General features: G+C 40.8%; 6 protein-coding genes across 17 annotated transcripts; 3 read left to right on the top strand and 3 right to left on the bottom strand.

Moving 5' to 3' along the window:
• Positions 1–6,511: 6,511 nt before the first annotated feature.
• Positions 6,512–10,692, bottom strand: FCF1 (FCF1 rRNA-processing protein). 2 transcript variants are annotated; one of them, XM_072116854.1, is made up of 8 exons: positions 10,564–10,692; positions 10,122–10,189; positions 9,969–10,037; positions 8,811–8,959; positions 8,629–8,701; positions 7,428–7,515; positions 7,230–7,324; positions 6,512–7,125 (listed from the first exon to the last, which is right to left on the bottom strand). In XM_072116854.1, exons 1-8 carry the CDS (start codon positions 10,564–10,566, stop codon positions 7,077–7,079), a joined length of 594 nt encoding a protein of 197 aa, XP_071972955.1. In that variant the 5' UTR covers positions 10,567–10,692; the 3' UTR covers positions 6,512–7,076. The 2 variants fall into 2 exon arrangements, with proteins under 2 accessions (XP_071972955.1, XP_071972956.1); XM_072116855.1 differs by lacking the exon at positions 10,564–10,692 and adding an exon at positions 10,404–10,515.
• AREL1 (apoptosis resistant E3 ubiquitin protein ligase 1) lies at positions 10,633–21,699 on the top strand. 2 transcript variants are annotated; one of them, XM_072116851.1, is made up of 19 exons: positions 10,633–10,772; positions 11,311–11,378; positions 11,509–11,735; positions 11,818–12,055; positions 12,134–12,297; positions 12,729–12,900; positions 12,983–13,200; positions 13,278–13,355; positions 13,543–13,684; positions 13,763–13,884; positions 13,976–14,051; positions 14,277–14,386; positions 14,472–14,651; positions 15,361–15,486; positions 15,773–15,902; positions 15,977–16,035; positions 16,277–16,366; positions 18,656–18,831; positions 21,309–21,699. In XM_072116851.1, exons 2-19 carry the CDS (start codon positions 11,363–11,365, stop codon positions 21,409–21,411), a joined length of 2,427 nt encoding a protein of 808 aa, XP_071972952.1. In that variant the 5' UTR covers positions 10,633–10,772; positions 11,311–11,362; the 3' UTR covers positions 21,412–21,699. The 2 variants fall into 2 exon arrangements, with proteins under 2 accessions (XP_071972952.1, XP_071972953.1); XM_072116852.1 differs by lacking the exon at positions 10,633–10,772 and adding an exon at positions 10,835–10,857.
• Positions 21,700–21,862: 163 nt separating this feature from the next.
• On the bottom strand, positions 21,863–24,675 carry NPC2 (NPC intracellular cholesterol transporter 2). The gene is made up of 5 exons (XM_072116856.1): positions 24,524–24,675; positions 22,822–22,912; positions 22,635–22,745; positions 22,393–22,565; positions 21,863–22,161 (listed from the first exon to the last, which is right to left on the bottom strand). Exons 2-5 carry the CDS (start codon positions 22,898–22,900, stop codon positions 22,072–22,074), a joined length of 453 nt encoding a protein of 150 aa, XP_071972957.1. The 5' UTR covers positions 22,901–22,912; positions 24,524–24,675; the 3' UTR covers positions 21,863–22,071.
• On the top strand, positions 24,261–29,980 carry ISCA2 (iron-sulfur cluster assembly 2). Of its 2 annotated transcripts, none has more exons than XM_072116858.1 (4): positions 24,261–24,363; positions 28,547–28,646; positions 28,891–29,006; positions 29,673–29,980. In XM_072116858.1, the coding sequence occupies exons 1-4, from the start codon at positions 24,332–24,334 to the stop codon at positions 29,845–29,847; spliced, it is 423 nt and encodes a 140-aa protein (XP_071972959.1). In that variant the 5' UTR covers positions 24,261–24,331; the 3' UTR covers positions 29,848–29,980. The 2 variants fall into 2 exon arrangements, with proteins under 2 accessions (XP_071972959.1, XP_071972958.1); XM_072116857.1 differs by lacking the exon at positions 24,261–24,363 and adding an exon at positions 24,580–24,727.
• Positions 29,981–44,847: 14,867 nt separating this feature from the next.
• Positions 44,848–71,070, top strand: ABCD4 (ATP binding cassette subfamily D member 4). 8 transcript variants are annotated; one of them, XM_072116861.1, is made up of 19 exons: positions 44,848–44,867; positions 46,390–46,508; positions 48,612–48,739; positions 50,558–50,697; positions 50,923–51,039; positions 51,124–51,249; positions 55,044–55,094; positions 55,645–55,739; positions 57,082–57,203; positions 57,280–57,371; positions 57,448–57,513; positions 57,591–57,790; positions 58,865–58,956; positions 59,090–59,126; positions 66,947–66,996; positions 68,811–68,863; positions 68,943–69,019; positions 69,106–69,221; positions 69,962–71,070. In XM_072116861.1, the coding sequence occupies exons 2-19, from the start codon at positions 46,457–46,459 to the stop codon at positions 70,049–70,051; spliced, it is 1,704 nt and encodes a 567-aa protein (XP_071972962.1). In that variant the 5' UTR covers positions 44,848–44,867; positions 46,390–46,456; the 3' UTR covers positions 70,052–71,070. The 8 variants fall into 8 exon arrangements, 4 of the variants coding, with proteins under 4 accessions (XP_071972962.1, XP_071972960.1, XP_071972961.1 ...); XM_072116859.1 differs by lacking the exon at positions 44,848–44,867 and adding an exon at positions 44,874–45,162; XM_072116860.1 differs by lacking the exon at positions 44,848–44,867 and adding an exon at positions 44,874–45,025.
• VSX2 (visual system homeobox 2) lies at positions 70,540–97,653 on the bottom strand. Of its 2 annotated transcripts, none has more exons than XM_072116865.1 (5): positions 97,360–97,653; positions 76,596–76,677; positions 75,313–75,436; positions 71,977–72,157; positions 70,540–70,850 (listed from the first exon to the last, which is right to left on the bottom strand). In XM_072116865.1, exons 1-5 carry the CDS (start codon positions 97,649–97,651, stop codon positions 70,540–70,542), a joined length of 990 nt encoding a protein of 329 aa, XP_071972966.1. In that variant the 5' UTR covers positions 97,652–97,653. The 2 variants fall into 2 exon arrangements, with proteins under 2 accessions (XP_071972966.1, XP_071972965.1); XM_072116864.1 differs by having other exon boundaries at positions 70,540–70,913.
• Between the last annotated feature and the right edge of the window lie 6,464 nt (positions 97,654–104,117).

The raw sequence follows: 104,117 nt of genomic DNA on the forward strand, positions 1-104,117 counted from the left end.
TGTGAAGAACAGTGAAGAATAGAATAAAAACAGTGAACACAGTGAACACAGTGACCACAGGATCATTTAAGATAAAAACACAGTGCAGAACACAGTGCAAAATAGATTACAGATGTTCGGCACATCTGCTTACTTGTCGGGAGATACGCGCGGAGCGGTGCGAACAAAATAGCATGTGAAGAACAATATATATGTGTGTAAAGAACACATTGCAGATGTTTCCATACATCTGCAATGTCTTCTTCACACATATATATTGTTCTTCACATGCTATTTTGTTCGCACCGCTCCGCGCGTATCTCCCGACAAGTAAGCAGATGTGCCGAACATCTGTAATCTATTCTGCACTGTGTTCTGCACTGTGTTTTTATCTTAAATGATCCTGTGTTCACTGTGTTCACTGGTTTTATTCTATTCTTCACTGTTCTTCATTGTGTTTTTTTAATTAAATGATCGTTCGCGAGCAGGGGAAATACTGTTATACTGGTCACCTAGCAACCCTTACGTTTAAAACGCATTGCACTCGCATTGCACTTGCAATGTTTGCGAGTGCAATGCGTTTTTGATACGTCCCCATAGACTTGAATGGGGCGTGAAAAATGCGCGTGAATCGCAAAAATAGAGCATGCTGCGATTTTGACGCGCGTGCAAACGAACGCAAGCACGCGCGTTGAAAACCACGCAAATGGAGAAAGACCCATTGAATACAATGGGACAGAGTGCAATGCGAGTTCTGCGCGTCAAATGCACGCGCAGAACTCGCGCGTGAAAAACGCCAGTGTAGAAGGGGCCTAAGTCCTGGAGGAGACCTATGACTATCTGAAGGTGGGTCTTTAGTTCTAATTTGGTTTTGGCAACTAGAAGTAGGTTGTCTAGGTAAGGTACTATAACTATGCCCTTCAACCTTAGGTGGGCCACTACCTCTACCATAATTTTTGTGAAAATACGGGGTGCCGAAGAGATCCCAAATGGTAAGGCCTTGAATTGATAATGAAGTATTTTTCCCCCCGGGGAACAAACTGTGAATCTGAGATATTTTTGGTGATCCTGACAGATAGGGACGTGATAGTACGCGTCTTTCAGATCTATTGTACATAAAAGATAATTTTGACCTATTAGGGGGGTTGCTGACTTTATCGATTCCATTTTGAAGTGTTTGTATTTTATAAACCTGTTTAATTTTTTCAGGTTTATAATTAGACAGTAAGACCCATTGGTTTTTTTTTACCAAAAATAGAGGGGAATAAAATCCTTCCCCTACTTCTGTCTCCTGGACTGGAACAATCACATCCATCTGAAGTAACTGTTGGATGTTGGTCCAGAGATGGAGAATTTGTTTTTCTGGAAGTTTTGGTGGGTTCTGAAAATGTTGTGGGGGAATATGGAGAAACTCTACCCTGTAACCTGACTGGATGGTCTGGAGTATCCAAGGGTTTGGGCAGATTTTTTCCCATTCGGGCCTGAAATGGGAAAGTCTCCCCCCCACCTGCAAGTCATTGTTTTCTCTGTTTGTGGTCGGGGTTAGAGAAAAACCCACGACCTGCCCCTCCTTTTGCGTAGCTCCATCTCCCTGTTTTTCCTTTGCCCCTAAAGGGAATTTTCTCTTCCCTGGAAGTACGAAAGGGAAAGGGAAAGGGAAAGGAGGGTTTTTTAGGGGGAAGTCTATTTACCGGAAACCCCTTTTTTCTGTCTGCAGCTTTCTCTAGTATAGAGTCTAATTCGCTGCCAAACAAAAATTCGCCCTGGAAGGGTATACCACAAAGCATAGACTTTGATTTTATATCACCACCCCACTGTTTTAACCAGAGAGATCTCCGGACAGAATTGGTTAAGGCCGCCTCTTTGGCCGAAAACCTTAGAGCCTCCGCCGAAGCATCCGCTAGAAATGCTGTGGCAGATTTAAGGAGGGGTAAAGACTCTATAATGGATTCTTTTGAGGTCTTATTTACAGGGTGGGATTCTAATTCTGATAACCAGAAATATAGAGTCCTGGCGACAGAAGTGGAGGCAATGTTGGTCTTAATATTTAATGAAGACGTCTCCCAAGCCCTCTTTAGCAAGGCATCAGATTTACGATCAAGGGGGTCTTTTAATTGGGCACTATCTTCAAATGGGAGATCCGTTTTTTTAACTACCATAGCGACCTAGATGTCAACTTTAGGTATTTCGTCCCATAGTGTATTATCCTCATATTGCAACCTGTTTCGGAATTCTTTAGGGATTGAAATTCTTTTTTCTGGTTCCTTCCATTCTGCTAACACTAAATCTTTTAATGTGTCAACTACTGGAAAGAAACTTTTCTTTCTATATTTAAGTCCCCCAAAGAGGTCATTCTGCACTGAAGTAGGTTCTGACACATCTTCTATTTCTAATGTGTTTCTCAGGGCTTTTAATAAGTTGTCTAGATCTTCGGACGCAAACAAGTATTTTGTGTGCCCCTGATCCTTGGAATGTACCTCCTCCAAGTCTTCTTCCAGTCTTTCATTCATAGAACAGGAAGGAAAATCTGAATCCTGATCAGAAGAGGATGACTGAATATATCTAGGTTTTTTCCTAGGTGGTTCGGGTAAGTGAGCAGCAATAGAGGAGGATACTTCCTCCTTTATTGCGGATCTAATTTCGTCCATTAATGACGATCTTTCCTCCTTTAGAATTTTAGCTAGACAGTCTGAACATAGACTCTTTCTATAATCCTCGGATAATTTAGAATTACATAAGCCACATCTTTTAGAGGGTTTTTTAAGGGGTTTATCTCTCTCTCTCTGTTCTTTTTCCTTAGATTCTTTTTGCTCTTTCCCCTAAGAAAAGCATACATGATAACAGTCAATAGACAGGTATGAAATGTATGGTGAGAGAGAGAAGCGGTCAGCCCAGGGCTTGTACTTACGGGTACCAGGACCTGGAACAGGTTGGAAGCGTCTTCAGCCATGTTTGCTGGAAGCATCAGCGCCACCCAAGATAGGTTTCTCCAGGGACGCTATATGTGTGATTTCTGGCGCGTCTGGAGAGGCTCGCCCCTCCTCCCCCTTCCGGTGTGACCGGAAGTGATCGGGCTCCTGGACTGAGCACGAGTCCACGGAGCCGGGCCTTCGGGTCCGCCCCTGATGACGTGCCCCCGGCGCCCTAGTGACGCGCTTACAGGAAGTCGCGTCATCCTGATGACGCGACGCGGCCCGACTTCCGGTACGCGGCCACTCCGGAACCGCGCACCTGAGACGCGCGTGCGCGCCACCATCACCTGCCTGTTCGCTAGAACCCTCCATATGCCGAGGATCGACGCCCGAACTCGAACGCCGGTCCCCAAACAGAAGAAAAAGGCTCCAACTAGCAGGTATCATCATTCTGCCTGCTTGTCCCCCCGTATCCGGCCCAGCATTAGTCTCCCGGGACCGCTGGATGGTGCGGGGGGTGGGGAGGAGGTGTTTTTTGTTCCCCTCCACTCGGTTGTGGGGGTGGAACTCGGAAAAATAAAAAGTAAAAAAGTAAAAATTTAAAAATCTCTTGTGTCTCCATAAGGAGACTCTCTTGCATCCTATATCCCGTAGGGACAGGAAGACACTGGTGTTGGGTGCTAGGGAGGAGCTTTTAATCTCTTGCACTTCCTGTCCCTACAGGATATAGGAGCATCCTCCAGGTGGGGGCCGTCATGGAACGTGGTGGAAAACATATGTACTCTAGAATGATACTGGTGCAAAGTACAACATGTCCCGCAAAAAACAAGCCATCAACCAGCTCTGTAGCCAAAAACGTAACATTGTTATGCCACTTGGAAGACGGCAATACAGAAATGATGCTTTTCTACTACTGCTCTCAAAAAGAAGTTCCTAAACAATAGGGGATACCAGCCCCAAAATGGTAACACTGGAAAAAGCAAAAAAAAAAAAAAATGCTGTCACATGACCCCAATAACGAAAAAGCAAAAATTTTATAGCCTACAAAAGGGGCCAATGAGGAAAGTAAAATCCTGGCAGCTGCATGTGGGGGGTCACGGCCACATGTGGGGGGTCTCTGTAATCGGGAGAAATTGTAGAACAAATTGTATGGTGGGTTTTGTATTTTTTTTCTTTTGGAAATGTGTAAATTTTAGGGCTAAATGAACGTATAACCGGCACAATTTGACCATTCTAAATGTCTCCTCCATTTTGATGTAATTACTATGAAGATCTCAAGGGGTTAACAATCTTCGTAAAATCTGTTTGATAGCTTGAGGGGTGCAGATTTGAGAAAACTGTATTTATCCCCAAAATAGTCAATTCTGAAAATCCGGAAAAGCGCTATTCGATTTGTAAGCCGCGCGACATCAAAATAAATTATCCAGACATTTCAAAAATGGTGAAAATGTAAAGTAGACATATGGGAAATGTTATTCAGCAACTTATTTAGGTGGTAAATCTATCTGCCTGAAAACGCAATGATTTAGAGTTTCAAAAATTGCAAATTTTTCCAAAAATTCATCATATTTTCTTTTTTTTTTTGTAAATAAATGCAAAACTTATCAGCCAAAATTTACCACTAAAATGAAGTACAACATGTGGGGAAAAAACAATCAAGCGACGCATGTCAGAATCCAAAAAATGGGACTGAGCCTTAAGCTGTAAAATGGCTGCGTCCTTAAGGAGTTAAGCTGCTTTCCCAAAATAATATTGATGAACACTATTCTCCAGGGAACAGAAACTTATCACCATCCCAGCCACAAATGTACTGTGAAGACTACAGCACTGACAAAGTATCTCTAGGCAGATTATACAAGATGGTGGCTGAATCATGAAATGGATGTCATTGAACAAAATGGCGTATGGGTGAACAAGATGGTGTCTGAAGATAAATATGATATCTCTCACAGTCAACTAAGCCCTTCAGGACACTACTGGGTTTTACTTTTTTTCATGCCACTCACTCGATTCATGCCAGGTTACACCAAAGATTTGCCAAAATCTGCCATATGTCACCGGCTATTTGTAAAATCAATGACCAGGCAAGGTTTACACCTTGCATTTTGAGATGCAATCTAAGTGCTTCCCCCATGTCAAGCTAACATTGCATTTTTTTTCTAAACACAATGAAAATGCAATGTTACCTTGATGTGATCACGGGGGAAGCCCTTGGATCGGGACCCCAGAGATGCCTGAAGGCAGTGCCTGAAAGACGGCGTCTGTGATGTCCGCTTTCAGGCACAGTGTCAGCCTATGCATGTGCATAGGCTGACACTGCTAATACCCTGCAATACTGATGTTATTATCATGAACAAGCAATCAGCTTTACATAATTTTGGATCATTTATTTTGATGTTGCACGGCTTACTAATCAAATATTGATTTCCGTATTTTCAGAATTGACTATTTTGGGGATAAATTCTGTTTTGATTGAAATTTTTAATATTTACCATTAAAACCACCCTACATAATTAACTCATTTTCAAATTTGCACCCCTTAGACTATCAGAAACAGTTTTTAGGAAGATTGTTACTATTGAGTTCTTCATAGTAATTGAATCAAAATGGAGGTAAAATTTAGAATGGTTAAATTTTGTTGGTTATGCGTTTATTTAGCCCTAAAATATACACATTACCAAAAGATAAAACCCATCTTAAAATTTGTTATACAATTTCTCCCGAGTACAGAGACCCCCGACATGTGGCCGTTACTTGTTTTATGGCTGCACAGCGAGGCGCAGGAGGGGTCTGCAGCTGCCAGGATTTTAGTTTTCCCATTTGCTCCTTTTGTACGCTATAGAATTTTCGCTTTTTCGTTATTGGGGCCATGTGCCGGAATTTTTTTTGCGGGATGGAATGCTTTTTCCAGTGTTACCATTTTGGGGTTGGTATCCCTTATTGTTTAATAAATTTTCACTTTTTTTTTAGGTCAGGAGTAGAAAAGCATCAATTCTGTACTGGATTTTTCACTGTATATCCTAATAATCATGTTGTTATCTTTATTCTATGGGTCAATACAATTACAGTAGACTTGAATATTTTTTATGTTTCACTCGAATCGTGTTTTTACGGCGGGTTACCCGAATTTTTCACTTTTGCTCTGATCGTCCCCGGGTTTTTTGCGCACGCGATCGGATTGTGGCGCATCGGCACCGGCATGCACGCGATGGAAATCAGGGGCGTGGCCGTACGAAAACCCAACGGATTTGGAAAAACCGCCGCATTTAAAAAAAAAAAAAAAAGTGTCGCTTGACACGCGCTTACCTGCGCCCACGATAGGACTGTGAACTTCAGTGCATTCTGATGAACTTCAGCGCAGCAGCAACACCTGGTGGATGTCGGAGGAACCAACTTAGTGAATCCCGGCAGAACCCGAATTCTCCGCAGAGAACGCGCCTCTGGATCTCGAATGGACCGGGTAAGTAAATCTGCCCCAATAAGTTTTCCCAGTTATTTGTGGTAAAATTAGGGGCCTTGGCTTAGTATGGCTCTAGATTCTACCATAATGTGGAAGAGGAGGGATTAAGTAAAAAGACATGAGTTTACAACATAGTAAAATAAAAATGGAAACAGGCACAAAGGATTGAAAATGTTTACTATCAATCATGTGAGTAATACATTTGCTGCAGGGCCATTCCGTTCTGGTAAATAGAAATTAGAAATAGAAACATAGAAATTCTGTTTTAGGCCTTCACAACAGGCATACGGCTAGATGGTCTTTGTAAAACTGACATCAGGTGATCAATGTGAAAATGACAAAACACATTAAAAAAAAGGAGAAAGAGCCAGGGCACATGTTCAGTTATTGCAATGCAAATACAGGAGTGGTCAAGCATACAGAACGGCGACTTCTGCCAAAAAAATGATGAAAAGAGAAATTTATGATAACAGAAGCTAGCGCACACTCCACCTGAGAAAAAGAACCTCCTTCACAACGGTACCAGTGCACACTGTACACTTATATTGTAGGTGCTGGTTAATCCCAAATGAAGACTAACTTTTCTGGGGCATTTATTTACTGAGCAACCATGTCCAGTAACTTGAGGTGTACAAACACACTTATCTGTATGAGTATCAGTTCAATTTAAAAATCAACATCCTCATGACGCCGAGGAAGAGTCCAGCTGGTCCAACAGTAGTGTACTAGAAGCGTGGTGCTCCGTAGTCATCCGGCATCCTCTCAATATTGTATCTATAGGGAGGAGACAAGATAGAAAATTACAAGGCTGAACTTCTACTCATCTTTTACAAAACTACTAAAAAAAAAAAAAAAAAAAGCAAGCAGTCTGTTCTCACCTGTGGTTAGAGATGTACATGATAGGGACCCCAGGAATCTTTCGTATCCGCCTCTTCAGTTCTCTATCTACTGTGGCCACTATGTAACATTTGTGCTTTAAAGAGATCAGTTAAAATCTGTTATAAAATGTCAGATAGATTCCAACACCTAAGAAAAAAAGCCACCCTTAACATCTACAGCAAAAATAATTATCTCACCTGCGTAACCCTCTGTACCAAGCAGTCATCTGCATAGGTTCCCGAGTGTGAGCATGGAAGACGTTCAAATGTGGGGTCCTTGGCAATCCTACGAGACAAAGATATTAAACAGTCTGGACTAGGGACAACATTTATTAAGATAGGAGTGGATGAGCAGAATGCTTAACTTTCCATAAACCAATCAGGAAGCAGACTTCTGCTACGGGTTGGTAGTATACAAGAAACTGAACTTATTGGAGTGACAGACCACCATTACATCTTTGTATTATATGGTTTTAGACAAATGTATTCATTATCTCCGTACCCTATATGCCTGACATTACATGCTCCCTGCTTTGAGGGATTCAAGTAGGAGAGGGAAGTCACCAATGGGAAGCTTTATCAGTTCTTCTGCGCCAGTTTTTGGCTTAGACGCACTGAAATAATTGTTATTATTGGGACTATGCCACCGTCATGTCATGTGGACGTGGAGGGGCACAGCCCGAGTGGGCCGGCATGGGGGCATTCCTGCCCTGTGCCTGCACACTTTATAAAACCTGCAAACACATAACAGTGAATGTTCACAGGTTTTCACCCAAAGCTACGCAGGGTCAGACCATGGCAGTAGGGCTTTTTCATACGGCAGCACACAAAGCGCCAGCGTATGATAAATCAACATCTTTGTCTTTCTAGCACTATTCATTCAGTTTGAGCGCAAATCAAAGTCGTACACTCCAACAGTTGCTTACATTTCTAAGTCTACCCACGAAAATTATCTGATATTATCAGTGGACCATACATTAAGTATGTTTTGATTTCCCCCAGTTCAGACAGTTCACTAAAATTAGTTTACATATCATTTTAACACATCAAAATAGCTGTATAGGTTTAAAACTTGTGGCAGCTCCTTGGAGTATATTTGTAAGATGGTCTGCTTAGTTTTTAATTGCTCAGCGAATTATTTTACACATTATATGGTATTAGGAAGTCAATTTCAATTTTAAAAAGGGCGTCTTATTGCTTTATTTTTACCAGGGACAAGGTACAGCAGACGCCATCAATGGTTCTCACTTATACTATAACTCCAACCTAAATATTCATCCACAGGACAAATGTAACCTTTGCCACAAGTCTGAAATCTTTCATACCTTGAGTACTACTTGTACTTTATTTTGTCTTTAAAACACAAGTTTCTCTGCCTGTGATGTGATCACCAGCTTACCTGAGTGCTACTCTGTACTTCTGACCCAATTTTTCCAATTCTGCCATCACACAATCAGTGATACAGGGGACACCTAAAGAAAAGTGAAATAAGACACAGATCACACACAGAGCAAAGCACACGCAGAGACATCTTTATGACTTTTTGCCACTACGTGCAGACGTCTCTCCTCACAAACTTACACTTAGCATACAGACAGTCCATCATGGACTGCACCAGGTCCAACTTGGCTTTAATGGAGAAATTAATGAAGTTGGTGTCCACAAGAATGTAGTATGGAGGGCCTAGATTTGTGTTATACTGGAAGAACATGCATGAAGGAACCTTTGGACTAAACAGAAAGGTAAATATGTTACATTTCCATTACAACACAGCTTACAATAAAACTCTAACACAATGTAAAAATAAATTAAGCACAGCTGAAGTATTAAAGGGGTTGTTAAAAAACTATATATATTCAGCCTGGAGGGCTGTAAAAACATTGTTACCTCCTCCAGCGCTTCCTTTGTCCTGCCCATCAGTGTCATGCCCGTATATGTTTCCAGAGGCAGGCACTCCTGCCTGACTACTTCCACTTGCCTGATACATAACTGAATCAAATGCTTTATAAGGAGTGCGGCATTAGACGGGCACAGCACTGATGGGTGGCAGCTCGGGACAACAGGTCAACAGGCTTTAGTGCTCAGAACCCACTTGCACGTGTTACAACATTTAAACATCTTATGTGGAAAAAATATATTAGATCTCTAAAAAAAAAATTCTGGGGGTGGGAGGTGGTTTCACACTGAGAACACCAACTCAAAACAATGTTTGCATAACTTATTATTTTTGATTCCCTTTTACATTAATTGCCTGAGGGTGTACAGCTATTTTTCCTCCCTTTTCATTCTGTATTTGTACAATAAAATACATTGAAAAAGTACAGTAACTCCAGTAACTAGAAAGCTGCAAGACGACCCTGAGAAAGCAGTAGCTTCATGAAGAATACCACTTGTACAATCATTAGTGAGCAAGGATGACATTTCTGAGAATGCAGCCTTTTCATTCACAATAAAGAATTGGTAACAGCTTTGAGAATGCAGTCTATCTAGTCACTACAGATGAACAGTGCCATCACTAGGCATAAGGTCATCCATTCAGTACAGATGAGCACTGCCATCACTGGGCATAAGGCTCATCCATTCAGTAGAGATAAGCACTGCCATCACTAGGCAATAGGGATTATCCATTCATTAGGGATAAGCACTGCCATTGCTGGGCATGGGGATTATCCATTCAGTAGAGCTAACAGTGCCATAGATGGGCATGCATAATATCCATGGCAGGTCTAGGCCTCTTACACTTCTGTCTCCTTGATGGCGCTTGGGTCATTCTTCTTCTTCTGAGTTACTATGCGATCCTTTTCTTTTCTAGACATTAGAGAAGGGAAAGTAATGAGGGTGCGGACATTGCGATATTTATAACTGTATTCCCCGGCCCCAGATTCCACTTACATGCGCTGGTCCTTTAGACTGATTCTCCGCTTCATCACCGCATACTTCTTGGCCTTTTTCTGTTTACCCTAGAAACAAGTCTATACATGTAAGGCTGCTTTCACACAGCACGCTCTATGCGCACACCTAATGTAAAGAACGGAGGCTTAATGTTCGAATTAAAAATACATTTTATGTCATCCATTATGTTCTATTTAGGCAGGTATCCAACATCCGTGCGTTTTTGGACGGAAAAAATAATGGTGGCTGCAAGCATGGATAAGGGATGCCTGCCTAACTTACCATAACGGATCAAACCTCCGTGCTTTACGGGGGTAAGGGACAAAAAAACGGCGGTGTGAAGTTATTTCCTGTACCGACAGAAAAATGCCCCATCACCCAATTCCTCATAATAAAAGAAACATAGACAGCAATGCTCCTCACACGGGCCTTCTACACTCACCATGCTGGCGTTCTCGCGTGTCGCACTCTGATGACGTCACGAGTCACGTCCCCTCTTTAGGCTTTCGTTGACAACCGTGAGCGGAAGTGCCACCCAAATACCCGGAACCGGCTCTCTTGTAGTCACATGACCCGCTGTACCAAACAAACAGAAGGGAAACTTGAGAGTTTCTTCGCATCTTGTGGCTAACGTCGTGTGTGGTGTAGAGGGTAAATGGATGGACCCCACGATGCGGCAGAGGCGGGTGGAGGGCATCTAGGCGGGTGGAGGGCATCTGGCACGTAGACAGCAAACGTGGGTTATTGGGGGCGCTAGGGGAGTGAGACAGAGGGGTTGTTATAATGCTGTATAGGGTATAAGGAGTAGTGGGTGAATACGTGGGTTATTAGGAGGGGCAGAAACTCTGTGTGGGGGTAGATGGTGATGAAATGTTTTATTAGTAAGGGCAAGTGAGGTGTAAAGAGCAAATAGATGATGTATGAGGGGGCAGTAGGCAAGTCTTAGGTGCAGTGGATGAATGAATAGGTTGTGTATAGTGTATAAGGTCATATAAATTGTTGTTGTTAGGTTGTATTGGTTCCTGGACACATGAATGAAGGATGTGATGTAAACGGTTCATTTGTGCAATCTGGTTTCTTAGTTTATTTGGCTATATCCCAGTTGACTTACAGAATGCATGTAGTGAAGTGATAGATTCCTAAACAGGACAGGTAAAAGAATGAGTGTATGATTTCTGCCTCTCATCAGGAGACATGTGGAGCCACCGATGCTATGAAGACGAGATCCATTGTCCGCACTGATGTTGTACGTTATCGGTGAGGCTTTTTCTCTTCTTTATGTTGAAAGCATTCATGCAGAAGGATCTACAAACAGTTGTTGGTCCTGTGTAGAGTGAGGGGATTTAGGGGTCCGATTCCTGATGCTTCTTCTGTTTATCCCTTGTAGGCAGTGTCACAGGCTTAATGTGTGTGCTGTTGATCACCATTAAATTCCTGTTTGAATTAAGTTCCCGGGTCCTAACTTTCTGGCATCATGAGGGACGAGAACGTGGCACAGAGCGTACTATCTACAACTATGTGCGGGGAAAGTACTTGGAGCCACGTGCCTGTCAGGTATCCTGGGACTGGAATGATCCCTGTGAGGTGGGACAGTCAATGGGATTTCGAGTACATGTAAGGATCTGACTTTATTTTTTTTATCCTTCCATCCTGACTTCTTTGTTGTAACTGCCTAATGTTGTTGGCTTTCTCCTAGTTATTTTATAGGAATGGACATCCTTTCCCTGTCAGTGGCACAGCTGCTCTACGAGTTCGTATTATACACACAGAGTTGTCACTTGAAATCCCGGTGACTCTAGAGTTGATCCAGGATCCCATGAGGAATGTGGTCAGAGCAGCTTTCACTGTGCGGCGGTCTGGGAGATATCAGATTAGCATCAGTGTTGGTGGCCTCAGTGTTGGGCATAGCCCTTATTACAAGGCTTTCCACCCAGGTAATAGGTGATTGAAGACACAACTACTCAGCTTCCTATGCCTCACAGAGAGTGATAACAAGGCTTTGTTCCTTTCAGGTGTGGTTGTTCCAGCGAAAACAGAGATTGTTTGTCACTTCTCCACTCTGGTTCTAACATGCGGGGAACAGCACACACTACAGATTGCTCCCCGTGACCAATATGGAAATGCTGCCTATGACAGTGTGAAAGACCTGGACAGCTATAATCTTAGTCTTAGTGAGGTAAGAGCTCCAGTTACTGTCTGACCAAAGTCATCACAGCTCTTCTAGAAAAGAATAATGAAGGCTATTGGCGCTTCTCTCCCGTACTGTATACTAGTAAAAATGTGTCCTGTACTATATATTCCTAGTGGGCTTCCTGTGGAAGTCATGGTCCAGTCACTACATGAACTTCAAAAATTCCGCAGCACATTCCAATGTATTCAGTTAATTGGTGAAGTACCCCACTAAATTTAGGATCAAATGAGATGATACATGAAATGTTAGTACCACATGCCTCAGTCAGTGGAACCAGAAACTATTACCGACCACTAAAGTTAATGTATTGGTTAAAGAACCAATATTATGCCACAATTTATACTGTACATGTAAAGGGGTTATTTGCATACATTGTAGAAAGCTAGGGATCTTCCTAAATACTCTTCCTTTTTTAGCTTGGTGTGGTGGGAATGGCTGATGGTTGCTGCCAGACAACAGTCTGTCATGGAAAACAGAATCGGGTCCTGATGCAGTTGTCTCTAACACAGACAGGATGTTTCCAGGCCACTCTGCGCTACCAGGGACGGCCAATTAGCAATGGACACTTCAACATTATTGTCCTGAGCGGTGAGATTTAATGTGGACATTATATTTACTTCCAGCCCATTATACAGTCTACATTAACTATTTACACTTTCTTGTGTCCTAGATGTTGAGAAAGCAGCAGTGGATAATAATGTTGCACGCTCTGGAGTAGGGGTCTTCTTCGAGGGCTACCTATATCCACCTTCAAGCCCACCAAATGTTTCTAAGCAGCAGAATCCCTCCTCTCCCACACAGAAAGAGGACAGCAACCCATTGTTCTCTTCCACTGCGCCAGAGAGGATGAAAAAGCCAAAAAAGGTGTATTTCTACATTTCCCCAAAGGTAAGGGTATGCTTGAGTATAGCGGTGGCTCTGCCAAATCTGCACATCTGTTCTGATCCCTATGTTTTCTTCTACAGCAACTCTCCATTAAAGAGTTTTACTTGAGGATAATTCCTTGGCGTCTATTTACTTTTCGAGTGTGTCCTGGCACCAAGGTGGGTCACAGTACCAAGTGTTGGTAAGAAGATGAGCATAAGTGCTTTTTCAATCTTTCACTATGATACAGACATGTACAATGCTATGAATACATTAATCAATCAGTCTCTGTGGGTTGGAGAACTTAAGATCAGGAAGTTACCATGAATATTTATTTATTTGTCTAAATCTTTGCTATTTCCTCAGTTTTTATACCTGCCTCCTGACCCCCTGCATGGGCTTCTTTCTTTACAAGTGGACGATGGACTGCAGCCTCCTATAGAGATTAGCTGCAAGGACCGGAACATTATAGCTGCCACATTTACACGTTTCTTGCACCTAAACATTGGTAATATAGCAATAGATCTGTAGAGTGTTTTATGTATACAGTTGATAAGGCTTCTAATTGTTCTTGTTTATGTCTAAGGGGGATCTGAGACCTTCCTGGACAAAGTGAGTTTCTTCCAGAAGGAGCTTAAACTTATTCATTGTAAGAAAAACCGTAACAAAATAACTCTAAGAGTCAGTCGGCACTCGCTGCTGGAGACTGTGAGTACCCTGTTTTGTGTTGTATCCTTCTTAAATCTTTTTACTCAATATTTGTAAAAAAGCCATAAACTTTTTTTTTTTTTTCTTGCAGTCACTTCGGGCAACTAGAAATTTTTCAGCTTCAGACTGGACCAAAAGCTTTGAAGTGATTTTTCAGGATGAAGAAGGTGTGTGTGTCTAAGCTCCCCAGGTGTATACTAATCCTTAACATTACCTTTTCTGTTTTCATATATACTTGTGTATTTCTCTGTCTTTCTTGTATTTTTTTTTTCCTTTTATCTTATTTTAATTTTTTCTCTCTAGGATGTCTTGCACTTACTCTTGTCTTGTCTTTCTGTACATTATAACTTTTCACAATTTACATTGGTCACGTGCTCTGTTTCTTTTGGCAGCTCTGGATTGGGGTGGTCCACGACGGGAGTGGTTTGAGCTGATTTGTAAAGTTCTTTTTGATACCAACAACAAACTCTTCACTCGCTTTAGTGACACAAGCCAAGGTTTGGTGAGTAGTTTTATTACAGTAGGTTATGTAAGAGTGTCTGTCTCCATGATCACAATTCACTTCCATGTCCTTTTCTCACTTCCAGGTCCACCCCAATCCCTGTCGCCCACCAGGGTTACGGATCAAATTGTATGAGTTCGCTGGTAGAGTTGTAGGAAAATGCTTGTTTGAGTCATCTCAGGGAGGAGGTTATGAACAGCTAGTGAGAGCCCGATTTACCCGCTCTTTTCTGGCTCAAATCATTGGACTTCGCATGCACTATAAGGTACTGCCAGTCTTCGTTTGACCCGAGGATACATGGCTTCTGCACATCCATTACAATGAGCCTGTGGCTCGTTGTAATGTACAGTGTGCAGAAATGCCATATACTGCGATACAGTTGTATTGCAGTATATGGTAGGAACGATCAGACCATCCAGGGTTAATGTACCCTAGAGGGTCTAAGAAATAGTGGGGGAAAAAAAGGTTTAAAAATTTTTTAAAAAATAATAAAATATTAAAAGTTTAAATCACCCCCCTTTCCCTAGAACTGATATAAAATATAATAAATAGTAAAAATCACGTACACATTCGTTTAATTTTTGAAAATGTATTAAAACGCAATAAAACCTGTATAAATTTGGTATCACCGCGATCGTACCTAACCCAAGGAATAAAGCAGAGCTGTTATTTGGAGCGCAGAGTGAAAGTCGTAAAAACTAAGCCCACAAGAACGTGACACACATGCAGTTTTTTTTCAATTTTTCCACATTTGGAATTTTTTTACAGCTTCCAACTACATGGCATGGAATAATAAATAACATCACGGGAAAGTAAAATTTGTTACGCACAAAATAAGCCCTCACACAGCTCTGTAAAATGAAAAAGCGAAAGCGAAAATACCCTGCGTCCTTAAGGGGTTAATTGATGGCCTCGCTTTATAGTGCCTAGATGACCCAAGTTTGAACACTTATATTTTTTTTTTTTCTCTACAGTATTTTGAGACCGATGATCCTGATTTTTTCCAGTCTAAGGTTCTCTACATATTAACCCATGATATATCTGAAGCTGACCTAGTATTTGCTGAAGAAAAATATGGACGTGGGGGTCAGCTGGAGAAGGTCAGTCCCAGAATATAGAATGATAATTGTCTTTTATGCAAACTTGCCAAAGAAGAAGTGGAAGGGCACATCTAGAAACTGTTAATTACATAGACATTACATCATATGGCGCAGAGCCCTATAAATATTAAGACAAAGGATCTTGTGGAAGCCACCCATCCATCAAATAGTTATAACATGGCAGCCATATTACAACACATGTACATTACATAGACCCAACTGACCCATCCATGCATCCATGGTGGACTGTGTCTGTTGTCACTGACTTCCCTATTTGCTCTTACAGATGGTGGAGCTGATACCTGGGGGTGCTCACATTCCAGTCAGCAATGATAATAAGATTTATTACCTGAACCTTCTGGCGCAACATCGTCTGTGTAATCAGGTGCGAGAGGAGGTGGAGCATTTCCTGAAAGGTGAGCGGTATAGTTTAGGAAGGGAAGAGATGTGTCATGAGACCTGTGATAACTGCTTCTTCCTATCATTTCAGGGCTGAATGAGCTGGTACCAGATAATCTACTTGGCATATTTGATGAAAATGAACTGGAGGTGAGAATTAGTCCTGCTTGTAATAGAGATTAATTCTCTTTTTTTTTTCTATTTCTGTTGCTCATATAGCTCCAACATAGTTCTAAGTATTACTCACATCTGTTCCCAGTGTGATGGACATTTACCACTGCCGCCTGTTGCGTATCACGGTTGTAGATGCTGTTTGTCACATTACATTCTGTAACTGTAGATATCTTGGATTTGAGCAGAGGTTTAAATGCGCTTGTCTTTTTTCCCTTAGCTTCTCATGTGTGGTACTGGACATATTGCTGTGCAGGACTTCCAGGCTCATGCTGTGGTCATTGGGGGGTCATGGCATTTCCGGGAGAAGGTAAGGGTTAGAGTCACCAGCCATATATCTTATATCATAGCTTTTATCCGTGGGGAGCGCTTAACAGTAGGTATGAAGGTGAAACCTTTATAACATAAACTATGGAGATTTCTTCATGAGGCTTAATCTCGAGTGTCTGATTGCAGTGCAAAGACGGACAGGGATCCCACATTGAGGTGGAGTCAAAAGGGTCAGGATCAGGGACCTACCCTCCCGCAAGACCGATCCCAGTCCCACGATAATACTCTAAAGTTGGAGTGAATACAGAGGTAGTTTAGTAATGCTGTCAGTGGAATGAGGATGAATGACTCCTTTAGGGTGCGTTCACAAGTTGCTTTAAAAACTGCATCATAATCTGTTTAGAGGGGATTTTAGGTGCAGTTTTGTAAATTTTAACAGATGAAAGACATGAACTGAAAATGGAAATTTCATTTTGAAAGGTAAGCCTGCTCGGTTCATGTCTTTCACCTGTTAAAATAAGAAACTACACCTAAAACCACATCAAAACCTATTGCGATGCAGTTTGAAATCTGTTTGTTTGGATCTGTTACAACTTGGCCTCTAAGGGTGGTGGCACACGTGGCGGTTTGAAACCGTTTTTAGGCCGTTTTTAAGCAGTCCATTAAAAATGCAAAAAAAAAAACCCATATGTTTTTGAAAACACATCAGTTTTTGACAGTTTTTCCCAATTCTCTTAAGATAATTGGAAAATGGACCAAAACGGCCATAAACTGCATGCCTTTTCAAAAACGGCATGTGGTTTTTAACGGACTTCTTAAAAACGGGTTAAAAACACCACCTGTGGCATCATCCTAAGGGCGCCCTCCCATGTGGCGTTTTCCTCACGTTTTTAAACGCATTCAAAACGCAAGTGGGAGGGGGCTTTGCCTGAAATGCATGCGTTTCGGTCAAATCCCCTCCCATTTTGGTTTTGGATGCATTTAAAAACGTGAGAAAAACACCATATGGGAAGGCTGCTTAGAAACTGTCTATCTTAATAGATAAACTGCATTCACACGAATTTGTGATTTCTCCAGTACTGCATTTCCTTGCTGTATGAATCCGAGTTACGTACAAGATAGGTTCCATAGATTTGTTCTTAAATTTAATTTGTATGCAAGTCAAAGCGGTATATTTTATAATTGTAGTTCCAGACTTTGGTGATGGCAGTTGCACATCATTACTATGGTAACAGAGCAAGAAATTCTGTTAGATCATCACTGGGAGCAGAGCATAAGTGGTGGGAGGAGTTACTGAGAAATAAAGGATCTTGGGACTTGTAGTTTCCATTGGCGGCCATCTTGGTGATAACTCCTCATACTTTAGAGAGGCCATATAATGTTGTGAATCATGAAATCAAACTATTAAAGCATAATTTTGTGACTAATGACATTGAGTTTTAAATGGATGGCCGTATTGCCCATTGAAATTGAGGGGGCCATATGCTAACCATATATGCTATATTTCACCGTGCGCGCTCACAGTACAGTAACCTGGAGCCATAGATGTCAATGGGAACCAATATGCGGATGCAAATTACATTCGAGTGAATGAGCCCTTCATAACATGATATTTAGTCTCTTTCCCCCAAATTTTGTTGTTTATCCCCTTTTAAGCAAAGGAAAAATAACAAAACTTTAAAAAATATATATATACCCCACAATTGGTCCCAATGAAAACATTACAAATGCAAATCATCCTGCAAAAAATAAGTCGAAACTCAATCCCTTGAAGAATGTGCTAGGGTTTTATTTGTGTAATGGCCTGTCTCCTAGTAGCACCTCCAGCCTCTTGACACTACGCTGACAGGCACAGCAAACCTACTTGCCACAGCTCGTATTGATGTGCCATCCTGGATGAGCTGCACTACCTGAGCCACTTGTGTGGGTTCTAGAGTCTGTCTCGTGCTACCACGAGTGTGAAAGCATCACCAACATTCAGAATTAACCAAAACATCAGCCAGAAAGCATCAGTACTAAGAAGTGGTTTGTGGTCCCCACCTCCAGAACCACTCCTTTGAGTGTGTCTTGCTAAATTGCCTTTGAAATTGGTTGTCAGTCAGTGTTTTTCTCCTAAGTGTACAATTACATTTCACAGAAGTTTTATTAACTTGGAGTTATATTGTGTTGTCCTTTATTTTGAGCAGTGTATATTACTTAAAAACACAAAAAGCAACTCACACACACACTTTGTTGAACTCTTCTTAGTTTACCAAAGTTGTGGTTTTAGTTGCTCCAGATTCAGTGTTATGTAATTTGCAATTTCTTCCCATCATGTCCATCTGTGAAGGTCATGAACTGGTTCTGGGCCGTTGTCTATAGCTTAACGCAGGAGGAATTGGCCCGTCTGCTACAGTTCACTACAGGCTCTTCTCAGCTGCCTCCAGGGGGGTTTGCATCTTTGTGTCCAAGTTTCCAAATAATTGGAGCCCCCTCTCATGGGACCCTGCCTACAGCTCACACCTGGTATGTATTAGTGTTGAGAATCTTCATGTTTGTCTAATGATTGCTGCGGTAACATTTAATTAATCAACATATACATATTATTGAGTGCGCATTCACACAATGCGTTGCGTTTTTTAATGTGTTCCAAAGGCTTCAACCTTGATCTCATGTTAAAGTAACATTGCGTCTCCATTGCCTTTGCTAAAACACAATGTTATTTGTGATGTGATCAAGGTTGAAGCCTTTTGGAATGCGTCAAAAACTCATCAAAAAATGTGACGCAACGCATCGTGCGATAGAGCCCTCTGGTTGCGTTCACAAGATGCGTTGCTTCACGGTTTTTTGATGCGTTTTTGACACTTTCCAAAGGCCCGGAGTGGCAGCATTCTTGAAAAATAGAGTTTTATAAAATATGCAAATGAGGCTTATGTCACCCAAACTATTGACTCCAAGGGCTGGTAATTTATGCCTGCCACCTGTATTTTAGTTTTAGCCAGGTCCTGCCCAAGTATTGCTGTGACTGCTGATGTCTCACGCGGAGACATACCTTGCTTGCAGCCAGCTCTGGAGCACCTCAGGACGCCTCGTGTTAATATATTTACTCACTGTACCGCCCTTCTTCCACAGTGCATAGAGCAGCTGACATGCGGGACGTCGCAGGACTTGTATTGTAACATGGAGTGAATAAATTAAAAGACGCTACAGTGAAGTAGTCGGAGAGCCCCAGACTGATTAGCGTAATTTTTAGATTATATTTTATAACTGTATACAGGCGGTCCCCTACTTAAGAACACTCGACTTACATACGACCCATAGTTACAAACGGACCTCTGGATATTGGTAATTTCTTGTACTTAAGTCCACGGCTACAATAAACAGTTGAAACAGTTACCAAACGTGTCTGTAATGAAGCTTTATTGTTAATATTGATTCTTATGACAACCCAATATTTTTAAAATCCAAAAAAGTTCTGGCTGGGATTACAATGATAAAATATACAGTTCCGACTTGCATACAAACTCAACTTAAGAACAAAACTACAGACCCTATCTCGTATGTAACCCGGGGACTGCCTGTATTGTCCAAATTGCGCTGTGTACAGTTATAATAAAATAAGTCCTGTGGAGCATAGTTTCTCAGGAACTTCTTGTAAAACTGATGGTATTGTATGGAAGTCCTTTAAGAAAATAGACAATACATCGTAAGTAAAACAGAGGAGGAAATCTTCAACTAGGAGTCAGGTTTTCTGGGGAAATATTCAATATAACCATGCTCCTTTATCTTCCAATCCATTTGTATTAGGACATGACTAAATGCTCTGAAGTATAGTTCTGGTCAGCATTGTTCAAGAAGCATGAACAGGCAGTTCATATAGGATAGGTTCTGTAGGTTTGTTAAGTTGAATTTATATGCAAGTCAAAACTGGTATAATTTAAATATTTTTTTTTTGTCAGTGACAAAAGGATTATTAAAATTTTGGGATGTAATGAGAACAAGGGTTAATAATAAAGTTTAATTGCAGCCACTTTTAATAAAGTTTATTTTGATAATTTGCAGTCTGGGGCTAAAGTTCAGTAAATTAAAAGCAACCGGAGAGCTTCAACAAAGGTTACAGTGGCCAAGGAGGTCTGTCTGTAACTGTTGTATCTGTTTATAAATCGAGAACTGTGTGTATTTCACAGGCAAGCTACAAGAACAAACAATCCAAATCAGATGGTTTCCTTCATAGCTATATATGTAGAAGTATTATGTGATTATGTATACTGAGTATAGATAAAAAAGTAAGAGAATAAAGTGCCTTACACCTTCAAACAATGAGTTCTATAGCAGAGAAGAAGTAAGACTGTGAAGTTCTCTGAAGACAAATGGACTGAAAGACTTCCTGGAATACAACCAGATGAATATAGACTGAACAGAGCTTTAACCTTACAGTTTATTATGGTAAACCGTAACAATTCAATTCATTGTCAGCTGCTTAGTGATTGTATCTAAGTGGCAGTAAAAGATTTCCTTTGAGAAATCACAAAGGTAAAAAACATAAATCAATGTGCACTAGGGCCTGCTACAACTAGGTGCTACACAACATGTTATTGGTTTCATACACAGCTGCACAGAGGTTATGTAGTTACCATATACGGTGGAGTGGGATAATGAGTGGAGGCAGACAAACTTACATATATAGAATGCACACATTAGGACATAAGTGTGCCCAAATCTTACACAGTTCGTTTCCATAGAAGAAGATATTTGGGCTGAAAATAAGTAACTGTGCCTGCATGTCTGTGATTAGCCGAAAGCTCACCTTTGTCCTCATCCCATTAATAAAGCTCTGTTTGCTTTGGCAAAATGTGCTTGGTGCTCTGAAAGTTGATGAGCACTTATGGCTCATTGTGCAATATTTGTAAGTAGACTTAAGGGTCAGCGGAGTACAGTGTGGCCATAGAGAAGTAGTTGTGTGTACAAAATACATCCCTAAAGTAACTTTCTTTTCTTTTTAGTTTCAACCAGCTTTGTCTCCCTACATACGACTCCTATGACGAGATGCACAGGATGCTGAAGCTGGCCATCAGCGAGGGCTGCGAGGGCTTTGGCATGGTCTGAAAAGCTAGGGCAACTTGCTCACACCAGAAGTTTGACTTCTAATTCTCAGTCATGTAACTCCTGATGGTGAGAAGCTAGGCACTGCAGATATGGTCCTACATACACTGCCATCTGCAGAGACTATCACTGCGGCATCTCAGATGGTGCCACATTCAAATTGGACTTTCTTGAATGGTCATACAGCGGCATGGTACAGGCAGTTGAAATTGTACCCTCACAAGAACTTTGACGAAATTTGTGAGAAATCTGTTCCTTGCTATTAAAGCCTCCAAACGTCTTATCGATGAACACTTATTACGATTTATCTATTCTAAATGCAATCTGTGGAGTGAAGAGTGCAGTGTGTATAGCAACATCACATCCCTCCCAACTTTCCCACACTACTGGGGCCAGCTTGTTTTGGAGTTGCTGCCGCTCATGTGAGAACGAGAAACAAGACTTGCACAACAGATTGGGACAATACTTTATTTGCGTTTAGAAACTGAGCTCCAGGAACAAGGGATGAATCAGCGATTGAAAACTTTTAATTAAAAATTAGCAAATATTTTTAGTCTTTATTTTGGCTCTAAATTGTTATAACTGCACAGCAGTCAGCAGCGAGAGAGAGGTTAAAAACACGCATGGAAGAGGAAGGATTGAGGATGGTTAATCTCAGCGTCATCAGCCATTAGTGATCTCTACAGGAATCAACCAGCAGAATAAGTCTTTGTTGTTGGCATCACGCAGCTCCCATTCCACCACCAGCTTTATCTACACATAAAAGAACAAGTCATTGTTACAGAGGTGGATTTTCCTTAAAGCAACCCAAGCAATAACCGGAGGCCCCACAACAGCTACTTCTCCCAGACACATTACTAGAATAAAAGGGATTCTTACTGACATCCTCCCGGTGTGCTTCTCTCCTAGTTCTAAGCAGAATTGTGAATTAAGAGAGCCCCCCAGAGTAGATCCCCTGCCTCACCCAGCATCCCATCCACTTACGTTAGGGTACTGTGGATTGATATCCATCTTGGTTAAATATGTGTATGTAACTCCATTCTTTAAGGGGCAGGAAATTCCACTTTTGCATCCATCTGCCTCTGGAAGTGGGAATGGTATAGGTATGCCACCTATTTTGCCATGAACGACAGCATTGCAGGATGGGGTATCCTCCTCTGCACAAAACATAGATATTCAGTCTCTGACCATACAGAGCAGGACTCGGGTGGATGGGTTTTGCTTACCGCTTGTGAATGTCACATTTATGATGTAGGTCCTGCCTTTAACAAGAGGACATGGCTGTTGAGGGCATGGACATACATCCACACTGATCAGCTTTCCTGTTGTGCTGCTTCCTGCAATGAGTAGGCTATTAGGGTATTTTTACCACATCATGAGCATATCCTTACCATGCATCCCACACACACTCACCACATTCCTTGTATATAAGGGGCTCACAGAGCACAACAGGGACAAAGAGCAGTACCGCAACCAGATGTGCCAGCGACATGATCCCAACTTCCTGTAGAAACACAAGTAATTGGTGCAGTGTTATGACACCAAAACACAAAAATACGTTTCGACTGAGCAGGTTTATTAATAAATTCAACTGCAATCATCCCTGACCCTTGAAGCTCACCTACACCTTAGATCTGGAGACCCAGCCTTTTACCCTAGTGTACTAGTAGAGTACATGTTCAATTTACCTAGGACTTGGAAGAAAAGGGTTTGAGGTGAGAGTGAGGTTGTTACTTTAGGTACCGCAGAAGGAGGACGAGGCAGGAGCTGAAGGAGAGGTGGAGGTTTCCGGACAAATCGCTTCTAATCATCACACCTCCCATTACCTACAGCAGGAATGGCAGCTGACTGTAGTTGTGTCAGTGGTCCCTGGCGATGGCGATTCTGCTCTTCACCCTTCTCAATGCCTACACCACCTTCAGTCAGCGCCACTCCTGCCCTCTCTGATACCCCTCTCATACAAATACCTTATTGCAGAGATTTATTTCCTCCTGGCCAACCCTTCTTTGCTTCACAAAATCTGTTGTGTGGGGGAAGGGTCAGTGAAGTAAATTAGATGGGAGATTCTGCCAACAAATACTCAATATCCATGGCTGCCTTCAGCTCATACCCACTGGGGGATCAGAGGGAACAATGATCGAAACTGTAGAACCTACACATTTATGTCCCAAGGTGATCCTGGAGCTGTAGGCAAGAGCAAGCACAGTCATCACCCATCACTTCCTCTATTGTCACACTCAGCACCACAAGCTGCTAGTCACAAGACCCAGGACTAGGGTCACCAAAGGACAATAACAGGAACGTGGGCCAGTACACCCCCCACTGCAGGGCTCTGTGATGGTTTTACCTACATCTCTGTACTCCCACCCCAACATAGCAGCAATAGAAACAGTCCTTTCCCTACCAACCCAGACTGTAAGGTACATCACCACCCAATCTCAGGAATCTGTGTCTCCCATATCACCCTTTGTCCACTTCCTCAGACCTGTCTCTAGGAAGGTTAGGACTAGATGCCCGTGACAGTGAAAATACAGTGGCATCCCTTTTTAGAACAGGTGGGACATGGCTTCAATAAATGCAATACGTTTTAATGTGCCAACGCCATGGCCATTTTGTTTGTGTACAGAAAGTCATAAAGTTTGGTTTTTATAAATAATATTGGGTGATTTGGGACAGTAGAACACTGGTCAATAAGGGACTCTCAAATCATTTTGACCATTACCATTAACTTTGATTCCTGTTACAGAAAAATCAGTGTCCTTATACATATCACCCAATAAGCTAATAAGCTTCTCTACTGGCAGGTGGGCGTTGCCAGATCTGTTTACTCCAGCCGAGTACCGCCCACTTGACAGTTGAGACTCGCATCCTGAGTGCCAATACTAAGGGCACGGATTCCTTGATTACAGTAGGGGCTGGAGAAATGATACCAATTGTGTCGGCGCGAGTGGAGAGGTGAATGGCCACTCCTAACGCACATTACTGTAGTAATTCCTAAGAGCTCGCGGACAATGAAGCCTGGAGAACACAGGAGCAGGACTGCCGCCGCCACCCCAGGACTGCGCGCTGCTCGCCCCCCGCCATTCACTACTATACATTCTCCCCGGGCTCTCACCTCTCCGCCGCCGCTCACGGGTCACTTTCCTCTTCTCTAGGGGTCTTGTGATTTTCGGAGTATTCCACCCTTCCGCAATAGTTCGCTGACGTCACGTGATGTGATCCTGCCGTCTAATCAGAAAGAAGGGGCGGCGCAGAGGCGTGGCTGACACAATATGGCGGCCGTACGTTTCCTGTGCTCAGTGTTCAGATCGGGGCAGAGGTGAGAGAGTAAGGACGGTGACAGTGACGTATATACCGTGGAAACTTACCACAGGCGTATCGCGAGCACTTCTGCCTCAGCTTGTACAGCTGTTGTGTCGTGACAATAGTTTTATCTCCTGCCTTGGCCCTAGGCTAACATGACATTCTGTTAATCCGGTAAAAGGCAGGATCATCTCTCCTCACAGGTCAATTATTGTTCCCCTCTGTACTACATTCCTGTGCTGGACGTACATTCAGGTGACAGTGGGCACCCACATGAAGGCAGCGGCTGGAGTGGCGTCTATGGGTCACCGCACTCCCTGCAGGGTCTTATCTGCCCAAGAGCAAAAGGTCTTCTAGAAACAAACAGCCCGATCCTTATCACCTTCACGTCTCCCAATGGGAGAGAAAATGAAAGCCTTACCCCAATCCCAATATACAAATGCACACTTGCCTCGTAGCATCTTTCACTTGGATAATTATATATTAGTCATTTTTTTTTACAGTAAAAGTTTTCTCAATTTCAGGAGGGCTGCCTGGTTTTGGAGTAAGCCCGGTTCGGGTTTATTTTGAATGTATTTCCCAGACTAGACACCGTTCATGGGACCTGTTCTCCCATCTCTGAAACCTGAAGTCCCTTTCTCCCTCCAAGACTATTGTCCCATACTAAAAACTTGATTCCAGGGACTCCTAGCATTATAGGTGACTATGGTACTAGGACCCAGGTGCCTTCATCAGATTCTATATTTCATGGACCCAGTCACAGATACAGCCATGTGAAACTGACCTTGATAATAATAATAATAATCTTTATATAGTGCCATCATATTCCATAGCACATTACAATTCATAGGGGAAGTATACAAATATAATATTACATTACGGAGCACAAACAGTCTACGAGGCCTTACCTCTAACGGTGCTGCCACACGTCACATTCTTGGACTGTTTTAACCCTTAGGCGCACCAGGACGTTATAGTACGTCCCCGAGGCTACATACTGAGCGCACGGGGACGTTCTATAACGTCCTGCTTCTGGCACCGGCTCGCGAACGGAGCCGGCACCAGAAGCAGCGGCTGTCAGCTGTCTAGTACAGCTGACAGCCTGCGCTAACACCCGCGATCGGAGCCGGCTCCGATCGCGGGTGTTAACCCCTTACACGCCGCGGTCAAGCATGACCGCGGCGTGTAAGGGTGTCTGCGCCGTGAATCGGATCCCCCGTGCCGCTTACCGGGGGATCCGATCCACTTCTGGGCAGCTCCGAGGACTGGCATGTGCCTCGGAGCTGCCCGGTTGCCATGGCAGCCAGACCCCTTCCGGGTCTGACTGTAAACTGTCTGAGCATGCGCAAGCTTGCTCAGACAGTTTACACTGCTCTACAATAAAATAGTATTGTAGAGCAGTGTATTGGACTTAAACCAGTGATCAGAGCATCACTGGTTCAAGTTCAAGTATGTATAAGTAAAAAAAAGTAAAAAACACTAAAGTTATCACATTACAATAAATAAAAAATAAATACATTAAAATATAAGCCCCTAAAATGTCACTTTCCTATAAAAACACTTAATAAAGTATAAAAATCACAAAAACACAAAAAAACACCGCATATTTGGTATTGCCGCGTCCGTAACAATCTGTATAATAAAACCGAATCGTTACTGGACCCGCACGGTAAACGCCGTAGAAAAAAAACGCAAAAACGTTCCGAAAAAAGATAATTTTTAATTAATACCCCATAAAAAATGCTCTAAAAAGTGATTTAAAAAATGTTATGCACTCCAAAATAAGCCCACTAAAAAGAACAACTCTTCTCGCAAAAAATAAGCCCCTAACTAGATTTGTCAGCCGAAAAATAAAAAAGTTATGCATATGAAAAGATGGTGATGCTAAAATGAACAAGATTTTCTCCAAATTGGTTTTTATTCAGTACAACTGAATAAAATACACAAAACTCCCACATATTTGGTATCCCTGCGTCCGTAACAATCTGAATAATAAAACAGAATCGTTATTAGATTCGCAAAGTGAACCCCGTTAAAAAAAACCCAAAAAAAGCTAAAAAAAAAGACAATTTTCAATTAATACCCTATAAAAAATGCTCTAAAAATTAATTTAAAAAATGTTATGCAATCTAAAATAATACCACTAAAAAGAACCATCCTTCTCGCAAAAAATAAGCCCTTAAACAGATTTGTGAGGCGAAAAATAAAAAAGTTATGCATATGAAAGTCGGTGATGCTAAAATTAACAACATTTTTGCCAAATTACTTTTTATTCAGTAAAAATGGGAAAAATAAAAAATCTATATAAATGAGGTCTTTTCGTAATCGTGGCGACCCATAGAATAAAAATAATATACTATTTTTATGGTATGGTAAACGGCCAAAAAAAAAACAAACAAAAATCTTCCTAAAAAGTGATGATTTTCATTTCCTCCACAACAAAGAGTTAATAAAATCTCACCAATTAGCCTATAGATTCCCCGAAATTACGTACCAGAAAAGTGCATCTCATGTGGCAAAAGAAATAAGCCCCTATAGGTCCACATTAAAAAAAGAAAAAAATTATAGCCTGTACAATGTGACATAGCAAATCTGATCTGGATGGCGCCTCCTTCCCTCCTATGCCCAGGCGTGCGCCCATACAGCAGGTTACCACCACATATGGGGTATCCGTGTACTCGGGAGAGATTGGGTAACAAACTTTGTGGAGCCTTTTTTAATTTAATCCATTGTAAATGTTTAATTTTCCACCCAAAATGAGTGTATTGTGAAAAAATATTACAATTTGCAGACTGCACCTCCATTTTGTTTTAACCCCTATAAAACACCTAAAGGGTTAACAAACTTCTTAAAAGTGGTATTTCATACATTGAGTGGTGTAGTTTCCACAATGGGGTAATTTATGAGTCTCGCTATTATTTAGGCCTCTCGGTGTCAATTAGAAGTTGAGCAGGTCCATCTAAATACAGGTTTTGGTGATTTTACAAAAAATGTGAAAAATGATACCTAAATTCTGAGCCTCATAACATTCTAGTAAAATATGTGGAATCTTAAAAAACCATGCCAACATAAAGCAGACATTTGGGAAATGTAAGTTATGAATTTATTTGGGTGCTATGACTATCTGCATCAAAAGTAGAGAATTTAGAATGTTGAAAATAAAGAATTTTTCCAAATTTTTGCCAAATTTTGGTTTTTTTCATAACTAAACGCAAAAGATTTCATCCAAATTTTTAAACTAATTTGAAGTACAATGTGTCACGAGAAAACAATCTCAAAATCCCCTGGATATCTCATAGCGTTCCAAAGCTATAACCACTTATAGTGACACAGGTCAGATTTGAAAAATGGGACCGTGTCCTTAAGGCCAAAAGAGGCTGCGTCCCCTAGGGGTTAAAGCATTTGTTTTTGAATGTTTACCATGCGTTTGGCTGCTTTGAACCTGTTTATCTTCATTTCTAGAAGTGTAGGCAGCTGTGAAACAGATTAAAACCAGCCAAACGCTTGGTGAGCTTATAAAAATTCATTCATTTTAAGTCCGTTTAAAAAATGGTTCGAGGACGCAACATGTGGCAGCACCCTAAATCTGCCATTAGAGAGGGTCGGACCACGTTAGCTGAACAGCCTTTCCTTCAGAGATCAGTGGTAATGGCTAACAATCATCTCCTTTGTATGGTTATCTTATGAGTGTCCATTTATATTAGACATTAGTTGGTCTGCTTGGACTGTAGCAGTTGTGAGTGTTGGTTGTGGGGTCTATTGCTTCAGTCTGCTACTGATGTTCAAATTGGTCTAGGATGAGTGTGGATATGACCTGCACTGTTTTCTTGAATAGGAGCCTTCTTTCCTCGTGTACAGCATATAAACAGCCTCTGCGATGTATGTCTGATGCTATGACAAATGGAGAAGTTTACCTGGCGGAGAGCTGCGTGAAAGTAAGAGCTGTCCCATTCTCTATCCCTTGCCTTCACAGCCACAGCACATGAAGGTTGGTGCCTTGTTCACACTTCCACATGGTGTTTTTTTTCTGCTAACATTGCGTCATTCATCATGTGTCTTTTCTGCATCAGCCTTGTGAACAGTGGCCAACCCACAAACTGCCAATCAGTCCTGTTTTTCTTGTCATATACACAAGATGGTATCTTGTGTTGTAACACAGCTATAATATCTGTATTCTAGAGACTGCAACAGGTTACCAGTGGCCCCGAGTTCTTGCGGCTCCAGGTGGACAGTGGGGGCTGTTCTGGATTTCAGTATAAATTCTCTCTGGACACGAATATGACAGAGGAGGACAGGTGAGGGACATAGTGTAAACCATATAACTACAGGACTAAATGAAAATAAAATACATTGTGGTTACATGGCTGAGCTGAGTGAGAGCAGAAGTAGGACCAGGTGCACTGGTAATTTTTTTTTAAATCAGGTAGTTTTTATTAAAGGTTTTTACCTCTTTTTCCATACATCAATAAACCGTATGCATATCAACACAGAAAAAATCTGCCGCAGACAGCAAACATGAATCTAATCATAAGTACATATTATCACAGGCAAAATACTAAATTTTCCCGTTTCCACATTCCTGTACCATTTACTATGCTTTTAATCTACCCGTAACACAAACCTAATCCCAAAGCACTGGTTATTTTACACGTTTAGTAGGTGTGAAGTTTACAATGAGAGGTTCTACGTGTCAATGCGTAGTACAAAATTAAACCGTGCCATACTACCTATGACTTCAACTTTGTGTCCCAACATTGTGTGCAGCATGGCACTATCCAAATTTTACACTATATGTGACATAAGACAATAGCACATTGAAGTCTTTTTACTCGGTCAGAACAGGTGTACACTGGTAATAAGGCATTATAATCCAGATGTATTACAGTTGTCTAAATGTGGCACATGTGGCCTTGATACATTTTTACGTTTCAGTTTCATAGGATCTTTTCCTTGTCTTGTAGGATGTTTGGAGTGGACGGGGCACGTGTGGTGGTTGATGTCCATAGTCTTCAACTGGTTCAAGGAAGCACTATTGAATACTGTGAAGAGTTAATCAGAAGTTCCTTTCAGCTGACGCACAATCCACAAGCAGCACATGGTTGTTCCTGCGGATCCTCCTTCTCTGTTAAGGTGTGATGGAAAGGACTTGTTTTTTGTTTTTTTTGCAGAGGACTTTGAGCTCCTTTCAAGGGTGAGGCTTCATCACTCCGTCCACATGCTGTTCCCTGCCTCTTCATGTAAATAAATCTGTATGATATATAGACTCCAACTCTCTGTTTTCCATATCCAGTCACACGATAAAAGGGGAGGGAAGCACTGGACATTTCCATCAACCAGCTTGCTGGGAAGGCACAGAGAAACATGGCTATCGCAAATATCAGTTCTGATACCTGAGTGGATCAGAGCTGTGCTGATTAGTCTGTCATGCTAATTGCTATCAGAACAACAACTTCCAGGAAGGGAGAGGAAATCAAAGTTTAATAGCAACTAGCACATAAAAACGTAATGGGTAGCTCAATTATAAAATAATAAATGCATATACCGGTTTTCCCCTAAGTCTATACACTGAATGCAGATGTTCCTATCAATGGTCATTAAAGGCAATATACAATCAGGAATCTACAGTACTTTCTGAAGTAGTTCCTGATGTAGATTCCCCCTCCCTCTACCTACCAGCTTAACTTTTTTTTTTTTTTGTTCAGGCGCATGTGCAGAGCTCCTTGACAGACAGATAGGAGATACTGTGCATGCTTCCAGAGACGAGCCAGAACAAAAAAAGATGAGTGGGTAGAAGGATCCTCTGTGGCTACTGGGGACGCGTGGAGCAGCCTTTGTCCCTGATGCTCTCTAAAGGCTACTCCATGCCCCCCAGTAGAATTTAAGTAGAAGAATTCAAATTTATTTTAGCAAAGGCTGCGTACCAGAGTTGGGTAAAAACTGTTTGGGGATGGGGCAGGGAGGGGGAATCTACTACATCAGGAACTACTTCAAATAGATTTTTAATGGTAGATTTCATTCTTAATTTTTTTTATCCATGACCTCCTCCCTTCTAAAAGCATAATTTTAAAAGTTGATAGAGCCAGAAGGGCTCTGGGGGCATAACCAGAAACCCTCAGTGCTGCAGGTTCACAGAATGTTATAATGAACATGTCTCGCCCAACCCCCTGCTCTCTACTCCATCTCTCTCCCTGTGTAATCTAACAGCAGTAGGACATGCAGGGGGAAGACCTGCTCTAATTGTAACAGCCTATGAATCTCTGGAAATGCCCTTTATACTCATTAGCATAATTATAAAGGTTCCAAGCCATGTATATCTGGATAACACTCTGCTGATTTTGCCCCCCCTTTCTCCAACCAATCTGATATTGATGCTCTATCCTATAATGAAGTTGGGAAACAGAAGGAGCGCCATTCGGGGAAGGCTGTACTTTTTATTGGTATCAAGTCAGGGTAAATGTTTTATCTGATTTTTAGGAAATCAAATGTGAATAGATGATTTTTTTTATTTACCTTACGGGTTAAGTGGCAATTCTATTTTATTGTACAGGTTGTTACAGACTTGGTGATCACTGAAAAACATTACATATTGGGTATTTTCACTTTTTATGTTTGATTTTAATATGGGATGGGGCATCAGGGGACCTTTTTATTCTCTTTTTTGATCTAACAGGCATTAGCTGCTGGTAGCCCTGGGGTCCTTCATCGGACCTCAGGGCTGTGATAGCAACGATCAGCACCTCGCGATCGTCCCATGACCGCAGCGTCTATAGGGCTAAACAGCTGATAGTCACGATCACATACCTCCCAACTTTTCCAGATAAGAAAGAGGGCCAAAAAGGCGGCGGCACATGATTTTTTTTTTTTAAGCCACACCCTAGTCATGCCCCTAGCCACACCCCAAATCTGGTGAGGCCGCAGTGCAGCAAGCATCAGGTTACTGTGTGAGCATTGCAGTTCAGCTGTCAGTCAAGGAGTCCTTTCACAGCACCTCAGAACAAGGAGGTGAGTAATAAGCATCTACCATCAATTCTGATGGTAGATGTGCTTTAACCCTTTGCTGCACAATAACATTCACCAACGTCATGGTGCAGCAGCCGGTGTATGATGCATAATGCAGCAAACACCCACGATCGGTGGTGGCACCGATTGCATGTGTTAACCCTTTACATGCCACCGCCAAAGCTGCTGGTGGCATGTAACAGCCGGGGTGCATGATGTCATCAGGGAGCAATGGGGGTCTTTAGACTGCAGGAGTTGTCATTTCTGAAGATCTGTTACAATGTGCCAGTTCATGTGCAAAATCCCCACATTCTACTACAGGCAGTCCTCGGGTTACGTACAAGATGGGGTCCGGAGGTTTGTTCTTAAGTTGAATTTGTATGTAAGTCGAAACTGTATATTTTATAATTGTAGATCCAGACAAAAAAAATTTGGGCCCCAGTGACAATTGGAGTTTAAGCATTTTTGGCTGTAATGGGACCAAGGATTAACAACAAAGCTTCATTACAGACACCTTACAGCTGATCATTGCAATCTGGGACTATAGTAAAGCATCCAGAGAGCTTCACCAGAGATCAGAGGGGTCTGTCTGTAACTATGGGTTGTCTGTAAGTCGGGTGTCCTTAAGTAGGGGACCGCCTGTATACTGTAGTATAGCAGAATATGTTATATACCCAAGACCAAACCTACCAATGGAAGTGCAGGATTGTTGCCCATTAACTGTTAATGCCTCAACTGCATTCAACAGTACCTCCTAATAATGTAAAGAGACCAAATACTAAGTACATATAACCTATTTTGTCACCAAGCACAAATGGGGACAAAGCCAAAGCAAAAAAATCACACTAAAATATACAATATAACAAACTTTATTGAATGTTCATAAAATCCAGAATTGACACTAAAACATGTGCAGTTGCAGGTGGTGGTACACAGAAGAAAGGGTTCTTCCCACTTCGACGCCTACAGAACCTTAATAATATTGACATATACAAAAAACTGGAATACCTATAGTATGAGGGTTATGGCCCTGAGGCATATAATGAATTTCACATAACACATATCCCAGGGTGTGAGCGGGCTATTCCTACCCATGTAGTGGATTGTAGTGTATATACATCCCCCAAACGCTCTTGTGAATACAGGCAGTCCCCGGGTTACATACAAGATAGGGTCTGTAGGTTTGTTCTTAAGTTGAATTTGTATGTAAGTCGGAACTGTATGTTTTATCATTGTAATCCCAGCCAGAACTTTTTTGGTCTCTGTGACAATTGGATTTTTAAAATGTTTTTTATTTGTTTGTTATATTGTATATGATATATATACATATTATATATTATTATTATTATTAATATATATATATATATATATATATATATATATATATATATATATATATATATTTATTGTATATTTTAGTTACATTTTTTTTTTTTTTTTTTTACTTTGTCCCAATTTGTGCTTGGGGACACAATAGGTTATATATAGCAGAATATGGTAGGATCAACCTAAAATTTAAGTGCAATAGGGGTCTAAAAAACTGACATAAATCATAAAACATGTTAGGTATCGCCGTCGGTGAACCCTGTAATGGAAAATAGCGCCCAAATTGTTTGAAACGCCACTTTTTTGCAAGGCATAAAAATTTTAATTGAAAACAATAAAAAAGTCGTACAGTCCCAAAAACGGTATTAATATAAATGTCATCTCATACTGCAAAAAGGATACTTTAACCCCTTAACGCTCTGCGCCGTAGCTCTACGGCGCAGAGGTATAAGGGATGTATGAAGAGGGCTCACGGGCTGAGTCCTCTTCAGAGGTGGGGGTTGTTGCATATTGCAGCAAACCCCCACCGTTAATAACCGCGGTCGGTGCTTGCACCGATCGCGGCTATTAACCCTTTCAACGCCGCCCGCAAAGTCGCCGGCGCCACTATCTTTTTTTACGATCGCCGCGCCCCCGAACGTCATCGGGGGGTGGCGATCGGTTGCCATGGTAGCCTCGGGTCTTTGTTTGACCCGAGACTATCTGGCATCTGCAGATTCGTTACAATGAGCCAGTGGCTCATTGTAATGAATGTGCTGCAAAAATGTCATATATTGCAATACAGAAGTATTGCAGTATATGGTAGGAGCGATCTGACTATCTAGGGTTAATGTACCCTAGATGGTCTAAAAAATAGTGGGAAAAAAAATAAAAAAAAAGTTTAAAAAATAAAAAAAATTAATAAAATATTAAAAGTTCAAATCACCCCCCTTTCCCTAGAACTGATATAAAACATAATAAACAGTAAAAATCACAAACCTATTAGGTATCGCCGCGTCCCAGAATGCCCGATCTATCAAAATATAAAAACGGTTATGGCCGGCGGTGACCTCCGAGGCGGGAAATGGCGCCCAAATGTCCGAAATGCGACTTTTACACCTATTTACATAACATAAAAAATGATCAAAATGTCGCACAGATCTCAAAATGGTAGCAATGAAAACGTCGCCTCATTTCGCAAAAAAATGACCCCTCACACATCTCCGTGCGCCAAAGTATGAAAAAGTTATTAGCGTCAGAAGATGGCAAAAAAAAAATTTTCTTTTTTGTACACATTCGTTTAATTTTTGAAAATGTATTAAAACACAATAAAACCTATATAAATTTGGTATCACCGCGATCGCACCGAACCAAAGAATAAAGTAGGCGTGTTATTTGGAGCGAAGAGTGAAAGTCGTAAAAACTGAGCCCACAATTTTTCCACATTTGGAATTTTTTTTCAGCTTCGCAGTACACGGCATGTTGAAATAAATAACATTACGGGAAAGTAAAATTTGTTATGCACAAAATAAGCCCTCACACAGGTCTGTACACGTAAAAATGAAAAAGTTATGGATTTTTGAAGTTGGAGAGCGAGAAATGAGCCGAAAAACCCTGCGTCCTTAAGGGGTTAAACAGCTCTGTACACTGAAGGATAAAAAGTTATTGGTCTTAAAATATAGTAAAATAAATTTTCTTTTCTTTTTTTTGTACAAAAGAATTTAAAGGACATCTATCATATTTTTGGGTTTTAGACTGTCCTACTTCTATTCATATCGCGTCTCCGTTTTAATTTCCCGCCCCTGGTGACATCATGCGGCTCTCACGAAATTACGCAAATGCACGAGAACTTTTCTCTTGCGCAGCCCCCGCGTCACCACTGCAGCTGCGCAAGGAAAACAGAAAACGCGAAGGGGAGTTTACTGTATTCGGGAGTTCAACATCGACGTATGATTTTTCCCCACTGCTCGTCCCTCCAACACATCCACTGCCGCCAGTGTATATATAGCAGCATTCCCAGTACAGGGCCTGGAATATTTAATACCGTCACTATGACGTACAATTTGTTACGCAAAAACAAGGTCTCACACAGCTCTGAACATTGAAAAATAAAAAAGTTACAAATTTTGTTTAAAGTGGGGAGTGAAATATGGAAACACAAAAATTAAAAAGGGCTGTGTCCTTAAAGGGTTTTTCCTGCAAATACAAATTAGGCCCCATCCACAGGACAGAGCCTTACTTGCTGATCTGCAAGGGTTTCAGTGATGAGCCCCCCCCCCACAGATCCTGAAAACGAGGGGTCTGATGGGGTCCTATGTACATATGTGGGACCCCTCGTTGCTCCATCAGAGTAATGGGGCAGTCGGCCACGCACGACCATCCTACTCCATTAATCTCTATGGAGTTGACAGATATCACTGAAACCCCCACAGATCAGCAAGTAAGGCCCTATTCTGTGGATAGGGCCTAACTTGTATTTGCGGGAAAACCCCTTTAAGGGGTTAAGTCAAATATGGTACAATAAAAACAGAATAGAAGGGGATTAGGGATGGGAGGTCTATGGGGGAAAGTGAAGTGTTTAACACTTTAGCTGCTGCCTGCAGTCACAGAGTACCTTTTATCACACTGCAGCAGCTGCACACTCTCGGCTCTTCTTCATCTGTTTTCCCCGGACTCAGACCAACTTCAGTGAGGAGGAAGGAGCAGGGACCTGCTGCTGCACGGGGAAGAGGTAGCAGAGCTCCTGGTGAGCTCCTGCCTGCACGGAGGCTGATCTCCTGGGGCTGCTGTGTAGTGGCAGTGCAGAGAATATCACACTCTGCACTGCTGCTCCTTTACCCTCCATCCATCCATGTGGAGAAACACTGGAGCTCCCGGCATGTGACTGCATCCTGTCCCGGAGCTTTAGGGATAGAAATGACCTGTGGGGGCCATGGCAGCATGAGGACAGGGAGGGCTCTGCCTCCTAATGAAGAGGATTGGGGAGGTGCTGGACCCTGCTGCAGAGTGTGCGGGAGCTGGAGAGGAGGAGGTCAGGAGCGGGACAAGACCAAATAATCTGTGAAACTGTGGTCATATTCGGGACATTCTCTTAATGGCTCGGTGCTGCGGGACAGAGGTAAAAAAAAAACGGGACTGTCCCACCCAATTCGGGGCGGTTGGGAGGTATGCGATCATAGCTGTTACTGCGGGAACCCAGCTTTCACATACTGTAACTTTCTGAGCCTGGGAAATCACCATGACCTTCCTACTCGCACCTTATGATGTACAGTTACATTACTGTGCAGGAAGGGGTTAATCTGCCCTGCACGTGTGCCCTTTGTTCATGATGCAGAATTGCAGTGCATGTCAGTAACAAACAATACGAACACGGCCCTTCAGGTGCACATTTTGCCATATCTCTCTTTGCTGATGAGCAATCTGGTAAGATGTAATAACAAAAGGGGGGGGGGTAGCACAACCAAGTATTAGTAGAGCCAATGCACAATTGATTAACCGAAAACACAACAAGAAAAAGGATGCATTCAAAGGCTCATGTATGATGCAAAAGTATAAATCCAAGTTTATTCCAAAAAAATTTTTTTTGACAAGACAGACAATCAAAGAACAGACATTTAAAATCAATTAAAAATCACTATGTACAAGAATACTTACAGTCACCCAGTTTGGTGAACTGTAGACAACCTCCTGACCAACACAAAATGAGTGATGTAAGGCCTGCCTGACTGTTCAATAATGAGATGAAGGCTATATTGCTAGATGCCCAAGAAACACAGTATATGCCGAGAAAGTATTACCAACCTCAGGACCCTTAGAAAGTCAAGTGATATTGCTACAGGGTAAGCATGTTGACAAAGGAGTAACGAGAAGAAGGAGAGTAACGGCACCCAAGCAAAGGTGTCAACGGTGAGCCTAAGAGCAGTCAGGAGAGGCACAGGTGGTCAGGGGTGGCGGGCTCCCCACGCGTTTCGTCGTATCCAAACGACTTCCTCAGGGGTCTGTAGCCCATGAATAGTCAGACTCACCTTATATGCAGTCCCTGCAACAAATGAAACGCCAATTGTGGCGTCCTCCCACAGTGACGGCGCAAGACCGGAAGTGGGTATGAGTCACCGGAAGTGACGTCTGTAGTAGCGGCGCAAACCCGGAAGTAGATGTGATTCACCGGAAGTGACATCTACACGCATGCGCAACCCCGGCCGGGGATTTATTTTATTTTTTTTTGTTTTTTGCACAGGTAACCAAGGAAACACTGTGACTCATCCAAATGACATAATGAAGAATTTTGTAAAACTGTAAATCGCTCAAAAAGAGCAAGAAAGGGAGAGAGGACAAACGCCTAGGTTCAAGATGATATCTCTTAGTATTTAGAGGTCCATAATCAGATGATAAGTATATGGAATTATAATATGTCAATTACCGTATATAGATTATCAGAACCGCCCATAACAGAAAATTGAAGATGCAAGAAAAAGCGGAAGAGGATGCAGGAACTGCAAGAAGGTGAGCAAAACCATAATTCAAGTGCTTATAGATTATTGTATTCAATGAACATCTGTCTATACGGAGCTTGAAAATGTCATATACAATTCAATTATATAAATGAGTAGCAAGCAACCATAAATACAAATTTATTAACATCGTGTTACTACAAGGTACGATAAAAAGTGGGTATAAAGTAAAGCACGGGAGCGGCCTATAAGTCTCACAGGCTGGTCATATTGGAGACCAAATGTCGATATAACACAAGAGAAAAAAATCACATGGATACACCAAGACTACATTTTCAGTAGTGATACATGTTGAATTGTAAGAATAAGCCCATCGAAGGCACATCAAAAACTAAATATAGATGTAATATACAGTCAAGGATAAATGGGTCTCTGCAAACAATGATCTAGCGATAAGGGAAAGAGCCAGAGGAGTAGAGCTTCATGGATGGATCTCACAGCGAGGAGAGGTAAGTTTGTGGTCCAGTTGGGAGGGCAAGTCATGTCCACGGAATTCGGTCCCGATAGATTGGTGTGCACGGTGGGTAAGTGAAGTGAGTGAGTATATCACAAATCCTAGATGCTGTTAGAAAAAAGTTATGTATATAAAAATCTAGTACAAGTACATTTATACAATTTATGTATATTAATTAATGAATGTGTCCGGACAGGAATAGAAGTGTCCAGAGTGATAAAAACTAAACGTGATGTAGTGTGAATGGTTAATAGAATTATAGGATCAGGCTGTATAGATTCGCAGAGTTGTGTAGTGAAGTGAGAGGTGGTGAAAAAGAAATAAGGTAAAGTAGTTAAATATGTGACCTGTGACCGGTGAGAGTGATTATATGGGACCTTAAGGGTCCAAACTACTTGGGGTGAAGGGAAAAAATAAATAAAGAGGATCACCCATGAACGTGAAAAAACCGTGAAGGGACAAAAAAGGGGGAAGAGGGTGGAGACAGTGATGGAAAAATAAAGGAATACGGTATGTGTACCAATAAAATACTGAAGGCCCACAAGATCCGTTATGTATATAAAGGAAAGCAGATTTATATAAATGGTGAAATGAACTTACCCACTCCATAATACAGATAAAGGTCCTGGAAGTCTCAAAACAAGTCCAGGCGGCGGAAACAAACCCCTCATCTCTGCTTGTAAAAACCTGTATACAAAAGTTCCTCGTTGAGACCCTGGGGTGAAAAACATTTTAGTTTAAAGATCCACTGGGCTTCACGTCGTAGTAGCTCTAGACAAGTATTCCCTCCCCTAATATTGGGGCGGATTTTGTCCAGACCAACCACCCGTAAGCCCCTGGTCTTTCCATCATGATGATTACGGAAATGCGTGGCAACTGAGGAGAGAAGTTTACCTTGTGAAAAGTGGGCACGGGCGTTGTTGATGCTCGACAGATGTTGCTGAACCCTCTTTCTCAGCTCCTGTGTTGTCTGTCCCACATATACCTTTTGACAGGGGCAAATCAAGGCATAAACGACATTTCTAGTCCTGCAATTAATGTAATTCGAGAGAAAAAATCTTTCTTGATTCAAAGGATTAGTGAATTCTTTCATTGCACACACCAGGTTACATACCGAGCAGTCGCCACAAGGAAAGGATCCCTTTAGTTTCAGGCCTCTTCCCAAAGGAGTTGTTGGACGAGAGAAATGACTCCTTGTCAGTTGGTCCTTCAAGTTGCAGGCCCTTTTGGCTATCAACTTGGGTTTGTTGTCAATAAATGGCCTCAGTTTTGGTTCCGAATTCAAGATATGCCAATTTTTATTTAGAATCCTCCAGATATCTGTCCACTGATTGTTGTATTTAGTGTAGATACCCAACTGCGAGTTTGATCTTTGTGTTTTCGAAGTTAGAAGATCTGATCTGGGAGTGCTACATGCCCTCTGAAAGGCATGTGAGATGACTCTCCTTGGGTATTCTCTGCCTTTAAACCTTTTCGTTAGATCCCGGGCATTCTCCCTAAAGTCTTCTTCCAAGGTACAGTTCCGCCTCAGGCGAATGAATTGGCCGATCGGGATGCCGGTCTTAAGATGTTGGGGGTGGAAACTTTGGTAATGAAGTAAACTGTTGGTGGCTGTGTCTTTTCTATGAAGATTCGTACATAAGGTGTTGTCCACGATGGAAATTTTTAGGTCCAGGAAATCCATTGCTGTCTGTGAAAGGGTGGTAGTTAAGATGATGTTTAGTGAATTTTTATTTAGATCAGCAATAAATTGGTGGCATAGATCAACTGGACCCTCCCACAGGAATATCACATCATCTATGAACCGATGCCACCATTTGACATGATGTTGAAATAATTGCGATGGGTACACGTGTGCGTCCTCCCACCAACCCAAAAAGAGGTTGGCATAGGAGGGCGCACAACGTGCACCCATCGCTGTTCCCGATGCCTGCCTGAAGAACCTTGAATCAAATAGGAAGAAATTATGTTTTAGTATAAAATCAAGGAGATCCAGCAAAAATGAATCGAACCTCCGATCACCAGTGGAATATTTATCCAAAAAGTAGGCGACTGCCCGTATGCCATCAGTGTGTGCAATATTAGAGTATAACGACTCCACATCTAACGTAATCAACCAAGCCTCATTCGGTAGTAGTGTATTTTGCATTTTCAGCATGAGGTCAGTGGAGTCTCTGATGTACAAGGGCAATGAAAGTACCAGTGGTTGCAAAAAGAAATCTATAAACATGCAAGGTTTTTCGCAAAGGCCACCTATCCCTGACACGATGGGTCTGCCCGGTGGGCAGGTCAGGGATTTGTGAACCTTGGGCAACATATAGAATGTCGGGACTACAGGATCTAAAACCGTCAGGAACCTCTGTTCTTTTTTGGTGATAATTCCATAGTTTGATGCTGCATCAAGTAAAGTAAGTAGTTTTTTAGTAAACACCTCAGTTGGATCAGAGGGTAAGGTGGAGTAGTAGGTCTTGTTATCAAGTTGTCTCTTGGCCTCTCTGATATATAAATCAGTGGGCCACAGCACTACATTTCCCCCCTTATCTGCTTCTTTGATAAGGAAGCTCGTATTAGTTTTCAGTTTCTTGAGTGCTGTTCTCTCCCCTCTGGAGAGATTCTCTCCAATCCTTGAATCGAGACTAAGGTTTTCAATGTCTAACATGACGGAATTAAAGAAAATCTGTACTGCAGGTATTAGGCCCAAATTAGGTGTGATTTGTGACGGTATTCTTAGTGGGCAGGTCTTCCTACCTGTGGGTCTTGAGTTTTCATTTTCTTCCAAAAGCTCCATCAGATCACTAAGGGTTTGTCGATCTTCCGGGGTACATTATCCAGTATTGAAGGTTGATGATAAAAGACCTTGAAGGCTAACTGTCTGCAAAAAAAAAAGGTATCTTTAATCAATTCAAATTTATTGAGTTTCTGCATCGGTGAAAAGGTCAAGCCTTTCTCAAGAACAGAGGTTTCTTCGGCCGATAAATTGTAATCAGAGAGATTGATAATCTGTAATCCGTTGTTCTTACCAATACTGTCCTGGTGCTGCCGTTCAGTCATTTCCTGGTCCCTGGTTGTTTCTTGCCCTTCTTGTAGACAGGGGATTTTTCTTTGTATCGTAATCCCCGTTTTCTGAGATTCGGTGGGTCTTTCTTCCCCAGTCTGATCTTCCTTCGCCCTCGCTGGTGTCTGAAGATAAAAAATCTTCACGTGATGAGGGTCCCGTAGTTGATGTTGGTCTAATTTGATCTTCGGTTACCCCTGTGAGTCCACCTGTATGCTGTGCCCCTTTCAAAGTAATTTTTATCTCTCTTCAGTTTGTCACGCTTAACCTTTACAATATCCCTCTCCAAACTATCAATAGTTTCTTTTAGTTGTGTTTGAAACGGTAAGACCATTGTTGCTTGATCAAAGCCATTGAGTTTGTTTTCCAACTTTTTGATGGTTTCCCTTGTGGCAGTTAAAGTTTCTCTGTCACGTGTAATAAGTATGTGTGTTAAAATGTTAGAACATTGTAAGAGACCCTTTTCCCAGATGCCTTTAAACGCATCATCCGGTTCCCATGAAGGGAAAATCTGGACCCTTAAGCCACGAGGTGCAATGTTAAGGCGGATATACTCCTCTAAACTCCTGATATTCCAATAAACCCTCGTGAGGGTTTTGTGCGCTTCTGTTAGTTCCCTCGTGAGGGTCTTGAACTCATTATCACTGGTGGAAATATCGTTAGATGGATCCAATAGTCCACCTGTTTGACTAGACCACAAAGACTCCCACGTCTTTAAATCCATATCTCTAGTACATAAACCCTGGTGGGGGTAAAAAGCGTGCTAGTACACCCAGAAAAATTAACCACACGGAAAGAGTGGTAATCAAAATGTTACATGTAATAACAACAGGGGGGGTGTAGCACAACCAAGTATTAGTAGAGCCAATGCACAATTGATTAACCGAAAACACAACAAGAAGGATGCATTCAAAGGCTCATGTATGATGCAAAAGTATAAATCCAAGTTTATTACAAAAAAATTTTTTTTTTACAAGACAGACAATCAAAGAACAGACATTTAAAATCAATTAAAAATCACTATGCACAAGAATACTTACAGTCACCCAGTTTGGTGAACTGTAGACAACCTCCTGACCAACACAAAATGAGTGATGTAAGGCCTGCCTGACTGTTCAATAATGAGATGAAGGCTATATTGCTAGATGCCCAAGAAACACAGTATATGCCGAGAAAGTATTACCAACCTCAGGACCCTTAGAAAAAGTCAAGTGATATTGCTACAGGGTAAGCATGTTGACAAAGGAGTAACGAGAAGAAGGAGAGTAACGGCACCCAAGCAAAGGTGTCAACGGTGAGCCTAAGAGCAGTCAGGAGAGGCACAGGTGGTCAGGGGTGGCGGGCTCCCCACGCGTTTCGTCGTATCCAAACGACTTCCTCAGGGGTCTGTAGCCCATGAATAGTCAGACTCACCTTATATGCAGTCCCTGCAACAAATGAAACACCAATTGTGGTAAGACATGGTCTGAGGAGCTCCTAGTAGAGAAGGATGAACAGGAACCCGGTGGGCCTGTTTCACTACGGAGGCCTGCAAGAAGAGTGAATTTGGTAATGTCACTTTCAACCAACTCTTGAAAAAGGCCCATGGGTTTTGGCCCTGTGCTTTTTCTGGTAGCCCCAGGATGCATAGGATATTATGTTGCAGATCTGGGATCACAGACTTGTAGCATTTTCTGATGCAACAACTGGTAAAGAGGCAGTGATATCCTGAGAAGCTGAGATATGCAGTCTTCGTTCTCTCCCACTCATCCCCTCAGCTTTTGAAGGTCTTGGCGTATCAAACTCTCGTCAATTTTAACTTCCTCTATTTTGCCTTTTAAGGAGGCCACACTGGCTTGTATTCTGCAGTGACCTGCCTCGGCCTGGGCTCTCCTTCAGGGGTCCCTTTATCTTCAGCAGGGGACCTAGCAGTTGCTTGAGAAGATAAGGAGGCACCTGCAGGGGGATAAGGTGTTTTTCCACATTTTTATGGGTGGTCTGAAGCAGATGCTTGTTTTTTTGTGACTCATCCTTACAGATCCTCTACCCGACACCTGTCGGTAACAGAAGTAGGTGTGATTGCAAGATTATAGGAACCACTCTAGATAAAGAAGATCTGCTGCTGGAGTTAGTCGCTGGGTTGATGATATGTAGTATTCTACAACACCAAAACCTCCCCCTCCACTGTTAAATATACAGTCAGACACTAATATAGTGCAGGCTGACAAATGTATTAAATGAACACTCCAGTGGGATAGCAGCCACTCTGAGTAGTAATATCCTGCACTACAATCATACGAGAATACAGGTGAAAATATAAGGCCCTGTAGCTGCAGGAGCAACCTTGCTATGATGACTGGGGCTTATGTAGCGTCAGATATTCCCCTACTCCAACACAGTCCAGTAATATACCAACCCCACAAGTGGTAGCCCAAGACAGGGATAGAAAATCTTCACTGTGAGCACGTGGCAGGTTGGGAGCGGAGGACAGTGTACAGGTCTGGTGGACAGGTCTACTTGCTGCAAAGCTCCATGTGTTCTCTACTAGATAGCGGCCAGGCCCAGAGAAGATGGTACTAGAATGTCCTATACACTCCAGGTACTTGTCAGGAGAGGTTACCAGGGCCGGCTCCAGCACTGGGCAAGTGGCAGGGCTCAGAGCTGCTGCTGGTTTGGGAGGTATGTTTGGTATGATGAACTAGGGAATATTTTAGGAAGCATGAGACTGTTTTACTTTCTGAATTTTTAATTCCGAAACGGTGAGTTCACTGCAAAGGGGCCTACTGAAACCTGGAGCCAACCCAGGTGGTTACAGGGAATACAGGTAGGTAGCCCTGCTCTGATGTGTCCATTGGTGGTAAGGCAGTGAGCAGGGTGGCGCTGGAATGGAGTACAGCAGAGTTCTGATATCCTCACAAAGGGAGAGCTCAGTCAGGGGGAGGTATACCGCTCATTCCTATGCAGGCACCGTGTCACCAATATCAAGCGCCTTTCTACAGGCCATCAGGCTGGAGTTCTGTCCAGCTGCCACTCTGGTAATCTGTAATGCCACTAGACAATTGCCAGGCATGTTGGGTATTGCCCCAGACTAGCCGGCAGTTCCCAGTGCGGAAAAGTTTATTACAGGCTACTGAGGAGCTCAGCTCACACGCGTCTTGCCATAAAATTAAGATGACATCTTATTATTTTTATGGTACTTTGACTATTGCAATATATTGTATAAGTGATTATACCCCTTAGGGTCAAACAGGCGTAAAAGAATAAAACTGTTTTAGAAAAATATGAAAAAAATCACCCCCTTTCCCTATAACACATATAAAAATAACCATTTTGACTCGCATAAAAATTTAAATAATGAGTGAGGAAAGGTTGAACGGTTGTCCAAATGGTATGATTGAAAACTGCTAAGAATGACACCTTATACAGCCCAGTACACCAAAGTAAGGTGTAAAAGAACAAAACCCCGAGTTTCAAGAGGTTAAGGCCGTGTTCCCATGTGGCGTTTGCATTTCGAATGTAAGAATCACGTTAAATGTGCTGCAAGCGCCATCAATAGGTCATCGCAGGAGAAGCTTGTACATTGCATTTAGAAATTCAACACAAACGCAGAGGGAGAACGTGTCCATGTTTTTTCTGGATAACTGAACTTCTCCCCTGGAGCCAATAACTTTAGAAATCCGTAGTGATGTATCCACTACATCCTGGACAGTCATCCCTGATCATGCTGGCTCCGGACATGCCACCTTTGCTGAGCAGTTATCCATCTTCACCTACTGAAAGAATTGTGTGTGGAAATCACAGAACGCGGCGCATCGTCAGCTCCGCAGTACACACGCGTTTCTGTCGGTTACCGGTAGGTGGCAGCTGATAACGAGCCATGTACAATTGTCGTCGCCCCTGTCCGCACACAAGTAACCACCCACTCAAAAGCGTATTGGAAGTCACGTGACCTCACCGATAACACGTGACAACATCAGCGCTAGCAAGTAATACCATAACCCGCAACTGCCGGTGAGATGTCCGTATTAAACTAAACGTATGCCCTATCGACTGTAGGAAGCTCCTCCCTTTCCGTGGAGGACTTTGATACTGTTTGTTACGCGGAGAATTATGGGAATGCGGGGTCACCGGATGGAAAAGGGGGACCGGTAAGAAAGAGCTACAAAGGGGTCGAAGGTTCGGTGTGAATGGAGTTGTAGTGTATACTCAGTGCACACACTTCCATACCTAGCGTTCAGTGTTACTTTTTTCTCTGTGTATTTTCATGTACTGGAGTTGATGTCAGTTAAGGCTAAGTTCACACCACCGTTTCTTACCTCCGTTAAAAAGGTAAATTGCAGACATTTAACGTATCAATGAAAAATCCCATTGCCATTTAAAGCTACATTCACACGAACGTATGGGGGACGTATATACGGACGATATACCTCCCCCATACATCGCAATGGCCCCACAGCGCCCAATGGGAACGTGCGGCACCGTACCCCGTAGACAGATATCCGTTATACGTGTATTTTTTTGATGGATGGAAAAAATGAGAGGTTGCAGTGCTTTTGCTCTGTGTGAAAAAAATGCATGGATAACGGATACCTGCCTTACTGACCATAACAGATGACATAACATTTACATTGATGTTGTGAGAGATATCATATTTCTCTCCAGACGCCATCTTGTTCACTGCCAGGCATCTCATGATTCAGACACCATCTTGTGTAATCTGTCTAGAGATAGTTTTGTCCTTGGTGCTGTTTTCCTTCTTCTCTGCAGCGTCTGAAGGTCATGTTTTGACTAGTGAGGAGCCTTCACAGTACCTTTAGTCAGAAAATCCTGTTCCCTAGAGTCTAGTCATTAACATTATTTGGGGAAAAGTAGCTTAAGAGGGTTTCTGGGAGTTGCTCAGAGTATATTCAAGCCAACCTATAGCATTTCAGTATTTTATCACCTTTTCACGCCCTCTGCAAAGCATTTCTGTTTTCTATATACACAGCTGCACGCGTTGAATAAAGGGTGATTAAGTGCAGCTTATGACCTGCATGTGTCTTTCTCTTATACGCCATCATCTATTACAGCCATGTTGTTTTCCCTTACAACAACTAATTTGGAAATCACCTTACAACTGAGGGAGGGTTGTTGGAGCCTTGGGTAAAAATCTCTAACAATGTCAATGAGATTTTTAATTGATGCGTTAAACCTCAATTCTTTTCTTTTTTTAATGGAGGTAAGGAACGGTAGTGTAAAAATGAGCCTAACTGCTTGTGGTGAAAAGTCTTTGTGCTCCCATTGAGTTCCATGGGAAAAGAGCATTTTTTTGCCAGGTAAATCCAGAAGGGGAAAAAAAAGAGGTGACATGCCCTATCTCTATATTTTCTTCACAGGCCACGTTTGGACAGGCTTTTCCTGCGCAGGTTCCTGACACTTCAGTCTGTGCTGTTTCCAAGATGGATGTCTGAGAACACACTGATGCTACTGACATTGCTGGTGGTGGCTCTGACAGGTCTGTGCAGCCTCACAGTACAAGATAAGGGGTCAGCAGTGCATCCAGGGTATTTGAATGGGTCTTGCTGACCCTGACCTATAGCTTACCAGGTCACGGGGCATTTAGTATTATGTATGTGAGTATTGTACCGGCACCATTTGACTAGTGTATGCCAAGCCCTGCATGGACATTTCACTGCAATAAACTATTGGCATTTCCACCCTTGAGGCCTTAAAAAAAAATTTTTTAAAAAAAAGAGAAAATTATGAAAATATTAAGAGCACCTGCCCACACTGTTTTTAGCCAAAAAAATGTGAGTACCTACGACATGTGTTATTCATGTGAGGCAGTGACTTTCTCAGCTTAGTCTGCTAGCATCTCCCTCGCCCCCTTTGGCTGATGTCATCCTCCACTCTGCCTAAGGGAGGTGAAATGCCAGGAGACATGAGCTGAGAGGGTCCCCCTTTCTTTAGAGTAAATAATTCACAAATATATAAAAACATATTAGATAATTCTGCTTCTGAAGGTGCAGAATCTATTTTAGGCCAGCTACACACAAACATGTGCAGCCTGTGTATACCTGCTGTATGGTGGCACAATCCCACAGGCTGCACACAGAGCAGAGGACGGTAGTCCCTGCATTATATAGAAATGTAATGCGGGGACGTTCCCTCTGCTGGCTGCAGAGCCGTGCTCGGCTGTTTGGCCAGAAGAAGGAACGTCCATGTAATATATTTCTATATATGTGCAGCCTGTGGGATTGTGCCACTATACAGCACGTATACACGGGCTGCACACGTTCGTGTGTAACCTGCCTTAATCTAAAAATATTTATCTGTACGCTAAACACAGTTTATCATTAAATATCTGAATTAACAAATCAATTTTGCATCAATAAAAATGTTATGAAAAGTGTTTAAAAAGTGATGCATTTCCCAAAGTGATAGCAATAACCAGAATATTAAATGGTGCCACTAGGAAGCATAATCTGTACTGCAGTTGACAAGCCCAGAATAAATATCAGGGAATAAAAATGGACTTGCGAAAAGACAGAAAAGGGATGCAGCTTTAACCCCTTAACATCCAGGCCCTTTTTTGTTTTTGTATTTACATTTTTCACTTCCCGCCTTCAAAAATCTATAGCTTTTTTATGTTAAGGTTTTTTTTATGTAAAGAGCTTTGTGAGGGCTTGTTTTCTGCGTAACAAATTGCACTGCGTAGTGATGGTATTTAATATTCCATGCTGTGTACTGGGAAGCGGGAAAGAAATTTCAAACGCAGTGAAATTGGTGAAAAAACGCATTTGCGTCATCTTCTTGTGGGCTTGATTTCTACAGCTTTCTCTGTGCGCCCCAAATGACATGTCTCCTATATTTTTTGGGTCGGTATGATAACGGGGATACAGGATATAGGTTTTGCAATGTTTCATACATTTTACAAAAATTAAAACCTCCTGTACAAAAAAAAATCTTAAATAACTTTTTCATACTTCAGTGTACGGAGCTGTGTGTGGTGGCATTTTTTTGCGAGACGGGATGACATTTTCAATGCTACCATTTTGACGACTGTGTGGCCTTTTGATCACCTTTTATTATATTTTATTATGTCTTTGTTCACTTTTTTTCCATTACAGGATTAAACGCTGGGAATAACTATCATTATATTTTGATAGATCAGACAGTTTGGAACACTGCAATACCTTACATGTTTATGATTTTTGCAATTTTTATAATAGTTCTTGGAAAAGGGGTGTGATTTTTAATTTTTATGTTTCTTTTTTTTTTTTAACTTTAATTAATTTTTATAATTTTTTTTAAATTCAGAACACTTCCCCCCCCCGGGTACTTTAACCCTAGGTTGTCTGATTGATCCTATCATATATTGCCATAATACAGTAGCAACATAGCTACAGATCATCACTCCCCTATGACGGCATGGGGAGCACTGATCGAACCCAAAATGGCGGCACCACCGGCTTTTTACAGCTTCCGGCAGCAATCACAGGGTTAACACCTAAGCCCTGTCCATACACCCGCAGCCAACGCAATGTCACGCGTCAGTAATGGGTAAAAGGGGTTAATGACCTGATGCCCCTCCTTATCATGGACTTTTCTCTTGCAGGACAATTGGTGGTTTACCAGGTTGGGATTTTACCTAGCCAGTTTTATGGAGTTCTATCTGATCAGGATCTTGGTGGTTTCAGGCGGTTGGCTGTATTTGCTCTGATGCTGATTTTTGCTATTTCTGTGGTGAGTACTGGATTTCTCTGTATCTCTTCTGAGCAGAATTACAGTTGTTTTTCTCTAAAGCTATATCTATCCTGCCAGTTACAATCTTTTGGGTGGCTGTCAGTGACACAGTGATTATATATGGGAAGATGCAGGGCCAGGTTTTTGCACTATAACTTCATTCTCCTCCTCATGGGTGGGAGCTTAAGGTAGTATCTGCCCTTCTTTTAGCTCCACATGCCCTTGTTTTAAAAAAAAATCCAGTTTTTCTAAAAACAAGGGCATAATAAGCTAAAAGAAGTTTGGATCCTGCCCCACACACCAGCATGGAAGTACTTGGTCCTCACATGTGAGATGGCCTCGCATGTGCTATTAAAGGGGTATTCCAGGAATAAGCATATTTCGTATACAAATGGGTACTCAAAATATAAGCAAATATGTAATTAGGTGTTATTTAAAATTTTGCTCCCCTTAGCAGAAAATGCTGCTGACATACAATGTAATGAAGAATTAAAATGCTACTGGCCCTTTAATCAGTCTGTTAATTTCCTCCGCGTGGTCCGTTGCAGAGCATACACAGGACAGAAGATGGCCGCTGGTCACATGTCCACATCACATGTCTTGCACCTGTCTGGGCAGGTCATGTGATCACCACTACGTTTGGCTGTAGTCGGTTGGTTGAACTGCATCCAGTATGGCCAGTGTTTTGTTGATGACAGTTACACATCATTACTATGGTAACAGAGCAAGAAAGTCAGTTGTATCATCACCAGGAGCAGAGGACAAGAGGTAGGAGGAGTTACTCAGAACTAAAGAATCATGGAACTTGTAGTTTCCAGTGGCGGCCATCTTAGTGATAACTCCACCTACTTTAGAGAGGCCATAAAATTTGTAAATCATAAAATTAAACTATTTAAGCTCCGTTTTGTGACAAATTACATTGAGTATTGTTGTATTTATTTATTTATATCATCATGGGTTTTTGTGTCAGACCTTCATATTCCTGGAATACCCCTTTAAGTCTTACCTGACCACCTAGATTCCACATTAATTACCACCGGACGGCTTTGGGCCAAATCTATACAGCACTCTAAACATAGCTACATATACAATAAATATAAAGTGAAAAATCAACCCCCTCATACAGTGACAACAGAAAATGGTAAAAGCTAAGGGCTTAGGAAGAGGACAATGAAAATATTTTAACAAAAATGCTTGGCCATTAAGGTTGTGTTAACAATGTTCCTACATATGTTGCATGTGTGACACTGTAGTGGGCATGCTCTGAAACGTGTGCATGGAGAACGGAAAGATTATCCAAACTCTCACGCGTTCACACGTTGCGTTTTGGTTGCGTTTTCATTGCGTTTGAAACGCATATACAACAGCTGATGAGAGGTAATTTGCCTAATTGCATTACCGTTTACGTTTGTAAAATGCATATGTTTACACTTTGTTAACATGTGTGTTAACATCACGTTTACGGTGCGTTTTTGTAAACAGAAATGCTAACAGTGATGTAATTAGGCAAATCACCCCTCCTCAGCTGGTGTATATGCGTTTCAAACGCAATGAAAACGCAGGTCAAAACGCAACGTGGGAACGCGCCCTCAATGTAACCCGCTTTCTGATTGTAAGGTGGTGACCTGTGACCCCCTCCAAGTGTAGACAGATAAAGCTGAAAAGTGACTAGTGTGCAATGTTTTACATAGGTTATGTGAAGTTAAATGTACCTAATGCATTTGTTGTAGATGGATACCATACAGTTTGTAATTATTTTATATTCTGTATTTCATGAGGCAATGTTTAGCGCCCAGTAACACCTCTGTGTCCCCACAGCTTCGCAGCATGGAGCAGTACATCAGTAAGCTGGTATACGTCAATTGTCGGAAGGTTATGACAGAACATCTTCATCGGGCCTACTTCAATAATCTAGTCTATTACACACTGAGCGTGGAGCACCCATATGTGGACAACCCGTACGTTACTGTGGATGACCAGTTACTAGTCGTTGCTCATTTACTTGAGTCATATCCTTGTGTCTCTGTTGCAAATCTTGGTCTGATGTGGAGCGTAATGACCTGTTTTTGCCAAACTATGATGTTTTTGTTTTGGTCATTAGACTAGCCTGCATTTTGCCATTTCATAGTTTCAATGACACCTAACCTTTTTTTCTTTTTTTTTTTTTTTTTTTCTTTTTGCAGGGATCAGCGAATGACACAGGATGTTGAGCGTCTATGCCGGGAACTTGGCAGTGTTGCCAGCAAACTCTTAACCACTCCTTTTACACTGGTGTATTACTCGTACCAGTGTGCTGTAAGGTTCGTCACCGCTGCCAAACCTGTATAAATATTGTCTGACCGTTTGGCATGGACCATTTTTAATATTTATTGCTATATTCGCAGCACTGGTTGGATGGGCCCACTCTCCATATTTGGCTACTTTGTTATCGGATCGCTGCTGAACAGGCTTCTGATGGGTCCAGTTATCCCTAAGTTGATCCAACAGGAGAAACTAGAAGGGGACTTCCGGTAACTGTGTGCGATTGACGCATTCTGTTTTCACATTCCTAATTGTCAGCTTCATGTTAACCCCTTAACGCCAAAGCCACTTTTCACCTTCCTGACACGGCCCATTTTTTCAAATCTGCCCTGTGTCACTATAAATGGTTATAACTTTGTAACGCTTTAACATATCCAAGTGATTTTAAAATTGTTTTCTTGTGACACATTGTACTTCATGATAGTTGAAAAATTTTGGTGGTATGTTTTGCATTTATTTATGAGAAAATCAGATATTTGGTGAAAATTTGGAAAAATTCTCGAGTTTCGGACTTCAAAATGTTCTACTTTTTCCACAAATAGTCATAACAGCAAAAAAACTTTATAACTAACATTCAATGAATGTCTACTTCATGTGGACATGGTTTTTTATGCATACTTTTTGTAGGATGTTATGGGCTTTTGAACGTTAGGTGCGATTTTTCATAAAAAATGCAAAATCATGCTATTGAGGGACCTGCTCAGGTTTCAAGTCACTTTGAAAGGCCTAAATAGGAGTAAAACCCCATAAATTACCCCATTATAGAAACTACACCCCTCAACGTATGTAAAACAACTTTTATGAAGTTTGTTAACCCTTTAATTGTTTTACAGGGGTTAAAACAAAATTGGATAAGATTTTGAAAGTCAATTTTTTTTGGCTAAATTGTGTTTTTCATAAAATGTACAAATTCTCAGTGGATAAAATACCAAAACGCTCCACAAAATTTGATACCCAATCTCTCCTGCGTATAACAATACCCCATATGTGGTGGTAACCTGCTTTATGGGCACATGCCAGGGCATCGAATGGAAGCTGCGTCATTCAGTGCAGATTATGGATTGTCAATATATAATTGGTTATACAATCTTTATTTTTTTGGCAATTTGGACATAGAAGGGCTTATTTTTTGGCGACATGAGATGCACTTTACAAATTTAGTGGGTCATTATCTTATTGATGAGATTTTATTAACTCTTGAATGTATGGGTGAAAAGAAAATTGTCAATTTTGGTTTCCTTTCTTTTTGTATTTTTTGGGGGTCATACACCGTACACTAAAAATACTATATTATCTTTATTCTACAGATCATTTCGATTACGGTGATACCTCATTTATATAGTTTTTCATATATTTTTACAATTTTACTGGAAAAAAAACTAATATAGAGGAAATCTCATTTGTTTTTGCATCGCCATCTTTTCGGAGACGTAACTTTAATATTTTTTGGTTGACAGAGCTAGTTTAGGGCTTATTTTTTGATCACCTTTTAGAACATTTTTGTGAAGAGATTTTATGAAAAATGTAAATTATTGGTGAGTTTTTAGTGTTTTGTGGGTTTTTTTATTTTATTACATATGTATAGGGAATGTTTGTGTTTAGGGGACTTTAACTTTATTTAATTCTTTTTATTAAAAAATGTTTTTATTCAATGTTTTCAACAGTTTTTATTCACTTTTACAGGTTAGCTTGAACAAGCAATCCACTATTCTTCACCTTACACAGTGTAATACCAGTAACGCCCACAATCGGTGCTAGCACCATTCGCGGGTGTTAACCCACACGTCGATCGTCGCTCCCCTTACTATGTGCTAATTGCACATTTTAATTAATGAGGATAAAAATACCCATATACTGCTATACAGTAGTATGGCAGTATATGGTAGGACAATCAGACAACCAAGGGTTAAAGTACCCTAGGGGATCTGAAAAATAGTAAAAAATAAAACTAAAAAAAGTTTTAAAAAATCCAAATCACCCTCACTTCCCTAGAACTGATATAAATATAAAGAAACAGTAAAAATCATAAACACATTAGGTATCGCCACATATAAAAATGCCTGATCTATCAAAATATAAAAACGTTTTTTCACTGCGTTAAACCCCGTAATGGAAGATAGCGCCTGAATTTGAGAGAGCCACTTTTTTCCATTTTGAAAAATATTAAATATTCAATAAAAAGTTGTACAGCCCCATAAATGCTAGCATTGAAAACTTCACCAAAAGTCGCAAAAAATGACACCACCCACAGCTCCATACACCAAAGTATGAAAAAGTTATTAGCGCCAGAAGATGGCAAAAACTAAAGAAAAAAATTGTACAGGAGGTTTTAATTTTTGTACCTGTATGAAAACATTATAAAACCTATACAAATTTGGTATCCCTGTGATCGCACCAACTCAAAAGAATAAAGTAGACATGTCATTTTGGGCGCACAATGAAACTCGTAAAATCCAAGCCCACAAGAAAATGGCGCAAATGAGGTTTTTTTCATCAATTTCACTGCATTTGGATTTTTTTTCCCTGCTTCCCAGTACACCACATGGTAGAATAAATACCGTCACAATGAAGTGCATTTTGTTACGCAGAAAACAAGCTGTCACAGAGCTCTTTACATGTAAAAAAAAATATATATATATATTATAGGTTTTTGATTGTGGGGAGTGAAAAATGGAAATGAAAAAACAAATGAGGGCCAGATCCTTAAAGGATTAATATGATACAAGAATTGTGTTTGTAGGTGTTATGCTTTAGGATATATAGCCCTTTGAAGTTGGCCACTGTCGCACCATGCAGAAAGGATGGCATATGTGCAAATAGGACATATGTAGCCGTATGGCAGTCATGAAGGGGTTAATACTAGAAGAGCCCTTAGAGCAGCGGTTCTTTAACCTCGGTGAGGGTCCATCGACCAAAACACAGGGGTCGAGATTCTATTCAGTTTTTGCCACGATTCACAGCAAAAACAGAATAAAACAAGTGTGCGGTAATCACACACTGCTTGAGGACCTGACCTGAAGGACCTGCGATGATGTCATCATCACGTGACCTTCCACCTTCTCCTCTGTAGAACCTCCTGCAGCACAGGGCTGCTCTGCTCACAGTGAGGAGAAACTATAACTGGCAGGATGGGGGGTTAGAAGATAGAACTGGAGACAGTATTATACCCTGTTTCCCCTAAAATAAGACATCCCCCGAAAATAAGACCTAGTACAATTTTGTTCAGACTTAGAAATATAAGGCCTCCCCTGAAAATAAGACCTAGCGGCCGCCATTGCAGCAGCTCCCCCTGTGCCATACATTAACATTAGTAAATCTTTTAGATGCTGCAGAAGGTTGTGACATGGGGAAGAATTCATGGGATAAAATCACTGACTGTTGTGCTGCAAATGTGATACCAGCAACTACCAGGATAAGAAGGGTCATTTATAGAAAGTGCTTTTACTAAACATGAGAGATAGGGGCCAATGATTCTAATAGTAACGGAGTCACAAGAAACACAGCAGGAAAATCAGATTTTGGAGAGTTATGAGGATGTTAGAGAAGTAGATTTTTTGTTCAACAATAAATGTAAATTCTTGTTCATGGAAAATAACACATCCCCTGAAAATAAGACCTAGTGCCTCTTTAGGGGCAAAAATTAATATAAGACACTGTCTTATTTTCGGGGAAACAGGGTAGTAGCTATATTCCTTTACATGGTTTGGGGTCACAGCATTAGAAAGGTTGAGAGCCACTGCCTCAGAGTATTTGGTGCCATGTTTGTTTCACTGGTCTATGTTTTGTTTTGTTTTTTATCATTGACCCTTAAATGGTCAGGGAAAAAGGTATTGTGTAAGGCACATTCTAAGCTAGATCTACCAATATATGTCTTTTCTTATCTGCTGCCACTCCTGCCCCATGCGTTGTTGGTGGAACTTTGCAGTAAAGCGCTAACAATCACATAATTGCTGACTATAGATAGATCTGCATGTTTGATTTTGTGACCTTTACTCTTCTGCAGGTTCAAGCATGTAGAAATTCGGGTGAATGCAGAAGCTGCAGCTTTTACCAGGTAGGCTTTTAAGTGTTCAAGCGAAATTTAAGTTGTCAGTCACACCGGAATTGTCTCTTAGTCTGATTAGAAAAAAAAGTTTAGTACTGTGTTAGTCTACATTCAAAGGATGTATGCCCGCCTTACCTTAGTACGGCAGGCATACATCGGCGCTGCGGAGAAGAGCAGGGGATGAGCGCAGCTCCTATCATAGTTTAAGTTTTTCAAGTTTTCCTCTTTGTGATACATGAGTCTCAAAAAAAGTCTCCCAAAAAGTCAAAAAATAAAGCAATAGGAGTGTTACATGTCCTCAACAGTCTATAAAATCTGTATCACTTTAGTAAGCCTGTTATACCTGCCTGATGAAGGGACCTAAGCTGTCCTGAAAACTTGCTTGTAACATCTTCTATTTCAGTTCGCCATTAAAAGGTATCACAATCTCAAGAAGGGTAGCTATTTGACCAATCAGTTAGTCTGTGATTCTCTTAGGAACTTCTTTTAATATTGCCAAAATGATTCCATCTTCCTACACACAAATTAGGGCACAGCTGTCACTGTTTTGTCTTATAAGGGCTGGTTCAGTGGAGCACTCAAGGACGGCGCGGCGGCTGCAGCACCTAATCAGCGCGCAGAAGGAGCTCATGAACCAGGAACTGTGGCTGTACTGTGAGTGTAATGCAGGGTTGAAACTAACGGTGTAACTCAAGCAGCCACAACTAATAGACTCATTTTCTTATTTGTGTTCAGTCCATATTTCTATAGAGGAGACAGACCAGGAGAAAGCAGTAAATGGGTGTCCCCAACTCTGTATCCTCCACTGTATTTCCACCCAAGGCTAAAAACGCCTTAAATGTGCTTGATCTGTACATGATAGACCTTGTGTTTGCCAGTTTTCAAGTACCAAACAATTTGTCAAGCATCCACATAACCTTGAGACAACTGCATCATACCCTGATCATGCTTTCAGAACAATTCTGCAGTGACTCCTTGCATCTTATAGAACTATAATATGTTAAGTCCCTTTTAAATCTGGCCACCACACAGATTCACAGACCAAGCACGTTTGTGTGTTTTAGTCCTTTGGCTGCATTTGGCACACGTATGAAAATGGGCGTATGCTCCCCGTACCATTTTTATACAGGCAACATATGGCCACACTCCTTTCAATACGTCCAACCGTTTATATTGCTGCTGTTAACACTGTACCGTACACTAGCCATATACAAATATAGAGCATGTCATATTTTCTCCCGTATTTTAGTGCCGTATGCCCTAAAAGTCTATATAAATACGAGTTAAATACACGCCACATATGAATATACAGGCTCATACGGCACGGAAATGCCGGACTGGAGAAATCGTAGGTTGTGGATAAGGTCAGTGAATTGCAGCGTGCGCTAATAGGTGTCAGCATGCAATCCATTGTACACACGCATAGCACATAGCAATAATTTAGTGTGGGGCATGGAAGGGCTGAGCTTACTCATATTTTCCTTGGTAGTTGTGTCGGGGTCGTAATCGACAAACAACCGGTCCGGTCAGTCACCTCAAATCAAACAGAGCAAGTGTGCACATTCTCAAGAAAGAATCTGATACAAAGTTGTCCAGTCTCAGTCTCGAGACAAGCTTGTATTGCCCAGCACAACAAGACTGACTTTATTTCCGTGTTAGCAGATTTTATACAGAAGAGAGAAAGGTGTGGTTATACATCATATAGCATCATAGTGGGCAAGGGTTAAGCAAATTCAGTCTAACATCTGGTGCACTCCAATTGGTCAGTTCCAGTATCTGGGCAGATAATGTCCTAGGCGTTGTCAAAACGTTAAGTTTCGAAATGAGTGATGAAGCCTTCTTGGAATCGGGCATGTTAGTTACGTTGTGTCAGCAGATGTCGGCACCATCTTAAGTAACATATCTAAGCATGTTGTTGAGGAGGAAAAACTTTAGTATTTGTAAGATCTAAAAATATAAAAGTATAAAGATTATATACATATATCTCCCTTCACAGTTGGAACAAACACCTTCGATTACCTGGGCGGAATCCTGAGTTACATGGCCATAGCGGTCCCCATCTTTGCTGGAGTTTACAAAGATTTGAACTCAGCAGAACTCAGTGAACTCATCAGTAAGGTAATGATTGTTCTTTTCTTGCGCCTTCCTTTCCATGATCTGTGCTGTGTCTGACTCCTGTCTTCCTATCACACAGAATGCCTTTGTCTCCATTTACCTGGTCAGCTGCTTCAGTCAGATCATTGATCTGTCCAGCAGCTTGTGTGACGTGGCTGGATACACCCATCGGTGAGAGTTGTTGGGGGAAGCTGGCAACCATGTGTGTGAATTATGGTTTTCATGTTTGTTTGTTTTTTCTTCTTAGGATTGCTGAGCTAGATGAAGTAATGGGACGTATCTTGCAGGGGCAGAAGAATGAAGAGGAAGAAGGGTAAGCTGATGTTGTTATTAGCTCCCTTTGGCTCTTGGGAGAGAGATGTGCCTAATACTTCTTTACTCTTTTTGAAGGTCCGATAAGTTGGAGCGCTTTGATGGTGCATTTGTGCTGGATGATGTGACAATTACAGCTCCAGGAACAGATGACACACTTGTTCGAAATTTGACCTTGCATGTAAAAAAAGGACACAACATACTTATCACAGGGGAAACTGGCAGTGGCAAGTCATCCATTCTTCGCGTTCTAGCAGGACTTTGGCTTCCCAAACGTGGTAACTCCCTTTAGATATGTCTCACTAATACTGCTTTTATTATACATTTTCTCTTGCTAGATATGTATAAGTTCTGGGAGCTCTACATTAAAGGGGTTTTCCCATCTGGGCATTTAAATTTAATTCATTTGCCATTTGTAAACATTTCTTCAATTGGATGTTATTAAAAAAATGTTCCTGTGTGAAGATAATTTCTCAGAAATGCAGCCATGTTGTCCCTTAGAAACGAGAGAGCTTCCTCGGATACGACCACCTCACATTTTGGCAGCGATGGCCAGACATGCACTATTGCACTGTGCCTGACCACCTGGATTCAGCAATCATTACCACAGGATGGCTACAGGACATGCAGTAACTCACCGACATTTCATATACAAAAACTTTTTGTTTCTTTGTGCAATCACTCCAGGAAAGATGGCCGTATCCAGGGACACACTCTGTTTCTAAGGGACTATATCACTACATTTATCAGAAATTATTTTCACACAGGTAATTTTTTATTAATGACATCTAATTGAAGAAATGTTTATGTATGGCAGATTAATGAATCTGGATGTGAATGCCCTGATGAGAATACCCCTTTAACTGGTCATGTTGAAAACTAAAACTTTTGCTAACTCCTTCATATGAAAATGTAAAAGGTTTTTTTTTTTACATTTTACAAGGATAAATCTAAACTTTAGTATTATTAAGCCAAAACCTCATTTGGAAACTACAGTGAGAAAAGAATAATGAAAAGATTACAACTTCTGAGTTTTGGATCCACTAAGCTTACAAATGCTGGCATATTAGAGGTGATGTACCAGGTACTATTGTTATCCTCTATCCACAATCTCCCCGCCACACACACTCACACGTTCAATAATATTGGTCCCATTCTAGCTAATTGTATGAAGCCGCAGGTCCAGCATGTGTCTTGCTTTTCCACTTACTCTATATGATAATGCTGGAAGCACAGTGCTCCTCTCTCTAATAGACTCTGAATGGGAGTCCCAGAGATACCCCCGTGCTGTGTTGTCATATCAATTTTCATCTTTTTTTTTGTTGTCGTTTTATGGCGTTTTTTCTTCCTAGGTAATGTTTGCGTTTTTACACCTTTTGGCCCCCATGGTGTGTTGTTCCTTCCCCAGAAGCCATTCTTGAGTGATGGAAGCTTAAGAGAGCAGGTAAGATCTGTTTACAGTAACTGGGTTAATTCTAAGATTGTATATGTAGCACCTTCTTTCTCTCAATATCTGAGATAAGTGAAAAGGGAAAATTCTCACTAGGACATGCCAATGACTGTGTTTTTGGTTTCAGATCATTTACCCATTGAAAGACGTTTATCCAAATTCTGGTAAGTTCAGTCTTTATATGTTTTATTTATTTTACCTTACTTTGATTTTGTTTCCCTTACTTAAAGGAATCCATCAAGGCAATTTGGGACACTAATCCACCCAATTCGTCCTATAAAATGTCTTCTGACAACTCCTGACAACTAACTCTGGGCCATTTGTCTTGGAACTAACTAGCGCCATAGATCTTATCCCAGGTGGGTGTGATGGGCCACCCAACTGCTCTACTATTGTATATTTCCTTTCCCTGCTTTTTATATGCCAGATAAGATGTCATTAAAGAGTACAAAGTTTACAAAGGAGCTAGTAGATGCCCTGCTTCAGACGCCACCAGATCAAGACCAGCTAACATTTATTCTCAAAAGGAAGAAAAAAAAACAGGATGTGTGTAAACGACTACAAGGTTGGAGGCCACTGTTTCTCTCCCTATTGGGGAGAATAGCTGCTATGAAAATGTCAGTACTGGCCAATTTCTTGTACCTGCTTGAAACCCTACCCATCCGTATTCTGGTAGTGGTCTAATGATCAATAAATACATGTTCTTTAATTTTATATGGAACACAAAAAAAAAACTGGAAATCTAAATCTGTTTTGTCAGCAAGCCGACTAAAAGTGGTCTGGGTTTGCCTGATAAAGCTTTGTACTTTTACGCAGCCCACCTTCGCAATCTAGTCTCATGGATCTTAATTCAGTAATTTCCCCAATACACCCAGAGGCTTTAATTTTGGGCTCTCCCTTAGACACTCCAGTATTGCAATTACTTTCCCCTATGGCCTTAACCAGGGACAACAGGCGGAGGTGCCGAAACAGATTTGTTCGAGCTAACAACTTGCCCTTGACTCCATTCCTCTTCACCTCACACTTAAATCCTCTACCTAATTTGTTAACTTTTGGCTTTCGGTTAATGCTTTCCGAGTTAACTACCTGACTCTCCCTACCTTTGCACGTTTTTGACAACCTGAGGTCCGCTTCTGATCAATTTTCATCCACCACATTCCCACAAATTTACAAATTCTGTGAAAAGGTGCTGGGCTCTGTCCCAGACCTCACAGCTTTTGAATGCATATGTATCCGATGCTCCACTTTTACAGGACTTCTATCGATGAATAGCAACCAATAACCCCACTTCTCCCATTGGCCAAATGGGAGGGACAGATAGGTAGAGAAATCCGGACTCTGTTTGGTGGCTCTTTTGGGACAAGGTTCAAAGGAAAATAAATATTAATAGTAAATGATGACCTGGTACCATACTCCTGGACTTTTACACAAGCTGACCCCTTCCATCCCTGATGTATGTTGGTGGTTTCCCTAATCTTTATTACTAAAAGTAACATGTAAATTACCTGTGGAGGCTACCGGAGCTTGAAGCAGCCTGGCCAGGAGCAAAGGCTACTCCATGGCTCAGTAGGCTTTGCAGGGCCACCACTTGCACGTCCCAAGTGCCTTCCTCTTCACGTTTCAGACACATCGGTGGCTTCTATGGAGCTACTGTGCATGCCGACTAGAGTGAAGAGACGCGCTTACACTTTGCATACCTATGCAGAGCTTCGTGTCTTTTTAACCCCTGCTATGCCACTGATGACTTGTATAGGCGTGTGTATATGGAGCAATATATGGCGATTTCTGAAGTTGAGAGGCAAGGCCTGACAATATTTGTTCGGGATGGTCGGGACCTATATTAGAAATATTTTATCATATTTCTTGCATTTCTGCAAGGAAAAAAGGAGGTCCTTAGACCAATATTTAAAACTTAACTTTTATTTATCCTTATGATTAGGACTAAGTAATATTTTTCTTATTTTAAATTCAGAATTTGTGTGCTAGTTAGACGTAAAAGTGATTAAAATCGTAGCGTGGTGGGGGTAGGTTCTGTATTACAGTAAGGTTGGGAGAATGGATTTATGGTGTTGACTAGAGTGGATATATTCGTGCTAATGCGTTTTGCTGGGGGTTAGTACAGTGTGTCTCCGCAAGAGGGTGGTACGATTATATTTCGAGGATAGCTCCTCAGATTTGTCATACAATAAACACTGCCCTAATAAAGTGCGGTTTAAGAAATAGCCGCTCTTATATTAGTCACTCGGCCAACCTAAATTCCCTATAGACTCCTTCCTAAATAGGTGCCTGGTTGCAGTGTGTCGCTGCAGATCGACACAATGCTATACTGGCTAAGTCCCACCTCGTATCACCACTTATTAAAATTTAAACGCTCAAACAGCCCCCCCGACATGTTTCGCCATAATTCTGGCGTCCTCAGGGGGTATCGGGGCTGAACTAACGCGCTCGCCGTGTTTCCACTCCTTTTAAAACCTTGTGATGTGACGTCATTAAAGGGAGGATGCGGTGAAAAGCCAATCCGCAGCAGGTAAATTTAGCAATACATCAGCTGTTCCCCTGTCTTCCCACCCCCTGTACCTCATTGGTTGGTTACTGTTACCTCATCATAGGGAGACTCACATTATCCTAGTTACATCGGTAGTTTGAAAAGATCTTGCGCATGCGTGCCGACTTGAATATTCTTATCTCGGGTTCCCCTATGTTATCCTAATTACGCATGCGTGCCGACTTAGATATTCTCAGCACAGGTTCCTCGGTGTTGTCCTCATTGTGTCGGAACATTAAGAAGTACTTACGCATGCGTGCCGACTTAGAGATACACCGCACGAGTGAGTATAATTGTCGGTCCTTGTTATAAATGTAAATATTTGTCTCATAAGGATAATGTGTAATTATGGTCACTTTTAAACTGGCAGTAATGGCCATATTTATACAGGCAAAGGGCATATTTTAGCCTCACAGGCGTACTTGTAAATCCCTGTTGTTGGTGCTGATGAATCATTGTCTCTTAGAATTTTTGTAGTAGTATTATTATTAAACTGGCAATGATTATCCTATTTGAGTAGAACAAGACAATTTCAGTCTTAAGATTTGTGTGTGTTATTTCTTTTTATTGGTGGGGAAAATGCTTAGTGGGGAAAAGAAGGGGGGGGGGTGGCTGAGAAGTGTATTCTCACCATAAAGCTGATGTTTGTTTATTAATCTCTTTATTCTATGTTGCTATTACAATCACAAGGTTCGCAGTGAGGTACGTTCAAAACCATTGGTAGAGTGTAATGGTTACTAGCACCAGAATTTGTATTTCCATATCTGAAAATGTATAGAAGATATATTTAATACAGAGAGTGTTGCTATATTCATTAGACTACATCTCCGTCCGTATTGGTCGAGTAAAAGTTGCAAATTTATAATTATTAGATAAAGGGGGTAAAAGTGAAGCCCTCGTTCAATCCGTATGGGCTTAAACTTTTAAGTCGATAAATCCACCGAGCTTCTAATTGCATCAATTGGCGATCTACATTGCCTTTTCTAGGGCCAATTTTAAGGGTATCAATTCCCCAAAATCTTAAGTGTTCCATATCGCCATTATGTTTAAGGCGTATGTGTCTGGCTAAAGAAGTGTCTTTTCCAGTTCGAGTGGCACTGAGGTGAGAAGATATTCTTCTTCTCAATTCTTGGGTTGTCTTCCCTATGTACAATTTAGGACAATTACATTTTGCAGCGTACACTACATTGGTGGTTTTGCAGTTGATGAATTTGCGAATTTCATATATTTTCTGATCCGGCGGATTGGTGAAGGTTTTAGTTTTCACCATATATTTACAAAAAGTACAAGTTCCACATGAGTACGATCCTTTAAGGGAGTTTTGTAGCCAATCACTGCCTTTGGAAATTTTGTCTGAGAGGTGACTATGTACGAGTAGGTCTCTTAAGTTCTTACCCCTCCGGTATGTAATGGTAGGGGAGGGTGATAAGATGTTTTTTAGATCTTTGTCATTACTAAGAATGGGCCATAGAGATTTTAATACCCCCATAACTTCTTGTGAATGGGCATCATAGGTACCTATACATCTTACTAGGTGTGCATCGTTTTCTTTAGCTCTATTTGATAAGAGATCATCTCTTTTAGTAGATTTTGCTCTATGATAGGCTTTATGCAAGGTCTTTTTCGGATAGCCCCTCTCTCTAAATCTGGAATAGAGATTGGAGCATTCTCTTTCAAAATCTCCCTCCATAGAACAGTTGCGCCTCGCTCTGAGGTATTGGCCCACTGGTATTCCACTTCTGAGAGAGTGTGGATGCCAGCTCTCCCAGTTTAAAAGATTGTTTGTGGCGGTTTCCTTCCGGTATATTGTCGTGTGAAGGTGACCTATGTGATCAATGGTGATAGTGAGATCCAAGAAATTAATTCTATTTTTATTGATTTCCGAGGTGAACTTCATGGCAATGGTGTTTTGATTTAATTTGTGTACGAATTCTTGGAAAGTGGGGACATCTCCCTCCCAGAGGACCAGCACGTCATCTATATACCTTCCCCAGAATATTATGTGTTTGGTATAGGGGGTAAATTCTTCAGTGAAGACGTGCTGGTCCTCCCACCATCCAAGAAAAAGATTGGCGTACGTTGGTGCACAAGTGGTGCCCATGGCGGTACCCTTTAGCTGATGTCACGTTCTTGTGGGCTCAGTTTTTACGACTTTCACTCTTCGCTCCAAATAACACGCCTACTTTATTCTTTGGTTCGGTGCGATCGCGGTGATACCAAATTTATATAGGTTTTATTGTGTTTTAATACATTTTCAAAAATTAAACGAATGTGTACAAAAAAGAAAAAAAAATTTTGCCATCTTCTGACGCTAATAATTTTTTCATACTTTGGCGCACGGAAATGTGTGAGGGGTCATTTTTTGCGAAATGAAGCGACGTTTTCATTGCTACCATTTTGAGGTCTGTGCGACATTTTGATCATTTTTTATTTCATTTTTTATGTTATGTAAAAAGGTGTAAAAGTCGCATTTCGGACATTTGGGTGCCATTTCCCGCCTCGGAGGTCACCGCCGCCCGTAACCGTTTTTATATTTTGATAGATTGGGCATTTTGAGACGCGGCGATACCTAATATGTTTGTGATTTTTACTGTTTATTATGTTTTATATCAGTTCTAGGGAAAGGGGGGTGATTTGAATTTTTAATATTTTATAAATTTTTTTTATTTTGTAAACTTTTTTTTTTCTTTTTTTTTTTTCACTATCTTTTAGACCATCTAGGGTACATTAACCCTAGATGGTCAGATCGCTGCTACCATATACTGCAATACTTCTGTATTGCAATATATGGCATTTTTGCAGCACATTCATTACAATGAGCCACTGGCTCATTGTAACGAATCTGCAGCTGCCAGATAGCCTCGTGTCAAAAGAAGACACGAGGCTACCATGGCAACCGATCGCCGCCCCCGATGACGTTCGGGGGCGTGGCGATCGAAAAAAAGATGGCGGCGCCTGCGCGCCGCCGTCTTTTGAATGCCGCCGGCGAAAACGGGGGGGTTAATAGCCGCGATCGGTGCTAGCACCGACCGCGGTTATTAGCGGTGGGGGTTTTATGCATTATGCAAAAACCCCCACCTTTGTATGAAGAGGACTCAGCCCGTGAGCCCTCTTCATACATTCCTTATACCTCTGCGCCGTAGAGCTACGGCGCAGAGCGTTAAGGGGTTAATAATAATACTACTACAAAAATTCTAAGAGACAATGATTCATCAGCACCAACAACGGGGATTTACAAGTACGCCTGTGAGGCTAAAATATGTCCTTTGCCTGTATAAATATGGCCATTACTGCCAGTTTAAAAGTGACCATAATTACACATTATCCTTATGAGACAAATATTTACATTTATAACAAGGACCGACAATTATACTCACCCGTGCGGTGTATCGGCACGCATGCGTAAGTACTTCTTAATGTTCCGACACAATGAGGACAACACCGAGGAACCCGTGCTGAGAATATCTAAGTCGGCACGCATGCGCAATTAGGATAACATAGAGGAACCCGTGCTGAGAATATCTAAGTCTGCACGCATGCGTAATTAGGATAACATAGGGGAACCCGAGATAAGAATATTCAAGTCGGCACGCATGCGCAAGATCTTTTCAAACTACCGATGTAACTAGCATAATGTGAGTCTCCCTATGATGAGGTAACAGTAACCAACCAATGAGGTACAGGGGGTGGGAAGACAGGGGAACAGCTGATGTATTGCTAAATTTACCTGCTGCGGATTGGCTTTTCACCGCATCCTCCCTTTAATGACGTCACATCACAAGGTTTTAAAAGGAGTGGAAACACGGCGAGCGCGTTAGTTCAGCCCCGATACCCCCTGAGGACGCCAGAATTATGGCGAAACATGTCGGGGGGCTGTTTGAGCGTTTAAATTTTAATAAGTGGTGATACGAGGTGGGACTTAGCCAGTATAGCACTGTGTCGATCTTCAGCGACACACTGCAACCAGGCACCTATTTAGGAAGGAGTCTATAGGGAATTTAGGTTGGCCGAGTGACTAATATAAGAGCGGCTATTTCTTAAACCGCACTTTATTAGGGCAGTGTTTATTGTATGACAAATCTGAGGAGCTATCCTCGAAATATAATCGTACCACCCTCTTGAGGAGACACACTGTACTAACCCCTAGCAAAACGCATTAGCACGAATATATCCACTCTAGTCAACACCATAAATCCATTCTCCCAACCTTACTGTAATACAGAACCTACCCCCACCACGCTACGATTTTAATCACTTTTACGTCTAACTAGCACACAAATTCTGAATTTAAAATAAGAAAAATATTACTTAGTCCTAATCATAAGGATAAATAAAAGTTAAGTTTTAAATATTGGTCTAAGGACCTCCTTTTTTCCTTGTAGAAATGCAAGAGATGATAATATATGGAGCAAATAGCTCCGTAGAAGCTGGTGATGTGTCTGAAGAGGAGTGCTCTGAGAATGTGTAAGTGGGCAGCCTTGTAAAGGCTGCAGGGGCGTGGAGTAACCCAGGCTACTCCACGCCTTAGTAGCCTTTAGAGGTAATTTACATATTACTTTGATCACATTTTTTTTTTAATGTTAGGTGAGGTTACTGGATTAGTAAAATAAACATTAGGCCAGAGGTAGGCGGGAGGAATCTACAGATCAGATCTACTTTTGATGGCAGATTCCTCGTGGTAGGTTTCCTTTAAAGAAAAGAGGGTTATGGAATCCCTCTCTGGATCTTGCCATAATCGAATGGACCTTTTTCTGGTCTGCTTGGAACTTTGTAGCTGAGAACTTATTTTCAAGACGTTAAAATGTCAATTCAAGACCTTAGTTACCCCTGCTCCCTACCTTTTTGTACCCCTCTGCCCCATAATCCTATGTTCTATTGAAGTTTACTATTTATAGTCATGTAAGTTTATCTTCTGCAATTTTAAACCTGTAGAACCTGCAGTGGTTAGTTTTTACTGGTTGAATGGGTCCTACGTGGCAATGCCTCACTGTTGTTGGCTGTGTGCCTCCCTTTATGCTGTTGTTTTGTCATTACACCTGTTGTTTATGTTTTATTAACAATTTTTGTCTTTTAGAAACAAAGTTGTGAAAGAAAGATCATACAATCTCACTTTCCCATAAACAGATACCATATCTTTACTCTTTACAAGCCATTGACATTCTACCTCCTACACATTTTTCATAAAAATGTTTGATGCAAATTTCCTTGCAGACTTTATGCATGACAATGCACTACATGTGCAGATACCCTTGGGGTACTTTCCTACCGATTTTATCATAAACCTTTGTAGTGTAACCAATGCAGGATAAAACACAGTAGACCCAACAGGAATCTTGCATACAGTGCACTATATACACACTTTGAAAATAAGGTGAGGTGTAGAATATCGATAGCCTTCTTTATATGTACCCCTAATTCTTTAAACATTTCTGTCTTCAGGTCAGGTTGATGATGACAGAATCCTGAGGTCACTGGACATGTCAGGGCTGGTAAGGGAAAATACAATGCTCTTTGCAATGAACTTAGTCTCTGTAAGAGTAACCCTCAGAACATATTGTACAGGTTTTCTGATTACGAACAAGAGGGTATCCAATCCATATTGCATAGGGTTGAATATAGTCATGAGAAAAACAAATTATACCCTTATTTAATTCTATGGTTTTGGGGTATAATAAAAGAAATCTGTTGAATGCAAGGTCTTAAAATGATATAATTACAATTTCACATAAACATGCCTTGATAAATTAGCACATGACAAATTCTCCTACTGCTTTCACAAGATAAAAGCCAAGTTTTGTGAAACAAATGCCCTTGTTTTATCCTTAAAGGGGTTTTCCCATGAACAAAAGTTAGGCCCTATCCACGGGATGGGGACTAAATTGTTGATCAGTGGGGGTCTCCGTGCTGAGATGGGTCCGATGGGGTCCCAGGTACCTCTGTCGGACACCTTGTTGCTCCCTCAGACTAAAGGAGCAGACGGACTATCATGACCTGTCTGCTCCATTAATCTCTAAGGAGATGACGGAAATTGCCGAGCGCCACGCTCGGCGATCTGAGACATCCACTGATCAGCAAGTTAGGCCCTATCCTCAGGATAGGGCCTAACTTTTGTTCGTGGGAAAAACCCTTTAACAATTGTGGTCACCTCTATACAAAAAGAAATTTTGCTTGTTTTCTGGTCTTGTGTATCTTAGAAACACAGTTGTTTCTTCCCATCAATCTGGTATGAGTTATTGAAAGTCCAGTCTCCCAAAAATTCCAAGCCATTTACTTTTGTGGAAAACATTTCAGACCACAATCAGACTCTGTAGGGCTCAGAGAATTTGCAACAAGCCTTGAAGCTACACCCTGGTTCACCAGTCTTCACTTAGCAAGTCGAAGTTAATGACCATACAATTAGACAAATACCGTATATAGTATAGCTTATTTTGATAAACTAACTGAAAGACTTCTGGAACAAAAGGCATAGTACGTCATAACTGCTTTTTTCATGAATACAATACTTTTGCAGGCTTAGGAGCTGAACCTTGTTTGATCAGAGCAGGAGCCCGGCATATATGAACATCATTTAAACTGCTAATATAATATTTTATATATTAACTGGCGTTAAAAAAATTATTTTTTTTTTTTAAACCCTAAGGTATTGCATAAAAATGCTGTGGCTGGGTCATCTTATTTCCCAAAAATGTTATAAAAGTGATTATAAAGCCACAGCATGCCATGCAAAAAATGGCCCCTCAACTATTTCTGTTGTTGGAAACAGAAAAATGTTCTGACTTTAAGAAGATGGCGATCAAGAAACAAATTCTTTTTTAATAATATACGTGTGTGTGTTTGCAACATGTTGCATCTCAATTGTAGCCAAAATTAGTGCTGTGTGTGTTTTTTGTTTATTTTTTTTCATCCCTTCCAGAAAGTTAATAAAATCCAATCAGTAAATTTATAGCTTCCTCAAATGGATACCACCAAAAAATAAGACATATTCTGCAAAAAACAAGCACCCCACCTGCAATGTGTGGAAAAATTAAAAAGTTATGGCTTTTAGAACATGATGAGGAAGGAAAGTAAAAACTGGCTGCACCCTCTATGGACTCATTTGGTGGTATTATTTATGAGGTTTTACATTCCTAATAAGACCTCCTACGACTGAGATGTATTTTTATTATCTCTTAATGCTTTCCTTTCCTTGTCCCTCGGAATAAGTAATCTCCCCCTATGGGAATGGCGTAAGGCATGAGGTACAGATCACACATTAACGTGTGATTGTACGGTCCCCTAACCGATTTGTACTTTTGTGCTCCAGACATGTTTGTTGAGCAGAACGGGGGGGCTGGACCAAAAAGTGGAATGGAAGTGGTGAGTCTCATGTTTGTTACACACTTGTTAATGTTGTGTACAGTGACAACGTTGCGTTATATGTTCTGTGTTTGCGCAGGTCAGACATCTTGTCACCTGGAGAAATGCAGCGTTTGGCTTTTTCTCGTCTATTTTATCTGCAACCAAAATATGCAGGTAAGATACAGAACTTTACCAATCCAGTGTTACTCTCTGAACAGGTATAAATGGGGACTTATTTTTCTTAAACCATTTTATGGCAGTTCTGGATGAAGCGAGCAGTGCACTGAGTGAGGATGCAGAGGTGGACTTGTACACGCGTTGCAGAAAACTGGGAATGACCCTCATCAGCGTCGGACACAGGAGTAGCCTCAAAGAGGTAAGTGATATTTTCATGAAAGGCTGGTACCTTACACAGATCTTGAACTGATATTATTGGCCCAGGTAATTCTGTTTTGCTTGTATTCTATTTGAAAGACGTTTTGTTATACCCACAGTACATTAGTGGTGATGTTTGATGGAGGACAATATTATAATAACTTATATTGTACCTGATATATATGTTTGTTGGACAGTTAGCATAAAGCCACCATAGGAGTGCATTGTGCCATCAGAGGAACAACTGTAAGGCGTGTCTTGTCCTTTGCTGTAAGAAAGGCCTGGCAGCATGGCTCCCAATGGTGATAAGCGCACACCTCTCCAGCCGAATGTAGCGCGGGCATAGCATAAGTTCGTGTGGAAGGAACTGTAGCATGTATTTTTGATGAGATGCTGGGTTCTTTTATATTTATATTACTAGGATGTATCCAGAATCCTCAGATGTATCCTCAAAAATCCAGGAGAAACCATGCTGCTTTATGTCACTTTAAATAATAATAAATACAGTTGTAAATGGACATTGGATAATGCTTGGCATAAGAAATGCAAGATAATGCAAGATAAATATGCTACTTACCTCTGCTATAAGGCATGTCAGACAGTATTGGACTGGAGATACCTGAGCCTATGCAAAACATGTCACTGCCACATCCACTTTTCATTGCATCTAGACATGGTTGCTGTAGTGTTACACAAAGGATGTATCATCTATAAAGGTATATTATGTTGTTATCGTTGCAGTTTCATGATCTGGAGTTGAAGCTTGAAGTGAATGGACAATGGGACCTAAAACCTCTAATAAAACAGCAAGGCTCTGATATTGGCCGATAAGAGTTGAGAATTATGACTGACCTTTTCACTACAGTACCGAAAACTGAACTTTTGTTTTATTGTGCGTCACCTGTTTATAGGTTGTCCACATCCTTCACTGAAATGGAATATTATTGACTGGTCACATTCAGTAACCCATCTCTGATGTAGTATATTAGGACATACAATGGAATACACTACCAGATGTCCCTTTATGACAGAGTAGGTATCTGAAATGCTCCACACCTAAGAAAGATGCACTGATGGCAAGTTGCATGCACAGTACAGTGTTTCAGACCTACAAATGATGACGTAAGCAGCGTATGTGTAGACAGTATGTGAGTATATACATACAACTTTATTTTACACCATGTCATCCATGAAATGTTTAATGTCCCTGTACACTATTTACAGCTATTCACCTCCTGCCCAGAGGATGTGTGCTCTGCTGCCCATCACATGCATGCTACCATGTGTTCTACCATGTGAGGACGCAGATACAAAGTCCTTCAGAATGAAGCCTTGCATTCTTCCTGGTTCAGGGCTTCATCTTGTGTCTGTCCTTCTTCCTCATCTTCATCCTTGTCCTGCTTCTGCACAGGAGTCTCACAGTTCGTGCTCTGAAGAACTTTGGCACTGTGTTCTTGGGCTCGTGCTCGCAGGGCTGCTATGCTGTTCTCTCTCAATTCCTCCTCTGAAATGGAGCTTGAGTGATCAGCATCTCTCCTCTCACTGACTTCTGGCTGGCTGGGTATTGCTGGGATCTCCCTCTCAGACGGCTGGACTGCATCAGCTGCCTCCAAGGACTTTTTGTGCATCCCTGCAAAGAATTGTTGGTATTCGGGTTTAGAAAATCGCCTGGGTATTGACAGGTCATCTTGAACTGAAAACGGCAAAGATAAAAAAGAATTTAAAAGATTCGTGAACAAATAAAATCACAAATGGTTGTCCAATACTGAACCTGGGCCCAAAAGACTTTTATGACATATTAGTGACAGTTAATGTAACCACAGATATCTGAATTAAATCTTCATATTTTAGATTCTTTCTATTATGATTTGCATTGCATATGAGACCAAGGGTTTTTGGGGGCTTAGAAGCCGTTACCAAATAAAATGAGTTACTATAGCTCACCTATAAAAAATATTAAGGGCTTATCTGCAGTAACCTGCTCTGACCACTACACAGATAAAGGAGCTGTATGATTGAGGCACCATTTCTCTCTAACAGCTGACTCGTAGGGGGTTCTGGTTACTGGACCATCTGATATTTATAACCTGCTCTATTGAGAAGTTTCAATACCCCTTTAATAACTAATGGAGAAGAATTAAATAGCCCAGTGTGCCTGAAAGCGTACATCATTATACATCCATCCAAAAGTAACTTCTGCAGGGCAGCTGGTACCCAGTGGACCAATTTATGTTGTGTCTCTGATCAATTGGTAGCAGAAGTCTAAATTCCCTGATTTAGTGTTGTATGGAAATGTCACAACCTGATTGTACATTACTTGAGACTGGCAGACGGCAAGACATAAACCCAAGAATGTAAAAGCTGCAGTTGGTTAAAGGCCATGGAGAAGAAGCCTCTCCCATATTTCTAATGTAGCCAGAGTAAAAAAAAATACATAGAATGATAGAAGTGAGACGCTTGGATTGATCTAGAAATGGAGTCTGTGAGTTACAAGCAGGACGGCTGACCCTACAATTCATTCATCTGAAAGGCGCTAGTTGCTCTCGTTTCGGTCTGGGACTGTTGAAAGGTTGGAAAGGCTGCAGATATTTTGCAACTCTGGTCGCCTGAGCTGAACTTCGCATGAAATGTTATGCAGCACTAGAGAACTTAAAGGATTGTGCCATGCAGAACTAGCAATAAAACATGGAACATGCAGCTACCCTTTGTCTAAATATAGAATGAAGTGTACAAACAGCTCTGCAATCATTTCTTACCTAGCAACCAGGGGGCACAGGATTCCATGATGCCATCCTTAGCTGATTTCAAGATGGATTCTGGAAGGGGAATAGAGTGTCGGACCATGGCTCCATACAGTCCATACTCTGCCATAACGCTGCTCCGGCCCCAGCACTTTTCACGTTTTCTCCACTTTGCACGTCTATTCTGGAACCAAACCTGTCAGGGCAACTGATAAGATGAGATTGCAGAACCAGAGCTTCTACCCCTGCCTCATACACTGTGATTTGCAGGCTGGACTGAGTCTGCTTTTGATCTGTAGTATGTGCTGCTTGCAGATTTCTCCAGGTCCTCTAAGAGAATGTGGCTGCTTTAGTCATTAGTTGCTGCCTAGTCTGAAGTATCAAGGATTTCTGTCCTTGTTGAGAAGTGATTGAAAAATCACTTAATTTTTAGTTAAATCAATGCCCCAGAATTATCCTGGGAAATTAAATCCTCTCAGCACCGCAGCCCAGCATTGACCCTTGCTAATTAATCCTGCACTTATTCCTCAATCTCCAGCAATTCCCCAACAAAATACTTCCTCCCATTTAACTAATTACTTGTGGAAGGGGAGGGGGACTGGTGTCTCGGTGGACTCCAGATTATGATGAGGTCATTAGCACATTAACGAGATGCGCAGATATTTCATTCAGTGACAACAAGAGATTTCAATCAGCCACTTGAAATGAAAGTGATTGGGGGAGCATTGTGATAATGCGGAGTCCCAAGGGCAGCCGGCTGCTATCAGATTAATGTATTCAGCTTCTCCCTGCTAGTCCCAAAGTGTCATGGGTATCCTTTATTATTCATTATAGAAACATCCTGTATGACCATTGATCTTCATCCATTACTGCAGTAGGTAAACCAACCATACCTCCCATTATGAGTGACCATAAAATATCTCTTCTCTAAACTGTGCCATGTCCTTAGTACCACCCAACATCGTGCACACTGCTTAGGCACACCTTCTCTCAACATCTGCAATTAGTTTTTCTTTAGCAGTGTTTTCTCCAAGTGACACATGATCCGTTTGGCTGTTGAATTTAAGACACACTGTCCTTTTTCTCTTTCCATATTTCAAAAGCCCTATATTTATTTTTATTTTTTTTTCAGAGCTGCATGAGGAACAAAACTGTACTTCTGATTTACACCCTATTGTATTTGATGCAATTTACTGGGAAGCTTTCCAAATGACATATCTTTTATTCTTTGGATAAATAGATCCAGCTGCAGTGAAATTGACAAAATAACGCATTTACACAAATTTTCTTGTGGGCACAGTTTTACTGCTTTCACTGTGTTATACAAATGACACTTCCCCTTTTATTCTTGTAACAACCCATTTTTACAGGTTTTAATAGGTTGTTTTTTTTTGTTTTTTTTCCCCCAAACCTTTTGTACAAAAAACATTTCTGTTTCACAATATTCTGATGCTAATAAATTTTTTGTTGTATGGACCTCTCTAAAGTGTAAATTTTTCATTTCTAAAAGTGTTGATTCAGACAATTTGTGCTATTCTCCATTACAGGGTTCACATGTGGTAATAATTGTTTTTGGTTTTTTTTTTATAATACTTTAAAAAAAAAAATTAAATTATATTTTTATTGATAGATTTGGTAGATTGCTCCTACCAAATACCGAATACTACTACAGTATCTGGGGATTTTCTTACTAATGTGTAATAATGTGCGTCACTTTAAAGAAATAGCATCTGCGATTGGTGGATGTGACCGTTGTGTGTGTGTGTGTGAGCCCTTTTTAAAGGGAACCTGTCATCAGGAGACCCATTTTAGCACTCCCCCAGTCCCCACAGAGCATAGTACATACACCGCCAAAGTGTTTTTGAATAAAAAATAGGTTTTACAGAAAAAAAGATATGTTATATTGTACCTTTCATTAGCTTCTGCTGTGTGACTAGGCACTCGTCCCCTGGGAGTGGCTGAAAGGAGCAGTCCCCCCCCCCCTCTTGGGTGTTTTCATATATTTGAAAAGAACACATGGAGGAGCTGTTTTTTGTTTGTTTGTTTTGGGTTTTTTTTAATGCTTCGGGGTACAGAGCTAGGGAGGGTGTCAATTTTTTGTGGCACTGGGTGACATTTTTATTAAAGGGAACCTGTCAGCAGAAATTGACCTAATAAACCACTACCGGCATGTTGCCAAGCAGTTAAGCACCTTCCAGACACCTTCATGTTTCTTTCATGACCCAGCGTGGTGGTCTCGTACAGAAAATCAATTTTGAAATGAGATTTAAACTGGTTGTGTAAAGTCAAGAAGGCAGAGATTTTAACACTGAAGTCAAGCTTTCTTCCTCAGAAAGCCCCCATCACTGTAATTGGTGGTCCTGTATCCAGAGACCTCAGTAAGTACGGTAGATCTCCTTAAGTCTGATGCATGATGTCAATCACAGAGCAGGAGGCATTCAGAATTTCCTACCTTGACTTTAGTGTTAAATATTCCACTTCCTTGACTTTATACAACCAATTTACATCTCACATCAAAGTTGATTTTCGAGATCTCCATCACATTGGACCATGAAAGAAACAAAACTTGAAGGTATTACGCTATTTGATAATATACTGGTAGTGTTTTATTTGGCCAATTGCTGATGACAGGTTCCCTTTAATACCATAATTCATTTTTTTTTTTTGGAGTACTACCTATTGATCTTCATATTTTCTCAAAATTTTTCATTTTCTTACTGCTTTTTTCACTACTGTCAGCCATTAGGCTGAAATAGAAAGTACCAGGTGACACGACTAAGAGCCTCTGTGAAATAAAATTAATAACATTTGCCCAACAAATTGTAGTCCCCTTTGTGCCTGTGGCATGGATTCTACAAGAACGCAGAAAGTGTCCAGCACTAGGTTATAAACAGAAGAACTGTTAAAGCTTAACCCTCATTATAGATAATTTTTAATATTGTGTGTGGGAAATTTGGTGGCCTCCCAGGGCCGAAAGCTTGTAGGGGACCATGGCCACCTAAACCACACACTAAGGCTGCATGTACACAAAAGTATGTACGCCAGGTTGTAGCCGGGCGGACCTGCGTCCGGCGCCATGGAGTCATGTCCTATCTTTTCCCCATGAACGGAACGGTATGGTGGCCCGTTGCTGGCCTATGGGGGAAGTACATACAGCTGCAAGCTTGTGGCTGTATATAGCTTGTGGCCCAACAGTCGTGTGAATGCAGCCTAAGTTTGATACTGCACCGTAGATATAAGGACCCCTAGTCCTGTACAATTTATAACGCATGTTAGTTCTCTCAGTGGTGTTTTTTTTACCATAACATATAGTCATATTACACTGTATAGCCATCATGCACATAACGTTACCTGTATCCTGTCTTCTGGCAGCTCTGTTTTCATAGCTAGCATCTCACGAGCATAGACATCAGGGTAATGCGCTTCATTAAAGGCCTTCTCTAGCTCCTCTAGCTGGTAGGAGGTGAAGATTGTCCTAGGAGTAAGAACCAGGTAATAATGTCAGGATGAAGGTTTACATAGTGGCCATGGTGCATCACCTGCTTGTCCTACATATAATATATATTACGGTGCCGGCCCTGTGCTGCTCTATGGAGAGGGGAGGGGTGAACAACGCTCATCCCGCCTACCCTCCAGTGTTCTGCCTATGGCCGAGCGGGCACTTTTTAATATCCACTACATGTGTTCTGACCCTCAGGTCATAGTAAAGACCTAAAATATTGTCTTCATTTGTATGTGGACATCACCTTTTATAGAGGCCTTGACAATGTAATTGGACGTTAACATCTGTTTTTCGCAGCCAATTTCCATCCAATTGGGATCCTCTTAAAATGCAGTCTATAAGTGATCCGTGGAAACCAGTTTAGACTAGAACATGCTCTACTATTGAATGGAACGGACACATGGTCCGTTAAAATTAGGAATGTGTGTTTAACGGTGGTTTGCATCTAACTTAAAGGGGTATTCCAGGAATCAGTATAATTTATATACACATGGGTACTCAAAATATTAGCTAATGTGTAATTAGTTGTTATTTAAAATTTTGCTCCCCTTAGCAGAAAATGCTGATGACATAGACTGTAATGAAGAATTAAAATGCTACCGGCCCTTTAATCAGTCCGTTAATTTCCTCTGCGGGGTTCGTTGCAGAGCATACACGGGACAGAAGATGGCCGCTGGTCACATGTCCACATCACATGTCCTGCACCTGCCTGGACAGGTCATGTGATCACCACTAGGTTTGGCTGTAGTCGGTTGGTTGCAGTGCATCCAGTATGGCCAGTGTTGTGGTGATGGCAGTTATACATCATTACTATGGTAACAGAGCAAGAAAACCTTTTACATCATCACTGGGAGCAGAGCATGAGAGGTAGGAGGAGTTACTGAGAACTAAAGGATCATGGAACTTGTAGTTTCCAGTGGTGGCCATCTTAGTGATAACTCCACCTACTTTAGAGAGGCTATACATTTTGTAAATCATAAAATCAAACTATTTAAGCTCCGTTTTGTGACTAATGACATTGATTATTGTTGTGCTCATTTATTTATATCATCATGGGTTTTTGTGTCAGATGTTCATATTTCCGGAATACCCCTTTAAGTGTTAATAACAGAACCAAGCATGTGCTCCTTACCTGTGCCTCCTTTTCTTGCGTTTTTTGTTTTGACTCAGGGATTTAGGAAGTTTCCGATCATTGGATGACATTTCTTCTGAATCTGTAAAACACCACAAAAGTTTACTAATGGATGGACGGCTATCATTTGTGCGGTGTGGAAATGGTTACTGAGTGCCATAATCACCACAAACGAGGAGATGAGGTTTATTAGTTGTTTTGTTAGGGGTTGTTTTTTTTTTATATATATATATCTTTATTCCACCACCTCTTTGTAATCTTTTAAAACTGAATCTCTACAAGAACTGTTTATGTCAGCTGGTATGAAAAAAGATTTTATTGCAAATTTGTTAGTGAATAAAAACCTATGATGGGACACCAAGTGACTGGATTTATATTATCTTTAATAATGGCTGCCAAGTGTTTTATAACCTACTTGATAATGGTGACTGAGTTTATAATATACTAGAGTCAAGCATTCTATCACTCTATATATAAAATGCTGACCACTGTCCGTAGTAGGGTATATACTGTAATGTAGATTATGGCTGTTGTCTCTGACTGGGTATATAATATGATGGATGATTCTCTCTTTGGCTGGGTATATTGGGCTATCTATGAGTTAATATGCTTGAATACCTCAAAATGGTATAAAGACTCCTCTCTCAGCTTTTTTAACTCCTTTTATTGAACATCATTGCTCGCTGTACACAGATCAAAAATGAACTAAAAAGAAAAGCTTGCCCTTGTTACAAAGCCTGTATTCTTTTTGGAATTTCAATAGGCCCTTACAGTTACTGTATACCATGGGCAACATCTTAAAGCTCCTTTCACACTAGCCATGTGGCTGGATATACATCCCTATAGACTGCTATGGAGCTCTGCCAGCAATATTGTGCCATAAATGTACCGTGCACGGGAAAAAGAGTATGCTCTATCTTATATTGAAAAGAAATCCAGCAGAATGTACCAGTACCATAAATAAAACATCACTTTTAATAATTACTGATAAAATAAGTTCACAGTGAACCACAATAGTATACGCATCAACCATCTAGTCAGCAAAACCACATCAGAAAGGGAGCTCGTTCAGACCTCCAATAAGTCTCGTCGGACACGGTCCCCAGTAATACCTCACCATGCCTTAGTGCATTCCTGTATAGCATATGACACGGTGCATCATCTCAAAACCACAGACCAACATTAATACGGACAGTAAAGAATAATAGGGTGGATCTCCCCAGTCTTCATTGCGCAGTCTCCTGGTCGAACAGTATAGGACCTATTAAGCCCTACGATCGGTGAGTATCCTGACCCCGCAATATTGCTCCCGCCCTGACTAGGACAGTCCCAGTACGGTGCCTTACAGACCCTGTTGGTCCCTAATATGTAATCCGGCGTTCCATATGCCGTGTGACACATTCATCAGGGGAATAAAGTAATGTAGTGGGCTATGCAGCCTTGATACTAAGTATGGCTGCAAAATTTCCACATCAAGGGGTTAAAATGAATCAAAACACGAGCAGTGGCTCGTATAACACAAAGGTGGTCTAGGCCCATCACAACTGTCTAGATACCATGAAGCTGCTATCCTTGAGTAAGCTAGGCAATGGTTTGCACAGGATATAGATAAGCATTGGCTTCAAATAGAGAATGATGAAGTTGTACTTGTCCCAATACCTGCCCAGCTATTTGCTTTGCTTTGTCTTTTAACCTCTCTCTTAACAATCCTACTTTAAAGCGTAGCTGTAAAGTTATAATAATTTTACCAAATTATATGTGATTCCCCCTTTGAAAACAAACAGAACAATGCCTACTTTGTGCTGCTTGTCCTTTTTCTTGGCATTTTCTGTTCTTGGCATTTTTCTCATCAGAGGTGAAGTGGGCAGAGACTAACCTCTGTCTGTCTCAAGCTGAGGCAAGTTTGCCCACATATCTCATTATGCTTTGTGTTGTGTCTCAAAGTAATTTAGCTTAAAATCAATTTAGTTTCCCACAAGTAGATCCACTGAGAAGTGCACATAGAGGATGTATATGGTGACCAGCATGGCAGCTTCCATCACATGGAGGAACAGGGAACATATAATAAGAGGTAGAAATCATAAGTAAGCCAGGCACATGCATTCTGTAGCCTGTGCTGTGTGAGCAGACTGAGAAAGTTCTGCAAAATCAAACTGGGATGGAAAGACTGATAGCGAACAGGGGAGATCTTGTACCTCACTATTCTGTGCAGTAGAAATCTGTATCCACAGTTCTGACCACTCTGAGCTCTGGTACATACACAGAGAGAGCTCTGTCACATGACATCCTTCTCTGTGAGCAGGAAGCAGCAGTTCCTCCCCTCCCATTAAACCGTCCACTTGTAGAGTTTGTTTATTCTATGGACTCCAGGGCTTATCAGCACAGGCAGAGGAAGCAATTCCAGCAACACTGAGGTATTCTGAGGGGTATAGCAAGGAAACTGCTGCAAATAGGTAACAAAGATAATTGGCAAAGTTGTTTACCTCAACCTCTCCCCCATTTCATATATATTTAGGACAAAGATTACTAACTTTCTCAGAGTTTTTCTTTTTTTGTTACATTTTCCATTCCAAATCCTGATTTTTATTAAGATTTGGATACTTCATTTTTATTGTATGTCTAGAAAAATAGTCAGGTTTTAAAAACTGTTTCCTTAGCTATCTAAAGGGATTTAAATGACCTACTCTGCTATCAGAACAATAGTTACTGTCTGTCCAACATTGGGAGAAAGATCTATCCCTAAACATTGATAAGGGAGTGTGGAATTCAGTTCTTACATTGACCAACTCTTTATCCAGATGTGCCCTACATATGGAAACCAGATGAATATACTATGAATTGTTGGTATTAAACCCCTACCTGGCTTTCCAAGATGTATCCAACTGCCTCTAGTGTTTGTTGTCGCTGTCAATGTGTAACAGGGTAAATTCTACATGTATTTTGGCACTGCTCTATTGGAAACAAACAAACTAAGGACCTATTGCACTCTATAATTGGCTATCCTATGATGCTGCACCTGTCCTTACTAGGCATTGGACTAGCTGATCTTTATCCCAGGGAAAGAACACTGGTATCCTATCACTACCAAAGCACTCACTATGACCCCAAGGCTCTGGAAAGCCCCACAGTGGCCATATTCCTAAAACTCACTAGCAGGGTAAATGAGAATTTACACTAGCAGGGTAAATAACTCCATTTTGGAAAGATCCTTTGCCTTTATCGATGGGGAAACAAAAAATTACAGTAACTGGGAACTTTGGTTACTTTGGTTAGTATGCACTTATTACCAAGCATTGAAATTCTTTACCTGTAGAATCAGAATTTTTGACATTCATTACACTTACCCCTTCCTCCCTTGATATATTACTCCAATGTACCCCACTATATTCTTGTTACTGTTATATTTTATTGGTTTTGATTTGTTACAATTTATGTGTTTATTACAATGATAATGTCTACTGACCTATTACCTACCTGATTATTGTAAACCTAATGGAGTCATTTTGTGCAATTTAGTTTTTTTTAGTACTGCACTATTATTATCACTTATATATGAAAAAAACACCACATTTAGGAGTAAAGCCCTATACCCCTTGGGCAGTTATCCAGACCAGATTAGGTAGACTGTGCATGGGGAGCAAACAAAGTAAAGAGAAGGGTAGGCGCGGCACATCCAGTATAAAAAGTAACTTTATTCTTCTCACATTAAAAGGTAAATATGGTGTGCATGTAGGTGAGCCACCTACGCGTTTCGGCTTCTGCTTAAGCCTTACTCATGGTGAAAACAGAGCATGGGGAGCAGTTGATGTCAACAAGCTAATGGATCCTCCAGAACCGGCCATAACACCTGCAAACCCATAAAAGCTGCTAGAAAATACTTGGAAGTGGGTAGAGGCTACTGCACCATCCAGACCACAAGCAGTTAACCAGTAGGTAAATGTAAGTCAGGCACCTGTGTCCAGAAAAAAATCTCAAAGACTAATTCTGCAGAATTTGGTGCCCCAGTCCCAACAAAAAGAACTAAAAAGAAAGCAAATAGTTATCATAATTTATCAAATATAGGGAAACGCCTTACCCTGTATGTAAAACATGCATAAAGTATACATTTGTAATTGCTCTACCAGTATTGGCCCACATAAATTTTTACCACTCTATATGTCACAAAAATAAAAACTTAACTGTCACAATTTTACTTTTTAATCTTATTTTTTTACTCAATATGGTACATTGAATAGCTGAAGAATACATATAAATAGTGCTTTCTGGTAAGATATATACAGTATATGACACACTTGATAATGGAAGCCAACTGGGTATATGTTACGATAGATGAAGACCAGGGTATATAACAAACTAAATAATGGTAACTGTCTGAGGGTGGGTATATACAGTGAGGAAAAGTGTTTAGTTAGCCACCAATTGTGCAAGTTCTCCCACTTAAAAACACGAGAGAGGTGTATAGGTGACATCATAGGTAGAACTCCACTATGAGAGACCAAATGTGAAAACAAATCCAGAAAATCACATTTTCTGATTTTTTATTTTTTTTTTTAAAGAGAACCCATCATGCAAAATAACCCCCTAAACTAAATATATTTTCATAAACTGCCATTAGAGAGCATTGCCTCTATCCCTTTATTGTCCCTCTACATGCCTGTAAACTTAAGCAATGAGGTCCTAAAGCTTTATGCAAATGACCTGGGAGATGTCCAATGAGTCATTAGCATATTCAAGCTGTCAGGCTTATTCATGAGTGGGAGGTACAGCTACACCCCCAGTGCTTGACTGACAGCTGCTCAGTGTAATGGCTGCTGCATTTCCTTGCTGCTGGCCATGCCCCTTGCAGCCTGTGTGTGTGTGTATAGGAGAGATACAACAGCTCCAGGATGCAGCCATGTTATAGCAGAACATATCAGCTACTTGTGTAGCTGATGTCTGTGTCTCTGAGTATAGGAGGATGCAGCATGTCAGCAGATACACTAGGAATGCTTTACTACACATCACACACAGACATGAGCAGGGGGAGGAGAGGGGAGGGGTAACAGGGGTGACATCACTGCCTCTGACCATGTGACCAGCCTCATTTACATGATAAAAAATAGATGATTTTATAATGATTAATGTATGAAATGACTAGATAAAGGCTGGGATGGATCCTTGTGAGCTGCTCCAACAGGTAGAGGTGATAGGACTGATGACAGGTGTCCTTTAAAGAATTTATTTGCAAATTATGTTGCAAAATAAGTATTTGGTCACCTACAACATAAGCAAGATTTCTGGCTCTCACACACCTGTAACTTCTTCTTTAAAGGGGTTTGCCCATGAAAGAAAATTCTCAAACTTCAATGATAATGAAATTCCATTTAAATTTGATGTTTACACAATAAAGATGATTTTTAACCACTTACTTTACAATTTTACTCAGTTTTATTGCTGTTTTAACTCCTATAACTCCAGTGATGGTCAGTGTAAGTTTCCATAGTGTGGATGGGGTCTTTCCAAGCAGACACTTCATCATTCCTCTAGTGAGGTATGACAATGTAGTTAGATAATCGGGGTAGAAGGTTTATATACACTTTCATCAGAGATGATGAGATACATATTTTACATGACATTCTAAGTTCTACTACTACAAGCATAACATACACAGCTCTGCACGATCCTCAATCCGGACTGTCCGACGAGGATGAACTCTGCCGCGATTCATGAAGATCGTGCGCCGGATATCCTGCATGTGTCGCTTTCCCAATGAGGTCTGCCGGAGTTCACCATCTTCCTCCTGGTGCACGTAAGTGCTTGGTTTGCAACACAATTTTTAAGTTAAATCCCCTGGTTCGCCCGAATCCGTTGGATAGTCCAACGGCTCGCCCCTGAATTTGTGTCGCATGAAAGCCGGCTCGATTGCTCCAAAATCCGATCCTGTGCAACGAAAACCCCTTTTGAAATCCCTGTCCCAGCGGTGCAAAATGGAAATCATCGGGATGTCCGGCGAAAGTGCGGTCCCTTCGTAAATGAGCCCCATACTGTCAGGTTTGATGTGCCTCCCCCTCCCCTGGATAAATATCTTTTCGGGCTGTAGCTTTTACTCTCCTCACCAGCTGCAGGCAGGAGGCCAGTGTGTCTGTGTGAGCTCCTCCTGGAATGCAAGGGCGGGGGCTAGAGGCAGAGAGAAGCTCAGAGCAGCATCAGAAAGAAGAGCAAGATGTCTTCGAACCCAAACAGATACAGAGTAGGGTCCAGGGACAACCAAAATTGTGAACACCAGAACTGATAGAGACAGGTTGGAATTATCTATGAAATGCTGTATTTTTGTTAATAACACTGAATTAGGGAATGTGTTATTTTGTTATCCTGGGTACATTGAAGTAACTTGTCTTTGTGGAAATACCCGTTTAAGAGGCTCCTCTATCTTATCATTATAAAAGACATAACCTCAAACAGTCACACTCCAAAATCCACCATGGTGAAGACCAAAGAGCTGTCGAAGGACACCAGTAATAAAATTATAGACCCACACCCGCACCTTGTGAGATGATTGCAAGAATGGTGAGCAAAATTCCCAGAACTACACCTAGTAAATGACTTGCAGAAAGCTAGGACCAACGTAACAAAGGCTACTGTCAGTAGGGCACTACACCGCTAAGGCTGGGAACCATCTGAAGTCTTCAAGAGAGCATTTGGATGTTCCAGAAGAGTATTGGGAAAATGTCATGTGGTCAGGTGAAACCAAAGTAGAATTGTTAAAAACACAACTTGGAGGAGAGTGAATGCTGAGTTGTTTCCATAGAACACCATACCTACTGTAAAACATGGTGGTGTCAACATCATGCTTTGGGGCTGTTTCTCTGCAGAGGGATCAGGATAAATTAATGTATTGTGAGATTTTGAGTACAAACCTCGTTCCATCAACAAGTTCATTGAAGATGAAATGTGGCTGGGTCTTTCAGCAGGACAATGTTCCCAAGCACACCACCAGAGCAACCAAGGAGTGGCTTCATAAGCTATTCAAGGCCTAGCCAGTCTCCAGATTTCAACGCCATAGAAAACCATTGGAGGGAGTTGAAAGTATGTGTTGCCTAGCAACATCACTGCTGTAGAGGAAATCTGCATGGAGGAATGTGCCAACATACCAGCAACAGTTGTCCCGAATCCTGGCCCTCAATGGCAATCACAGCTATGTGCACCTAAGATGCTCATATTATTGTAGATGATCCCATAGCAGTTGGCCTCATAGATTTAATTCCTATGATTTTTAATTGGGGGCATTTTTTTGTGCCCAGATAATGTAGGAAAGAAGTAGTATACTGACAATGAAACCATGTTAAGCATGTTTTGAACTTTCAGGGTGCGATTACAAGTGCCGTTTTTGGGTGGGTTTAACGTGTTGCCATGTAACCATGTGCTGGTTTGAAGTGTAAGCATCTGTGTCCCATTGTTAACACAACTGATTACACTTCCAGCAATAATGAAGATGCTTTCAAAACAAACGCATGGTAACATATAAAAAGTGTTTCTGGGATGTGCATCCAGAACGCATCCAAAAATGCCACATGTGAACACACCCTTACACTTCATATCTCACCCTCTGCAGTTCACTAGTTTGGCACCCATGGACCCAGAGCTGGAGCACACATTATTATTCTGGATCCTGTCTGTGTTTGGGAAAAAACTGTCAATCGAGCAGCCACAGGCATGCCTGTGATTGGCTGGGCTGCACACGTGCAGTATAACAGCAGGGTCCTGATGTCATGGAAATCTGAAATACTTGCTCTCGCAAGGGCACTCTGAAGAATTGCATCAGTGCAGAAATATTACTGAATATACAGAATTATACTGTAAAGCAAAGACCAGATTGGATTATTAGTGTTTACTGCATCATCCAGGAAGATCTTGAAGGTCCTGTCCCTGTATAGGATTCAGCACCAAAAAAATAAAAGATAATCATCATCAATCATACCTTGATTGCAAAGCTCCTCCTGTCAGTGAATAGTGCGCATTAACATGTGCATCAGAAAAGTAGTGTTATCACAGAATAGCTACACAAATACGTGCATCAGAAAAGTAGTGTTATCACAGAATATTGCCCATGAATACATGCATCTGAACCAATCTGTGTACGGTGTGTACTGGTAAGACCTAATGGGCCAGGGAAAGTTGAGGCATTGGTCAGACAGTGCATCAATTTCCATACATTGGGAGAGAAAAAAGATTTGGACTGTACATCCACACATCATACAAAGATCTAATGCCGCTTAGAGGTTCTTGGTTACATTTTGATCATTTTGTATAAGCCCACCAACCACTTCACTCGTTGTAGTGGGTCCCTACGCTATTAGGTGCGGCATCACACAGCATCCACTTCCGCTGCAACTCAGCACCGGCAGGCATGGCTCCCATGCCTTTGGACTTGGGTTGAGCATTTAAATCCTGTCCACACAGGATGCTGGTGCGATGCTGGTGGGGGCCGGAGCCATGGGGGCTATGCCTGCCAGTATGAATGCTGGTGCTGTGTTGCAGTGGTGTTGTATGCCATGTGATGGCCCACACAATAGCGCAAGGCCCATTACAACAAGGTCACCGTGAAGTGGTTAGTGGGCTTATACAATTTGATAAAAATGTAACCAAGAACCTCAAGTTTGTTTTGTAAATGTAGCCTAGTGGCGATACATCATTGTATGATATGTGGATGTGCGATCCGTTTGTTTATTTCTCTCGCAATGTTGGTTTAGTGCATCAAGTTCCCCTTCAAAGTAACAAAGCCTTTCCAGCCACGAGTCATAGAGCAGTCAGTCATGCTGAATAATGACTATCTTATCTGGGAATCTGTGGCCCATCCACCTTCCACTGAACTAGACATAGGGGGTGATTTATCTTAGAATTTTCTCTTTTTTTTTCTCTCTTATTTTTGTGACTATTTGCTGCTAAATTTGAGTCTTTTCCACTTGCATAGCAAAATTAGCCATGCAACAATTTGTCAGTGTTTCGCCTGATATATATTTAAAATCCAAATGTGAATGTATGAAAAAGTTGCAATTTTTGCACAAATTGATGTTAAAAAGTTGCAAATAAACTCCAGTCCTGACCAGGTATAGGAAAAACTTTAGTAGAAGTTGCAGAACAGTTTGTGACTTTTGAAGAAAAAGATTAAAAACCACGTAGACTCGCTGTCTGATATATCAACCTCTAAGATAAATCAAACAAAACCTGGAAAAAAATAAGAAAAGACACACACAGGTGTCCAGAGTAAAGTTAAATGACCCCCATAGAGCTGCAAGATTCCCAATAACTTTTATTGGAGGATGAGGGCGTGGGCCATGGACCATTAAAAGAGGCCTATGATGACAAAGGGGTTTTCCGGGAATATGAACGTCTAATAAAAACCATGATGATATAAATCAATGAATATAACAAAACTAAATGTCATTAGCCACAAAATGGAGCTTAAATAGTTTGATTTTATGATTCATTTTATTTTAAAGTAGGTGGCGTTATCACCACTGGAAACTACAAGTCCCAAGATCCTTTAGTTCTCAGTAACACCTCCTACCTCTTATGTTCTGCTCCTAGTGATGATGTAACAAATTGTCTTGCATTGTTACCATAGTAATGATGTGTAAGTTCCATCACTGCATATTACCTCACTGAGATGGGTCTCACCACAACACTGGTCATACTGGATGCACTGCAACCAACTGACTACAGCCAAACGTAGTGGTGATCACATGACCTGCCCAGACAGGTGCAGAACATGTTATGTGGACATGTGACCAGCGGCCATCTTCTGTCCTGTGTATGCTCTGCAACGGACCGCACGGAGGAAATTAACGGACTGATTAAAGGACCAGTAGCATTTTAATTCTCCATAACATGTATGTCACCAGCTTTTTCTGCTAAGGGGTGCAACATTTTAAATAAAATCTGATTACATATTAGCTTATATTTTAATTAGCCATTTGTATATGAATTACACTGATTACTGGAGTACCCCTTTAAGGCTCCCTTTGTTGCTTCGGTTGGTCCAGAATATGAAGTTGAAGTACTTTTACCAGCAGGCAGCCTGCACAGGTTGTGAACAAGATCAAATGTGTACTGCACAATACTGTTAGTCCTGAGGTGCACCTCACAACTGACATGTGGACCAGTAAGCACAGCCAGGGACATTACATCTCCTTTACTGCCCAGCAGGCGCTCTGGCTCACATTCTGCCCCAACCCAGGATTGGCAGACGTCACTCCCTGCCACCACTTGCCTCCTACTCCACTATGTCCTCTCTTTACTAACCTCCTCATCCAATCACAACAACACCCACAGCACCACTTTTAGCAAAGTTCTGCAGTAGTGTAACTAGAAAATATAAAACTTAAAAAATATACATATCTATATATATGTGTGTGTGTATACAGATATGTATACATACAAATGTATACACTCATGTGCATATAGAGCATATACACACACATACAATGCCATATACAAATGTACAGCATATATACACACATATAGCACATATATGTACACTTCATAGACACATCTCAGATACATCACATATATGTTATATATATTATGGTCTGCAATATGAAGCACAATGGGGCAGATTTACTTACCCGGTCCATTCGCGATCCAGCGGCGCGTTCTCTGCGCTGGATTCGGGTCCAGCCGGGATTCATTAAGGTAGTTTCTCCGCCGTCCACCAGGTGGCGCTGCTGTGCTGAAAAGCATCGGAACGCGTTGGAGTTCACCGAGCCGGGCTGAGTTAAGGTAAGTGCAAGCTCTGTGACAGTTTTTTTTTTTTTAAATGCGGCGCTTTTTCCGAATCCGTCGGGTTTTCGTTCGGCCACGTCCCCCGATTTCCGTTGTGTGCATGCCAGCGACGATGCGCCACAATCCGATCGCGTGCGCCAAAATCCCGGGGCAATTCAGGGGAAATCGGCGCAAAACGGAAATATTCAGGTAACATGTCGGGAAAACGCGAATCGGGCCCTTAGTAAATGACCCCCAATATGTATATAATGGTGCACATCCTCCATTCTTAAGTGTGTCACATTGAATCATGGGGCATCCTGACACTGTGAGTCCCAAACTGCAATGGCTGCTTCCACTGTAGTTACATCCCTACTCATCTGTCTGGGCGAAAGTCCACACACCACCTGGAAGCTGTGGGTTGGGATCCAGGAGCAGATAGATGAGTGGTTGCTGCCCCTTAACCTCAAACCCTGCAAGGTGGTGTGTGACAACGGTCGGAGCCTTGTAGTAGCTTTGGTCCGAGCCAAGTTAACACACCTCCCATTTATTACGCATGTGCTCAACTTAGTGGTGTAAAGGTTCCTGGTCAGCTATATGGACCTGCCAGAACTGCTGCTTAGAGTGTGTGTTGTGTGTTTGCATTTTCAGCAATCACACCCTACTGCCGCTTTCGTATGTTCCCAGCAGAGGAACTTTGGCCTGCTCACCCACTGCCTCATATGTGATGTACCAACTAGGTGGAATTTTACGAATGCTGGAAAGGGTGTTTCAGCAGCAGGCAATTCCAGAATTCCAGCTTCAGAACGCCCGGGGGAGTTTAAGTAGTAACCAGCAGCACTTTACCACTAATGACTGGGCCTCCATGAGGGACATTTGTTCAATGCTGCACTGCTTCCAATATGGCACTGATATGGTCAGTACCAATTACACCATTGTAAGCTCTACTTTCCCCATCTATCTCCTAATAGAAAAAGCGATTCAGGCCATGAGGGAGGACGTAATGGTGGTAGATGAAAATGAAGGGGAGGAACAAGTGTCAGGACAGGTCTGCTACTACACTGTCCAGTGAAGGAACAGTTTTGGAGCACCCAGTGCAGCTCACGGGCAGCTTGTCCTTGCCTCTGGGAAGCCTGGTCCACATGAGCCACTATATTATCTAGTGCCTGCTCACTAATACCCGAGTTGCCCAGATACTCAACAGTGCCAAATGCTGGATGGCCACCCTGCTGGATCCGTGCTACATAGATAGTGTAGTACCCTTCATCCTAACACTAGAGGGTAAGACTAAAATGAAGAGGTACAAGAACACTTTGGTGCAGGCTCTACTGGCCGAGTTCCCATGCGACATTGAGAGCTCAGTGGCAGCACAAGGAGGAGGAAGTTGCCAATGCAGCAGGAACACTAGCAAAGTTAGTATGACCACAATGTGGAGTGCCATGTTAATTTCTCCTCAATCTCCTCCACCATCGGATGGGGCACTTATTACCAGAAGGCAGAATTTGACTCACATGGTGGAGGATAATCTGTCCACACGTCTCCTGGCATTAATAGAAGGAGTCCTCCCTGTTCAATTTCTCGGTGGGAAACGATTATCATTTGACAATATGTTAACAATTGCCCATTCAGTAGTTTAAAACACAAGATATATGAAAAACTTGAATAACCTATTGGTTGTATTATTTGTTATTTATTATTATTTAGACTGCTGTCTGTTTGTATGTTATATGATGGATGATGGTTATGTTGGGCATATTATATGGTGGATAATATGCTGCCCGTGACTTGGAGCTTAGTATATTCACTTTGGATCAAAATTAGAGAACAACAAACAATTTCCTAAATGTCAAGGTCATTGTGTAGTCCTATGTGGGTAAATCATTTTTATTGAAGATACTATGCATAGAAAGAATACAACAGGCGCAATGTTTGCGCAGATATAATTGACAGATTGCAGACAAAAGCAATATTCCACATGAAACAATGTATGATGGAAGCACAGATATAAGTGTATCTTGACAATTAGTAAGCTAATGCAAAAGGAAAACCATAATATCAAAAAACAACAGAAAATGAGGGGATTGACAAAGACTTAGGACAAGACATTAGGGTAACACATAAGGGATTCAGGGAAGGATAACAAGATCTAAGTAATGACAACTAAGAATCTCCTAAAGAAAGCCAAGAGGTCATGGCTGTTGAGTTCCGGAATGTAGACCAGGTTGACCAAACTTTATGAAATGTTCTTATTTTATCGTTATCAAGAGCCATGAGCTCCTCCATTCTCATAATGTGGTTAAGACAATCCACAAATTCTGCCCTGGATGGGGGGGGAAGGGGACCTGTATGGCATGGTATAACCGTACGAGCAGTCCCTTCTTAGCTTTCGTAACAGAATAAGGAAATAACGATAATAAAGTCAATTCCAGAGAGGGGGAAATCACCTCCTCACTTACTTTGTTGTACAGGTCCCAAACCGTCTCCCAAAACTGTGTAATTATAGGACATCCCTACCAAGTGTATAGTTGCGAACCTATATCGGAAAGGCATCACCAACCAACAAGAGTCATCTACCTCAGGAAAGATTTTATGCAGCACTATGGGGCATCTGTACCACCTGGAAAGTATCTTAAAATTACTTGACACCTCCCAGAGATCAAATATTTTCTTCAGAGAAGGAGACTCCAAGGTCTTCTTCCCATTTAACCAGGTAAGGTGGAGGTGGTATAGAGTCTGTATACCTTCTTCTGTCTCTGAGCAGTGTGTAGACCCATGATATTGTATGTGAAGGGGGAGGGAGGGTTGAATGCAAGTTTCTTCAAATTGTTAACCCCTGACTTAATGTAGCGATTTGGCCTAAAGAGTCGATGCCAGCCGACCGATATATATGTTAGCCAGTCTCTGCTTTGAGAGGAAGATAAGGTCGCCAGTGGTAGCCCCTGTTCTGTGATAATGTCTCTTATCCGTACAATAGAGGGGGTTGTGGGGAATAGTGAAGAGAGCCTAGATACGGTCCCATATCTCCATCCAATATTTCAGGAAAAATGCCTCTTGCGGTGTTATTCTTAGAAGGAAACCAGACATGAATAGAGGACAATAATTGTACCCATAACTTTGTACTAAAGTTATGGTGAAGGTCCAGAACACAGGTGCTAATCACTGCCTGGTACAATTCAAAGTTCGGTAGGCCAATTCCCCCACTAAGTTTATGGCGCGTCAATAATGAATAGCGAATACGGGATCGTTGCCCCTTCCAAACAAATCTAATAATCTGGGTTCTAAGCTTACTAAAAAATGATCTTGGTAATGGGATCGGCAAATAAGATCTTGGGGAGGGTATCCATTTTGATTGCAGCCGTCCGTCCGAACCAAGATAAAAAAGGGGGTTCCAACAAGATAACTCACCAATCAGAGACCTCATCAGTTTGTTAGAGGAGTACAAGTTATCAATGTCTGCTATCAGGTTAACTCCCAAATATTTAATGGAGCTGCCACAATCATTAAAGTTTAAGTTAGCTCTAATGGAGGCCCAAAATGTCTTGGAGGTGGAAATATTCATAATTTCAGATTTATTCATATTAATTTTGAAATTACTTAGGAACCCAAATGTTTCAAATTCTGCTAGTGTGTTAGAGATAGTGATGTGGGGGGTGGAAATATATAGTAATATATCATCAGCATATAACGACAGTTTACAATTCTGATGACCCACCTTAATACCCGATATGTCTATTCTTCTAGTGCAAAGCGACCGCAAGATGTTCCGTTGTAAAAACATATAATAAAGGCGAAAGGGGGCACTCCTGACACGTGCCATTAAAAATACGGAACGGGTCATACAAAGTCCCATTCACCTTGACCTGGGCTGGTGTAGTCCTATGTGAATATATTTTAACATAAGTAAAATAAAAGTATCTTAACAGTGACTTATTTCTTAAATTTTATATATTCCAAACAGAATATGTAAAAAAATGTAAATGAGATAAATGTAAAAATAACACTGATCAAAATTAGAGAAGACTTTCAGCTACCTGCAAGTTATTGCACCTGGAGCTAATTTTCTTAAATTATCTGACAAACCCTATTTAACTGGCAACTTCCCAGTTTTAGCTAACTTTGCAAAAATAGAGTACCATTCCAAAGTGACTGACAACCAGCAGCAGGTTGTCCAGATGAAGGCCATCAGGTGACCCCATCAGAGAATTCAAGAGATCATTGATCATTCTACCTCTTTGATTTTTCGAATATTGAATCTTAAGTTCATCATAAACTATTTCAAGTCTCCCTCTAAAGACAAATGCAAGAGAGGACAGGATAATGCAGAGAATCTCCATGGTTAATCGTTTCACCATTGCAGCTGGAATTGCTTGCCAATTCAGCACTGAACAGGGTAAGGATTTGTCTCGTTCTACAGTGCCTTGACGTTTAAGAGCATTTGGACTTAATGCCCACTCTGCAGTGACTGAATATCTCATTAGAAGAAAGAATTTAAAGGCTAGACACAGCTTTGCTGAGAAGCATGTTGTGTGGACAGTGGAGAAGTGATCCCCAATTCATTTTAGTGATAAAAACAAGTTTAATTTGTTTGGATCTGATGGGAGATTATGGGGGAGATTTATCATTCCAGCTCCAGTTTCTCAATTCTAGTTGCCCAAGACAACCATACACAGCTAAGCTTCCATTTTACCACAGCTGTTTATAAAATGAAAGCTGAACTCCGATTGGTTGCTATGGACAACTAGAAAAGTTCTGCTCTCCCTCTATGTTATTCAACAAACTGTGGAAAGACTGAACACAGTGCGTGCAAAGACATTGGCGAAAGGGGGTGGAGGAAGTGCCATGCTTTGGGGAGTGTTTTCTACAGTAGAAGTTAGACCTTTTATACAGCTAAATGGCGGAGTAAATGCAAATGTGTCAGAATCTTCCTCAACAACACAAGCCCATTTAGAGGGCTCTGAGTGCCACCTCTGGCACCCGTGCCATAGGTTCGCCACCACTGTTATAAGGTTTATTTAGGTTAAGTTCACACAACCGTTCAAATCTCTGTTTAGAAATAAAGAGGAAAGAACGGAGGATTAATATTGAACATGTAAATTTTATGTAATCCGTTATGGTCAGTTTGGCAAGTATCCGTTATCCATGCAGGTTTTTTTCAAACTGAGAAAAAGTACTGCAGACACTGTTGTTTTTTTTCCATCAGAAAAACACATGGATAACGGATACCTGTCTAAATGAACATAATGGATTTACATTGATGTACATTTGATTTTTTATTGAAAAGTTAATTCTCTGTTTTTAACAAAGTTAAGGAGCGGAAGTTTGAATGGCAGTGTGAACTGCGCCAAACTCTGCTTCTGAAACTACAAAATTACTACTACAGATACTTGTATATATATATATATATATATATATATATACTCAGCTCAGGACTTTCTAACATTGTCAGTTTATATGCATATAGCTATATATAGAGGTATGACATTGGTAATTTTTATACAGTGGTCCCTCCAATTGCAGTGGCCTGCAAAGTCTTTCCTGGTTCCTTGTAGCTGCCCATTTCTGCATATTTACTATACATGTCTGTAGCCATTATTCTTTCCTGCCTGGCTGGATCTTCTTTATAAATCAAACAATCAGTATGGGCATCTCGTTGGTAATTCTCCTATATAACTGATACGTCTGCAGTGATTGGCTGACTAGTACCCTGTGTCTTTACAGTGCAGCTTCTACCCCTGCCTTCTGCGTGAAGCTGTTGCGTTGGTCATTGATATAAATATCCTATAATACTGATAATTAATATATTTGTCATTTGCAATAATAATAATAAATCATATACTCATCACATAAATTTACATGGTTGAAAAGCTTGAGATAAATGACACCTGTCCATCAAATTTAACCTCTATTCTTAGACTTAATTCACACTACTGTTTAAACCTCCTTACCTTTGTTAAAAAAAATTAAAGAATGGAGGTTTAACATATCAATTAAAAATCCCATTGACAACTCAGTATGGGGCTGCAACCCGAACATTTGACCGTATTGTGGGCCTCCTGCTCTTTCACTGTTTATTGTGTTTTTCAATAAAATAATAATTGAACCATAAAAATCCCATTGACATCAATGTAAATTATTTGAAATAATGGCGGTGGATGCATTACTTATATCTGTTTGAAAAAAAAAAACATGGACAACGGATATCTGCCTAACTGACGATAACGGATGGCATAACATTCACATTGATGTCAATAGGATTTTTAACGGACACGTTACACTTCCGCTCTTAACATTTTTTTTAACAGAGGTAAGGATTGGAGGTTTGAACGTTAGTGTAAACTTAGCCTTATAGGCTAAACCTTCAGGTAAAACAGGAAGGTGAATATAAATTATCCAATTTTAGAGGCAAATTTCTTCCTGACTTCAAAGATGACAATCAGAATAATCCTTGGATCAACGACTCACCCCAGGAATCTATTAGCCATCATTTTTTTAAATTGATATCCTCCTAGAAAGTGTTCCAGGACTCTATTGTACTTGAACTTAAAACATCAATATATCTAAGTCCAGAGAGTCCCACTCACTGCCCTTAAGAATCCCAGTCCCTCATAATGGGGAAACCTTCTTTTGTTAAGATGGAAAGGACGCCCCCTCATTTTAACAAAAAATCTTTCAAAAAACATAATACTGAAAATTCAATATTCAGCATATAAATTTCTGATCATTCATAGTCTCATAAAATTCAAGAAAGATAATGACTATATTGATTGGATATATTTATAACTCAAGTATTATATTTCTATAATACATAAACACTGTAATTCATGTACTTTACATAGATAATACTGGAAATTCATATACTTATTGATATTTTACTGATATTCTATCAATATATGCTGATTTCCAACAGACATATTACATGGATAATCCTCAACAAATATAATGCTCATAAAACACTCACCTCCAGAAAATCTAAATGTAATCCACATATTTTTCTATTTTTTTTATTTTATTTTATAATTCAATATTTAATTTAAATACTGATCGCATAAATTTTTTTGTTCATATATTTAGAATAAATAATACTTGATCACACACTATGCTGATATCAAATATACTATATTCTTATAATCTAATACCTATAATTTAAGTAATCAACACATATAAAACTCATATTTCATATACTGATAAATTATAATATATACATACTCTTTATGTATATATGTTATTTATATACTTTACTCTTTAAAATACTTATTATTTATATACTTATCATTTATTTCTCTGACTACAAATAACCACCTCCTGTATTGATAATTTTTCATATACTCAGCTCATACACTCCTAATAATTCAGTCATAATAAAGTATTGATTGTTCAGGTCATCTCTATAATACTTAGTTATCAGCAGAAAAAAAAAAAAAAAAAGATAATTTACTCAATTTAATTTTATTATTTTAAAATATACACAAGAAAGACTAATATTTATATTCTGATATTTAACACTTAATATATTAGAATATATAATAATGAACATTTAGAAAATGGTCACTAGAACACTGAAAATTCAAATGACAAACATTTTTCATACTAAAAGTTCAGATATTCAACTATACTGTACTGTAATACTGAGAATTAATGTAATCAGCACAAATATTACTAGTAGCTTTGATACTAACGACTATCAAACAGAGAATTTCTAAATTTGTCTTATCATATTTATTAATATTGTCAGTACATACTGCTATTTTATACGTTAGCTCCTCACATAATACCGACAACTATTAGCTCAGAATTGTGATCATCCATATCCTCAACACATATAATGCTATTAATTTATTCACACATCTATTATTATACCGATTCATACATTCATCATCTAAATTTCTGAAACTCAGCTCAAGCTGTTTATTTATATAATTAAATATTATGTATTATATATAATATTGATAATTAAAATGCTCCACCTATTATTTAGACAATTATTATACTCATATCATACTAACATTTATCAGTTCATATTGCTGTAATAACTGATTTAATCTTAACATATAAAATACTGATATTCCATATCCTCATCACATGTACTAATACATCATATATCATACTCATCACATATCTTAATAATGTTCATTCACATATCATACTAATCTCATGTAATTTTAATGTTCATTCATACATCATGAAATTATGTTAATTCAAATACTCATCATATAATACTGCTCATTCATACAGTCGACAAATATTAAAAAGCGAATTTATAATTACGATCACATTTATAATGATGAGAAATATATGCTCGTCATATATAATACTGATATTTTATGTACACATCATTCATAATACTTATAATTCATATATTATCGCATGTAATGGTTGTACTTCATGTACTGATCCTCTAATGATATTCGGATAATCTGCTTATATTACAAGATTCAGAGAACAAGCATCAATATATCAGGGCAGGATCTTTCCAGAGATAACACATACTACAGGTTAGTAATATAGTCTGAAAGGCTCCATTCTCCATATCAGAGAACTTATAGTCGTCTCAGGATGATCAGATCATATTATGAGAACAGTTTTCTATTAAATTGCACTCTTATTATCATGTTGTCCCTGTGTGGATCCGTAGCATGTTGGACCCCCTACAGATATACAAAGTGCAGCGTTTGGAAAACTAAATACATTTTTTAGAGATATGATGTCACTATCAGCATTGTGTAATGTAGATATGACGTCACTGTGGGGAATATATAATATAATTATAGGGATGGGTGATTGAAATAATGTGGATGTACTATAACGAGGACGGTGTGTATCATAGAGCAATATGGACACTGTCTGCATTGTGTAATATGACTATAATGTTACTATCTGTATTATATAATATGGCTACAATGTTACTATCGATATTGTATAATATGGCTACAATGTTACTATGGGTATTGTATAATATGGCTACAATGTTACTATCGGTATTGTCTAGGTGTTTCAGTATACTGTAATGTCATAAGAGGAGAAGTGTAATAGTATCAATGTCCATCCTGGTGATGGGTATAGAGATATAATCTCACCATAGGGATTGTAATGTCAGGCTTGTGTATTAAAGAGACTATCGGAATTGTGTAATTTTCTGTTAAATACCATCATAGCAGAATAGATATAATACCCATAGAGGTTGTGTTATATAGATATAATAATCAGGATAATGCGCTAGATATTATTGCTATCGGCATGATCTTATACCATGTTTCCATACAGATGTTGTGTATTATATTGACTACTGCTCTTAACACATGAATATTATAGCTGTATCATATAAGACGTGTATATATATATATATATATATATATATATATATATATATATATATATATATATAGTGTGTATGTATATAGTGATAGCGCTGCTAGGAACCCCTGAATAGTATATGTGAATTGTGAATAACATATACAAATAAAGTGTTAACCTCTGAATGTTATTTCTGTTTCAATAACTTGTTTTATTGTTTTGACAAGAATAGAAAGACAAAGTATAATCATTATTTCAATGGATTTTGGTAGTGCTATACATGATTGAATATTCTAGAACTCCTATTAGTCCCTTAATATTATAGGTGTACTATGGCCTAACCACTAAATATTAGATGTCTATTACGAATGGTTGGTTGTAACATATGAATGATAAATAAACGGATATTATAGATCTGATATGAACTTAATGTCAGATATAGTTAACCTACCAATTGCATGTTCGACGCCCGAATATTATGTCTGTTAAATGTGTTGACATTAGGTTTTTGCTAATGGCCCCCTAGTATCTATGTATTAGGCATGTGTGGATATTACAGCTATTCTATTAACCCCTGACTATCTAATCTGCTCCGCTATTAACCCCTGTGCATTATATATGTATTATGACTTGTAGAATGCTATGAATGGCGGGGGATCCTTATCTCACATCTCCTAGTCCTGGCTTTTGTGTTTCCTTCTGGCGCCCTGTTGCTTTTTGGGCCCCATCTCACCTGAACTGCATGTGCGGCTCCCATCTTCGGGGCCCGGGCTCCTGCCCATCGGCTGCCCCCTAATCCCTTGATGCTCTCCAAGTAACAGAGCGGGCTGAGTGTAAAAACTTGGGATCCCCCCAGCTCCCAGGAGCCCCAGGCTAGAGCGAGCCGCCAGCAGGTGGGCCCCTGGAGGCAGCGGGTGGATGTGGCCCCTGGGGGGAGTCGGGGGGTCCTTGTTTAGTCCTAAAATCTCCTGTATCCCAAAGCCAGTGCTCCGTGGGGCGGTAGGGGGACCCTCTCTCCCAGTCATCATTCACAATTTGCTCCCTGCACACTGTCTCCCCTCAGCTTTATATTCACCGGGTGAGAAGTGGACGACCAATCAGCAAAGCCTGGTACCCAGCAAAGGCTGCAGGATGGTACAACCCAGCAGTGTGTACAGGGGTATATAATGTATGTGTGTACTGCCTAGCTACTATCTATCTATCTATCTATCTATCTATCTATCTATCTGTCTGTCTGTCTATCTATCTATCTTCTGTATATGTTATCTATATATATCCATCTATATATTGAATGTATCTTCTATATTTCTATCGCTCTCATATATATCTTTTGGCATATCTATATAATTTATCATTTATATTTCCATCTATCTATGGTAATCTATTGAATACTTCTATATGTATACTATAGTTTCTATCTACAAAAGGAAAATATTAAGCAGCATGAGACTGGGAACAAAAAGTCCCTCCAAGAAGAAAAAAATCCATCTTTTAAATAGTTCTTATCCATCTTCTGTATTAGGATCAGTTCACCCCTGCGTTATGCAGGTTCTGTTCCCATTTCTGCTTTAATACACTAGAAAAATTAACGCAGCAGCCAGTGTTTTCCCCATATTATAATGGAATTGTAATAGAAAGCGATTGTCCTTACATTATACTTAATAGAAATGAAAGGTTCACATGCCATTCTTAGCTTTTGTTGTAAAACGTGTAATGAAACTGATCGTTATTTCCGATCTATCTTTATATTTTCTGTTCATTACATATCAAATTTATGAAATCTAAACGTTTAAATGTATATGTATATCAAAATCTATCTCTTACCCCTTATAAGTATATGAATTTTTAGACTTTTATTTAACGTACATGACATATAATTATGCACTTACTTACTTTATTTCTGCACCACTCTGATATTATTGGCGCTATATCCTGATGATGATTGAAATTCATCAGCACTCAATTATGTAACTTCCTTAGGGGTAATATATACCTGTTATGTGTATTCTCTTGAAAATGGCTCCTTGGAGGAGCTCAAATGTGTTACTTTATTCACTTTTGGTGAATAATTTTACACTTCAACTTTGTATTGCTGCTGTGCATTCTTTATCTGTTTGTTGATTATCTGTCTTTATATATGTTATCTGATCTATCACATATTGACATGTGTCATGCGACAGAAAATCACAGACAAGTTTTATGGACCAAAACCATCTGTGTGACTTGCCTGCAACTTGCTGTTGTTATAGGAATCCTGTGTGATGGCTTGCCTGAATCAACTGCATTCTTTTTTTTTACAGAAAAACTTTTACTTTGCGGCTTTCACACATCCCCTTATCACAGTGGAAACTTCTGCAGCTAATCCTCAGTGATTTACAGTATCTGCTTAGTGGATGTGTCAATACAAGAAAAAAAACTTTCTGCAGAAATTGATATAAATCTACAGCATGTCAATTATTATGCTGTAGATTCTGGGTGCTGAATTCAACCATAGCAATGTAAAGACTGAAATCAAACACTCTCAATTTGTTTCCACTCTGAGCCATTTGGATGTATAATGTCTTCTGGGGACATTGTGCAGCAAGGGAAAGTTTTTTTCAATGAGAAGGTGGTCATATGACACATCAAAGAAAACCAGACTTGTCTCAGAAATTGATTGCTGCAAACAGATTTGCAAAATCTCTTGTGGTTGGAGAGATATCAACATGGGCTATTACCCATAGATTCTCATGCAGGTTCTTAATACACAAAGAGAATACAGCCCTAGGAAACTGTGACAAAGACTTTCTTGAATGTCTTCTTCAAGCTGGCAGATAAAAATACACTGCTAAAAACAACCCAGGTCACACATGACCAGTTTGCCACTGGACTGTATTGCTCTAACCAAGATAAGTTACTGGCAAAGCCTGTGCCTATTGGAGTGTTCCCTATTCACCAGAAACTCAGAGTTGGACTGACAGTATTTTTACAGGAAATGTTCCAGTGGGATATCTGATTAACTTGCCCATTCGGAGCCACATAGTCCTTCCTTCAGTGGTCATGCCCTTCTATGGTGAGTGGTAGACACAGGTAGCCTCCAGCCCTGCACTCCTTTGTATATAATTGTGTATACAAGGACAAAACTGCCATTAATAATAATAAATCCACAGCCTCTGGTCATCAGTTTTCGAGTCATTGTGACTTGAGTAGCACAGAGGATAACACAGCACCTGACCACAAGTCATAGCATCTATACTTATTCACATGATGAAGGATATATCAGCTTGCCAAGCCTCGCCCATCCGTGCCGCGTGTGAACGCTACAACACAGGCTCATTGGCGTCCACGCTATGCACTTCACATCAGTGAAACCGAATGGGGACAAGGAGCTTCTGCGCATGCACAGAGCTTCCCTACAGCCAGCAGCATGCTGGACGCCACTGCCCCTGTGTGTGATCTAATAAGTAGATTCCTGACTGTAGATTTCCTTTAAAGTAATACGTTTATGTGTCCTTACTTTTTCCCTGCCTTTCTTCCTTATTTAAGCATGTAGCCGGCTTTCCTTATCTCTAAGCTGTGAAAGAGACTTCCACTATTCTGTTCACTGCAGGACAAAGAAGAGTAGAAAAAAGGCAGCGAGAAGCTGCTTTGCTTAAAACGGATGGCTATTCTTTTAAATAAGTTGCCCATTTGCCTTTAATGCCTTAAGGGACATCTACCATTAGGATGAAAGACTGTATGCAACTGAGCCTGCACCTTTGGAGCCTGGAGCCTCTCAGGTATATTTGCATACAGTCAATCATCCTGGTCGTAGATGCCCTTTAATAATAACCTGAAAGTTCATCAAGTGATTCAGCATTCCTGATACTTACATTTGTGCTGTCTGCAGACTCTTCATAATTCGTTGTTGACATGTGTGAGCACTGATTAAAAGGAGGGTCCTGCAGCAGGAGACTATGATTCATCCTACCCCATTCTCCCTCTTCCTGTGTTTGTCATTGAGGATAGAAAGTGAAAAGAAAGACTTAGTGGAAGACACCATGAGGACGGGCTGGAGCAGTCAAAGAAAGGAAGCTGTGTATATATGCAGAGAGCAGCCTTGTGAGAACAGGGAAAGGCAGAAGCTATCAAAGTAGGCAAAGACCCCTTTAACCCCTTAACGCTCTGCGCCGTAGCTCTACGGCGCAGAGGTATAAGGGATGTATGAAGAGGGCTCACGGGCTGAGTCCTCTTCATACAGAGGTGGGGGTTTTTGCATTTTGCACAAAACCCCCACCGCTAATAACCGCGGTCGGTGCTTGCACCGATCGCGGCTATTAACCCTCTAAACGCCGCCCGCAAAGTCGCGGGCGGCGATTAAAAGACGGCGGCGCGCGGGCGCCGCCATCTTTTTTTCGATCGCCACGCCCCCGAACGTCATCGGGGGGCGGCGATCGGTTACCATGGTAGCCTCGGGTCTTCTTTTGACACGAGGCTACATGGTTTATGCAGGTTCGTTACAATGAGCCAGTGGCTCATTGTAATGTAAGACCTGCAAAAACGCCATATATTGCAATACTGTAGTATTGCAGTATATGGTAGGAGCGATCTGACCATCTAGGGTTAATGTACCCTAGATGGTCTAAAAAATAGTGAAAAAAAAAAGTTTAAAAAATAAAAAAAATTAATAAAATATTAAAAGTTCAAATCACCCCCCCTTTCCCTAGAACTGATATAAAACATAACAAACAGTAAAAATCACAAACATATTAGGTATCGCCGCGTCCCAAAATGCCCGATCTATCAAAATATAAAAACGGTTACGGCTGGCGGTGACCTCCGAGGCGGGAAATGGCGCCCAAATGTCCGAAATGCGACTTTTACACCTTTTTACATAACATAAAAAATGAAATAAAAAATGATCAAAATGTCGCACAGACCTCAAAATGGTAGCAATGAAAACGTCGCCTCATTTCGCAAAAAATGACCCCTCACACATTTCCGTGCGCCAAAGTATGAAAAAGTTATTAGCGTCAGAAGATGGCAAAAAATTTTTTTTCTTTTTTGTACACATTCGTTTAATTTTTGAAAATGTATTAAAACACAATAAAACCTATATAAATTTGGTATCACCGCGATCGCACCGAACCAAAAAATAAAGTAGGTGTGTTATTTGGAGCGAAGAGTGAAAGTCGTAAAAACTGAGCCCACAAGAACGTGACGCACGTGCGGTTTTTTTTCAATTTTTCCACATTTGGATTTTTTTTCAGCTTCGCAGTACATGGCATGTTAAAATAAATAACATTACGGGAAAGTAAAATTTGTTACGCACAAAATAAGCCCTCACACAGGTCTGTACACGTAAAAATGAAAAAGTTATGGATTTTTGAAGTTGGAGAGCGAGAAATTAGCCGAAAAACCCTCCGTCCTTAAGGGGTTAATGAAGTATTTCTTCTATCACCTGAACTATTTATTTCTGAAAAGATATCGCTTAAAAGTTATATAGTGATATAGTTATATAGCTTTAAACATGTCCCTATTATATTTCCTCTCATCCAGTATTTGGTGGGCTTAAAAGGGTATATACTGGCAAAATAACACACATTCTCTAATTCAATGCAATCAACAAAAATACACCATTTCATAGATATATTTCTAATCTGTCTTTATCAGTTGTGATGTTGTATATTTTGGTTGTCCTTGGATATGACCAAAAAGTTGAGCCTGACTATGGTTTGTCAGGCAATCTTGAAGTCACCATTCCCACCGCCACCATCTTTCCTTATGCCCCAGTCTGCAGAGTTTTAACTATATTTTTGAGGCTGGGGTAACAAAAAGTATACTTACCCACGTTAGAGATTTTTTTTTCCAGGGTTCCAACAACCCTCTCTCAGTTGTAAGATGATCACCAAATAAGTTGTTGTAAGGAAAAACAAAATGTCTTCCAGTACTTGTGATTACGGAGTAAAATAAAAGACACTTCACTCAAGGTCGTAGCTGTACTTAATCATACTTTATTCAGGCAGCTGTGTATATAGAAAACAGAAATGCTTTGCATAGGGTTTGGATAGGTGATAAATACTAAAATTCTATAGGTTAGCTTGCATATACTTGGAGCACCTCCCAGAGACTCCATTTAAGCTGCTTTCACGAAATAATGTTGATGATTTCATCAGCGTTTCTTCTAAAAAGCACTGATCTTCAGGGAACAGAATCTTATCACTATTCCAGCCACAAATGTACTGTGAAGGTTCTCCTGTAGTCAAAACAAGATAAGTAAACACTGCAGATAAGAAAAAAAAAACAGCAGCAAGAACAAATTATCTGTAGGCAGATTACACAAGTGTCATGGATGCTCCTGCGACCCATGTCCCGGGTCGCAGGCCCACCCATGTGAGTCTCTGTGCCTCTTGACTCCCTCTGCAGCCTCACTTACCTTCCCTTGCTTCAGCGGTGATCCACGCGCTCCGGCGCATGCGCCCCTACTGGATCTTTGTGCCTTGTGCCTTTGAGAAAACTTTCCTATTGTTACCCTGTGCATTTTTAAGTGATTTCCCGTTGTGACTTCGATTCTGTTGCTGACTTGCTCCTCTGCCGCCAGCCCTGAGCTGCTGCCTTGTTCCTGACTCCGATCCTGTGCTGCCTGTCCTGACCTCCTGCCTGACCATGACTCAGTCTCTGCCCTGTGATTCTGTACTTTGCCTTGGCCAGCACCGCAAGCAAAGTCGCGTCTGTGGAGCGACCTGTTGGTATCCCGCTGCAGCAAGTCCTACCAGCTTTGCGGCAGGCTCTGGTGAAAACCAGAGGTTTCCGCTCCCAGGTGTCAGCTTATGTCATCACTCACAGTGGTTCAGTGGGTCCACTAGCTCTGATCCTGACAACAAGGTGGTGACTGAATCATGAAATGAGTGACCGTGAACAAAATGGTATCTGGGTGATCAGAGAAATATGATCTCTCTCACACCCATCTCTGGCTCTCAGTTCCCAGAATTGCAGTGGTCTCCAGTTCTTCCTCACCTCTTGCTTGGACGTCCCTTGTTACATAGAAAGGTCACTGAATGGCCTAAGTAGGCCTGTGACCCTCATCAATATTTAAGGGGTTTTCCCATATTAGTATTTATGAAACATCCACAGGATCCATCATAACTATATACTTAGATGTTGTTGGTGTAGTAGAGACATGGCTTGATGCATCGCATGATTGGGGTGTTAATATTCAAGGTTTTACACTCTTTCGGAAAGACAGGGCAAATAGGAGGGGAGGTGGTGTATGTCTGTATGTCAGAAGAGACTTAAAAGCGATTGTGAATGAGTCAGTGGTCTCAGAGTGTGAGGAGGCTGAAACTTTGTGGGTTGAAATTCAAAGCCAAGAGAGCTTTGAAAAAATAGTTTTGGGTGTAATTTATAGACCCCCTAACATCTCTGAGGAAATAGAGGGTCACCTATATAAACAGATGGAGCGGGCTGCACAGGAGGGGACCGTAGTGATAATGGGAGACTTTAACTTTCCAAATATAAATTGGGGTCAGGGCT

This window comes from Engystomops pustulosus, chromosome 7 (genome assembly GCF_040894005.1).
Source record: "Engystomops pustulosus chromosome 7, aEngPut4.maternal, whole genome shotgun sequence".
NCBI lineage: Eukaryota > Metazoa > Chordata > Amphibia > Anura > Leptodactylidae > Engystomops > Engystomops pustulosus.

What these genes read in the sequence shown, in the direction of transcription:
- FCF1 (XM_072116854.1), bottom strand. An exon ending in GCCATCAAGGAGACAGAAGT is followed by an intron (nt 8,960 to 9,968) that starts GTAAGAGGCCTA and finishes CTTTCTGTTTAG; the next exon opens with TCCAAAGGTTCCTTCATGCA. An exon ending in GGACTGTCTGTATGCTAAGT is followed by an intron (nt 8,702 to 8,810) that starts GTAAGTTTGTGA and finishes ACTTTTCTTTAG; the next exon opens with GTGTCCCCTGTATCACTGAT.
- AREL1 (XM_072116851.1), top strand. An exon ending in TTGATGAAAATGAACTGGAG is followed by an intron (nt 16,036 to 16,276) that starts GTGAGAATTAGT and finishes TTTTTCCCTTAG; the next exon opens with CTTCTCATGTGTGGTACTGG. An exon ending in CTGCCTACAGCTCACACCTG is followed by an intron (nt 18,832 to 21,308) that starts GTATGTATTAGT and finishes TTTTCTTTTTAG; the next exon opens with TTTCAACCAGCTTTGTCTCC.
- NPC2 (XM_072116856.1), bottom strand. Translation starts at nt 22,900, where the DNA reads ATGTCGCTGGCACATCTGGTTGCGGTACTGCTCTTTGTCCCTGTTGTG. An exon ending in CCTTATATACAAGGAATGTG is followed by an intron (nt 22,746 to 22,821) that starts GTGAGTGTGTGT and finishes TACTCATTGCAG; the next exon opens with GAAGCAGCACAACAGGAAAG. An exon ending in AAATGTGACATTCACAAGCG is followed by an intron (nt 22,566 to 22,634) that starts GTAAGCAAAACC and finishes TGTTTTGTGCAG; the next exon opens with AGGAGGATACCCCATCCTGC.
- ISCA2 (XM_072116857.1), top strand. Translation starts at nt 24,681, where the DNA reads ATGGCGGCCGTACGTTTCCTGTGCTCAGTGTTCAGATCGGGGCAGAG. An exon ending in GTGTTCAGATCGGGGCAGAG is followed by an intron (nt 24,728 to 28,546) that starts GTGAGAGAGTAA and finishes TTTCTTGAATAG; the next exon opens with GAGCCTTCTTTCCTCGTGTA. An exon ending in AATATGACAGAGGAGGACAG is followed by an intron (nt 29,007 to 29,672) that starts GTGAGGGACATA and finishes CTTGTCTTGTAG; the next exon opens with GATGTTTGGAGTGGACGGGG.
- ABCD4 (XM_072116859.1), top strand. Translation starts at nt 45,125, where the DNA reads ATGGGAATGCGGGGTCACCGGATGGAAAAGGGGGACCG. An exon ending in TGATTTTTGCTATTTCTGTG is followed by an intron (nt 48,740 to 50,557) that starts GTGAGTACTGGA and finishes GTGTCCCCACAG; the next exon opens with CTTCGCAGCATGGAGCAGTA. An exon ending in AAGAATGAAGAGGAAGAAGG is followed by an intron (nt 57,514 to 57,590) that starts GTAAGCTGATGT and finishes CTCTTTTTGAAG; the next exon opens with GTCCGATAAGTTGGAGCGCT.
- VSX2 (XM_072116864.1), bottom strand. Translation starts at nt 97,651, where the DNA reads ATGACTGGGAGAGAGGGTCCCCCTACCGCCCCACGGAGCACTGGCTTT. An exon ending in CGCAAGAAAAGGAGGCACAG is followed by an intron (nt 75,437 to 76,595) that starts GTAAGGAGCACA and finishes TCTTACTCCTAG; the next exon opens with GACAATCTTCACCTCCTACC. An exon ending in CTGTGCCCCCTGGTTGCTAG is followed by an intron (nt 70,914 to 71,976) that starts GTAAGAAATGAT and finishes TGCCGTTTTCAG; the next exon opens with TTCAAGATGACCTGTCAATA.